Source organism: Equus quagga, chromosome 18, assembly GCF_021613505.1.
Source record: "Equus quagga isolate Etosha38 chromosome 18, UCLA_HA_Equagga_1.0, whole genome shotgun sequence".
NCBI lineage: Eukaryota > Metazoa > Chordata > Mammalia > Perissodactyla > Equidae > Equus > Equus quagga.
In genome coordinates, this window is record NC_060284.1 from 41,532,566 (window position 1) to 41,675,177 (window position 142,612).

The window sequence follows — 142,612 nt, forward strand, 5'->3', positions numbered from 1 at the left end:
CCGGGAAGCTCTCCGCACCCTGTCCTTTTGGATTTTCATGGAGGCTTCCTTACGCAGACGTGATTGATTAAATCATTGGCCATCGGTGATTGAACCCCATCTCCAGCCCCTCTCCCTTCTCTGGAGGTGGGGGTGGGGGATGGGGGTGGGACTGAAAGTTCCAACCCTCTAATCATAAAGTTGACTCTACTGGCAACCAGCCCCCATCCTTAGGTGCGTCCAAAAGTCACCTCCTTAACGTAACCAAAGATACCTTTACTGTTCTCATCTCAGGAAATTCCAAGGGTTTTAGGGGCTCTGTGCCAGGAAGAGGATGAAAACCAAATATGTACTTCTTATTATAAATCACAGTATCGCAATCCTCCTTTCTGTGACTGTTATCAGTCAGGAGCCTGAAGCGATGCTTTCGCAAACAGGAATAGTCCTGGGAACATGCTTACTTCATTTATTCAAAGAGCATTTATCAGGCACCTATTATGTGACAAGCATGGTTCTCACCCTGATAGAAGCAGTGTTCTTAAGCTGAGATAACTACTTTACCATTGGAGGTGGGGACAGCACATTGATAAATAATACTGGAAACTTACTGAGTGCCAGACAGAGTACTGATTGCAAGCATAATCTTACTTAATCCATACGACAGTGCAATGACCTCGATACTTTACTCCCATTTTGCAGATTAGCACACTGAAGTTTAGAGAAATAAATCCAATTCCTTAAGGTCATACAGCTTGTCCGCAGTGTAACTGGAACTCAGGTCTGAGTGGCTGCAAAGCTCATGTTCTCAAGCACAGCTCCAGAAAGGTATAGATTACAAATGCAAAGTCAAGGTTGGCACAGATTGGCCCCCTTGCACTGGGTGTGGGTGACTCTCTTGCGTGGTACTGAATTTGATGTGTTGTATTCAGACATGATTGTGGATTGAGACTGCAACATTGGGGTGGGTGGGTGGAGAGGAGATCTTCCCCAGTAGAATGAACAGTCATGAAAGAACCCGTAACGGGGACAAAGAGGATTCTCAGACCAGCACTCAGGAAGCAGGCCCTCGGCCAATGCAGAGAGGGACTTCCCCATCTAGGGGTGGCCTCCTGGAAGGCAGGTGCAAAGATAGTGTCCACCGTTTTGAAGCAGCCAGGAAGGGGCAGGGGCCATGAACTGGGGAAACTTGCCATCTCCCTTAATAAAATCCCAGACCTTCAAAACTAGTGTGTAAGGGGGCGGGGCCTCACTGTGGCTGACTCAGAGATTCATGCTCCCCTTGGGGATGTTCTGACAGTGACTGCTGCCTCTCCCATGGGGCTTCGCTTTGAAAGGCCCAGCCCCAGAGAAGGCACAAGACCTTGTCTTTGAAGCCCATCACTAGGTGAGCAGCGTGTCTTGAAGTTATGTTCCCCAGTCCTGTTTTACTGTCTGCATTTATTCTTCTTTAGTTATTCCTTTAGTCAAGCATTATCTAACTGGCCCAGCCTAATTTCTGCCAGGCAAAGGGAAAGCTTGAGCTCAGGCTGAACTGGAGCATTAAAGAGATTGCAAGTGCAAAGAGATTGCAAGGGCCCTGAAGCTTTGCCAGGCAGAGTGTCCTCTGCATTCTCTTCAGAAAATATGCTGGCACGACCTTGTCACCATAGGACAAGGAAGTGATAGTTCACAGAATTGTTCTGAGGCCCTGACACCACCCTCCCACCCTCAGGCCCAGAGCAACTGATGCTCCTGTTTTCAGGTTCCTGATAATGGTCCTGAGCAGTAACCATCACCAAGCACCTGTTGGGGGCCAGGGCAGGCCACCCCAAAATATCCCACAATGGCATATTGATTATTTTGAATTAAAATTACTTAAGAAACAGCCGGTGCAACAGGACACTCTAATCATTCTTTGTCTCCCTGAAAACAGGAAATAAATCTCCCATATGAATGCTGCCCTCCCTGTACCTGAAGACAGAGAGAGACATCCTTATCAGAGCTATGAAATTCAGAGCTATGAAATTCAGGCCATGAAGCCTATATAAACAAACCTTGCTAATTTACTACCTCAAGTCTAAACTCTGCTTAAATTCCTCTCTTATCACATATGTATCTCAAACCTAAGTTCCTTTGTCATGTCATTCCTCACAAATTTATTGTAAAAGATATATATACTGCCTGCTTTGTTCACTCTCTGAGCATCATTTCTCTATGATCTCCAATACATACATATTAAATTGGGTTTTTCTCCTGTTAATCTGGTCTTGTGTCAATTTTATTAGTAGTCCTGCCATAAGAACACAAGAAGGGTGGAAGGGGGAATTTCCCCTCCCCAACAACCTCATTATCCAGAGTGCTTCCCTGTCCTGGGGACAAGCAGCCTAGCATCACAGGAGATTGTAAAGAATGCAGAGCCTCAGGCCCGCACCAAATCTGCTGAATCAGAATCTGCATTTTAATAAGATCCTCAAGTGGTTCGTTCATATGCACAGGAAAGTTTGAAAAGCACAGATCTAAGGCAGAAACTCTTAACCTGGGTCCATGAACTTAAATGGGGACTAAAACATACCATTATTTTCACTAATCACTAACCAAAATTTAGCATTTACTTAAACTATGGATGTAGGTAGCAAGTCATAGAAGTATTATCAATACCTGGTGACTTTGTCACCAATGGAAATTATGGGTATTTTCATAACACGTTACAGTTGTTTTAGATATCTTGAATTATGTTTTACCACTACTTGAAAATTGTAATCGTTATTAGTTCTGAAACTACATCATGCTATTTAACAGTAATGAAACATATATATTATTATATCACAAAATTTTTCAACATTTTTGATAACTATTTCAAGGGAATTGATATTCTTTATAATCCTATTATTTTATTTTAAACATTAGAAATGTTATTCTAAGAAAGGTCCATAGGCCTCACCAGGTTGTTGTGTTTCAAGGGAGTCACTGTGGATCCCCGGCGGTGTTTGGAGAAGTTCAGAGACACAGGTGAGGTGAGTGTGACCCAGTCTGGAAAGCCCCAGAACTCACATGTCCCCACAGACAGGTGGCCTTTGGAGCAGCCATGGCTGGCAGCTAGTGGTCTGCCTTGATGGCGTCTTCATAAAAGATCTTCACTCTTTATAAAAAAGTGAGTTTGATGGGGCTATGCTAAGGAATAAAACCAAGATTCCTAGTTGGGGGATTGCTGCTGTCAGCCCAGCAAGAAAATCTGGGGCCCAACTGAAGGTCAGGAAAGTCTTTAAAGCTTTGAAACATCTTCGTGGTTGTTACTTTTGTCACCCTCCCCTCTCTTTCCCTGCAGCCATCCACAGTAAAAGCCTTAAAAGGAAAATGGCCTGCATGCCTGTCTTTAGGGGAGAAAGGAAGGAGCCTCTGGGGAGGCTGCTCCCTTTGCAGCCAGTGGGGTGGGTGGTAGAGGCGCAGGGGATGAGAGTGGGTGGTGGCAGCCTTAAAAAGGAGATCTCACTGGGGGAGGGTCGCTGGGCCTGAGGGAATGGCGGGGGTCTCTGGCTGAGATAGGATCCCAAGGCAAAAGAGTAGTCCTGGGCTGGTCTCCAGAGCTCCTTGAGGAAAGAGAAATGGCCACCCTCAGTGGAAGCTCTTCTGCCAAGGGTGTGAGGAGGGAAGAGCGAGAGGAGCCCAGGGCTAGTGCCTTTCCCTGAGTCCTCAGCTTGGGGCAGGGCAGGCAGGCGAGTGGTTCCAGGAGCTCGGATGGCCCAACAGTGCCCTGGAAAGCAGGGTCCTAGAGGACCTACATAGTTGCTTTGCGTGAATCTTGGGCTAAAGCCACAGAGGTGGGGTTCCCTTGGTGAAGGCGTACCTTTGTGTTATTCGTGAAAAATTATAATAGCTTCACAAACCTTATAATATTTTAGACTTTTCAAAACTGCCTTAAGGCAGCCCGATGTGGTAGTGGAAAGAGACCAAAACTGAAGCCTGCTTCTGCACATGAAAAAAACAGGGAAACCCGTAGCCAAATTACTTCGCCCTCTTGAGCTTCAGTATTTTCATCCGTAGGGTGGGGATAGTAATAACTAAGGACCCTCCCTCACTGGTTTCTGTGGGGATCAAATGGCACATGGGTGTGAAAGATGAGGGGCTTTCTATGGAAATGAAAGCTGTTCTTTTCTCTGAGCACTTTTATCTCCTGGGTTAGTTTCCTAGGGCTGTCATAATAAAATGCCATAAACTGAGTGACTTAAACAACAAAAATTTTATTGTCTCACAGCTCCGGGGGCCAGGAGTCTGAGATCAGGGCATCAGCAGGCTTGGTTCCTTCTGAGGGCTGTGAGGAAGAATCTGTTCCAGCCTCTCCCCGGCTTCTGGCGGCTCACTGGCAATCCTTGGTGTTCCGTGGGGTGTAGCAGCATCACCCTGATCTCCTCCTTCGTCTTCACAAGGCGTTCCCCATGTGTGCGAGTCTATGTCCAAATTCCCCCTTTTTGTAAAGACACCAGTCATATTGGAGTAGGGACCACTCTACTCCAGTATGACCTCATCCTAACTAGTTACATCTGCCAAGACCTTATTTCAAAATAAGGTCACATTCTGAGGTATTAGGGGGTTAGGACTTAAACATATGAATGGGGGGGTGGTGCGCAATTCAACCCTTAACACCTCTATTGCCCCATTTTATACTCCTTGGCAGTGAGGAGCGCAGGAGCACGCGCAGTGAGGCCGGGTGCAGGGGATGGAGTCAGTGGGGAGGGCCCAACTCTTCCAGGCAGGTTCAGCTCTCAGCTAAATTGAGTCTTCCTCCACCTCTTTTATTAAACACTTAAACATTTATTAAGCATCTACATATCCCACATATGGAGGATATAAAAAATGAATAAAATATTGTCCTTGACTTAAGAGGAAAAGAGAGACAGACGTGTAAACGAATCATTGCAAGGCAGTATGATTCATGCAGTGAGAGATTTATGTGGCAAGAAAGAGGTGGTCCAGGACAGGATTGTCAAGGAAGGCTCTCGAGAGGTGGTGACCTTAGCACTGAATCTTTGAAGACGACTAAGAGTTTTCCAGGCAGACACATTTCAACCAGAGGGAAAGCACCATGCTTGGACGTGTAAGAGCTGCCTGGCCTGGCTAGAAGATCAAAGGTAGGTTGGGTCGGGTATTAAGGGGATTATCCACAACCTAAAGGATGTGAACTTTATCCTATAGCACAGCCGTGGATAACTCTCTCTCCACTGTAAGCTCTGAAAAGGCAATGACTTCATTGGTTGTGAGAAATGAGGCCGGAGTGGTAAGCAGGAGCTAGCATAACACCTGGCACATGGTAGGCACACAGTAAATAAGTGAATGAACGAACGAATGGCTTTTAAGCAGCAGAGTGGTATGAGAGGAGAGACGTAAGAGTGGGATGAATGTAGAAGCAGAAAAATACAGTCAGGATAATTTACTGTAGGCCAGGCAAGTGTTGTGAGGATCTGAATGAGCCTGCAAGAAGAGGAAGGACATCTATGGCCTTAAACGGGATGGAAGGAAGGTGGGAAAGGTGAAAAGATGGATACATTTGTAGGGCTCTAGGGTTGGAAGTCGAGGGCGTTCCTGCCCACTGATCTCCATTATCTCTGTGAAGCCTGGTTCCAGAGGGAGATAGAAGAGGCTGTGGATGGACCTCTTTTGGCTGAGGAGCCCCAGGAGTGCAGAGAAGAGTAGGAGGAGCTAAGAGCTGGGCTCAGCAGCCCCGAAGTCAAAAGGGAAATGCTGACTGTGGTCTTGAGCCAAGCCTGGGGATTTGGAAGGCAGGTGCAGTAGAAGGAAGAAGGGGGTCTGCAGTGGAGTGAAGAGTCTCCTCCCAAAGTTCATGTCTACCCAGAACCTCAGAACGTTACTTCTTATGGAAATAGGGTCTTTGCAGATGTCATAAAGGTAAGAATTGAGATGAGATCATACTGGACTAGGGTGGACCCTAAATTCAATGACTGGTGTCATGATAAGAAGCAGAAATAGGGGCCAGCCCCCTGGCATAGTTGTTAAATTCGGCATGCTCTGCTTGGGCAGCCTGGGTTTGCGGGTTAGGATCTCAGGCACGGGCCTACACCACTAGTCAGCCATGCTGTGGTGGCAACAGTCATATAAAGTGAAGGAAGATTGGCACAGATGTTAGCTCAGGATTAATCTTCCTCAAGCAAAAAAATAGAGGAGGATTGGCAACAGATGTTAGCTCAGGATTAATCTTCCTCAGGGGAAAAATGAAAAAGAAAGAAACAGATACACAGATATACAAGAAAGAAGGTCGTGTGAAGACGCAGGCAGAGACTGGAGCTATGCTGCCACAAGCCACAGGAATCCGGGAGCCACTAGAAGCTGGAAAAGGCAAGGACGAGTTCTCCCCTGGATCCTTTGGAGGGAGCGCAGCATTGCCAACACAATACATATCCCACTATTCTAAGCCCCCAGCTTATGGTACTTTGTTAGGGCAGCCCTGGGAAACTAACACAGGGCCAGACCACACGAGGCTGGTGAAGGCTGGGTCAAATGGTCGACCAAGGAGGGGAGACCTAGTCAGGAGAGGAGTGAGGTCAAGAGGGGCCGATAGACTGAGAGGGGTTTAGGGCTGAAGGTCCTGAGGAAGAACGGCAGGTTTAGGGAAAAGCTGGAAGGACAGGAGATTTGTAGCCAGACAGTGGCCTGTGTGAAATTGAGTTTTCAGAGGTGGAGCGGTTCCAGGTGATTACAGGGACTGTCAGATCAGTCTCTCTCTTCAAGGATAAAAGCTACCTAACAAACAAATTCACCCTAAACTGGCAAGCAGTTTACCCTCCCTCGAGTCTGCACTTTAAATCCAAGGCCTAAAGAGGAGCCTACACATTCTTCCAAGGAATTACCAGTAGCTCTCTCCATTTCGGTGGCATTCCAGACCCTGCCTGAGAGTCTGTGTTCTAGGAAGGAGGGCATGTGGGGAGGGGTGGGGGTGAGGTGCCCAATCACAGCCCAGGCGTGGATCTTCCCCAGCCCAGACGTTCAGAGGGAGGCCTGCCCTAGGGCTTCCAGAAGGGTGTGCACTTCTGGGGACCTCTGAGATGTTAGGTGGCAGAGAAAACAAAACACACTAAAATGGCATTCAGGGTGAAGCTGGGCCATTTGAGGAAACTCAGAAGGAAAAACCCTAAGCAGGATCTTAAGACAATTAAGTGACATCTCTAGTGCAAGCCAGAGAAATTCTCTGAGTTGCCCAGGGCCAGGAATTACTCAGTTAAAAAGCAAAAGCACAAAGGGAAATGGAGGAACAGTGCTTCCTCCTCTGATACCTGAAGCTCAGCTGCCCCTATTCGTCTTACTCCGTTTGCCCTCTGCCAGCAGCTTCTCTCCCAAGGCCCCACGTTCAGACCAGTCTGCCTGCACCTCCCAGCTGTCTACAGCACATCCCTCCCCACTTCCCCGAGGAACACTGACTGATCTTCTCTCCCCCTGCTTCCTAGCTGAGCTGCTGGGGGTTCTCCTCTCCACCTCCTCAAGACACGGCCTTCTAACGCATAAATAGGGAAGAGTGTTAGTTTCAAGAGAGAAGTGGAGAGGCACTGTGGAAGCTATAATTCCTTCCACTCACGGTGCCTGGGCCCAGAGGGCTGGGACCTTGAGCCCATCTCTTCAGCCCCTGCACAGTCCCCCATGGGTCCTTCTATTTGTCCCCACCCCGAGAGTGTCAGAGGTATAAGCCCCTGACCACGTCTTCTTGAGCTCTGTCTCCAGCCCACTCCCCTTTCCCAGCCACGTCCTGAGCCCCACTTCCTCCTCGACCTCTCCCCAGCTCTTCCTCCGAATCTGCCAGGTAGGAGGGATGAGTTGGGGTCACAGGCAGGTTATCTTTCACAGCCAGTGCGAGGATCCACTAAGAGCTATTCCAGGGACTGTGTTTTCCAGAATGGACTATGTATTTAATCAACGAAGGTATTTCTCTCCCAGAAGACAGCTGATCTCCTGGAGTGTCACATTCACCTTCTCTTGGTATTTATACAGGTGGGGAGAGGCAGCTCGGCTTGCCCTTCTCAACCTGAAGATAATCTGCATCCCTTCTCCTCGAGCCTCTCTCTGTTCATAACTGGGAATGGTGGCTTTCAACCAGCTCTCTCATGTGAGAAAAGCCAAAGGCTGGTGAGAGTCTGGGGACTGGGGTAGGAAAAGCGGCAGAATGTGTCAAAGAGCAGTGACAGTTTCTAGCTTATAAGCTGTCTGGGACGGCATAGGGGGAGGCGATTATTTTGAGTCACCACTGATGAAATATTTATCAAGCTGTGAAGGAAAACACTGCAGGGTAAAGCAGAGAACCAGCAACTGATTTAAGATCGAGGAGTTCAAGTCCTCACATCATTGCCAGGCTGTGCAGGGTTGGCAAGTCCCTTACCCTCTCTGGGTGTCAGGGCTGGGAGGGAGTAGAGAGAACCTCTAGCTGTATCCCACATATTAAAGATGAGGAAGTGGAGAGGCTGAGCTGCCCCAAGCTGCAGCTCCAAATGGATGGAGACGGGGACAGCATCAGGAGCCCACCTTCAGGCCCTGGGCACTGTCCTATCTATTACAATTAGCTTGGGAAAGCCCTGGACCTGTCTGACTGGCAAAGAAGCCAGTGGCCTTCCTTCCAAGTATCTCCAAGAGGAGCAGGCTCAGATGGACGTTAGGAGGCTTGGTCAGGCCCCAGCAGGAAACAGAAAGACACTCAGCTGGGATTATGAAGGTAAGTGAATGAATGGGCCATTTGCAGAGGTGTGACAAGGTTAAGGGAATCAATAAGGACTGTTGAGGAGGCTGGAGATGCGCCACAGCAGGAAGCTATTCCCAGCCCCAGGCCTGAAGAGGGGCTTGGCAAAAAGGTAAGAGTTGGAGTAAGAATTGGAGCCATGCATGGGGCTGCCCAGAAGGAACTACGGTCGTAGAATCAAAGCCAGACAGGGAAGGAGTGAGCAGAATGAATACTCCAACCAGTCTCTCACTGCTTCTGATCTCCTCCCAAAGCTTCCTGTTAATCTAACCCAAACTGGAAGGCAGAGAGCGAGGCAGCCCTGTGACACCATCCACAGGGATCCATCTCCTAAAGCACAGAGCAGGCAGAAAATGGGTCTTGGGTTGGGAGCAAAGCAAAATCATAAAGCCAGCAGAGGGGGTGTGGTAGATGTTACACTCCATCTACAATATGAATCCTGATTTCACTGCTTGTGCCTGTGTGATCTTGGGCAAGTCACTAGCTCTCTGAGCCTGGTTCTCTTCTTGGGGGCTAATCATAGCCTCTTAATGGAGTGGTTGTGAGGCTTAAATGAGGTGCCTTGTGGGAAAGTGCCAAACACATACTAGGTGCTTATCAAGGTCAGTTTCCCCTCCTTCAGAGCCCCTCTCCCAAGCTCTGCTGAATTGGAGGCACCAGGGCAGAGTGGAACGGAGAAAATATACAGGCTCAGATCTGGACCCTGGCTCCACAGCTACCACCTGCATGACCTTGAACAAGTCACTTGTCCTCTCTAACTTTGTTTTCTTAACAGTAAAAAGGGAAGATCCTACTCATAAGGTTGTTGTGAGGATTAGAAATTGTCACCTAGTAAGGTATTGGGCTCATGGTAGGTGGACCTTGGAGTCACACTAATTCAAACCCCAAGCCCCTTCTTGTTAATCACGTGACCCTGGTCAAGTTTTTGGATCTATCTGAGCCTCAGTTTCTTCATCTATAACATGTGGATGATAAAAACACCTTTCTCTTAGGGTTGTGATAATGAAATGTAGTGGGCACTAAACATACCAGGCGGAGTCAACCCTCAAAGTTTGCTGTTGGTATTCATCGTTACTGTCATCAGTGCTGCAATGTCCCTGTGTTTCTTTCTCCAGTCAAACATCCAACCCCTCTCCTGAGACCCCAAAGTCTTTACTAGAGAAAGGCCAATAGAGAATGGGAGGAGGAGAGATAGACAGCAAATCCCAAGGGGAGGGGTTCAGGGCAGGCGGATGGCTCAGCCTGGTTGACAAACACCCTTGCCCAGCACACACATGCAGATATGAGGTTCAGTTCAATACTTGGCCTGTAACTCGTCCTGGCCCTCCTCCACCCGGTCACCCAGACCACAGGAAGGACTGTCCTGCTTTCCTATCACCCCTAGGGCTGCCTAGTGCCTTGTTGTGACTCTGGCTGGCTTTCAGTTGGATGAAAACAGAGGGAAGAGGGGATTGTATGGTAAGACTAGACCTGAAACTGTCTCCCTCCAATAATAACTTATTAAACACTCCCTATGAGCTAGGTACCGTTGGAGACTTAGTGTAATTAACTCTCATCAATTTCAACAATATCATGAAATTAGTAATGTTGGAATAGTAACATTACTGATATTGGAAGTTGAAGCCCAGAGAGGTTAGGGAACATGGCCAGCATCACACAGACAGTAGTGGGTGGAGTCCTCATTTGAAATCAGGTCTGATTGTTCCTAAAGGCCAAGCTTGGGCAGCCATGCCAGGTGGGCTCCCAGATGAATGGCCCATGTGTTGAACATCAGTGGAGGTAGTTGGAAATAGAATGGGAAGACAAGAGTGACGAATGAATCTGGAACAGATGTGTGAACTGCATGGTCTGCCATCTCTGGTCATTTCCCAAGAGGGTTGGATACTGAGGATCTCTGGGGCTCCTTCCCCTCTGATACCCTGTGAGCCAGACCCTGACAACCAGGACCTTGGAGAACGGAGGGAACAATCCTGCTTCCCAGGCTCCAGGAATTTGCTCCTTTCCTCTACCCCATCCTGCTCCCTTGGGGCCTTGATCACTTTTCCTACCCTGACCTGCAGATAGCCTTGTGGCTAATGACTTTGTGTGCTAATCCTCCCTCAGGTGTGTCCCAGAGGGCACCTGGAGAGCGGTAGTGGGGTCTCAGTGGTAGGGGGAGCACTTTCCTACATCACGATGCCCAGGTGCTTTTGAGCACTTAATCTGCCAGCTTGTCAGGCAGGTCTGTGGTCTCAGGTGCTGACTGACTGCCCAAAGAGTTATGGGGAGGGGCAGCTAAACCCCTGTGGCCACAGTCAACCCCTTCAGAGCACAGGGGCTCTTCTTGGGACCTCTGAAGCCTGGACAAGAGGAGAGAAGCAGAGAAACCTGGGGGCACCATTATGATGCGCCCCGCCGTGGAGTTGCGTGGGTGGGAGAAGCACACGGCTCTGGGTCTTCAGAACTGGACCCCAAGGTGCTGTTCTAATTCATTGTTTTTTTCACTGATTCCACAAACAGTTATTCGGAGCTTACTTTGGGGTAAGCCTCGTGCAGGCTGAATCCGACAGCATCCTGCCCTCAAATTGCTCAGATCCAGTAGGAGTGATAAAACATGTGCACACTAAAAAAATATCAAAGCATGAAAGTTATACAAACCTGTCTTTGGCATTTATGAGAGTTACAAGGGTTCAGAGGAGAGAGAGAGACAGCTGGTGGGGGGAGGGGGATGCTTACATAGCACTTACGCCGTGCCAGTCAAAGTTCTAAGTGCTTTGCATACATTCACTCTGTTAATCCTCACAATCACCCTGTCATTTTGCAGATGATGAAACAGGCGTGGAGAGGATGAGTAACTTTCCCAAGGGCTGGTAAGTGGATTTGACCAGGCTGTGTGGTGCTCTCAACACCTAGGTTATTCTCCTGCTCCTGCCTTGCCCTCATGTCTTACCACCTGATTGTTAAAATGCAATTATAAAAATGAGCACTGGGCCCGGCCCCGTGGCCCAGTGGTTAAAGTTCTGTACATTCCACTTAGACGGCCTGGGTTTGCGGGTTGGGATCCCAGGCGTGGACCTGCTCCACTGACCAGCCATGCTGCGGAGGTGTCCCACATACAAAAAAATAGAGGAAGATTAGCACAGATGTTAGCTCAGGGCTAATCTTCCTCAAGCAAAAAAAAAAAAAAAAAAAAAAAAGAGCACTGATGTCTGTACCAGTATTCTGTTCAGCATTAAAAACCAGTATATCTACAGCATGTTCGTGTGTGTCATCACTAGATTATAAACTACAAAGAATCTCATTCAGCTACACTTATTGAGTGTCTGCCAAGAGCCAGACACTGTTGTAGCTGCTTTCGCATATTCTAGGTCAATTTACTCCTTGCTACAGCCTTGGGAAATAGTGGCAATTTCCCCTGTTTTCCAGAGGAGGAAAATGGGAGACTGAGAGGAAAGAGACTTGCTCACCAGTAACTCCTGGAACTAAGCTTTGAACACACTTCTTTTAATACCAATTTACTTCTTTTAATTTTAAAGATTAACATTAATACTATTAATTGTTATTATATAGAACCACATACAGCATCGCCTAGAACTACTATCTTTTTCATTTGTTTTTGTTTGTTTTTGCATGTGAGGTAGGCTTTATTTTTTTATTTTTTTAGAACTAGCATCTTAATGCCTAACATTTAAAAGCATGGAACGTGAGCTTTGGATCTGGCTCCCAGTTCAAGTGTTCTGACCATCACTCTAGGTATGTAAACTTGGGCAAATCTCCTCGAATCTCTGAACCCCAACTTCCTCATCTATAAAATAGTGATTGTAATAACCGAACCTACAAGATTATTGTGAGAATTATATTAAATAGCATATAGAAAGTGCCAAGAACTGTGTAGGACACCCAGTAGGGTCCCAGTGAAAGGACACTATTCTGGATGGAGAGCCACACAGCATAGGTCGAATAAATACACATTGGAGTGATGGGTTTTACACAGTACTCTGACATACATTTTCATTTCATCACGTCAGTAACCTTGTAAGATAGATATTCCCATTTAGAGACAGATATTCCACATATAGGAACTGGCAGAGCAGAATCTCAAATGCATGTCTCAGGACTCTCCATCCCAGTGCTCTCTCTGCCTTCTGTCACCTGTACAACGGAGACAGTGTCCATGTTAGTCTTACCATCCAGGGAAAGGTTGGGAGATTCACAAGATGGCATAGATGCCCAGAAATGCCTTAGAAACGAAAGGACCAAAAAATCCATGCGGGTCTTAGGCTCCCACATCTTTCTTCTTGGAAAATCACAATGTACATTAACATATTAAGGGTCCTAAGAAATGTGTTTTAATTGGTCATGGGTCTCTTTATCCTATAACAGCTATTAATATCCTGCAATCCATAGAATTCATGTTGGGGAACATTGTCCTAGCAGAAGAGATCCCTAGTTCCATTGACCTAATGGAAGAGAACCCGAGTTCCACAAACCCCTTAATGGGCATCCACTTCTGAGCAATCAATAAAGAAGCATTAAAGTTTACCATGTGTAAGGTCCTGTGGGGGAATGTGGAGAATGTGGGAGGCTACAAAGCTGTGCTGAGGCCCTGAGCCTGTTCTCAAGGAATCCATGGCAGGACGGAGAGAGGTGAAGCACAGCCACGCCACTGAGGCTCAAGGAGGCCAAGTGTGATTTGGTGCTAAAGATGGTGTAAGGAGATGCACCCAGGAAGGAGGCCAAGGGAGAGAAAGGAGTTGGGTGATCAATTGGTGCTAGCCCAGGCAGCAGGGATGTTCCTTCAAAGAAGAAGGAAAAGGCAGCCCAACTTGGAACCAAAGACAGCAATCCCAGTGAGGCTGAGAACCCGGCCAGGTACACCATCAGGTGTGGAGGAGGAAACTTGGCAGGGTCCTGGCTGAGCGAATGGCAGAGTGGTGGAAGAGCAGCCACCGCCGAAGCCCTGCACAGAAGGAGCATCCGTGAATAAGACGTCTTGGCTGTTCCCAGGGACGGGGGAGGCTGTGGGAAGCCGGGCCCAAGAGAGCAGTCCAGAGATGGGGGAGAGCTTGTTGGCCCCACTTTGAAATCTCTGACTCTAGATTCATATGGGGGCAGTGGGTGGGGAGAAGTGGCTTACATCAGTTGTCCCTAAGACTATCCTTTGCATTTCCCCGTAGTCCAGAAAACAACAAAGTATAAAACAACTTAATCTGAGCTCAGCTTCGTCCTGAGAGCTGAGCACTGGGAGTTAATCATCCAATAAATATTTATGGAGTATCTGCGCTGTGAAAGAGACTCTACCAGCCCTACCTGGGTCTCCATCCCTCAGCGAGGAGAGGGTTGGGGGTAGAGGTCATGCGTGGAAAATGACAGCTTTCAGCACCAGGCAATGCGTGAGGAGCACTTGATAAATGGTGTCAGCTGAAGGTCTCCTCATTCATTCTCTCATCTGTCAGTTCTGAACCAGGACTCACAATCTGGCTTCAGGCAGGGAGAAGGCCTCCCAGGCTGCGAGTCAGGGTGGGCTTCATTCCATTCAACCAGCAGATATGAATGAGCCCAGCTGGGCGCTCGGTGCTAGGGGTAGGTGTGGGGATAGATAAGGAAATAAAACTACAAAACCTCACCTAGGTGCTTTGACAGAACCAAGTAGGACCAGTGCCAGCTGTCTGGCACTAGGGAGACAAGGAATATCTTACAGGGGTTGCGTGCCCGAGCAGATCTGAAAGGTGATGCAGAGTGAGGGCGTTCCTTGAGCAGAAGAGAAATGAGTGGATTTAGAGCTAGCTCACAGAGAACTGTGAATAATCTTGGCTATGCCCAGAGGAATACGCCTTCTGTAGGACCATCATGCCTTGCGTGTGTGAACAAGAGGGGGAAAAAAAGGTTAGTTTCCTGGCCTGATTGGAGTGTGGGTCTGGAGAAGAGGAATGGGTCTTGACACACCTTGTAAGTCATGCTAAGAAGTCTGGACTTTATTGGAGAGCCACTGAGGGTCCACTGGAAGATGTTACACAGTGCAAGACACCTTAGCTCTGCCCTTTAGAAAGAGCCTTCTGGCCCCCATTGTAAGGAGGAGGCCTAGTGAGACCAGAGGCAGGGGAGTCAGGAAGAGCTTGAGCCGGGACTTGAGGATGCTTCAGTTCAGGCCTGTGGAGAGTGGGGCAGCCTTCAAGGCAGAAAGAAAAGCTTGGGCTTGTGGAAAAGTTGACCCCAGGTACGGGGGCAGGAAGCAGACCAGACGCCACCTGGACTCCAGCCCACGGGCCCTGCAGCCACACTGTGCCCCATCTCTCTCCTGTAAACATCCCCCTACCACCTTCAAATAGTATTTTTGGGACCAGCCAACGTTGTAACCTGTAGAGAGGATGAAAACCAGCTCTCCCCAGAGGGGAGGAGAATAGAGAAGGAGAAGAGGGAGGAGAAAGAACTGTGCCGAGAGAGGGGAAGGAATTGATGCAGGTCCTGCCCCTCCAGCTTTGTGCTTGGGTCAAGGGGTGGTCAGGGGGCACTCTTGAGGGTAGAGCAGACTGCAGGACTCAGGCGTTGCTCTGAACACTGACAAAGCAGCCCTGGCCTGGGGGTCCCTCAGGACCCAGATGAACAGCCATGTCTATCGATAATGTTCCCCTTCAGCATTTTGAAGTGATGAGAGTGTGGCAGACAGTGACAATAGGCATCGAAGCAGAGCTGGTTTAGCTGGTCTTGGAACCAGGAAAGGGGATGTGCTAGAAAGGAACAAAGTGCTGATGATTCAAAGTGAAGCGGGGAGGGCATAGTTGGGGGAGGGGAATAGCAGGCATCAAAGCGTTCATCGTTTAGACAGTCTGGGCACGCAGCAGGTGAGTGGCAGATGCAATTACGTCTCCCATCCTTGAGCTGCGACATTGCCCTGAGCATCTTGTGGAGTGCATCTGCCAAGCCTCAGTGGCTCAGACCCTTCAGCCCAAAGCCTTGAAACCAAGGCCAGAGAACACTAGCTCCAAGCCCCTTCCGGAGCTCTAAAACTAGGACTATGAAGATTTGGTAATGCTTCCTGGCTGCCTGGCACCCTGACTAATCTCTTCCCCATGTCTTGCTGGTCAGTCTCAGAGACCTACAAGGATGAAAGCAAATGATCTCAGAGGACCAAATCTGTCTAACCCGAGGGTAGAATTCAACCTGCTGTCCACCCAGGACTCATCATAGGCCAAAGCTGGGCTGGAGCCGAGGGCCCAGGTGTAGTGATAGGCAGAGAGAGAGGTCTCTCAGCTAAGGTTACCGACAACCCACTCCCTGCTTCCCCTGGGCTGAAACCATGCTGTCCAATTCCGTAGTGGCTAGCCACATATGGCTATTTGTGTCTAAATTCCTTAAAATTGTACAATTTAAAATTTAGTTCCTCAGTCACACTAGCCACACTTCACGTGCTCAATAGGCACACATGGCTAGTGGTTACCATATTGGACAGCACAGGGAGAGAACATTTCCGTCATTGCAGAAAATTCTATTGGGTAGCTCAGTAACACCCTAAAGTAACAACATCAGCATTAAAACCGAGAGCTACACCTCTTATACCATGCACCAAAGAGGGTCCTTTGGCTCCACGTCTCTGTTCTCCTGTAGTGCCCTTTCTCCTTGCTCTGTGTCCCTCCTCCTCAGATGCCTGGGCTCCCTGCTCACCCAGACCTTCCTGAGGAGTGACACCCCTCCTGCCTGCTGACCTCCAGGTTGTCTCCTCCTCCTAGGTCCTGGCTCCCTGGCTCTCCTTGCACACAGGTGGGGCACAGGAGAATTGCACATGGGATTGCAGTGTGGGGTGTGTCCTGGGCTGGTGCCCTGGCCAGACCTAGGGCTCCCTATACCTGCCTCATCTGAGCCCAGAGCTCACCCTGAGTGACCAGGCCCTTGCCTTCTCTTCAGAGCATTCTCAGGCCTCCAGAGCATCCTTTCCCCCAGGCTCAGAGCTGCCCAGTTCTTCTAGCTGTCCTAGTGGACTCTAACCTGACTCTCCTACATGTCTCCCTACAGGGCCCCTCTCCTAAGGCTAAGGAAAGAGGTATCTGTTAAGGCTACCCCAAGGTGGGATGTTGTTCCAAGCCCTCCATGTCTCTGCAATCTGTTGATTTCTCAGGTGGCTCTTCCCAACCCTCTGTCATCAAATGTCCTGCGTGATTTGGGGCATGCGGCAGAGATTGCTGACAGATCACCAAACCCATTGCATCTCCTTTCTGGGCACACAGCGAGGCTTCATTTTCTAGCATCGCTTGCAGTTTAGTTGTGTCCTTGGGAATGAATTCTGGCCAATGGCACGTGAGGTGGTATGCGCCACTTCCAGGCCTGACCATAAAGATGTCCCAGGTACAGTCTTCATGGTTTTTTCCCTATCAGCTGGGTGTTGGAAGGCAGGGCAGCCTTGTATTAGAGATGGCAAAACCAGGACCACCTGGGCCCCTGAATAACTGCAGAACCCCACCCCACCAACCTGGGCCTGGAGTAGTGAGGGGGCACTCACACAGGCACACATCTGTCCACAGGGCCTCTTCCCATGAAGCTAGAGGTGCTCCTCTGGCTCCCGGTCCTATTTCTGGTAAACAGCCAGGGCATGTCTGCCTTGAGGCTGTGTGGATGAAGGAACTTTTACTTCCCCAGCCACCTCCCCGCCCATGTCACCTTTCAAGTTAGTCTGCAAATTGCTTTGGACAATCTCACTTGGGTCCTGAGGCCAGAAAGACCATTTCTGCCCCTGCAGGCTGGTTAATGACTTGGCTCCCGCCACTTGGCAAGCTTCTGCCTCTCTTGCTGTGGAGAAATGAGCTGAGTGATGGTCAGAGGAGGGAGCAAGGCCTCTAGTTGAGAGCAGCCCCCGTTTCTAAATTATGGAAAGAGGCCTCTAACCTCCTCCCTCCCTGACCTCTTGCAGGTAGAAGCCTCCGTGTCAGCAAATTTTGATTCACGTTGCAGAGATTAGATTTGAAGCTCAGAAAGACCTTGCTTGATTGGACAAAGAGGCGCAGTGCACTGCCGGCAGAGGCCTTCCTCTGTGCTGTCTCTAGCAACTTTCTGTTGCCCCGCCCTGGGCTGAGAACAGGCGGAAGTCTCCATGGACTGTGTCTGTGGGTCTGGGGTCCTTCTGCTTCTACTGCTCTCTGCTCCCTCCTGGGAGGTGTCTTCAGCGAGGCGCGTGCTCCAGCTGAAGCCATCTCAGTCTAAACCGAGTTAGAAGGAGTGTCATACTAGCTGAAGAGGCTGAGTCAAGTGTTCATCAAGCCGTAAATGAACAGCTGCCTCCCTCTTTGAGCCCGATGCCTGGATTATTCATTCCTTTTGGCTTTCAGATCCTTCTTTTGGATCCAGACAGAAACTGCTCCTTCCACTGCCACCTTAGTTTGTGATGTCATCCTCTCTGCCACCCCCACCCCCACTCCCAGCCTTCGTCTTATTTTGGTTGGGTGGGTGCGTCTCTCTCTTCTCCAGGCCTCTTCTTTCTTCCTGGACAGTCTCTGGGACACTGCTCCAGGCTTCTCTCGCCTCTAGCCAATTTCTTTCCCCCTCTTGTCCCAGCAGTCTTACACTTATTTTGTTGGCTCCTCTCCATTTTACTGAACTTTCCTTAAAATAACTTCTTTCTTTTTATCAGTCTCTACTCTACCATCCCCTAAGAAGGAAGCAAGTTTGGTCATTAGCAGAATCTTTGTTTCTGCATGTCTCATGGGGCTGCCTCTTTCTTTCCACCTCACCACCATCCACATTGGCCAGTCTCCACCCCTCAGGTGTTATAATACATGTAATTTCCTGAGCGTGTAACATGTGCCAGGTACTGTGTAAATGCTTTGCCTGCATTTTTTCTTTTCATCCTCACAACACCCCATGATGGTAGATACTATTGTCTCACTTTAGAGTTGAGGAAACTGAAGGAGGCCCAGAGAGGTTGAGTGACTTGCCCAAGGTCACAGAGTCAGTGGAAGTACGGATTCTGACCCAGGTCTGTCATGCTTTCTACTCACTCTGCCTGACACATCTCAAGTCAACAAACATTTATCAAAAGCCCACAGCATGCAAAGCAATAGGAGTGACAGTTACTTAGAGAGGAAATAAAGAGAAATTACACCACATTCTGTCCATGCCCTCAGAGAGCATCTGCCTGGAGCCAGAGACAGATGTGCAAATGCAAATAATACGTGGAAAGTGTAAGGGATAAACATAGCCACAGTGTTCTGAACACTTAGGAGAAGGAATAACTATTAGTGTGAGGGACAAGAAGGCCCCTTCAGGAGGGCCTTGCTTATCTAAACAAAAACCTAAAGACAGAATGAAAGCATATTTCCAGGAAGGATCCTCCAGGCACCGCGGGAAAGTGGGAATTGTTGCAGAGCCTCTTAGATGTTTAGCTCTTGGGCTCTGGGTCAGATTCTCGATCATTTTGGCCTTAGGCAAGTAACCTAACATCTTGAAGCCTCAGTTTCTTTATCTGAAAAATGGGGAGATACATACTACCTGCCTCATAGGAGTGTCAGAAGGCTTAATTGAGATAATATAGTACAAATAAAGAATTGAGCATAGTAACTCATATGTTTTAAGTATTCAATGATTATCATTCCCACAATTTTTCTTCTTGCCACAAAGTCCCCCCACTGCTACCCCATGAAGAACAGAATTTATCGAGTGTCTTCGTAGACTTAGGTGGCTTCACGTGAATTAACTCATTCAATTCTCAGAACCAAGCTACAAGTTTTATTTGGCATGGTTGCTTGTCATCATCTTAACAGATGAGAGATCCCAAGCTTAGAGGGTTCTGAAATTCGCTCAAGGTCATCTGGCTACTGAGAGGCCTCCACCAGGACTCCAGTGGGCTCTGCCTGCTCTGCAAGGCCATGATTTTCCCTCTGCACAAGTCACCAGGAAGTCCTGGAGTGGAGTTGCTGAGTGGAAGTGGAGGCATCAAGATCCAGGGGGAACTCAAAGGACATCAGGTCCCAAGCCCAAGTATCTGTGGAAGAAGAAGGCCACTGGGCATGCTCCTGGTGACCCTGCAAACACTGAGCTGTTTTCCTGCTTACAGTGGGTACAGGCAACCAGAGCAGCTGATTTTCCTCAGAAATATTTACATTTCCAGCAAAATCTGCCCAGTCTTCATGGGATGGGGGTTGGGGGGTGGGTGTTGTCCATTCTTGCTTCAAGGCAATAGGAGGGCAGTGGGAGTTGGTATCTTATTGGAAATGGACACAAGATTTGGAAATAGTTGCATACACAGTATTTCAAATCCCAGCTCCAAGCCTCAGAAGCTAGGCGACCTGGGTGGGGCACTTCTGACTAGTCCTCAGGTTGCTTGTCTGCAGACAAGAATAATCATAATCACACCAGCCTCCAGTGACTCCAGAGAGTGGTCACTAGAGCCAGTGAGTCAATGCTTGGGGCATTTTACAGAGTCAGGGACACCTGGCATTTGTCGTGTTGAATGAATGAAGTGGGTATTCGGGATGGCTCACTGCCCAGGGGAGAAAGACCAACCTACCTCCTGCCTGACCAAAGAGAGCAGACAGCTCTGGGAGCCTTTGGAGCCCCTAGGATTGACTTCTCTGCCACCCCCACAGCCCTGCCCCACCACATGTTCATGGTCCACACCATCTACCTTTCTCATGCATCATAAAGCCCTCAAAGCCAGCCCTGTCTGACCCCTCTGATGACACCCCCAGAGCTGCTCCCCGGTCCCACCAGCAGAGGACAGCAGAATCACTGCTTATGGACTGACTGAGTCAGGGATCAGAGGCCTCTTTGGCCCCTGCCTGTTTGCCTTTGCAGAGCCTCCTCCTCCCAGTACTTCCCTCCTCACAAGGAGTCCATCCCTCACACGCCTTTTCAAATAGGAGACTTCCCCTAGGCCCCTGGCCACTGTTTCCTTCCAGGTCTTCATCATTTCCCAGGTGGCTGAGTTTGTGGATTTCAAAGCAAGGCCACAGAACGTGAGCTCCAGGCTGTTTTTTCATAGCTTCTGCCAGCCCTACTGCTCCTTCTCATCCTTCCCTGAAAAGCTTTAAGCTTTGGCTGGAACTGGATGCCAAGAGGCCAAAGTCCCTGTTGCTTGGCCCTTCACAGCATCCAAACCAGCAAACCAGGGGCTTCCCTGGGGCGGAGTGGCCTCCTCTGGGCAGTGGGCCAGAGCCCAGCAAAGTGCTGTCTGTTTAGCTGCTCTGGCTGTGTGAGGCCTGGGCTGCATCCCAGAGAAGGAGGGCCTGGCTCTGTGGCTGAGATTCTCAGGGGGCACAGGGCTGCAGGGACCTTAGAGATGGCCAGGCTGAACCTCTGCATTGTCCAGAGGAGGAGATGAAGGGCTGAGGAGGCGTAGCAACTGGGATACAGTCACAATGCAACTTGGGAGCAGAGATGCACTGGGCCACCACCCTGTTCCTCAGCCTGGGCTATTTCCACCACCCAAAAGCTCCTAGTGCCTGGACTGGAAGATTCCAAAGTCGAGCTTCCACTCCTTCCTTTTGGGTCCTGCTGTTTGGCTTTCTCAGAGAAAAAGAAGGCTGTTTCATTTACTCTTGTTTCCAATTTCAGATTAAGAGGGACTGGAAAGAATAGTATTTGTAAGGAAAATACTATCATTGTTACCATTTTATAGATGAGGAAACAGGCTCAGGATGTGAAGTACCTTGCCCAAGGTCTCACAGCTAGTACACAGCAGTGCTGGGATTCCAACTCAGGCAACTGGCTTGACCATGTTATGCTGCCCAGTCGTCCCCAACCTCAGAAGCACTGGCTGATCTTTGGAGCCCTAGAGGCCAGCCTGGGGCTGGGAGAACTCGGTCTGTCTCATACCTGAGGTTGGGGAATATAAGCAGTGGCCAGAGGTCAAGCAGGGAGGATGTGGGTGCAGAGAATTCCCCAAGGAGAGGGGGAGACTCCTGGGTTTGGGCAGCTCACTGTCGGGATCCAGCCACTTTCTCCAGACAGTCACAGATGAAGATTCTAGAAGTAACTGAAAAGGGCAGGAACTTTCCTTTCTCTGGCCCCACTGTTCTCTGAGCTTCCATTTTTTTTAGGCTTTTTTTAAAAATCAGTAAAACAGGGGGTTCAAATGAGTTCTCCAAGATTCCCTCCTCATTAACAACCAACAAGCATTGAGCACTGTGCTGAGCCCTCATGTGGAAGCATCAGCGCCTGCCACCCTGTACTGGAGAGGAAGGGGCAGCGCAGTCCTTGCTTGGATGAGTGGAGAAAACAGTCTGGAAGAACGCATAAACAGGTCCTTGACCTCAGGTTCCAGTGGCCCTTCCACCTACACAGGTCCATGGGAGGAGCAGAGTTTCAGGGTGGCCCCTCCCCATTCCGTCCCCCAGGCCCCTTCTCATTCCAGGTCTGTTCCCCCTCCCTGATTTCTCAACCTTCAAAGACCTCAAGAGATCACGGTTTGGTGGGGGGAGAGAGACGTGCTTTCCCCAGCCCTCGAATCTCTCTGTAGCAGGTGCTGTGGGATGGAGAGGAGTGTGGGGAGAGGCGGCCCTGTGGGCTTTTCCAGAACAGCGTCCCTGCAGGATGAGTTCACCCTACCTGGTTAGACTGTACCCAACCGCACAGTGGGCATCCCCTCCTCACGGCTTTGCTCAAAAGGCCTCTGCTTTCACTGTTATCCCTGGGGAAGGGTGCCTGCCAGGGTGGGAGGAGGAGAGGAGGAGAAAGAACAATACTCTGGTGAGCTCAAGTCGTTCTTCCACTTAATCTTCGGAGTAGCACCCCCAGTTTATAGAAGAGGAAACTAAGTCTGGAAAATGACTTGCCCAAAGTCCTATAACCTATAGGTGGCAAAACGAGGACACAAAAGCAAATTTGACTCCAAACCTGACTCCTAACCATGAGCTGTCAAGTCTCTCATCCACTGATTCACATTCCAGCTAGTTAGCTCTTTCCTCTGCGTCCAAAATGGAGGTTTCAACCCAGCCGGAGTGAGCCTCAGACTCCTTCGTTGTGTCACAGGCTCCCTCTGAAGCAAATCGCCTGACCACCTCTGCCTTGGAAGGCCTGCCCCTCCCTCCCTGTCTTCACTAGTATATGGCTTGGGATGTGTCTAGCTCCATGAAACCCCTGGCTGGGACAAGATCCCCCCAGCCTTCTCCCCCAGCCCTGAGCCATCCCATGTTATCAATCTCATCCTTCCTTCTGCAAGCAGGGGTTACTTCTGCCAGGCCAGAGCCAACGGCCCTGTCAGGTGGCATCTGGGACCTCACAGCCCTTGCTGGGAAGCCCAATGTGCCCACCCTCCTTGGACTGTTTCCCGCTTGGCAGGACTGAGTGACCCAGTTTCCCCAGTGAGGAAGCTCAGCTAGCCGGCTGCGCAGTTTGGCATCTGTGTGTCTCTCCTGCCCTCTGCCGGTCACCGGGCAACAGGCTCTGGAGCGCAGGCCATCCCATACAGGGGCCACTGGGGGAATTGACTCTCAGGCCTGTAAATGTTTGCCGAATTAACTGAATGAGTGAGTTGACTGTTTACAGTTCCAGGCTCTGGGGCCTAAAGTGGCTGTGGAGACAGGGAGTGATCTTGGCCAAACAGTGAATTCAGCCGAGCTGAGCCTGCGCTCCCATCAGCCTCCCCCTTGGCAGTCTGTTTCTCCCTTCCTGCGTGTCCTTCTGGCTCCTCCCTCACTGGCATGCTGCATTCCTAAGAGGAACTAGAATTTCCCAGGCCCTGGTCAACTAGTTTCTCCTCTCCTACCTCATTATAGTCTCCTCTATCACATCCCCCTTGAGTGGTCTGCAGTCTCCGCTTGAAGGCCTCTAGTGACAGGGCACTCGCTATCAGAGTAGCCTTTTCCACTTTCTGAGAACTATAATCAAAGAATGGTCTTCCTTTCTTCTTGAGACTAAATCTGCCCTTTGTCACTTCCCCTCAGAGACCTAGTTCTTGCCTCTTGGGTGAGTCACTCAGAAGTGTCTGACCTGTCCACACTGTGACAGACTCTCAGCTCCTTAAAGATGGCAGTCACATCCCCAAGATTTCTCTTCTCTCCCCTCAAACATGCTTGGCTCTCTACTTCCTGAGACTTCCTTAATAGAGGAGTCTTGAAAACCAGAAATCCTGGGAGACACGGATAATGAATCTCCAGTGGGAATTCTAGTCTTTTAGTCTGACGATTTTCTGAAAGGCAGCTATCTGCTTACTCCTAGGAGAAGCCCTAAATAACAAAATGGGATAATGCCTTAATCACTATTTGCACAGTTTTAGAGTTAGAACTTACAAAGCTCTTTCACAGGCACTATCCCAGCTGAGTGAAATTATTTTCATACCCATTTTACAGGTGAGAAAAGCGAAGACTCAGAGAGGAAAAATGTCATACCCATGATCACAGAGTAAGCAAAAGATAGCTGGCACTCACCCTGACTTCTGAGCGCAAATCTACCATTCTTTCCACAAAAGTGTTCATTCCTGCTTCTGCCCCCTAAGAATGTAAAAAGACCAAAAAAAAAAAAAGGCAGGAAAAAAGTACTAAGTTCTTACTATATGCCAGACACTATTCTAAGTACTGAATATGTATGTGTTAATGTTCCAAACAAGCGTATAAGATATGTACCATTATTGTTATTTTTAAATTTTTAAAAATTTTTTGTTTGAGGAAGATTAGCCCTGAGCGAACGTCTGCCAATCCTCCTCTTTTTGCTGAGGAAGACTGGCCCTGAGCTAACATCCGTGCCCGTCTTCCTCTACTTTATATGTGCGGTGCCTACCACAGCATGGCTTGCCAAGCAGTGCCATGTCCGCACCCGGGATCTGAACTGGCAAACCACTGGCTGCCGAAGCGGAACATGCGAACTTAACCACTGCACCACCAGGCTGGCCCCGTACCGTTATTGTTATTATTCCCATTTTCCTTACTAGGGTTAGTAAGTCAAAACTCCAGCGTACTGACCCACGCAGTCCAGCTCTACAGCCAGCACTTCTAACCACAACGCGCACCTCTCTGTGCTTGCCTGAGTTTGTGCACACAGCTTTGTTTCTCTCCTGTCCTCTCACGTATCTGCCCGATAGTATTGAGAAGAAGGTTCAAGGAGAGCTCCCTAGGGACAGGGGTGGGGAGACCTTCCTTCTGCGGCAGTGCTGTGCGATAGTCAATCGGGAGCCTAGAGGGTGGTTCAGATCCTGGCTCTGCACTTTTCAGAGCAACTTCGGGCAAGTCGGTCAGCCTCTCCCCACCTCAGTTTCATCATTTGTAAATGGAGGTAACACTGACACCTGCCCCATTGTGTGCCTGTGAGTTATGAGTTAACATTTTTGAAAAGTGCTTAGAGCAGTGAATTTTTACTATTAAATCAGAAACTTTGGCTGTTTGGAGTGACTGGGGAGAAGCCTGGAGGGTGGGTTAAAGCAGAGGCATCCTGTGCCAGCATATAGGGAAAGGGTCCCGGAGCCGGAGAGCACATGGCGGGAGGGGAATGATGGAGGACATGAATGATATTCAGTGGGACATTTTTCATGGGGTCACGGGTTCTCTGAATTAAAAGGATCTTTCCGAGGCTTCTAATCCAGCCAGGCAGTGGAGCAGGCAGGAGTCTCCAGACTCAGACAGAGGCCTTAGAAGATCAGGAATTCCCTGCTTCCTGAGACCATGGGACAACTGCAATAAAATAAATGACACTCGGGAGGCTGGGTGGGGAGAGGGTCTCTTTGGCCTCTTAAGGAAACTTGACAGCAGGGATATAGGGTCCAGAGCATTTACACCTGGCCTCAATCGGGTTTCATATCCTGTCAATTCTTAGGAATGATGCAAATCTGCAGCATACAAATCTGTATGCGTTCTAAGCTGATAACTACACTGATAATAACAGCTGACATTTATGGATTCCCCTGCACCAGGCACAATTCTCAACACTCGCTTATGTTAACACATTTAATTTTTATATCATTGCTTTGACATCAGTATGAGCCTCACTTTACCCAGGAGGAAATGGACACACTGAGAGATTAAAATACTTGCCCATTATTATGCAGTGAGTAGTGATTCAAGTCAGAGGATGAGAACCAGACCCTCTGACTCCAGAACAAGTACTCTTAATCACAATGGAAAGCCAGTCATTACTGTCATTTCAAAAATGATTGAAATTGTGCATTGAAAAATTCTTTATTTTGTCTGAAAATTTAACTGGATCTTTAAAGGTTTCAGAGAAGCAGGTTTCTCTTACAGCTTGTGGCAGCATTTTTTCAGAACCAGCTGGTCTATGGATAGCATCCTTTATTCCTCCAGCAGTACCTGGGTACCTGTTTTGTGCCAGGTGATGTACTAGGCCCTGGGGATGCTGTACAGAGTGACATGGCCTGAGTCGCTGCCCCATGGAGTTTACCATCCGGTAAGGTAGAGAAATCCTGGACAAACAGTTACACCAGTATATAATTCCACATAATGAGCACTCTGAAGGACAAGTCCAGGATGCTCTGAGAGTATATGATGGGGCCAGGCCCTGCCCAGGCCTGGTGGGGAAGAGGGCACGTGGCAGGAAAAATTTTGCCTCTGAGTGTGTCAATGAAGCTTTTTCATATGAAAGAACATCTTTTTTTTAAGATTATTTCTGAGCAAGTGTAAACAATGGACATGGACTCAAATTTCACCCAGAGAAAAGAGGCTTAGTACTTACTTTCTACCTCTTGGCAGAGGCTCAGAGGTCCAGACACAGGGGGGCACTGCCAAGACGGCTTCCGAGGCTGTGCAGTCCCCAGGTGGGTGAAGAGAGTGAGACACACTTCTCCGGAGTCCAGTTGAAAGTATTTTTGTGATCCCAGATCCCAGGACCTTACAGCGCCCCAGCTCTCCTTTATAAAAATGACAGTTCATACACATTTAGGGTATGCCCACCTTTAGTAGCAGAGTGACACTGTGAGGAGCACTGGCTCTGGAGTCACACTGATTGGGGGAAGTTACTTAATTCCCATAGGCCTCAGTTCCTACCCTGTAAAATAGGTGAATGATTGATACCTCCAGGATTAATGTGAGAAGTAAATGAGACAATGCCTTTGAAGCACCCTAGAATCATGCTGGACACATGGCAGGTTGATGAGTGTTAGCCTAAGACTTCAACTATGCAAGGTTAGGATATTAGGATGAATCTGTATTTACCTCAAGAAATATGATGGAATTGAGTTTATTTCTAAATAAACACATTGCTTAAGTTGTCTCAACACTTTGGCTTCTTCTTTCCTTCCTTTTCTATGTACATGACATAAAACTACTTGGTGTTTCTTATGTGAAAGAGAAAGAGAATCAATATGGGAATTGAATTCCATTTGGCGTTCCCAAAGGTTAGTTATAAAATCTACCTGGAGGGAGAAACAGCACTCTAAACATAAAAACCACGTGGAAACTTCCATTTAGGGAGCCCCAACGTGCTTTATTTTTCATTTACTGTTATGACTGTGGAAGCTATTGTTAAATTTTAGGCACTATGTGGTGGCGGGAAAACCCCAAGTGAATTTTGCCCACAACTTTTCTGAGGTCCAAGGGAGGAGGAGTCGCTGTGAGTGGCCCTCAGAATCCAAGCACACGCGGCAGCTGCCTTGGTGGAGGCTTCCAGCAGTGCACTTGGGGAAGGCTTCTCCCTGTCCCCAAAGCAGTAAGGAATGTACAAAGAGAAAGATGACCCTATGGGGGGGTTCCTGCCCAGGTGTGCCCTGGGTGTAAGAAAGCCATATCCAGCTTCCTAATCCTCCCAGGGCAGGAAAACAGGCTCCCAGAGAACATACTATCATCTATCTCCCTATCTTGACAATGGCTGGAATGCTGCCTCTCCGGGCAAAAATAATTACTCACCATAATTACACTTGGCATTTGGGCAGCACTTTACAGCCACTAATTAGTTAAATATACACAGCACTCTGTGAGTCCAAGAAGGATCCCTGGCTCTGCTTTGCGGGCAGGAACAAAGGGAGAGGAGCAGAACCTTGAGCTATGGCTCATGTCAGGGTGGCACTGGTTCCCAGGCTCTGCTCCTGCTCTGGACTGTGGCAAGGGTTTTAGCTTTCTTCTCCTCCAGAAAGACAATGAGGTGGTGATTTCCTAAACCATTCATTCTACTATGGAAATGGAATTGAAAACAGTACACTGAGTGATCTCTTCATTAACCAGAGGGTCTGGTTAATGGATCGCCAAGCATCTCTTGAGCTCCAACTGTAAATGTATGTATGTACTTATCTCTATGCTGAACATCCTGGGGGAAAAGGTAAGCCTCATTCCTTCCCTCAGAGTGCATAACCTAGCAGGGGTGGAAGGAGGCCAAATAACATAAATGAAATAATCAGAGGGTAAGCCAAAACGGAGAGAGGAATGGAGTTTGCTGAAGGTCGAATGGAAGAAGGACTTGAAGTTGAGCCTGGGAGCACTAAGGATAAGGTGTGCCACGGGTGGTGTGACTGAAGAGGCAAAGGCGCTGGTGAATGGGGGATACTCTGGGACAGGCTGCCCCTTTGGGGAAGGACCTGTCGCTCCAGCTCCTGGGAGTGCTGTGAGTGGACGCCTGCAGCTGTCAGCCACTTCAGGGGATTCCTCAACTGCAGAGAGGGGCTTTGCCGGAAGTCACGCTACTTTCCATGGTAGCCTATATAATGACTGAACAATGCAGAAATATAAAGGTCCAGCCATCTCAGCCCATCTCGGGACAACTCTGAAGGCCACTAACTAGTGGGACATTCTAACTCCACTGCAGAGCTCCTCATGGGGTCAGCTGAGGCTGTTGTTGGGTCTGTATTGCAGCTTCACATTTTCTTCTTCTGAATCCTAGTTCCTTCCCCTTCCTTCCACAGGTGTCGATCTCAGTAACTCTTTAAGAAACACCCTGCAAGCTAAACTTTGTCTCAGAGTTCACTTTCCGGGAACCCATTATCAGGAAGTTAGATAAATGGATGTTCATTAGTGGCCCACTCCAGAATGTTGAGTAGAAAAGTGGGATGTGGGATTTGGGAAAGACTAACCAGGCTGGGGTATGTAAAATGGATAGAAGCAAGGGAGAGGATGGAAGTGAGAAGACAAGCTGGGGGACCAAGAGGTGAGGAGGAGCTGGACCAGGGTGATGGCAGGGGATGAAGAGAATCTAAGAGCCGATATGAAGAAGGAAGCAAGGTCAGGATTTGGTAGCAGGTTATTTTCAAAGAAAGAAAAATCAAAGATAAAAGCTTTAGTCTACGTTGCCTTTTTTACCAAAATGGTAAGATTCTTGGGATGGAGGATTGTTGTCATAAATTCTATTTTAGACTTGAGTTTGAGTTGACAACAAGACTTCCTGGTAGAGATATCTTGTGGGCAGTTGTGTATATAAAACAAGAGAGTAGATAAGAAGTCAGGATGGAAGAGGTCGATTTGGGACCTATGTCAGACTGTTTCTTCCAAAGATGGCCACAATATCTTCCATCCCACATGCTCTTCTACATTGTTAGGTTGCAATGGTGACGGGAACAGGGCTCATCAGCACAGCGAGAATAGGACCTCATCATTGTGTCCTGCATAACGAGCTCCCATCCTCCCACCTTGTTCCACTGCACTGTATCCTGCCTCACCTACCCTACTCCACACTACCACTTACCTTCCACATAGCTGTCAGGGAGCCTTCTTAAATGGTGCCCAGATAATCTGATCAAATCACTGCCCTTCTTGAAAAACTTCCATGGCTCCAAATGGCCTGCAAATGTCCTAGAATTTCAGTATGTATTATAAGGTGCTGTGGGGGTTCATTGTATGACCATGGAGTGCTCAGACATTTGGTCAAACACAATTTTGGATGTGTCTGTGAGGATGTTTCTGGATGAGGTTAGCATTTGAATTGTAGACGGAGTAAAGCAGATTGCACCCCCCTTGCCATGTAGGTGGGCCTCATCTAATCAATTAAAGATCTGAATAGAACAAAAAGGTTGAGTAAAAGTCCCCCTGCCTGACTAGTTGAAACTGAGAAGTTAGTCTTTTACTGCCTTTGGACTTGAATTGAAAAATTGGTTCCTTTGGGGTCTTGAGGCTGTCGGCTTTCAGACTGGAACTTACAGCATTGGCTCTCCTATTTCTCAGGCCTTTGGACTCTGATTAGAACCTCTTGGGACTTCTCTCTCTCTCTCACACATCTATGTTCTGTTTCTTTGGAGAACCCTGACTAATACAGGTGGAATCCAGGAATTTGCTTTTCCTAATGAAATCCCCAGGTGATTTTGATTCTGAACACTGGTTGACCAACCCTAACCTACAGGATATAGTCCTTCACAACCCAATATTCCACTCCCACTTTTGTTAAACATAAAAATCTCACCACTACCCTCAACAGGACAACGGCTTTACTGCAGAACCTGTGTATCCTCTATATTTATCTACCAGCTTTCTTAGTTTTTGAGCTTTAATTTCTGTAATTTGTATTATGAAAACAATTTTATTCTCATTTTTGATATATAAATGTATAAAACTGAATCTGTAAATTAATAATTTACGTAACGTCATTTTCAATATGTGTGTACATAACATTTATAAATTAAATAGAAACAGTAGGAAAAAATATCTCTTTTGGATAAACATTATCCTCAACACCAATCCTTCCGTGCCCCCAAAGAATCTCATATTCTGCGCCACTGAGTTGAAAACCACTACTTTAGCCAATAGGGCTCCCTGAAGTTCCCCTATTCATGCTATTCTGTCTGCCTGGAGGGCTTTTGTCCTTTGATAAATATTTATTGAAGATTTAGCATGTGCCAGGCACTGTGCTATGCAATATAGCCCCCCTCCTAGAAAGAAACAATTGATTCTTTCTCTGAGGGCCACAGCCCCGGCGTTGGTACTTGTCTTGCAGCCTCATCATTCGTGATATGTTAGCTGTCTCCTTCACTAGACTGTGCAGCTTCTTAGGTCAGGGACTGTATCTTGTTCATCTTTGCATCTCAGTTACTGGCACAGTGACCAACATGCAGTAGGAACTCAATTAATGTTGATGAATGAGTTCATAAACGAATGATGATAGTCCAGTGTCTGGTACATCACAGATTATCAATAAATATTGGTTGAAATGCAATTGAATTTGAAAGTACAGTTCACAGAACCAAGAGCAGAGAGAATTTCAAGAAGGAGGGGTTGTTGAATACTGTCAAAAAGGATACCAAAAGATCAAAGAGGATGAATGGTGGGAAGAAAAAGACCCAGAAACATTGGATTTGACAAAAAGAAAGTCAATGTTAAATCCTAGCATAAATAGCAATTGACAAAAGGTTTATCACAAAATCAAGTGAAGACCGGTATTTATTTACCCTCAAAGTATTAGTGGTACCTCTTTAGATCCAGTAATTGGGTAATATCCTTTGAACTCTGTAGTTTATTATGCACAGTCTTCACTGACCAGCTAGTTAAAACGCCCACACATTAACTCTCAGAGCTTAAAATCTTCCACTCACACTTGAATTTTAAGACTAACCATACAATTTTCCTTTCTATGAAGAGATGGGACAACTGGCTGAGGTGTTATCACCCCAGGTATTTCTCCCTCCATTCTTTCTTTGAACTAGTATTTATTGTGCTACAAATTGTGCTGAGTAGAGTCCATTCTTCAGCTAATGGGGCAGCTTCTATTTGTAGAGCTTGCTTGTGCTCCTCGCTCCATTTTTTGAATTTTAAATCCTAGACTTGCCTGGATTCCCAGGGCAGCTTAACCTCTGGGGAAATCCCTCTTAGGAAACATTTAGAACTCTTTCTGCCATTTGCTGCTCCAGAAACATCACCAGCATGGGTAAGATGCTAGCATATCTTCCCTGAGTAGAAACATTGCCAAGAATATGTTCTAGGGAATCCTGTTTTATACTTTGTGGTCAAAGCAAGTTGAGGGCTTCTTTACTGCAGGATTTGCCAGAGTTTTTATATGCAAAGATGTATGGGGTTTGGGGCAGAGGCTTGGATAATATGATATAAAGTGTTTTCTAAACTCATTTGACTTTTTTTCCTTAGGATCATTTTATAGGATATTGGGAAATGCCACAGATTATGTTCATTCATTCACTCAACAAAAATTTTTGCGTCAGTTATGTGCCTTGCAGTGTGCTGAGAACTGTGGGTAAAATGATAAGTAACCAGACACACAGGGCTGTCCTTATGAAGACTTGGGCAGAAATAGACATGAATCAAATGCACTAAGTTGTAAATCAAATAATCACAATAAATGTAAAATTGTAATTGTAACAGGTGCAATGAAGGAGAGGCACATCACATGGCCAAATGAGAGCCTATAATAGGGGACTTCAGTCTGGTCAGAGAAGGCTGCCCTGAGGAGGTGACCTGGAGCTGACCTCTGAAGTATGAGTAGGAGTTGATGTGGTGATGAGGGTGGAGAAGAGCATATGTCCTGGGATGGGGAATGTGTGGGACAGAAAGAAGGCCAGTGGGGGATGGGGAGCAAGATGAGGCTGGAATGGGAGAAAAGGTCAAACCACACAGGGCCTTATAGACCACGTAGGAATTTTTGTCTTTATCTGAGGAGCAATGGAAGCCACCAGATTTGTGTTTTGGAAAGATCACTCAAGCTGCTGAATGGAGAACTGATTGGAGATGGGCCAGAGTGGGTCTACATGGACTCTTTAGAAGGCTATTGAAGTGGCTCAGGATAATGGTAATTTGGCCCATGATGATGGTGGTGGAAGAGAAGCTGAAAAGAATTCATTCTCATGGGTTTAGATCAAGTCCCTCTTCTACAAAGCAGCTGAATCTACACAGAACTGGCTTTGTAATAACATGTAGACATGCATCCACTTCACCAGAAATATTTCCTCTGTACCTGAGGGACTGGGGAGTTGGTAAGGGTACGGTCTGCTCTCACCTCAGTTCATTCAAGTAAAGCATTGTATAGAAACATTTGTCCTAGGATTAGATATGTCTAGAGCATCCACCATTGGGATCCAAGAGCCCCAGGGCTCTCTCTCCAGTCTAGCCCCTACCTGTAACCATGTTCTTTGGTCCCTTTCCTTTACTCTATGTGACGACAGGTTGGTTTCTCAGCATCTGGGAATTTCAAAGCTGGGAGGAATCTTAGAGCTTATCTTCACCCTCAACTGTATGCAAGGATTCCTTCTACGTATCTGAAAACACTGCAAAAAAGAGTCAGTTCATTCTATCCCCAATTATACTAACCTATTAGGATCCCAGATATAGCCGTCTCATCCTGTCCCCAAGCCTCTGGGGTCTTTAGAGCTTAAACACTATCTCACAACTCACCCATTATAATTCCTTACATTCTCATAGTTTACATACTATTTCATTTCCTTAAAATAGCTTCAATTTACAGAGAGGTTAAGTGATGTGTCCAAGGTCACACAGTAAGGAAATTTAGGGTCAGCACCGCTTAGAAAACATGGCTTGGAACTTAATCAGAATTCTACACTGTGCATTCTGTTATGTCTGGAATTTTACAAGCAACACATATAACTCTCCTGATTATCCCCACCCCCCCCACAGCCCGTACTGAGCTCACCTATCACTAAACTTTTATACTTGACTTAACTTTTAAAATTTTACATTTTAGTAATTTATTGACTAATTTTGAGTGTCACTCATTTTTGTTCCCATCCAAGAAAATTCTGGGTAGGAATCGTGTCATACAATGTCTTCCTGTATTTTCACTGTGCTAGACATACAGAACATGCTTACTTAATACTGATTAACTGATTGATTAGTTAAAAGAGCTCATAATTTTTAAATGTCATGAAAATACTGTTTATATTCATGCTACATATACACAAACATTTGCATGAGTCCATTTTTCCACTAGATAATTCACAGCTGTGTTGAGGGGTTGCATTTCCTCAAAGCTGGTCTCTTTTCACTAACAGTGGGCTCACAGAGACGGCTTGTGAAATCTCAGAAGTTAATTGCATTTATATGAGAAACTTTATGTACTAAACACACCGGGAAATATCTGAATCTGCAACTTTTTGTCCAATTGAAACACAGTTGGTGACAGAAGCACTCACAGTCTATTAACTTTTATAACCTCACCAGTTTTTATAGGTGGGTAGAATTTGACATGTGAAAGATAGGAAGACTATATAGAAAAGACTAGCAAGGGCTCTTTAAATTGGAATCTCCACTCAACACAGGGAAGAACAAGAGGATTTTACCTAATACCCAACAAGGAGTAGCAAATTAAGCTTTCACTGCCTCTGACTTTAGAAGCTTTGTCCAGTAATTGAGAGTCCATGAATCCCCATATCCTTTGCAAAACACCTAATTTTTGCTTCTCAGCTGCCTACAGTCAGGGGCCAGCCTGGTGGTGCAGTGGTTAAGTTCGCACGTTCTGCTTCTCAGTGGCCTGGGGTTCGCCGATTCGGATGCCAGGTTCAGACATGGCACTGCTTGGCATGCCATGCAAAAAAGAGGACTGGCAGTAGTTAGCTCAGGGCTAATCTTCCTCAAAAAAGAAACATTCTCTTTGAAATCAGGAATAATACAGGAGTGCTCACTATCACTCTATTTTTAACGTTGTGTCAAAGATTCTAGTTAGCACAGTAAGACCAGAAAACTTAAAATTATAAGGGTTAGAAAGGAAGAAATATTCTTACTATTTTTAGATGATATGATTGCACAGAAAACTCAAAGTGATCCATACACTAAATTAACATAAGTAACAGGACAGGTTAGCAAGTTGCTGTATTTCAAATCACTAACAACACATAGAAAGCATAACTTTTTTAAAAGAAAGATACCATTAATAATGGCAACAAACCATAATAAAACACATGCAAGAGTACTCATCAAAGTATAGCAATTTTGCTGAAGGAAATTAAATAAGATCTAATTAAATGAAAAGATATCTCTGTTCACTGAAGGGAAGGCTTAATTTCATAGAGATGTCACTTTTCCCTAAATGAATTAATAGGTTTAATGAAACCCAAGTCATAGACAGCTGTTCATGGAAATGAATGAAGTGATTCTAAAATGTATAAGAAAGAACAAAACTTTAATATAAGTGAAAATACTGGTGGCAGGGTTGGGGGAAGTGAAGAGGATTTCTTAGACAATATACAAAAAGTGCTAACTAATAAAGGTTGTTAAATTCAAACTTTTTAAAATTAAGAACTTCTGTTTATTAAAAAACAATTTAAATTAAATGAAAAGAGAAGCTGCAAATGAGAAAAAGATATTTTCCATATATATACACCACAAAAGATTAGAATCAAGACTATATGGAAAACTCCTATACATATAAGAAAGATATAACTCAATAGATGAGCAAAAGACATGAATAGATATATCAAAGATAAAGAAACATATATGGCTTATATGCTTCTTATATGTAAACTGATAAAGAGATATGCAACCTCGCTAGTAATCAGGAAAATAAAAGATCAAAGCTGCAGAGAGGTACTATTTGATACTCATTTGTTTGGCAAAAAATAAGTTATAAAATGCAAATGACTGGATCAATGAGATCTCATACATTGCTGGTGAGACTGTAAATTGATAAAAACCACTTTAGAAAACAATTTGGCATTATCTTGTAAAATTGACCATTTGATGTACCCTTTAACCCAGTAATTCCACTCCTAGGTATCCCCTACTCACCACCTCCCTATCCTATCCCAGAGAAATTTTTGCTTGTGTGCCTGAGGACACACGAATAAGAATCTTCACAGTAGCACTGTTCATCAAAGCACAAAAACAGGAAATGATCCATATGTCCATCAAAAGAAGAATGGATATATAAATGGTGGTTATTCAATACAATGGAATATTGTACAGTGATGGAAATAGATAAATTACAGCTACATATGAATACATGGAGGAATCATAGTAACACTACGGATGAAAAATGAAAGTCTCATAAGATTACAAATACTGTATTGTTCAAATATAAATTTGTATAAAATTTAAAAACAAGCAAAAATAAAATAATGTACTTTTAAGGTGATGTATATGCATGTACATGCACGCACAGGCACACACACATGCATATATACAAATTCTCTAAAACTTCTTTAAAAACTTCTTTCAAGTTCTTAAGACAAAACAAAATAAAACAAGGGATTACTAAATACCAGATTCAGCACAGTAGCTACCTATGAGGATAGGCAGTGGATAAGGAAGGAGCATTTAGTAGATGTAAATTATCAGTAACTTTCTATTTCTTGGATTGAGCGATAGGTTCATGGGTATTCACTATGTTCTTGACAAATAGTGAAAAGTTTAAAGGCCCATGGATGGACCACTGATGATTGTGTATCATGAACTAAGGATTATGATTAATCCAATTCTATGTACTTAAATTTAAAGAGAAAATATATTGGTAATAGCAAACATTTATATAGTCCTTACCGTGTACCAGGCACCGTTCTCAGCTCTTTATATGTTTTAACCCATTTAATCTCCCAGTGAAGAGATTCTATGATTGTTCCCATTTTATAGATGAGAATATCAAGGCCCAGAGAGATTAACAGTAACTCTTCTGAGGCCTACAGCAGAGCTGGGATTTAATCCAGGCTGGCTGTTGCAGAGTCCTTGCTCTTACCCACTGCCCTCTAAAATGTCTAAATAAATGAAAGAGAATTATAGTAGGGCTTAGTCACGTAGGGCAAGCTATAGCAGAGAGCTTCTGTAACAGTGTTAAGGGATGAACCACCTGCACAGCTCTGCTAAGTATACTGAAACCACTGCATTCTACCCTTTAAATGGATGAACTTTACGGTATGTAAATTACATCTTAACAAAGCTGTTAAGAAAACCCCCACCAACCACAAATAAGTAAGTGACTTTATAATGCAAACTGGGTCCTAAATGATTGTTTGCTATTTTAGGGATTTCATATAAGCCTGTGGGTAAAATACACACTTTTTCTGCAGGTCACTGTCAGGAGACCGCTCCCTTTATGAAAGAAGATGAAATAGAAAATTTTAATCCACTATTGGGGCTGGAAAAAAATTTCAATTCCCAGCTTCAGGCCTTTTTGCATCTGCCAGGAAATCAAATAGCTCCCAGCTCCCAAGATAAATGTCATGTTGCAATCATAATTGTCTGCGTGTATATTGAGGATACACAAACAATAAAACCTAGGAAGGAAGAGGGTAGAAAGAAGACATTTGATTGAAAACATACTGATATCTTTTTTTTTTTTTTTGAGGAAGATTAGCCCTGAGCTAACTATTGTCAGTCCTCATCTTTTTTTGCTGAGGAAGCCTGGCCCTGAGCTAACATCCGTGCCCATCTTCCTCTACTTTCTATGTGGGATGCCTGCCACAGCATGGCGTGCCAAGCAGTGCCATGTCCGCACCGGGGATCCGAACCAGCGAACCCCGGGCGACTGAAAAGCGGAACGTGTGAGCTTGACCGCTGCGGCACCAGGCCGGCCCCTGATATCTTTTAATTGCTCAATTTTCTTCCCTGTGCACAAATTTTATTTTGCTTTTCCATTTTAAATGTAAAACTGATTTTAAAGGAGATGGAGCAAGCACTTCATATAGAAACCTAGTTGTGGCTGCTCTCCTGCTGGGCTGAGTCCTCTGGGGCTTCAAGTTGCACAGCTCCAAGGGGCCAACACTGACACCAGAATGGGCTATTGCAGCTTTTCCTCAATGCTATTTCTTGGTTTTTGACAAGGCACTAAAAGAAGAGATCAGCACGCTGCTAGGATGCTCAGGGAATCTGTTGGTAGCTTAAACATGTTTCCACAACTACTGAAAGATCCTCCTCACCCAGGTCAGCTGGCTTCACAAACTTGACCATAGATCACAAGGATATCAGATGAAAGCTTGGACTGGACCTCAACAAGTCCATCAGCAGCACCAGAGAATGGGTTCCAAGTCCTGGCCCTCTAAACGATGGGTCACTTTTATCCTCTCCCAGCCTCTCTAAGGCACATGTGTGAAAATAGGCTGATATAACCTCACTAAGCAGCTTCACACTTTAAAGAACACAAAGAAATGAAAAAATAAATCACTTATTTTGACTATAGCATGGATCAACATATTATGTCATTATTCAGTTCCGTCATGGACACACACACACGTGCGCGCACACACACATCACAGGCTATATTTTGGCTCCACGACTGATAATGGAATCCAGGCCTTTTCTGTCTACACTTTATATTACCAGTCCTCTTGACACAAGACACGCTATCAGTGCCCTTAGGCAAGGCTTCCTGCTGTAGTCAGCTATGGGCAGTAGCTCCCATCAAGCTCTCTGGTATTTCAAATGGTAAGCCACTAAGCCTAGCAGAGCTTCAGGCACTGCCACACATACTGGTACCAGCTCTCTGAATTCTTTCCCTCAGCTCTTGTGTTCCCTTAATCCTTATCATGAGGTTGGGAAACTATACTGGTTTGGTCATTATCTTTTTATTTGATCAGTGAGTCACCTCAGCAGGCCAATTTAGGCCAAAATTTGTCACCCTGGAGCCTGATTTATTTGCGTTGGCCATTACAATAAAAGAATAGATTAACTTTAATTGTGTTGTATTAATACAACCTGAAATAGATTAAATCCTCCTGACTACGTAAAGGTTTTTCTTTGAGTGTTTTTTGCTTTTACAAATAATGTGTTGGTAGTTGTTGGTTTTTTTTTATCCTATAGCATCCAGATTTTTATCTTTAAACATCATTTCCCACTAAAAAGAACCAGAGCTCCTTGGAGAAATGACTGAATCCATGTCTGGAGCAAGAAATGTACCAGATAAGCCGGGAACAAAATAATGAAGAGGGGCGAGAGTGGGAAGAGAGTGCAGATGAAAATAGATTGACATGAGTTGATAATGGTTGAAATTGGGTGTTGGGCACATGGGAGTTCTTTACAGTATTCTACTTTTGCATATTTTTTACTTTTTCCATAAAAAAGTCTTTAAGGAAAGCTAAAAGTAATTTGTTTTAAAAAAATGAAACTAATAGCATGCACATAGTAAAACAAGTTTTCTTTTAATAATGCATAAATATGGTATTCAATGAAAAGTTGTCTCTCTCACCCAGACCCTCAAACTCCTAGCCTGATCTTAGTAACAACTTGCCAAATATTCTCCATGAAGTTTCTACGAATAAATAAAAAGAACACATGTACATACACATATATATCATTTGTAAATACCACAAATGATAGCATATTACACACCGATCTATGCCTGACGAAGCTTGATGTTAATAGCTAGTCTTAATACAATGAGAATGTCTACACACTACAATACCGTGGATTTTTATGCTTTTACATACCGGGCTTCTTTCAAGCTTCTTTGATTTAATTAAGAGATAAAAAGCCCACATCTTTACCTTCCTCAAGATTATTTAGAAAGAGAGGGATGGCTAAGGGAGGGCTAAATAGGTTGCAGTCCCTAATCTTAAAACGTTTTTCAAGCTTCGGTTTGAGCCTTTGGGACACTATTGTTATCTTGAAAAACGTCACGTTTAAAAACATCTCACATTCTCAGACCGTGAGAGGTTGAGGAGAGGATCGATACGAGAACCCTCATGACCTCCGCCCGGAGACACCTGGGAGGCCCGCAGAAAGCCTGACTGGAACCGCTGTGATGAACTCCTTCTAATCTCGGTATCACCAGCACCTCGCACAGGTGCTTTTGTGTCTGACACGAGAAAGGTCTCCGGAAAGAACGAAAGTTGGGTTCTGAAGCGAATGACTGAAGGAGCCAAAAGAAGAGGATTTAGAGACAGCAGGGTGGCTGTGCCACTGGGTTCTAATACAGAATATAACCGGAGGTGCCGGGCGGGACAAGAAGCCACAGAAAAAAATGCATGGAGCGTAAATTTCACTCGATTGTATAACCAGGAGAGGCATTACACATAAAAAACGAACATAAATATATTATGGGACTACACAATCCAAAGTCCACTTGAATTCGCAACGTAAATCAGGAAGCCCACATACACTTTCGTGGTGGCCCTACAGTCCCAGCCACCCGCGGGCGGCGAAGCTGGGAGCGTCGGCCCCTCCCCTCGGTTCCTCTGGGTCTGCGCGGGAACTGGGAGCGCCCAGAAGCCGAGGGCTGCGTTTGGCCTGCGCGGCTTTAGCCGCGGGACCCGAGAGCCCGCGCCCGGCGTGTGCACCGCCCCGGGGCGCTGGTGTGCACCGTGACCTCCCGGCCGGGCCTGCCCTGCAGGCCCACGGAGCGCGGGCGGCGCCCTGGCGCGCAGGGGCTTTTTCAGGCTGTTCACCCTTGGGGCCGGGGGACCAAGGTGGTGTGTGGTGGGTGCCCGGGACGGCTGCCTGAGAGACTCGCGGACCTGACGGCCGGAGACCCTGGCCAGCCAGTCCCTTCTCCCGCACAGGTAGGAAGCGAGGAGCCCAGAAATTTCGAGCTCCGAGGGTCGAAGCACAGCCAAGTACACCACGGGACCGAACCAATGTTTGAAGAGAGAACGCCGAAAGCGCGGAGAGGCGGAGCTGACTCGCGAACCCCACCTCGCGACGTCTAAGTGACGTCGCACAGCAGGCGCGTGTTCTGCTTTTTCACCTTCAGTCAGTCCCTTCAGTATATGGGCCTACCCCTTTAAGCGAGTGATGGACACTTATTTCAGCCTATCAACTTCCTCATAAACATCCAATCAGATTTAAACTTCTTTCGGCCGCCGGAGGAGTTGGAAGAAGGGAGTCGAAAGAGAGAGCGCTCTCTCTCTCGCGAGATCTTTGTGAGCCGGCCTCTCAGGAAAAAACGCCAGAGCAGATGGCCCGACTTCCCAAATAGTGGGTTAAAAGACAGGGTCACAAGCCAATGAAAGGGATGAGGAGGTGGGATCACTGCTTTCACCTCTCAAGAAGTACCGTTACGGGGCAGACTTTTTGTCCAATCAACGCCTCCAGACTTTGGGTCAGGTGACCATAGAGTGCAAGGGGCGGAGCTACAGCCTGGCGCGAGGAACCGTTAAGATGGACAACGAGTAGGACCAATGAGGTACTCTGACTAGGACGTTGGGAACCCAATAACAGTGGCCGGGCGGGCGCCTTCCCCGAGCGCGGGGAGATCTGAAGACAGACAAACAGTTTTCCCAATGAGACTGTAGAGGAGAAGTGCTAATTGACCAATGAGGACTGCGGGGCGGGAGCCTTTGCCGCGGCGGAGTCCAAGATGGCGGCGTGCGGTTCCGCTGTGTGAAGCGAGCGCGGGGCGGCGGGTTCACCAGCTCCGCGAAGACGACCTCCGGCGACCCGCAACAATGAAGGGGAAAGAGCGCTCCCCAGTCAAGCCCAAACGCTCGCGTGGTGGCGAGGACTCGACTTCCCGCGGGGAGCGGAGCAAGAAGTTAGGGGGCTCTGGTGGCAGCAATGGGAGCAGCAGCGGAAAGACCGACAGCGGCGGCGGGTCGCGGCGCAGCCTTCACCTGGACAAGTCCAGCAGCCGAGGGGGCAGCCGCGAGTATGACACCGGTGGGGGCAGCTCCAGTAGCCGCTTGCACAGTTACAGCTCCCCGAGCACCAAAAATTCCTCGGGCGGGGGCGAGTCGCGCAGCAGCTCCCGGGGTGGAGGCGGGGAGTCACGTTCCTCTGGGGCCGCCTCCTCAGCTCCTGGCGGCGGGGACGGCGGGGAATACAAGACGCTGAAGATAAGCGAGTTGGGGTCCCAGCTGAGTGACGAAGCTGTGGAGGACGGACTGTTTCACGAGTTCAAACGCTTCGGTGATGTAAGTGTCAAAATCAGTCATCTCTCGGGTTCTGGCAGCGGGGATGAGCGAGTAGCCTTTGTGAACTTCCGGCGGCCAGAGGACGCGCGGGCGGCCAAGCATGCCAGAGGCCGCCTGGTGCTCTATGACCGGCCCCTGAAGATAGAAGCGGTGTATGTGAGCCGGCGCCGCAGCCGTTCCCCTTTAGACAAAGATGCTTATCCCCCGTCAGCCGGCGTGGTCGGGGCCTCTGTAGGTGGTCACCGGCACCCGCCTGGAGGAGGTGGTGGCGGCCAGAGATCACTTTCCCCTGGTGGCGCAGCCTTGGGATACAGAGACTACCGGTTGCAGCAATTGGCTCTTGGCCGCCTGCCTCCTCCACCTCCGCCACCGTTGCCCCGAGAGCTAGAGAGGGAGCGAGACTACCCGTTCTATGAGAGAGTGCGCCCAGCATACAGTCTTGAGCCAAGGGTGGGAGCTGGAGCAGGTGCTGCTCCTTTCAGAGAAGTGGATGAGATCTCACCCGAGGATGATCAGCGAGCTAACCGGACGCTTTTCTTGGGCAACCTAGACATCACTGTGACAGAGAGTGATCTGAGAAGGGCTTTTGACCGCTTTGGAGTCATCACAGAAGTAGACATCAAAAGGCCTTCTCGGGGCCAGACCAGTACCTATGGCTTTCTCAAATTTGAGAACCTAGACATGTCTCACCGGGCCAAACTAGCAATGTCTGGCAAAATTATAATTCGGAATCCTATCAAAATTGGTTATGGTAAAGCAACACCCACCACCCGCCTCTGGGTAGGTGGCCTGGGACCTTGGGTGCCTCTTGCTGCCCTGGCTCGAGAGTTTGACAGATTTGGCACAATACGTACCATAGACTACCGCAAAGGTGATAGTTGGGCGTATATCCAGTATGAAAGCCTGGATGCAGCTCATGCTGCCTGGACCCATATGCGGGGCTTCCCCCTCGGTGGCCCAGATCGTCGCCTTAGAGTAGACTTTGCAGACACAGAACATCGTTACCAGCAGCAATATCTGCAGCCCCTGCCGTTAACTCATTATGAATTGGTAACAGATGCTTTTGGACATCGGGCACCTGACCCTTTGAGGGGGGCTCGGGATAGGACGCCACCCTTACTATACAGAGATCGTGATAGAGACCTTTATGCTGACTCTGATTGGGTGCCACCCCCACCCCCAGTCCGTGAACGCAGCACTCGGACTGCAGCTACTGCTGTACCTGCTTATGAGCCACTGGATAGCCTGGATCGCAGGCGGGATGGCTGGTCCTTGGACCGGGACAGAGGTGAGCGAGATCTGCCCAGCAGCAGAGACCAGCCTAGGAAGCGAAGGCTGCCAGAGGAGAGTGGTGGGCGGCATCTGGATAGGTCCCCTGAGAGCGACCGTCCACGAAAACGTCACTGCGCTCCTTCTCCTGACCGCAGTCCAGAATTGAGCAGTAGCCGGGATCGCTACAACAGTGACAATGATCGATCCTCGCGTCTTGTCTTGGAAAGGCCCTCTCCAATCAGAGACAGACGAGGTAGTTTGGAGAAGAGCCAGGGTGACAAGCGAGACCGTAAAAACTCCGCATCAGCTGAACGGGATAGGAAGCACCGGACAGCTGCTCCCACTGAGGGAAAAAGTCCTTTGAAAAAAGAAGACCGGTCTGATGGGAGTGCAGCCAGCACCAGCACTGCTTCGTCGAAGCTGAAGTCCCCTTCCCAGAAACAGGATGGTGGGACAGCCCCTGCAGCAGCAGCCTCTCCCAAACTCTGTTTGGCCTGGCAGGGCATGCTTCTATTGAAGAACAGCAACTTTCCTTCCAACATGCATCTGTTGCAAGGAGACCTCCAAGTGGCTAGTAGTCTTCTTGTGGAGGGCTCGACTGGAGGCAAAGTGGCTCAGCTCAAGATCACTCAGCGTCTTCGTTTGGACCAGCCCAAGTTGGATGAAGTAACTCGACGCATCAAAGTGGCAGGGCCCAATGGTTATGCCATTCTTCTGGCTGTGCCTGGAAGTTCTGACAGCAGATCCTCCTCTTCCTCCGCCACGTCAGACACTGCCACCTCTACTCAGAGGCCACTTAGGAACCTTGTGTCCTATTTAAAGCAAAAGCAGGCCGCTGGGGTGATCAGCCTCCCTGTGGGGGGCAACAAAGACAAAGAAAACACCGGGGTCCTTCATGCCTTCCCACCCTGTGAGTTCTCCCAGCAGTTCCTGGATTCCCCTGCCAAGGCACTGGCCAAATCTGAAGAAGATTACCTGGTCATGATCATTGTCCGTGGTGCGTCCTAAAGTCCATGTGTAACGTGTATTTAATACTTTGACATGGTTCCTGTTTTGTGATGTGTAATGGGATACAGCATCAGATGAAATTTTCTTTTTAATTAGTTGTTTAGTTGTAGTTTTTTTCTTTTTTATATTTTTATAAACCTTTAAAATAGAAGTCAAGACACTTTAGCTATTATTTTAAGTGAAAGGGATGCCCTTGTAGGTAGCAGGCAGGTGGATTTACTTTAATTAGGAGTTCCTACTCTTATGAGTAACTTGTTTTCCTCTTTTTCTTCATTTTTTTTTCTTTTTTAACCTTGAGCTTAAAAAAATCCTCAAAGTAACAAAACCAAAATTTTGACAAGTCAGAATTTGGAGAAGAGCCCACTGACTATATAAAGATGGTAATAGACACCTAAAGATGGCTTCATTGGTATGTAGATGAGTAATTCCTGTACCAGAAATGTTATTTGTGTGGCTGAAATTCGATCAGGGATCTCAAAAGTATAAGCTGGTGAATTGTGTAGCAATGTAATTTTTAAAATCAGGTATTTGAGTATTTCTCTTAAAGTACACGGTTTATTCCCAGAGAGTTTGCTTTAATATACGCATTTTTATCATTAGTTCTTGAGTTCTGTATCCCGTATATGCACTTTTGGTTTGTAGCTGTAACTGTTCAGTAAAAATTGAGGAGTATGTTACAAACCATATATGTCTTATGCTTACACTAGTATGCAAGAAGTGAGTAGGTGCTTTGAAAATCAGAATTCTTTGGTCAGTTATTGGTGTGTGGTGGATGTTTTTACTGACTTTCAGAGAGGTGTAGCAGGTACAGTTCTAATTTGTGCATATTTCAAAACTTGTGTTTTTCATCAAAGATGAGTTTTTGGTTTTTTATCCATTCAAATTTCTGATTTCAATAATAGAAAGAAGAGTTGTCTGCAGGCTAGTGTGTCACCTTTTGTTTCAATGGGCATTAATCAGCCATATCTGGATTGCAGAATTTTTTAAAGTCATCATAAAATGCCTTTGACGTGGTCTTTTTAAATTTTGCTTGTATTTTTATTTTCATATTTAAGCAGCGATGACAGTACATTATTGAAAATGTTTTGAATATCTTCACAATTTTGTGTTTAATATTTTCACTGGTCTCTAACCAGAGAATTGAAATGTCACTGTAGGAAAACCCTTTTTTATTGTTTTATTTTCCCAGACATCTGGAATTAATTCAGAATAATTTAATCCACTCACAGTTTTTTTCAAAACTGAAGATTATATCAACTTCTGGTTGTTAACAAGGGCTTTTGCTGCTTAACAGTGATGAATCATTTTCTTTTTTGTCTTACTTTTTTATCTACCCCTCTGCCCCACCCCTAGTTTCTCAGGTCATTAATAAGTATATTTCCCTCCTTGATTTAAATGCTGAGGACATTAGCTAAGGCCCTTGATCTTTAATTATGATTAGAAACTTTAGGACCTTGTGGATCATGGTCATGTTTCTATTCCGTGAAAATGACTTATTGAAAGCCTGGCAGAACCCAACTGTTCTCTTTCTGTTATCAAAGCTGGTAGTTTTGAAATAGCACCAATAATAACCCAGGGAAACGTCATATAGTTTTTTATTTTCTGTTATGACAGGTGTCTAATGCATGTCAGCATGAAAGCCTCATCACTGCTGTGTCATCCTTTTTGGTTTTCACTGTGCATTTATCAATTTTCTTTTTAAGTTTGGAAGTTTTCGTGTTTTTTGTTTTTAAACCGGAAAAACTAGCCATTTGAGAGAAGGATGGGACTAGGCTGTGAGCGCAAAGGTCCTTGGTTAGCCTGTAGGAAAATGCCTGAAATTCTACAATTAAGACTTTTGGTGCTTTTTGCTTTTAAAAAGCCATACTTGGCATGCTAGTATGAAATAGTTCAGAAACTAATGCAAGTGTAGTCTCTCTATACATGGGGTCAAAGTACAATTTGTGGCTAGATACATTTTTCCAGTTTAAATAATCTTACTAACCATTAACTTTTGAATATCTTGATGAGATGGCTGGATAAGATTTACTCCTTTAGGGAGTGAAGTCCATCACATCTAATTTTACTATAATCCAAAGTGTGTGTGGTTTCCCCTTTTTCTTTTTTCTTTTCTTTTTTTTATGTTGATGGCAACAGCTTACTGAATAGTACTGTGGTTTTTGCTCCGTGTTTATTTGAATCTTTATCTGACATCGTGACTTTTGTTAGATCTGGGCAATTTGTGCTTCACTGTTTTTGAAACAATGGCTTGATACCATTTCTAAATGTATGTATTATAAATAACTAATTATGTTTAGTTCAGTGCTTACCTATGGAGTGCTATCACTTAGATGACTCTCTTATTTGTGTTGCCCATTCTATTGTGCAGGTTCATAATATTGGTAAACTATCTACTTAAACCTTCAGAATGGAATGAAAGCAAAAGTCTAAAACTATCTGGTTCTCATTCTGATTAGCCAGAACTTCATAATCTCAACATTGGGTGTTCCCTATAACAACCAATTTTTTCTTCTTTTTTTAAATATTGTTTAATTGATTTTTCCGGAACTCAATTCAAATGAATGGAAAGAAAATTTCTTCATTATATCATTTAATGACTTATAAAGTATTACTGGTGAAAAACATCACGCTAATTAAGACTTGTAAATCATAACTGCAAACTTTGTGGAAAGTTAAGCAATCATTCAGCTCCTAGCTAATTTTTTAATATTATTTTGTTGGTTGTAACTGGGATTACTATAAAGAGTTTTCCACACAAAAATTTAAATTCCTGCTTTAAGGTACATACTTTGACTCTCAACTGAGAGTAGGTAGAGTTTTCTCTTTAATGATTATATCTTAAAATGTCCATCCTCTGGCTGGTATAAGCTTTTGTCATATTTTGAAGATAATAGAACTTTGGCCCTTCTTAATTAGATTATTTCAGGTACAGTGGTAAAAATTAGGCGTGTATTTGTTGCTTTCAGAGTCAAACACTGTTTAGGTTTATTTTAAAACTATTTTATGAGCAAGTTTTCACTGACAGTGCTTTTTTTCCCTTAATTTTAAGTCCACCTTCTTTAGATGGTGAAATTGCTCATTATGCAGGTACAGCTTGAACTGCAGTTTGGATCCACAGAGGAACCATTCACCCAAAACTCTGTGGTAACAGAATTAGGAAATCCTGTTGAGAAGACGGCCTTAATGACCTTTCATGTTAAATTTTTGGAGAGAATTTTTGGACATTTTTTTTTCTGTCTGTGCCACAGTGTTTGATTTTGAGTAGGAGTTAGGTATGAAAACAAGAGAAGTGGAGCTCACCCTGTTAACATTCTGGTTATAGTGATGTCTCTAAAGGGAGAAAATAATTTCAGGTAACTACAGTGAACTGTCTTGCTTAATGAAGAATTTTATATGTATGATTTAAACTGAGTTGAAAAGTAAAAGTCCTAAAGTGTTCTTTGGCTGTTTAGCAATTGTTTGTATGAGTATTTTCTTAAAAGAAAATAACAGCTGCTGTCTTTGGTAACACAGATGAAGGTGGGTTTTTAAATGGCTTTGTATCCTGACCCCTTTCTACAATAACAGAGTAGTTCTGTATTGCTCCATATAAATTACAGAATGAAAATCGAGGGGGTAAAAGTTTGACTAAACTCCACCTTTTTATAGTTTCATTTTTTTAAGTTATATTTAGAATATATTGATTATAAACTTGCTTTTTTATGAATTTTTTTGATGTGTTTTACTCAGTTACATGAGTGTAAAGGATATGTTCAGGCCTATAATCCTCACTTAATTGCAGTCTTTAAGAAAATCCACCCTATTGTTCTACTTGTTATTTGTCTATTCATACAGTAGATTCATTTCAAAGTTTGTGCCAGTGGGTATTATTGGTGCTTTTTGAAGTCAAGATGGACTATCCAGGAAGGTCTTGTTAACATTATGTTCATCTATAATGGCATAGGGGAAATATATATATTTTTAATATTGTAAACATTTGTACTGAATAACCTTTTTTTCCCCCCCGCAAGCAAAACTGGTGAACAGCGGATGAAGATATGGAATTCAAAGCTCTAATGGACCTTTTTGAAGAGAAGTTGTGGCTTATGTGGAGTTTACATGGGCCTCTTGATGGAAGAAAGCTAATCTGTTTAGTATTTGTGCATTTTACTAAAATGGCAGCTTAAAGTTGTGTATCTGCTATTGTGATGCCAATGCCGGTGTTTTAAGTGGAAAAAAAATGACCTCTTGCTTTGTGCTGTGTACACAAGATTTCTGGAAAAGTAAAGAAAAACCCTTTTTATGGCTCACACAGCTTAAAAGTAGCTGTCACTCAAACGTGCGCTCACAGTTGAGCTGCTTTTGTTTTATTCTAAATAAATTGTTTCTTTTGAGGAAAATGTTTTTCTGCCTGGAAGTGAATTGACGGCAAACCTTTGACCCCTTTGTTTGCAGCTGAGGGGGTACTTGCTGCTGCTCAGATCTTGTATGTCTTGAGCAAGAAGCAGGGAGACCATCATTTTGACTATCACGGTGTGTCAATTCTGAAGGATCACTAGTGTTACCGTGACCCCCTTTGTTTGCAGTGAAGGGGATCATTTGCTTCTCAGTCCTCAACTTGATGAGGAAATGGTGCTGTTTGCTGGCACGCAAGAAGCCGGGGCAAGCACCGTAAGCCTCACCACAGTGCACGAGTCGGGGGCTTTGCTGGTTTGAAGAGCCGGAGTTGCTGAAATTTAAGTTTTGATTTATTTTGTTCACCCATCACGTTTGGCCTTAGTTTCATTTTTAATTTGAAGAAAAGTTTGAAATTGCTTTATCTTGCACTTAACCTTTGCACCAAATTGCCAAAAGAAGGAGAAATGCTCCGTTTGCTTTTTAAATGTTATTGATGATGTTAATAAAGCCTTTCCTGACACATTTGAGGAGCTCCTCCGTCTCCAGGGGCTTCTTACCAGAGTTATGCAGTGATGGGTTTAGTTCTGAATGGATGAAGAGTTCCTGAGAGCTAGCGTTTGTAATTAGAACCGTTACTTGGTATCTGTGCCTTATTTGACCTGTGGTTCCACATGCCTTGGATGTGCATGCACCGTGACGGTTTCATAGGTACGAACGCACACTCAGGCCCAGTCACTTCGGTTGGTAGTACAGATTGTGAGGAAAAAAATGGAGGCATCCTTAAGGAGGAAAAAGTGTTTGCCTTTAGTTCCTGCATTATCCTGTACAGGGGCTCCTGAGTTTTGGAAGCTGTTCCCAGTACAGGAGAACAACTCCCCTGTTTGCAGCAGGAGACTTCGGTGCACAGTGACAACGCTGGAGTTCAAGAGGAAGCCAGCAGTGCTGCACCATTGGCTTCAGACACCATTGTTGTTTGCCAGTTTTAAACGTAACTAGTTGCAGACGAAGACCACCTTGAAATGCAGGCTTGTTGGGCTTGTTTTGAATTTTAACCTCGGATGGAAGAGCCCTAGTGCTGTCTGTCTCCATGCGGGATGATGATTACTTAGGCAACAGGTGATTATCAACAAAGGATGCCACGGTTATACTCTGCAAGGTGGTGTTCCAGTGGCAAACAGCTGTATAAACTCTTGTAAACAGGTAAGAGGGTTTTTAGAGATCAAAAATGCATTATAATTAATAGGGTGAGGGCTTTTAATGTTTTGTATATGTTTCTCTGATTGGAAGTGTGTAGGGACTCTGCTGCTGTTACTAGCTTCTTCACCTCACTAAAGTGTTGTATTTATGAAATTCCAGGCCAGAACTTTTGTTCTACTTGGTATTTTTATTTTTAAATTTATTTTAACATGAAAAAAATATTTTAATGTGGGAGCCAAAGTAGTAAAGTCCTGGTTATGGATTCGGGACCTACAGCCTTAAATCCTTTAACATTTTGACGTTTTCCATTAACTGTGGCCCTCACCCTTAGTGGTGATTTAATGGTGCTGGAAGAACTTGCTCCTGTAAAAATGTTGCTCATTACAAACACTGACTTCTAAACCTCCAAGTTAAGAACATTATGGTATATAGCAAAAAAAAAAAAGTGTACCATCAGACTGAGAATGATAGATAATCTACCTGAAAGTTTGTTTTGTTCTTATCCCACAGAGAGATTAATTAATTATAAAATTAGGTAACTACAACTTTAGGGAAGTGAATAGGCAATGTTGAGAAAAATCTAGCTTTTGTCTGCTCTTACCATTTTCATTGTCCATGTAGTCCTACTAGCCTTCTGAGGCCTTCCAGCCCCTTTCCTTGACAAGCAAGTGTGAAGCTTTGGCAGCTTAACGCAAGCACAACTTTTTAAGTATATAGTACATTTTAGGTTCCCTTGCTTTGTTTTAAATGGGATCAAAAAATTTTAATAAGAATTACTCTTTCATGAAAATTTTGTTTTTCATCTCTTTCCAAAGGAGAAAAGTGAAGTACAGTGATTTTTTTTCAGGTTCTTAGTGTGTCATTTACAAGAGTTTTTAAAACCTCTGCTTATGAGTTAGCTGCCATCTAAAGCTTTGCTAAATGATTGCTCACCTGTATTTCTTTCAGCATTTTATGCCTTTTAGAAATGTCAGTTTCTGGTATATTTTCTTTCTCTGGCTAGTCCACACTGAAAGCCCGTTAAGTATTTTTTCTGATTAGTGAGCAAGTATTTTAGGTAGCTATGATGATTTGTGGAAGATTATGTTACACTTTATCTCTACATCTTTAGTGTCTTTCTGAGGTCCCAGGCTTCATCTCTCAAGAACAAGAAAAAGGTGTTGCAAACAGGGCATTTGTTTATTTGTATATGAAACCATATCATGCAAAATGGAAAGGTACACAGCATGACAGTTTTTTGAAACTATTCATGAAATCTTTTTATTTCTAGCTGCACCATGAAGGAAAAATTATTCATTGGGTTGAGTGTTAGATCTAGAGTTCTGGTTTTATAAATTGGAAACTGCCCTTTTGGATTATTTGTGTAGTTTGTCGGTGTGTTTCTTATCTAAATTTGGGGTTCTGCTATAAAGGAAATGGTTCCAAGAACATCTCTGAATTGACTTGTGGTCATTTTGAAAAGCCTGGCTATGAGTATTAAAATTGAAAATAGCAATTAGCCTGACTATAGTGAAACAAGCTACATTTTATATATTGTCACTTCTGTAACTTAAGTCACGTTACTGTTTACAAACTGTTTATCTGAGGCAATAAATCTAGTGCTTATGGCTTGTACAGCATCTATTTTTCTTTTTGCACTAGGATATCTGATTATGGCTTAACTAACCATCACCTTCATCTTCCATTCCAATTTACTCTCTTTAAATTTCCATAGGAAAAAGACCCTTTTCTTGAAAAGTTGAATTACAAGCTAGTTTTAAATTCTTAGCAGAGGAATTTTGTGAGTAACAAAATTCCTTCAACCCTCAGACAAGATTGTTCTTAACAACCAAGAAGAGATTTTGACTTTAAGGTAAAATTACTTAACATGATTCTGTCTGAATGCTATAATATTAAGCTTTTAGGTAGGGTTTCTGTAGAATCATTTGAATGCTGACTGTCTGTTATGAACTAAGGTACTGAGCATATAGAGGAAAGTATCAAATAGTCTCTACCTGTCAGCAATTTATACTCTAATGGAGGAAACTAGATATATAAACAGGTAAATAATTAAATTTAGGGAAAAAGTTCACAGTTTAAGACAACTATAGGAAAGATGTTATGAGCCAATATTTGATGAATTGCTAATGAATTTTTACAGGTGATATGAGTATATGAATGAGTATATGAACAGGTTCCTCTAAGCCGCGATGGTCAAGAAAGGCTTTACAAAATAATTTGTTAGTTGGAGTAGGATGTGGAATGATGGAGGGAGATTGGGATTGAGCTGTCAGGCAGACAAGCATGAATAATAGTGTAGCAGTTTGTTGATTGATGGAAAAGATGCAGGCTGAAGCCTGGAAAACTAGTAAAATGGTTGGGTCAACAAAAATAGGGAATCCTGAAGAGCAAGCCAGTTTGAGGAGGGTGGGGAGTGAGGATGGATAATCTGTTGAGGCATGTTGATACAAAGCGACAGTACTAATAATAGCAATCATTTATTAAATACCCACTTCAGACCAAGCATTCTGCCAAGTCCTGTACACATATTGTCTTATGTAAGTGTCACCACAGACCATAATCTGACAGCTAGTTAGTGATAGAGCCAGGGTTCGAATCAGGCTTTTGTTCCGGCTAGGGCTTGTGGTCACTGTACTGTTGTACCTCACTACTTTTTTCTAGAGGCTGGAATGGGATTAAAGCTGCCATCTTGAGAAAATATCTGGGCAGTGGATTTCAAACAATAGAGTGTATCAGCATTTGCAGTTCTTAGTAAAGGTAAAGGCCCTTGGCTCCAACACCAGGCATTCTGGGATTTGTTAGGGCCAGCATCTCCCAGGAGTCTGTTCTTTTGCAGGCTCCCCAGGTAATTGTGAGGTAGTCTGTGGTCAGTGGCCACATGTTGAGCAATACTGGCCCACAGACAGTAGAGTGCCGAAGTATAAACTTGTAATGTATTTAAAGCATGGGAAGGGAGGATGGTGTTGGAAGAGAAGCCCAGGTAGGAGAGCCAGAATAGTGTCTCTGTCTCTGAAGCTGAAAGGAGGAGCTTCCAGAAGATAAATTCAAAGCTGTTGCAGAGACAAGAAGAATGAAACTGCAAATGCCAAGGAATTTATCACTTGAAATTGTCACTTAAGTAACAGTTTTATAGTCATGTAATTATTTCTCCAAAGAATTCAATCCAGCCTAGTTAATTTTGCCTTGTAACAGTCTGTGAAGAAGGGCCACTGTTTAGTTTATGAAATGCTGTAGGGATACCAGAAAAGTTCTGTGACTTGGCTAAGGGACACTGCCAGAACTGATGGAGATATCCGTGAGTTTTCAGATGTTACTCTAAACATAATGTGACTGTAGTCTATCTTACATTAAAATTGAAAATGATTCTAGGATCGAGTGTGTATGTATGTACACATGTAATTTGTTTTCCATGAATGAACCATCACCTAGCTCTAATACTCGCTAAGTTACTAATAGAATTGAGACAGAATGGAATTATAAAGTTGAGTATATCTTTGACTTGTAAGTGGTTGAAATATATCCTATTTTGAATGATCCATACTGTATTTGTCTTCAATTAGCGTAGCTAATTAATTATTTCTTCAAATATTTAGGTACCTGTTATATACCAGGCATTATTCTAGATCTTGGGAGTATATTGGTGAAGAGAATGGAGAAGTTCCTCTTTCCTTGTGGAGCTTACATTCTGATGGAAGAAGGACGATAGTAAACTGCAAGTTAGGGCCTTGTCGCCGAAGACAAAGGGTATGGAGTTATTCTAAAGGCCGAATGCAATGGAAAGCCATTGGAGCTTTTAAGCAGGGGGAGTGATGTGATTTGATCAAGATTTGACTACCTGTTTCAGGAAAGTAACATATAAACTTCCTTCACTTATTCCCAAGATCTAGAATAATGCCTGGTATATAATAGGTACCCAAATATTTGAAGAATTAATTAGCTACACTAATTGAAGACAAACGAAGTATAAGTAATTCAAAATAGGAAACGTTTCAACCCTTTGCAAGTCAAAGATAATATTTCCTTCGAAGATAAATTAGCATTTCAGATTCTCTGTAAGACTGCGAATATGTTCTTGTTCAGAGATCAGCAGTGTTCTTGTATTTAAGTACAGTAATAGAGACTTTATTTCTTCTTCATACTCATAATTGTTGGCCATCCTAGGTTTCAAAGCAGTCTTCCTCCCAGTACCCCCTCATTTTCTCAACATGTCATTTCTTATTTTTTCTGCTTTCAGCAAACTGTCATAACAGTTTCTACTGTAGTCATATATAGTTTCTGCTATAACTCACTGACCATGCTTTCTATATTTCATAACTTGCAGTTTTTCTCGCAGTGGCAAACCAAACTTCCATACTAAAAGTTCAATGTAGAGGGTCTTTTTGTGAAATGGCTGTCATTCTGTGCAAATCAGATACATGTGTCTATAACTATACAATTTTTAAGTGCTAAATTGGTATCTGACCTTTCTCAGGTGACCAACAGATTTCTTTACCCAGGAAAAGGACTTACTAAAAAACTTTTATGCATAAGTATGTTATTACATCTATGTCCAGAGTGGAACTATCCTTACAGGCAAAATTAACACTTCGAGGTGCTATATACATGTATATTTTTTATTACGTATTTTAAGGCATATTGGGAAAATTGATGTTCCACAAAATTTGTATTTTAGTGTATAGAAATTCACTGTCAGTAATTTTAACTTGATCCCAAGATAAGCATCTAGTTATGTATACTCTTTATATACAGAAACACTTGAGTAACTAGACTCCTTAATTAGAAGTTTTCTGCAGTCGATAGCAGAGGTCTCAAAGCTGGCTACACATTAGAATCACCTGGGCGCTTAAAACAAAAACAATACTGGGGCCTTGGCAGAGTCCCATTCACCTAGATCAATTTAAGTGAATTTCTGAGAGAGAGTCCCAGCTATTAGAAGTAAAAAGTTCCTGAGGTGTTTCTGATGTGTAGCCAGGGTTGAGAACCACCGCTTTAGAGACAAATCTTAAACATACCCAACACATATACATTCAACCTCTTAAAGACTGTTTGAAAATCAAAACCAAAAACTTTCAGAGTATAGTTTGGGTTCAGTGCGGTATGTATATTGCCCGGTCTTCTAGAATCCGTGCTGTTGAAAGTGTGATCCTCAGATCAGCACCATTAGCATCACCTGGAAGCTTGTTAGCAATGCAGAATTGCAGGGCCTCACCTCAGACCATTGAATGGAAGGAGATCTCCAGATGATTTATTTATATGTACTTTAAAGTTTGGGAAGCACTGCTTAAGATGTAGATGCTTAAATATTCTGTATAATACAATGGATGATTAGAATCTTATCCCTTGTGCATAAGATTCTTAGATTTGTGCATTAGTCAATGACATTTGCTTTAAAGCATTTAAAGAATATTTTCAACAAGAAAAGTAGAAACAAAAAAGTTCTTAGATAGTAAGGTTCCGGTAATCAGAGAATTTACTAGAGGTCTCCCATCAAGATGGGGTGAGGGGGGTTACTATTGCCTATCCTAGTTGGTTGGTTCTTGCTTATTTTGTTATGCTTATAATTTTTCTCCCCTTCCTATTCTGTCTACAAGCAAGAGCGTTTCTCCACAGTGTTCTTTCATTGAATGGATGTTCTAGAGATTCTGTCTCAGCTGTAATGAAAAGTTTAAAAACTCTTAAAGGAAGATGTTCCTAAACAGCTACTTGAAAGCTGTGTTCAGCAAGTGCGTTCTTTCGCAGTCTAGAGTGAGTCTTGTCTCTCTAATCCTCTCTTTTCATTGCGAGATAGAACACATTTTTTTTTTTTTTTTTTTTTTTTAAAGATTTTATTTTTCCTTTTTCTCCCCAAAGCCCCCCAGTACATCGTTGTATATTCTTCGCTGTGGGTCCTTCTAGTTGTGGCATGTGGGACGCTGCCTCAGCGTGGTTTGATGAGCAGTGCCATGTCCGCGCCCAGGATTCGAACCAACGAAACACTGGGCCGCCTGCAGCGGAGCGCGCGAACTTAACCACTCAGCCACGGGGCCAGCCCCAGAACACATTTTTTATACGTAGAGATGAGAACATTTGAGCAGCTGTGTTTGCTGATAGGTGCCCCACAATTTAGAAAGTTTGGTAGAGCTGGGTTTAGAGCTTTCAATAGTAGGATGGTTGTGGACAGGATTGAGGAGTGATTCCCAATTGCCCTTGTTTTTTTTTGTAATATGATACTAACTTCATAAATAAACTGATTTTCCTCGCATAGCACCAAGAAGCAAGAATGTAATTCATACTAAAGTTCACAGTGACAAATAATAAAAGAAATATGAAGATTCATATATAGTAAAGGGAATGGTCCAGTACGGATGTTCAGAGAATACTCTAAATTGCAGTATATCAATTTTGATACAGGAATGTTTTTTTTTTTTAATTTTATTTTTCCTTTTTCTCCCCAAAGCCCCCTGGTACATAGTTGTGTATTTTTAGTTGTGGGTCCTTCTAGTTGTGGCATGTGGGATGCCGCCTCAGCATGGCCTGATGAGCAGTGCCATGTCCATACCCAGGATCCCAACCGGTGAAACCCTGGGCCGCCGAAGCGGAGCGTGCGAATTTAACTACTCGGCAACGGGGCCGGCCCCTGGAATGATATTTTTAATGTGAAATTTTTTATGATCAAACATTCTAAAATACATTCACCAAGCAACCATGTCAATATGAAATGAAAAATTGCAGCCAGATTATTCTCACATTTCACAGTTTTTTAATTTGTAAATTGGCATATGTGTTTTGGGGGATTTTTCATCAAGCACAGCAATGTCAGCATCTCTAGAAAACTTTTCTAGATTCATTTGTGATTTATAGATTTCTCTTGAGACATGAGAGGTTTGTTTTTAGTGGAGACTTACCTATGTCATCATTTATTTCATTTGTGAAGTTTACCCTTTGCAGTGTTATAATCTTACTGAAAATTCGTTCCACATGAAGAGTGAATTCATCTGAACTTTAAGGTTCGGTGGTTGAAAATACTTTATTTCTGTGATACATCAGTGGGTTTTTTCTTTAATGTATTGGTTTAAAGGTATTTTGAACCTTCAAAGACACCTTTTCTTCTGTTTGCTGTTCCTTAGGATTAGAGATGTCTGAAGCCCTAATTAAAAACAATTTTTAACACATATGGTATTTGATCTACTCCTCTATTTTTTTTTAATAGCCAAGTTTAATGGAGGGAGCATTTCTAAGTATAGTAATTGGTTAAACGTCTTTTTTTCCTCCTGGGTTTCTTTTTAGGAACTACTGACAAAAACCTATAGCCGACTTTGGGATATGGCTTTATTATTCAGCAACTAAAAGATGAGTTCTAATTGGCAGACTTCTGGCACTGGCACTTGTCCTCCTGTTTCTATAGAAACTGGGTTGGAAGTCAGAGCTGCACAAAGGGAAAGGGTAAGTTTCTTTTAAACTCCATATTTATAAACCCATATCTTATTAACTGTGGCATGGTGTCAGTTTTCACATAAGGATATACATCAGTGAACTAGAACTCAAATGTGAACTACTAATTTTCACTTGAGTGGAAACTGACATCAAGTCATTAAATATAATAGGAGGGTTTAAATATGGATTTATTTTTCTCATGACTCTGACTTCACGTTTCTTGAAGTAGTGAACTCAGTATGATGATTCTTACTTTCAGTTATTTCTAATTTGAGGGTCATAAAATGGATTTTTATCCTCTTAGATCTTATTCTGTTGTACTTTTCTGGTAAGTGAAAATTGGAATATAAAATATGTACAAAGGACATTTTAAAAATCTGCATGAATTATATAAGTCTCTTCTTTAGAGCAAAGTCTGATTCTTTCCATTATAAAATAAGTACTATACTACTGACCAGTTTTTTAGCCTGTCTCCTCTCTTAGCCAAGCAGGATGAGGTCGTCTGTTGGGCACATGCATTTGTTCTCATCCAGGCAGACATCCGTTATTCGTAGAACCTAAGATACCTGCCAATTGGTGAGTCATCTTATTGGTATGGCTTCAGAGGGCTATGTTGCACAGCTGGGACATTTAGGCTTGAAATTGTTTAATCAAGTCTGATAAACTCTTCTGACCTACAGGTTGGTGTATATAAATAATTTATACTGATCTCTGACTAGCTTTGAGATGCTGGTAGGAAGACAATATTAGCTCTTACTCTTTAAAACTTTCCTATGTCATTTCCTTGGTCCTGACATACTACTCTTAAGGGATAGACTTCTCTTTTCCTGCAAAAAGGAATTAATGTTTGTTGACATCAACCAAAGAATGGGGCATCTTGGCTTTGTTTCAGCTCAAATCATCAGTGTTATAAAAATAGTATAAGCAGCAAAAATTGGAAGTTTTTCCAGTAGGGAAAAGTGAATTCATTTTTTAAAATTTCACTTCACAAGTCCCTGGTCAGTTTAATGCCTGAAGGTGGATTCTCATTAAAAAGGTATGCCTTCCTTCCTTAACTACTAATGTGTATCTTATTAGTTTCTGTTTGTTCACTGGGGCTCGAATGAGGTAAAAATAGAATTGAGTTTGTGATTTGGGGGGAGGGTAACTAGAAAAAAACTAGTTTTAACTGCATGTTATCAAGTATCCAGACATCCAGACATGTTCTCTACTCCTTAGTAAGGGTGGACAACTCATCCTGGTTTTAAAACTGAAAGTCCCACATTCCCAGGAACTCCCTCATTTCCAGCCAAACCCAGGCAATTGGTCACCTTCTTTTAGTTTATTCTCTGCGTCCCAAAAAAGCCTCACTAGGTTGTTATTGATTATCATTTTGGATAGAAGGAGATTTCACAATATACTAGCTTCTGTCAGAATGTACCAGGGATTAGGTTCTTCTTTTTCAGAAATGATTGTTTTACTTGTCTCAGTTATCCTAAGTAATGCCAATTTACTTCTCATAGAAATAAAACATGAATTTTAAACTGGTTTATGTAAAAGTTGATTCCAAGGACTTTCATTATTTTTCGTTTCTGTTTATATGTTAAGACCATAGGTGAGACAATTGGGTAGATAGTTGTGGCAAATGAGTAGCCACATGAGGCAAATATGTAGGCGTAAAGCCTCATACAAGTTGATTTTGGCTTAAGAGAAACACTCAAGGTTTTTAAAAAGTATTGGGCTTTGGTTTTATATTGAGGTCTTCAGAGGAACCAGTGTCCAAGTTTTGTATTACATCTCTCGTAAAAACAATTAAAATCAAATATTAATACATGGTGTGTTTTTTCTCATATGGATAAAGCTGATTTTACAGTTAGGCGAGTTTATTTACTAAGGAGCTAAGTTTTTGCAAACAAACGTAGCATCACATATGTTAATATTCCTAGATTATTTGAAAAATATCAGAAAATTATCATTATAAACATTCCAACTAATATTTTAGTATTAAGGAATTATAAGTGGCCTATACTTGGGCAGTACATTCTTTGGTCAGGTTCAGTAAATATTGGAAGACCTAAAAATTAATTATTTTAAAAGCTACACTGTTTTGCATTGTGGCTTTGTTTGTTTTGGTTCCTGGGTACTTTGCATTCTTCGTTTCATTTCAATCTAGATATTAAAATTTTATGCCAATTTGAGTTAGAACACATTTATTCTAAGATAACTGCTTTCAATTAAATTAACTTCATAATCTCATGGTACTGCCAGGAAGTCAGGGTGATCTAGAGGGGAAAGCATAGGGTTTTGTGTGTCTGTGTTTGAATTGTGACTCCACTACTTGCTGGGTGTTTAATTTCTTTGCCCTTAAGTTTATTCATTTGTAAAATGGGCATCATAGTATCTGCTTCTAGAGGCTGTGAAGATTACATAAGATAATATGCAAAATGTGCCGACCTCAGTGACTGCTATATACATGTTACATGTTGAAGTAGTTTTAATCCACCACCCTACCACTCCAAACACACATGCTTGTATATCCTAAGTCTGATATTTGTGTCCTCTCTGTCCTGTAGGGATCTCTTGATGGGAAGGAGAAAGAAAGTCAGTGTACTAGTTTGCTTTTCTTGAAATCCTATATAAATCTGGGATAGTAGTTCTAGATTACAGATTCTTAGAAATGTGTTGACATCTTCTAATATTGTCCCCCAAAAGTAGTAAATGAATAGAAACATTGTAAGTTAATATTAATACAATGACTACATTAGTTATAGAAGTCTTTAGCTAGGGATTCAGACTTTCTTAATCCACACCACCCAGGTTTAGAGGGGCTATTACCACTAAGTAGGATGAAGAACTACTCTCTTGTATAAGATTCATAAAGCCTGTCTAAATCAGAATTCAACTTGGAGTTCTTTAGTTGGTCCTACTTGAAATGTACAGTTTGCTTTCATAGGAGGAAAAATTCTAGTTGCTGTAGGTAGTTAAAGTGTCTTTTGAAAACAGTTATTGCTCAGAAGGGAAGGGGGGATGGATAAGAGTAGTTCCTAGTAAATCATTGATTTCCTTTATCTTCTTTTTTGATGTAGAAAGCATAAGAAAGGAAATTAGCAGCTACTATGTATGAAGGGTATTTTGCTTAGTACAAGTATATTTTCATTTAATCCTCACGATATACCTGTGAGGTAGGTTGGTGGTATTATCCTCATTTTACAGAGGAGGAAATTGGGACTTAGAGAGGTTGAGTAACTTTCATGAGGTCACGTGGGAACAAGTGGCAGAGCTTGGATTTATTATTAACTATTTTTGCTGTTTGTGTGTGTAAGGGGGGTAGTGTTTCTGTTTTTTTTTTCATATTATCTTACATATAAAATGTAAAAAGAATGTTGGACACGTACTTCTAAATGTAAAACCTATACATTTTAAATAGAACCATTACTTTTTTAAAGATAACTGAGATTTGAACACAGATTAATTTGGTTCCAAAGTTTATGATGGGCCTCGGGGAATACAAAGATGAATAAAACATTACTCATCTTGTTGATCTTGCAGACTGATGGGAAAGATTGACATGTAAGCTCATATAGTACTCTGTTAAAAGTTAGATGGGATTCCACATGAGAGAATGACAGTGCTGGGGAAGATTTTCCAGAAAAGGTGACCTTTGAGTCAGTCAGGTTGTGAAGGATCAGTGAGACTGTGCCAGGTGGGAAAAGGCGAGCCTTTGGGATTGTAGCTGGTGGCAGAGCTCGCACAAAGGCATACCTAGGGAATGGAGGGTATGGCGTTTTGGAGCTAAAACCAAGTTTTCGGTTTAGGATTTTTCTCTATAGGGAATCAATAGATATTTTAAAGCAGAGAGGAACGGAAGGGTGGAATGATAATAATAGTTTTAAGGAGCATTCTGAAGGAGATCATCAGGGAGGTTGGTGTTGCAGAGAACTCTAGCTGGTTATTTTTCCTCTTAAAATCACCCAGGTGATGAAGCACTCTATTCACATGTAATTGCTTAATCTAAGTGACATTATTAATTAGTTAACATGATTATTCCATATTTAAGAAACTTCTTTTAATTTAAGTTTATCTCCCATTAAAAGCACCTATTCACCATTCATATAAAATTTGTAGTTCTAAAGACACATCTAGATATTTAGCTTGATATTTTAGATAATTAGGTGTACTGAAAAAATAATACTGTTTGGATGGGCAGGAATACTGTTCAAATGATCTTGAAATAAAGGTTTATGGTTTGTTTGGGTTTTTTTTTAGCAAGTCCTATTTATTTTTTGTTACATAGCAATACATGTTTATCATAGAAAGTTTAAGAAACAAAATAATGAAAAGAAAAAAAAGATTACTTCTAATCAATACACAAGGATAAACTTTTTGGGGGGGGTGTATACTGTTCCAGTCACTAAGCAAGGTGTTAATATGCATTCAGATTCCAGAGTTGTAGTCAACCAATGGCTGTGTTTAGTAACTCTTTAAACTAGGAAAAACTATTTTCCATCTTCACATATTTTAGTATTGAATTACTATGGTACAATTGAGAGTTTGATTAATTTATTGTTAAAGCACATTCTGATTTTCATTTAATACCTAAGGTAGCTGCTTCTGCTAATGAAAAATGTTGGCCTATTTGATTAACTACTAACAGTTTAATTTAAGTTGCTATTACTCTTTTCTTACTGCCAGTTAGATTCCTCAGAATGCTAAAGCAAAAAGAACTTAAAAACTGTCTGCTTCACCTTCTCATTTTACAAATGAGGAAACTGTTTTCTTCCTAGCTTTTGTTTCCAATGACTGATTAGTTTAGATTTTCTTTTGTTACGCTCTCGCTTGATTGCAGTCCTCTTTCTTTCTGGTCAGACTCCGTTTTTCCTTCTCTCAGCCAATGGTACAAAGAAAAGGGAAACTGAAGAGAGGAGATAGCATATGCCAGAGAAGAAGAAGGAGCCAGTGTATGTCTGGGTATAATCATATAACCAGCCTGGAAGGAAGAAATGATTTCTGTTAGTGACACAAACCTTTCCATTAGTGGTTCACAGCCATGACCTCCTCCTCGAAGGAAGGAGCCCCCTGTACTTACCGGTCTGTATTATGTATTCTGACCCATCAGAAAGTTGGTCAAGCTACTTATCTGTCTTATTTTCCATTGATGAAGTTAAATCAGTTCCACCTGAGTTAGGGACTGAAAAAAGCTGTGAGAGAAAAGTCACTGTGGTCCCAGAACTCATCTTCAATCTTATAAAGGAAGTTGGAGAAAATGAGGGACAAATACCATTTCATTTTACGATGAATCTTATTAGAAGGCCACTATTCTTACAAAGAAAATAATCATGAATTACTATTGTTCTCCAAAGAAAAAAGTGAGAGAGCTGATTATCTTTTTTCCTTTTCACTGAACGAACAATTGAGTACTTATTATGTTCCTAGCAATGTGCTAGGTGTTAAGACTATAATAATGAGCCAAAACAGATATGGTCCCTGCCCTCATAGACTGTACAGTTTAATGGTGACATAAATTACACATGTGATATGGACGATGAAGGGAAGATTCAGGAAGTTATGAGAACATATAAAAAGGAATTGACCACTTGGTCAAGTGGGTTGACTGATGACTAATTCCTCCTGAAATCAAAATGCTCTTTTAAAGCAAAAACGGGAGGGTCCTCAAAATCATTTGGCTAATGGCACATGTTAGAACTTCTTAAATGAAACACCTTTTTTTGAATTGTGAGAGTGTGGTATAGAAGAATATTTGTGCAAGGCACCAGCATTTAAATATGGTGGCAAAAGTCAACCCTGTGAAGAAGAGAAATAATGTCTCATTATGAAAAAAGTTTTGACCTCATAGACTCCCTAAAAAGATCTCGGGACCTCTGGGGATCCACTGACTGCACTTTGAGAACCTCTTTTCTAGAGTATCATATACATATTATGTTTGTAATGCAAAGTTACATTATGGCTTTTATAAGTTTTTATGTTTAAAATCCTAAGGGCTGGCCCTGTGGCCACCTGGTTAAGTTCCTGCACTTGGCTTTGGTGGCCCAGGGTTTTGCTGGTTCAGATCCTGGGTGCGGACATGGCATTGCTCCTCAAGCCATGCTGAGGTGGCGTCCCACATAGCACAACCAGAAGGACCCACAACTAGAATATACAACTAGGTACTAGGAGGCTTTGGGGAGAAGAAGAAGAAGATTGGCAACAGATATTAGCTCAGGTACCAATCCTTAAAAAAAAAAATTAGAAAAAAAATCCTAAAAAACCTTAAAAAAATTAGAGCTATTATTCTGATCACTTATTCAAAATGGGGTGCCAAAAAACTGCCAGCACAGTTCTGGGTACTGGGGATATACCTACCCATGAACAAAATAGATGAAAATATCTGCCTTCATGGAGCTTACATTGTGTCTTTTGATTTTTATTTATATCTTGGAACATGATTTCTCACTGGATGTGTATACACTTTTATTTTTTGGTCTGATTGTGTCTTTGTCTCCTGTCTTCTGTTTTCTTATTTGGCTCTGATAAAGACTTTTAATTTTTTTATTTGTTTCATTAGCTTTATGTTTCCTGTTCTTAATGTAATAAATGAATGGAATTTTTTATAGCCTCTTAAATTCAGCTAACTTTAAGTTGCTTTTTACTTATTGACTCCTTGTTTGATCAGTGACCTCAAATGTTTCTTGTAGTTAAGCAAAGGGGTCAACTAGGACAAGTCTTTTTATTATGTTGATTGTTACTGACTTTTAGATAGCTAAGAAATAGGTGACCAGTCTTTCAACTCATCTAAAAATTTCTAGAAAGGAGGGAGTGTGGAAAGAAGCAGCACCCCCTGTTACTTTCATTCTTGCCTTAGTCCCACCAGTACAGCAAATTTACTAGTACATACGTAACCTGTGAATTTTAAGACAGGGGTCTTAGAAGTGACACTCTGGGAAAAGACTAGAAATTCTTGGACAAGGAGATAGTGCTACTGAAAGATCAGGAGGGTACAGTTGAAAAATGTGAAAATGGATTGTTGTTTTCTTTATAAATCTCAGAGGGACTAAAACAGTTTAAGAGAAAACTGCTTACAAGCCTTTCATTTCACACACATACATACATTTAAAGTCAAAATGTTGTTTCTGAAACATTAAAGATTAAAATATATTTTATTTTCTTACCAGGGCAGGCAATCATTTAGCGTATTTTAGAACTGTTTCCATGTTATTTCCATGCAAAATTTAATGAAATAATTTGTTTTAAATCTGTTTCTCCCATTCATACTTGATAATTGAGATATTAGTATTTTTTCACTCCTCTCTCTAATTACGATCCAATTACCATTCAGTAGGATAATAATGTACAGTTTAATATTTGCTTTTAGGATGCTATTTATAGTAGCAAATATAAGGTAAAATGTAGGATGCAGACTATATCTTATTTATTGTCTTATGAAAGTATTAGTTGTCATAATAAAGCTTAGATTTAAGTGGCTACTAGGTAAAAGTTAAATTCAGAGCTTCATTGGTATTGAAACATCTACTCTATTGGGTTGAAATTATTAGCCTTTCCCCACCACTGAAAGTAAAAGAAGACTGTGTATTTGGTCTGATATTATTAGATCTCTGTACTTTTTTTGGTAACAGTATAAAAAAGCTATATACAAATGCATTTTCAACCCTAAACACTTTAATGCTTCTATTTCTTTTTAAAAGAAATTATTGTTGGTAGTTCAGAAGCCACTGTATTCTAACCATTTTAAATAGATACACACATATAAGTTGACATTCAAAAGACTGGGTTCCTTTGTGGTCATAGCCAAAGCATTGTGAATGACAGAGAAAGACGAGATTAGATACCAGCCACAATCCAGGAGAGTGTGCATGCATGTGAGTGTCCACTTCATGCTGAGCATTACTGTATGTAGGCAACACTGAGGAGTACCCTGGCAACTGGTGCAGACTTCCCAAGCTGGAGTCCCCTGTCAGCATTTCTTCAGTGTGTCCAGACTACCTGCATCAGATTCACCTGGGATGCATGTTAATCATGCAGATTCATTGGCTTCCCTCAAGCATACCTCATCCTAGGTAGCACTCAGTTGATTCTTACACACAATAAAATTGTTGTCCACATTATTTCCTTATGTCTATGGGTGTGACCCTTGTTTTGGGCAGGAATGTCTAATGTTTCCCATGATAATTGAAAACAACTAAGAAAATAGGGTTCAGCTTCCTTAAATAGTTTTGCACACCAGTTTTCTTACAGTCAATAAAAAAGGGATTAGAATAATCTTTCAAGTTTGATATGTAATATAAGATTCTGAATTCTTTTTTTTTTTTGAAGATTGGCAACTGAGCTAACAACTGTTGCCAGTCTTCTTTTTTTTTTCCCCTGCTTTTTCTCCCCAAATCCCCCAAGTACATAGTTGTATATTTTAGTTGTGGGTCCTAGTTGTAGCATGTGGGACGCTGCCTCAACGTGGCCTGATGAGCAGTGCCACGTCCACGCCCAGGATCCGAACTGGTGAAACCCTGGGCCACCGAACGGAGTGTGTGAACTTAACCACTCGGCCACGGGGCCGGCCCCTGAATTCATGTATTTAAATGTCAACATTTTTAAACTATTCTACATCATTTTATGGGTTAAGCCATACACGTTTAAAAATGAGTTTAACATCCTGTCTAAAAAATATTCTTACCTCTGATATCTCAGAACTTGACTGTCGAGCTGAGTTATGAATCTTTTTTTATTGGGAATATTACTGTAAGTTTATTGTTGGTCATCTTGTTAAAACTTGAAATACCCTGAAGGCTCTTAATTCCAAAGTTCCTTGATGCTGGTTCAAGTTAGTGGTTGAGAATTCTGTAAGTGATTGGTCATTGTTGAACCAGAACTTCCAGCTGTTGGGCTGCAGCGTAGTGGCAGACTCCTGGGGTATACAGAGACAGTGATCTTCTCTCATCCCTGGGGTCACCAGAGCTGCCAGCTGGCTGTTAGCAGCTTTGTCATTTTACTTTGGATATGCTGTACAAATATTTTCTATATGTGCCATGATGGGAAAAATCTTGGGAAACATGGCTTAGCAAATTTCAACCTCAAGTTCTTTTAAGACAGGAACTCTCTAAAGGCCCTATGATAGAAGTTTGCAGTAATATTTACTGGGAGTGCTTTAAGAATTGCCTCTGTGCTGTGAGTTTTCTTAGAAGGATTGTGGTCTATGTTAGGATTTTGAAGCTTGATTCCTTGGCCATGCAAAGGAACGTATTTTCAAAGGAAGAACTACTCTTCTCCTTTTTAAAAGCACAATAGAGAGCTATTTGGAATTTATTTTTGATGTCTTTGTAGGTATTCATCAATCTTAGGAATACTGAATCAAAGTAAAGTTCTGTGGGGCTTTGTTGTTTATGGGGAAAATAATCACTGGATAGGGGCTGGCCCCGTGGCCGAGTGGTTAAGTTCACGCGCTCCGCTGCAGGCGGCCCCGTGTTTCGTTGGTTCGAATCCTGGGCTCGGACATGGCACTGCTCATCAAAACCACACTGAGGCAGCGTCCCACATGCCACAACTAGAAGGACTCACAACGAAGAATATGCAACTGTGTACTGGGGGGCTTTGGGGAGAAAAAGGAAAAAAATAAAATCTTAAAAAAAAATAATCACTGGATAAATAAATGGTTTACATTATTTGCTTTTGCCTCTTCAGGGTATAATATATTCCTCAGGATTTAGAGGACAGAGAACTTTGCTCTGCCTTCTCACTTGTCCTCTACTTATCCCCAACCTCCAAAATGGATTTACATCAGACCAGAAGGTTGAGTAGTTTTGTTTTGCAAATAGAATTTCAGGCCCTGGAGAAACTCTCAATTGATAGGTCAAAACTGTAGATGGCATGGTTGGTAAAAGGTGGAGTAAGGACCAGGTGGAATATTTGTTTAATAATGTATCTGAAATGAAGATGGACTAGAGATAGGAAATGGCCTGTCATTTCGTGAGGAGATGAATAATTTATCTGTGTTAACGGGTAGAGACAAGTTAAGATGAATGAATTTCCGTTTTAGCCGTTGTCTTTTTTTATGAAACACAGATGAAGAAGCGCAAATTGACCAGTTTCACTCCATGGTATTTCTGATGTGGTGTGAGGTTGGCAAATAATAGCAAGAGAAAGATGTACTTCTCCAAGAGCTAGTTAATTTTAACTTATTCTGGAGTACAATTGACTTATAGTTATTCAGGATTAGAAATGGCTTTCCTTGAGTATGTTGAAAAAAATAACTTGTAAAACGACCTGCTTGATTGAGTGAAGCTTCAATAATATTTTAAGGTCATTTTTATTATACCATAGCTCAGAATATCTTTATTTAAAGGTAAGAAAATGGAGACATGGGTGACAGTGGCTTACCCAAATTTTCAATTAATGAAATGGAAGAAGAATGTAGATTCTAATAATTCTCAGATTTAGAGGTTTTAGACTATATTCGTTAGTATTAATATTAACTAGTTAATATTAACTTAGTATTAAGTACTTAGTATGAAGTCCTGGTAGTGTACGTGGCAGAGTGGGTGCTATGACATGACTGAATAAACTCTGAAAGAACGTTAAGAAATAACTTTTGTTTTCTCTGTGTCCCATATAGTAGCTAGCAGAGTGCTGTTAATAAGTTGCTTGATAGTTATTGCATGGATATATTGACTTACAATCAAATAATTATTTATCATGTTTTAAGGGAGTTTTCGGGAGATATTTGTGATTGATTAAAATATATAAAATATATTAGCATAATATATGCATTTATCAGTTGAGATTATATGGAGGAGAGGGGAACTGCATTTAGTTTCATTTTATAGGCAACTAATATGGGCCCTTGGTGGTTTATTTTTAAATGAAATTGAGCCTTTAGCATTTTGAGCTAACATGTCAAATGCCTTGGAGACAGGAATGGGAATTTCATATAAGTAGCTTACATCTGACCTGTATGTTGGAGAATATGATTGTATACTTGCTTTTTTTGACCAAGGCACTATTTTTGTACTTCTGTTTGCTTTCTGCAGGTTTACTTTTGTTAACAGTGATCTACTAGAAATGTAATAAGGTTTTAAAATATCAATAGTTTTTATTTTTCATGACCTTCCAAAGCTTCCATATTGGTGGCAGCCTGTAGTTCTGGGTGCCATCTACCAGCAAAAAACAGCCCTTGGGTTTGGATGAGTGATGACATTCGGCCCTCACTTAGGTCTTCTGACACCCGAGGTCAGGAAACCTAGAACAACCCTAAAACTGACCTAGTCTGAAGCAGGCCATATTACTAACTAAAAGTGAATTTGTCACTGAGTATTGGAAGGGAATAGAACGGGTTGTGGGGTGGAGTGGGCAGGGCAATGGCTTGTGGAGGAGGTGTGCATGTGGGAGGGTCATTTTTAACTTTTATCAATTTCAATCCCTGTCAGTTTCAGCAAAGATGTGATAAAAACAACTTTGTTACTACTATATATTTCTTACCATATTCACAGTTTAAAAAGGTGTATAATTTTCTTGCCATATTCTCTATTTACATCTTTTAAAAGAAAAGTCTATATTTTAAAAACTGTTATATGATTCCTATGGATTTCCTATGTTTTTTTTTTCTTTCCTTGAATTATTAAAATATGCTAGATAAGACTAACTTGTTTTTCTTTTTCATTTCCATACAGGAAGGAGAAAAATATTGTTCATGTAATCAGTGTTACCATTTTTAATTAGTGTTTTGATTGAGGATTATTGTGAAAAGTTTTACTGTTTGCTAGATTCCTAATTTAAAATGCCTGTAATCTTTTATAGGAATTTCAGCTTTTGCAATTTGGTAATAACAGATCTAGGTAAGTAAAAAATGAGAATCTCATACAGTTTTGAAGATCTAAGATTGGCTGAGAATTTAATATTTTAGAACCAGTAAGCCTTTCAATTTAGTTAAAGTTAAAGACAATAATGTAACTGCCATACTTGTTGAGACCTGAGTGAACCTGTAAATCAAAACTTCTGATTTTTTTTGGTAGTTGCTGCTGGAGTCAGAAGTTAGGAATAAATCTAATGGCTTTTGTAAAATCCTGTCTGTCATTTCACAGAGGAATGACCTTCAGGAGCAAGGGCTATCCTGAAGTTTCTCTCCAACAAGGTGTTTAGCACAATGTTGCAGTCTGTGGGAGATAGAAAAGGAAATTTAACTGAATTATGTATTAATTATTATAATCTTAAGATACTGTGAGCAACTCCCAGATTGATAATCTATATATAAGCTTTCAGCAACAGCCTTATCACTTCCTTTAACTTTTTTGTGGAATTTATGATTGCCTAAATAATATTCTCAGAATTAGTGGGTAAAAATTCTATCGTGAGCTCTCTTTATCCTTACATACAGTGCTAGGGTATTGTAGACGTTGGGTAATAAAAGGCTTGTCATTTCTTTTTTTGACCCATTGAGAGGAAGAAATGTATTTTACATCACATAAATTTTATATTAACATAGGTGTGTGTATGAAATAAAAGTTTCACAATAAAGTGATGCACACTGTTTTCTAATCTGCTCTGTTGTAGTCCTTTTTCATAAATAAAAAAGACCATGAACCAACAAATTGATGTCAAGACAAATACACACATCTATAGCTTTTTCCTTTCGAGTAATAGTCCTCACAGACCCCACCTTGTCTTCTCATATATTGAACTCAAACATTTCAAGATGTATACAAAAACATAGAGAACGTAAAATCTCTAAACATGCTGCAGTTTTGTTACTTGCCTTTATCATTTGAATAAGATAGTCTATGCCCTGGTATTTGTTACCTCCCTATACTTTTGGCCTAATAGGTTTGAAAAGTTCCAAGGTATCACTGGGACAGCCAGTGAAGAAGGATCAAGATTGAAAAAATGCATCAGCAAACTGTATTTCAGCTCTGTTTTCTGTATCTCACTGACCTGGGCACTGGCCACAGAGGAGCTCTGACAGGTACATCTGGTGTTTGATCTCCTTTTACCAGTCCCTATATAACAATTCTGGGCTTGACTTTAAAATTCTAGCCTGCTTTCCAAGTATGAAGTACAGGCTTAGTTAGACCACATGGGAAGAACTGTGTTCACAAATGTAGATAAGGAGTTAGTTGTATGTTTGTATACATTTTTCCTTTAGAATAGGTGCACGTAAAATGAACCTCAGATGGCGGTGCAGTTTTTCCCTTCCAGTAATAATTTTTCTTTTTAAGTTTCTCTACTTTTCTTTTGATATTTGCCTTTTCTAAGTCTTAAGTTTATAAAGGTGTAAACCTAATGTCATTATAAAATTTCATTTTTAAAAAATGATAGTGGGGCAAATCAGATCCTTTTTCTGCCTCACTTCAGGACTGAAGGAAACAAAAGTAAGTTTTAGGCTGCGTTCCTTTTTGTGGCTGATTGGAAATGGTGTTGAAATTTGTACATTAAGATATATTGAGAACCTATAGTGTATAAAATACTAAAGTTTAAGTCTGTTTCCTAGAAATATTTCTGTGAGTCATCAATCTTTTGATAGCCTTAGATTAAATGCTCAGCAAGCACAAAATGTCCAGTTAGGTAAAAAGTGAATGTAAAATAGCACTTCAGTCTTAAAGCTAACTTACATCATCAGAACTCCCCAAATTTACTGTACTTGTATTTAATGTTCACCAGTGGCCCCACATATTCAACCCACAGAGATTCTGGCCTTTAAGCCAAGTATCCTCCCACCTTTGATAGAGACAGAATATGAAGGGCCTCCATCCCTCTTTGGAAATAAGAGATGTTCGGAAACTCTGGGCAGCTTTATGGTACATCTGAAGAGCTTGTAGCTTTCAAACTCTATAATGACTCCTGTTTAGATAAAAGATACTAGTGGTTTTTTGTTTTTGTTTTTAAAGCATCTCTGAGAATCTGGTAAACTCTGAATTGTCTCCCCAGACAAGTAGACATACAATCCCTACTCTGAAACTCCCAAGACAATATAAGAATCTGCTTAGTACACATCTGTTGAATTAACCCTTACATTCTCCTGGATTGGTGATGGAGTATGAGACTTGGTACAGGAACAGTAAAGATATCGTCAGTTTCTTTTAACCTGATATTGTTATTACATGCTACCTTTAATCATGGATCAGCGTTTTCTTTCATTGCTATTGCAGTTTGCTCAGAATGTGGCTAAGCTGTTACCTGCTATAGGTGGTCCAGCAAGGATAGCCATCCCAGCAAAGAAACTGGCAAGTCCCAAAAACCTGTGTACAGTGGAATTCCCAGACAGATCAACCTGTAGGAATTAGAATCCAATGTGAGCCATATTAAGGGTGAAATTCTGTAGAGTCCTCTGCCTACAAAGGGACAAATACTATTCATATCATCTCAAACTGTGAACAGCTGACTTCTGAGGTGATTTGGATGGCCTTTTGCGCTCAAATTATGAAAGAGCTGAGGCAAATAGGAAACGGTAGTTTCACTGGGTGGGGAATATTTTCATTTTATTAGTAAGGAACATTGGTTTTTGTTTTGTTTTGATCTTTTAGATGATTCAGGGGTACTATTTTTTCCCTGAACCTCACTGCTCTTCTCTATTAGGCAATGGTATTTACAGTCTGACCTGACAGTGGTATTCTTGAATCCACCTATGGCTGAGGACGCAGCCTAACCTAGGAAACTGAGAAGCAGAGTGGAATCCTGCTGATCCCTTTCTTGCTTTCATTTCTTTCCTGTCCCATGTAGACAGTCCTCTCATCATCCCTCCCCCCAAGGTAAGACATCACAAAGAGCTGATTTCAACTTTAGAAAATTTGGTTTTTCCCTAAGCCTCATATAATAACCTGTAGCACTTATGCTAATATTGATATCAGACCAGAAGTTTCCCAGGGATTCTGTTCTAGTACATTGGGGACCTAGTTCTAAGGAGAACCCATGGGGTTACAAGAAGAATCCAGAAGTATCTAAAGTATTTCAGTTCCATTTGAGTCCAGGACTTTAAGCCAATTTGGGGTAAAAATGGAGAGTTAAAAAAACAATGTCCTTATTAAAGTACGCGGAACTTCTTAAGAGAGAAGCCACACTGGTCAGGAAGCCCCTTTTTCTTTCAGGGAACTCTTCAAGATTGTGTTGTAGAAGGAGCCAAAGAAATTTCTGGAGCTGAAGGAAAGAAGTGAACACAGCCTAACCTAGGAAACTGATAAGCAGAGTGGAATCCTGCTGATCCCTTTCTTGCTTTCATTTCTTTCCTGTCCCATGTGGATAGTCCTCTCATCATCCCTCCCCCCAAGGTAAGATGAATAACTGGACAGGATATAGCTACAGGGTTTCTGAGGCCTTGGGTATGATTTTTTTAAATTATAAAATTAATACAAAATATGTCTTCTTTTGGGGGAGATGATTATTAATACTTGCTTTTACTCAGTTGTTTCACAATGTTAATGAGTGTGTCTACTCACCAGTACAGGAAGTATCAATGCCAGGTAACCACCAGAGAAAATGGCAAAGAAGATGGTATAGGTCATAAGTAGTGGAAATGTGGTGGCTAAAGGAGCAAGCAGGTTAGTGATGCCGCAGAGGATGAGGTAAGACTTGTGGTAATGATACTTCTTCATCCAGTTTTGATCAGCAACCCATCCAGAGATAATCTGACTGACTGTCTCACTGATACCTGGAACAGATTGAAAAGGTCTTATGAAATCCTAATTCCATTTTCCTAGCCCTTTTGAAAAATGTAAATGCATAAGGCATCTTTTCCTAAGTAATATGACTTCATCCAGAGGCTAGGACATAGGAGAAAAAAGTGATTTCATTTGTCTGTCAATAGATTCTATCATTTACTTATATATTCCAAACACACCTAATAAAATACCAAAAATATGTAAGTATATGATATATACTTAAGTATATGAATATATACTTATGTATTTCAAACACACCTAATAAAATACCAAAAAAAGCTCCTCCATAGTTGGGTAAGAAGACCCATTAGGTGTTTTTCTGACTGTGTTTGGAAAGCTCATGGCACCAAACTGGGAATGCCTGGTTACAGAGGACCCGGGGCTCAGGAGGCTTCCTCGAAGAGGTCCTGCAGGTGAGAAAGTAAGATTTCTAAAAGACTGTAGACCTCAGGTCAGTGTCCTGGGGAGGTCATACAGTGGAAGATTGGAGTGTAAATAATAAAGTTTTATGTTGAAAAAAAATAGCTATTGGGACTCTTTCTTGTAATTGCATATGAGATTTTGGTAATTAAGTCCTTGAAAGGTTATTATGCTTAACTTGAAAATGTGTAGGAAGTCTGGTAATGAGCAGTCATATTTTGAACATTGGAGCTATGGTGTAACCTAAATAAGATTTAAGAACCACATTTTTCACTCAGTTTTATGACAACAGAACATTTGTATCCTTTATCCTATTATAAGCTAATGTAGCAGTTAAATACTGAAAGAAAGATTTTTACCAAGAGAAGCATGAGCTGCAGTTGCTTTGTACTTCAAATCCTTCCTATAGTTCAAACATAAATTGCTCCACAAACAAAAAGGAGAATGAAAAAGGCATACCACCATTTCTATATCTATTTTTACAGTTACTTCCCAGGCTACATCTTGAGGCTTTATGCTACGTTCTTTGGTCCACTCGTATAGCCCTAATCTCATCTAAATTGATATTACCGGACATTTTAGTGAAAACAGTTAGTTTAGCTCTGTAGCTTTTTCTTGTATACACAAGCTTTATTTGACTGAAGCAGAATATCTTTGCAATTGGAAATAGGGTACAGTCAGTTTTATAAGCACTTGGTAAATAGTCTTTTCAAGAAATTAGCAAGAGAAAAGATTTCTAGATAATTAGAGCAAACCAGTTCCATTTCATCCCTTTTCAGTTTTTTAAGGCTCCCTATTTGGTCAGCTGAGAGAACCCATAGCTTCTGGATGAAGCATTCTGTTTCCATACATTTTTATAAATAACTAAAATGGTTCTTTTTATTTTTAACTTACATACTAATTTAAATATTTAATTTCTAGTTAAATATCAGCCAATCCATTAGTGCCTAGCCTTAACATGCATACTTACCTGTCTTACTATGCATTTAAGGGGGGAAATACTTAGCTACAAATATTAATAGAATATTATTGAATGCTTATGATAGTCCAGGCACTAATCTAAATTGTACATGCGTTACTTGTTTAATCCCGATAGCCTTATAAGGGTAGGTACTGTTATCTCTATTACAGATGAGGAAACTGAGGCACAGAGAAGGCAAGTAACTTGCCCAAGGTCACACAGCTAGGAAATACAGAGCAAAAACTTGAACCTAGGAAGTCTAGCTGCAGAACCAATCCTTTCAGCCACTGCACTATGCTGTCTACCTAGGATTTTTTTGTCTCCTGGAGTGGCTATTGCCACTGAGCATCAGCTTTTTAAGATTTAGTATTTTCCAACAAATACTTAATGTCTGCTGTGTCAGACAGACACTGACTTTTGAAAATGAATAAGACTTGGTTTGGAAGTTCACTGTCTGGTAGGGAGATCCGGTGTGCAAGGTGCAGTGACAGATCTGTTGGGGGAAATGGCTGGTGCTCTCACCAGCCTTGAAAATCTTACTTTTCCTGGTCCTTCACAACTCCTTTTTTAAAGAATTGTCTTTCTTCAGCTTTTAAATAAAATTTGATACATTTTTGTAAAACTAAGTTCATTTTTCCTTTGAGTGTGAGGTTGAAGTAGGCTTTCTTACCAGCTACAGAAATGAGGTAGGAGGCATCCATGATGTCAATCCCCAGTGTTTTGGCTCTGGCTACCAGGTGAAAGGTAGGGATGAAATATGCCAACTGACTGAGGAGAAAAGTCCAAGTAAATATGGAAAAGAAAGGATTCTTAAAAAGAGAAATATCAAAGAATTTTTGTTTACAGCTCCATGACATAGCCTTTTTCTTGTGACTTTCTTCCTTAGTTATTAGGAACAGTCTGTTTCTCTCGGGCCCATTGTTGACCTCTTTGTTTTGACTTTGTGAAACCGTTAATGTTGTGCTGGGTTGTCCAGCCTTCTGCACAGTGCTGTCCCTCGTGGTAGACTCTTGTATCTCACGGCAGGATGCTGTTTCTGGCCCACACCCTGCGTCTGGACCACTTGCAGGCAAACTGTTCCCTTTATCTTTAATATCAGAATTGCTCTCACTTTTGATCTGGATGGGTGTTAAGAGCATACTAGAAGGCACCAAATTCAATGTGATAGCTCCAAATAATATAAGGGCACCTAAATAGGAGAGAAAAATTGAGAAGTTAAAAATTTACCACTCTCATTTCACAATACTCTGTTCTTAGGCTCAGAAGAGGCCCCACTACTAAATATTAAGTCATAGTGCAATAATTCCTGAAAACACTACTTACTGAAAGTATTTTAAATCTGCTAACTTAATTGTTAGCCATACACATCGCTGTATCCTTGTGAAATCAGGGTGTTCTTTGGAGGTAGAAGACCAGAAAGCTGCACCAATAGATGATATGGAAGGAGAGAGCGTGTTGTTTGTGGTAATGGAAGAAAGAATAAGGTTTGGGTGGCGGGGTCGGGGGGAGGCATGGAGTATATTTTAAATCTTAGAAAATTACAGTGTGTTTTTAAATAGGGATTTTAAATATCCTGAAGTGAGAGTGTAGATTTAGCTACAGAAAATACAGAATTAGATGATGGGATCATGTGGGAACTGACTTAGAAGAGGGGACAGCCTTTCATCTCTTTACATTTTTAATTTCCTTGAAAGAAGACATGCCAGTCTTGCCTTTGCAGGTGAGTAGTTGCTTGATTCAGCATGGCCTTACCAAAGCTGTGATGTGTGTATGTTGCTTCTAGAGAGAGAACTGGCTGGAGGTTCTTCTATCCTGTCTTAAGGATTTGTCAACTGGTCCTGTTCTCCATGAGACTACTGGTAGTTTTTTACTTAGGAAAGTAGAGATTCAACAAAATTGCTCTGTAGGTAGAAATAGGCTTATATATATTTGTATATATGTACATATACATATATTTTCCCAGTAATTTAAGATTATTTTAATCCAAATATTTTATCTCAGGTACAAAGAAAATTGTGGAGTGAATGGTTTTTATTCATTTGTGAAAATTTATAGTTGACAGTATATAAAAGGTTAAGTATTGAGGAGCATAATGCATAATCCTCTTTTTACCCATGCTTTTGTTTATTTTAGTGAGTTGGATTGAGGCATTTTTATTTTATTTATTTTTGCTTGAGGAAGATTAGCTCTGAGCTGACATCTTGCCAGTCTTCCTCTCTTTTCTATGTGGGATGCCTCCACAGCATGGCTGATGAATGGAGTAGGTCTGTGCTCTGGATCTGAACCTGCAGGGCCTCGGAGGTAGAAGAGCACTCTGAACCTTAACCACTTGGTGCCACAGCCTGGTCCGAGGAGGCTTTTTTTTTTTTTTTTAATGCAGATTTTTTTCTTAAAGGGACAGTGTGAAAAGAGAATGCTTTGGTTGTGGAAGGGGAGGAGGGGAGAATCCTCATTCCCTCAAGAGTGACACCTTGCTTTCCCTGCAAGGTGTCACCCCAGCCGCAGCATGCCCTCCATCCCCTCAGACAGGAACCCTGTGGTGAGCTCTGAGTTGTCTGTGTGGGCTGGCAAAACCTGCCAGTAGTTCACCATCTCTTCTGCTATGTATTCTCCAAGGAAGAAGAGCATGTTTCCTGTAGAAATCATGCTCATTTCCTCTAGCTCAAAAAGTCTTCACTTCTAGTCATCAGACAGAGAAAGATGAAAATTCAATCTTGCAGAGTTGACGGTTCATAAACTTAGAATGACTCACCTGTCCAGTCATACAGATCCATCAGGACTTTCGTAAAAGGTGCTAACAGAAACGTCAGTCCCATCCCAGAACGGGCAATAGCTGTAGAAAGAGCTAATCGTCTTTTGAAGTATTTGGTAGTTACCACTGCAGCTACTTGGTATAGGAAAGCGGAACCCAAACCTAAAAAGAAAAACAAATACCTAGGAATCACTCACCTGAAGTGGCTTGGTACCAGGTAGATATTCTCCTGGACCTGAGATGATATAACAGGCCTTTTGGAACCATGACCAGTAAAAAGGAAGGTTGCTAGTTCCATCTTTTATAGTCTTATTTTTACAATGGACTCACCAGGTAAAAGTCCCATAGTCACACAAAGAAAGGGAATGCTTGTAGCCTGGCTGCTGAGCAGATATCCACCAAAAACAAGGAAAGCCCCAAGACTGGAGGCAGTTTTCTCTCCAATTATGTCACACATAATGGCAACCAGGGGACCTTGGGAAAGGAAAGAAAAGCAAATACTAGGTAAATGTGCTCTGGCACCTCATCTTCTGAAGTGCAATTTATACGAGCAGCTGAAGGAAAACAAGATGACTCTACTTTGGAGTATTGTGTATCCTTCAAAAAGATCTCTGTTGGGTTTCTTAATATTCTCAGTCCCACACTATCAGTTTTTGGAAAAAGAGTTGGTTTTTGCTTTTTTTTCTTTTTTAAGAAAAGAGTATTGTAAATAAGTAGGCTTGGAGGGGAAGCTTATTGAAAATGCATTCTAAAACCTCCACAAAATGAGATTGCATCTAGTGACCTATGACTAGAACAAGGTTTGACCATTAGTCTACTCCTCCATGTGATAGCTCCAAAGGGAACTAAAGGAAGTTTTGAGTGTACTTTTAGATAATCAGATCAAAACGTCATGGCATGACTTTCCAGTTGAGAGGCACTGTGGAAAGAAACAAGGCATGAAAAATTGAATCATGGAATTAAATATTTGGATTCCTCAACTCTGAACCCTAATTTTTCCAGTTTTGCCAAGTGGAGGCTAAACACTACAAGTCCTTACTTTTCTCAGCTTTACATATTAATAAATGAACCTGAGTTATAGCAACGCTTCAGTCTTGAATGACTGAAAGATGAGTCTTCTTGCAATTGCCCTTTGTGGTCTTTGGACAGCGAACTTATTGCTGGGTTTATACCTCCAAAAAAACGAAGTGATGACATGATGGATCCAATCCAGCCAATTTGCTCTGAGGTGCCTTCAAATTCTTCTTGAAAAACCACAAAGAAAATTGCAAAAGTCTTGGTCATCCCCGTCACAAACACATTTACCTAAATCAAAGCAGACCAGAGTCCAAGTCAGGTGGCGAGTGAGCCATACAGAGGAGGGTACAGCTGCTCAAGGTTATGATTCCCCTGGCTCACCAGTATTTACCAGTTCATTTGGTGGCTCTTTGTTATATATTATGGGGCGATCATCCCCTTAGAGCATCTAAGCAGCTCATTTAATCCTCATTACAAGGTTATGGATCACTATTGTATTAGAGATCAGGAAATTGAGGTTTAGATTAAAAGTTGCTCAAGATGGGGGTGCTGCAGCTGAGATTTGAATCCAGACAGATTCCAGACCAACCAGTACTCTACTGTCCTGTTAGAATAGCTTCTGTTAAAGACAGCTAATTCCAGTTACCTTTGTGAGAGGCTCATTGGTCTAAAAGATGAAGAAGTCTTCATATCACTTCCTAGGTTAGCTTTGCTTTAACTGCTCTTGAGCTGAGTATCCTCCCTCACTTGGTATACAAATAGGGTGACCATGTAGTTTATCATCTAAACTGAAACATTTGAGAGTGAAAGGGAATGCTAGTAATTTATAGCAGGACAGCAAGGGTAAGCCAGGATGCGTGGTCACCTTGCAGTTGGGTCAGTGTGCCCCATCCGTTTCTTTTGTCCCCCCTAACTCCTTGTCCACACTATCCTCCTCCCTTCCACTAGGAGAACTACTTTTGAGGTCAGGTTTCCCTTCTATAGAGTGTTAACATTTGTTTCTTGGAATCCTGATTGGCTTGGGGGCAGTGAAGAGCCATTCCTCCTCCTCTCCCTTTTTGCTTACCAGCCAAACTATCGTGTGCAGGGGTCAGGAGCGGGAGCTCGAAGGGGAACCAGCCAGAGTCTGCAGTCCCTCTCAAAGCCCAAGAGCTGTGTGTGCTGTCTTCAGGGCCTTCCTAGCTTTTCCTTTCCTTTTTTCAGCGCCCTTGGTTTTTCACGGCCGCTTTCTCTGCTTTCAATCTGGCCACCATGCATTGCTTCTCATGAACCACAGAACCCTGGGTTCCCTTTCACTGACTCCACTTTCTCTCTCTACCTGGTAAATAGTTTCCCCCTCTGGTTCTGCACTCATTTCACTTTATACCTGCTCCATAGACAACATTCACTCTCTAGGTTTTAATTACCACTCTTGTACTCATGGTGTAGTAGTTTGCAGACTGTTCTGCAGTCACCCTGCCTTGGCCTGAATCCTGGCTTCGCTTCTTACTACGGGTGTGACCTTGGGCAAACTACTTTGCAGAAGTTAAGTTTCCTCTTTTGTAAAGTGGAGATGAAGTAAATGTTACCTATCTCATAGGACTGTGAAGATTGAGAAAACTGGTAAAGTACTTAATACTTAGCACTTAATACTCAAACTATTAACTATAATTTTGTTAACTTGTGTAACCATTCTGCTTTCCTAAGAAATTCAGACTCATTTATATAACTGTACCATATCTTTCTAACTCAGCTCAACTATCCAAAACTAAACTCATCTTTCCCTTATCCCACATCTACTCTTCATTTCTCTTTTGATTGGTACCATCCACCCACTCACCCAAGTCAGAGACCTGCCTCCTCTTAGGTGCCTCCTTTCTTCAGCCCCTACCTACTAAAGAATCAAGACCTTCCCCCCCCATCCCCATAGACAGGCACTTATTTTGAGACTAGTATTTTTCGTCTGGAGTAAGGGATTAAGAATCAGTAGTGATGCTCTGAGGTTGCAAAAGTTGGAGGTGGTGAGGAGGAACACTATAATGAGGCATCAGTCTAAAAAAATCCTTCCATTTTTTCTGTGGACATGAGTTCCTTGCTTGCTGACCTCTACGTTCTTAGCTACCTGAATTTGGCTAGCTACTGGTCCCCCCAATTCAGAAACTTTTTTCTTGGGTCTGTCCTTGATGTCTGGGCATAGCAGCAGTGAATGGATGTGACTTGTCTCTAGTCACTGGGTCTGTGTCTTCCGCTGTGTATATCAAGAAGGCCAGGGACACAGCCTTTGCATCTATGCTGCCTCCCTCCCTTAACTTCCAACTTTGTTTCTGCTTTGACTCATATTAAAATTCTTTTTCGCAAGGTCTGGATTTTCTTTTAGTTAACTCAGCAGAACAGATAAATCTATATTATACTACTACATCTCATGCTTTGGACCAAGGTTGGTGGGTTTCAGTCCTGTCCCAGAGTCCACATAGACATTATAAATGGGCTCACCCCAAAATAAAAGCCCCTAGAAATTCTCCAGCCCCCTCATTTCCTTTTTATGTTTAAGAGTATGCCTCTCCTCCCTCCTCCCTCATCCCACAAGAGCTCCCTCACCAGATCATTTTAATTAGAATATTGTCTAAGGAAAGGGGGCTGGATCAGCCTCAGTGGCTCCTTTTGAATACCGAACATCAGGCTTTGTCAGAAATTATTGTTTAATAATAAACAACTTTCTTCTACCCTAGGGCTCTGTCTAGTATCACCCTAGTTCTTCCTGACATTGACAGACAGACTTCTTTAAAGAATAGTCTATTAGGTTATCTCCACTCTCTCATCCCACCACTCCACCGTACCAGCTCTTATCAAGGTTATCAGAGACTTCCTTGTTGCTAAACTAATAGCCCATTGTCATTTCTCTCATATCTGACCTCAGCAGTACCTGCTCATCACTTTCTCCTGGGCATTTCTGCCTTAGCTTCTGTGACACTACATTTCTGGATTGTCACTTTTCTGACTGCTTCTCAGTTTCCTCTATGGGCCTGCTCTCCCCTAGTCCCCTAGACATAGATTTTCCCCAGGGTCTGTCCTAGGCGCTCTTCTTTCCCTGGTGATTTTACCCACCTTGCCCTAGAGTTCAGACCACTGTGTATGCTGATGACTCACACGTTTCAATATGCAGATCCTGTGCTCCAGATGCACACAGACTGTGCTGGATGCATGATTGGTTATGTCACAAGCCCCTCAGACTCAGTGTCCAAAATTAAACCATCCAAGTCATCTTAAGATTTTCTCCCCTTCTTCCTATGTCTTCCAGCTCAGTGACTGGCATTCATCATCCTCCAAGTGATCCAAACCAACAACCCAGGACTCCTTGACTCCCCCTCTCCCTGACATCCAGTCACTCTCCAAGTCTTACAGGTCTGTCTCCTCGCTATCACTCAGATCTGTATTTTCTCTCCATCTCTATCATTACTGCCTTAATTTAGGGCCTTACTGTTTTCTCACTGGGATAATTGCAACATCCCTCCAATGGATCACTCTGCTTCCAGGCCTATCCCCTACCAATCCATTATTCACCCTGCAACCAAAGCTGTTTTCCTGAAATAGAAATCTGATCCCTTTGCTCCCTGCTTGCTTTTTTTCATTAGCTCCTCCTAGCCTCAATATAAAAACCAGTGTTCTTGACATGTCATACAAGATCCCTCCCTGCTCCTCTCTCCAATTTCATCATTTACTACCTTCCTTATTTATTTATACATAAGTATATCCGGTCAGTTCATCCATCCATCCTTCCATCCATCAACAGGAATTTATTGAGTGCCTACAGTGCGTCAGGCTGTGTGCTGGGGCCTGGGCTCAGCACTGAGCACACAGTGGTGAGAAACAGACATGGTCCCTGCCCTCAGGGAGCAGTCAGTCCAGTGAGACACTGAATACAGAAAACAGTCATACAAATATATAGTTATAAAGTATGGTAAGTTCATTATAATGAGGCCTGTTTTTGAAAGTAAGGAGCTCCTGAAGAACATTTAGTTATTGGATTTTTCAGTCCCCTTTTCAGAAGTTCATTTATTGTAGAAAAGCGTACTTGTAACTATGCAGACACAAAAGCATACGTAGTCTTCTATGTATCCATATAACCACTGTGAGAGATTAGCCCCTGAATTAATAGTTAACACTTTGAGGACCATGATATTTTTTATGCTCTTACAAGCAGCATCACACCCAAAAAAGTGGGACATTGTTTATTAATCTGGTTATTAGGCAGTTTGTCTTACCAGCAAATAAATTGGTCAAGTAACTTCCTATCCTCAGAGGATAATATAGGAAAATTAGGGTGGTTATTAGGGAAAAGGTGGGAGAACTCAAGATCCTCACCAGCAATGCCAGTTCTGCAAAGCCTACGATTTGAGGTGGCAGCCCAGCCACAGGAAGTGTTCTCAGACTTAGAGCATTCTTAGTTTCCTTATTAGTAACATTTCTGGGAGAAAATAAAAAAAGGTTCCACATTCTTTGGTAATGAAGCTAATGTTTAACAAACAGTCCTCTGGTTAGGAGTTCTGCCTTACATAAATCCTAGCTGAGGATCTCTGCCCCTACTTTCCCCTTCTCTGTGTCACTGGGGAGGAGGCATGATGTTTTCCCATCGTCTGTTTATAGAGTTCTTAGTTATCCACGTGGTGGACTACAGGATTACTAGTAGTCCCCAGGACCTGCACTCCCCTCCCCTTGAGCTTCCTACTGTAGGACTGGGCAGGGGAGGAGGATCAGGCAGAAAGGGTGTCTGTGAGTACACCTCAATGTTAACAGAACTTACATGGGAACTCTTAAGAGGAATTGTGGAGCTGGTGCCACTCTGTGCAGGGTTGTTGCAGCATAGCTGTGATGGGATTCACTAGTATCCTAGAATGGCCATGCTGGTGACTCAGATCACCACTATCTTACATACGAACCTCAAGAGCTTCTGGGAGGATGAGGGAAAGAAATTAAAAACCAGAGTGCCTAGTCCAGTTGCTTAGGGATGAAAGAGAAAAATCAGGCTCCAGTTTCAGAATCCACATCCTTCTCTCCTTTTCCAGACATATCAGAAATATGCATTGGGCCTAATTCTTGCATAAGTTATGGTTGGTAGGGATGGGTTGGGAAGTGGACAGCAGGCAGAATAAAGGAAATGGCCCCGTCTTCTATGAGAGAATGAGGTTGCTGGCAGCAGTGCTCTGTATATGCTGGGCTGAGCTGGGGAACCCACCCCTAAAGCACTTTTTAGCACTTCCCAGTGCCACTTCTGGGATGGTTAAAGGTATGATTGCCTCCAAATCCTAATTGTCATGCAGCCAGGGCAGAGCTGCCAATAGTGACTGGATCACTCGGCAGGCTTAAGGGATGGTAGGGAGGAGAAGGAGGAAAATGGATGGGAATGCTCCTGCTGTCACTCAAGGGGGACGTTTTCAATTTTCTCCTGGGTTCAGTGCAGGCTGCTGGCTTTAGCAGCTATGGGCAGTTCCTGGCCTTGCTCAGATGCTAAGGATTTCATAAGTGATCTTGTTAGGCTGCTCTGAGCCTTTCTCCAGAGAGCCCTTTTTCAGGCAGTAGGAAAGAGAAAAGTAAATTCTTACCAGGAAGAAATGAAATACAACCATCCATCCCCAACCTCCATCTGGGGTTTTAGTGTAAAGTCGGACCTTCTCTTCCCTCTTCAGCATGATACGTCGCCTGCTTTAAATGCGGAAGATCCCTATGACAAATCCAAGATAGAGTTGGTTCAGTTGACAAGAAACTGATCTAAACTTTTAAACTTTTTTCTCTGTAGTGTAAAGCCACTTATACTGTATTTTTTGGGGTTGTTTTTAGCCCACTCTATTAAAAATAGATGATTTCTTCTTGTTTGTAAGTTGTTTATAGACTCTCTGATCTCAACCTCAAAAAGGCAAGCAGAGCTTTGTACCATCTTTGGGATTTTTTTGGAGGCCTGCTGCCTGGCCTCACCTGGCAAGTCACATGGCTTTGCCAGTTTTCTTGGAGCGTGCCCTTCGTTACAAGGGCTGCCTCACCATAATGTCCCCCTTAGCTCTGTGTACTCCATAATCATGGTCTAAGTAGAACCATGGGATAGATGAGGAAAAGCTAATGAAAGGCTGTGATTTGAGGAACATCAAAGCTACCGAAGAAATCTCTCTTCCACCAGTTTGAATGGCATCTAAAAGGTGACCACTCAGTTTATTTAAGGCAGGAATTACAAAGGACTTAGCTGCAAAGCCTGACCTCACTGATTGTGGGGTGGCTGCTCCGAGCGCCATCCTCTGTGTCCTCCTCCCAGGCCTGTAAGCCAAATGGTAGGGGAAGCTGTGCCTCCCTCTGGTCCTCTGGGTGAGCTCTTGACTTCAGAAAAATAAAAAAGGGAGCAGGAGCCAGGGAGCCATGGGTTTAGGAATTCCCTTTACAAAGCACTTGCTAAAATGAAAATATTCTAAGGGACTAGACAGACATGAAAACAAAATGCAATGACTGTTCCAGGACCAGAAATAAAGTTGTAAAGGACATTTTGGGAGGTCAGTTGCAGAAATTTGAATATAGACTGTATAGTAGACAAGGTTAAATCTCTTGGATGTGATGGTAGTCTTGTGGTTCTGTAGGAGAACGTTCTTGTTCTTAGGACATATATACTAAAAAGTATCCAGGAGTTACAGTCTGCTGCCTTCTCACAAATGGCTCAGTAAAAAAAAAATATATATATATATATATATATATGAAGAGAAATAGCAAAAAGCAAATGTGAATGTTCTGAGAAAGGGGTACAGCATTCTTTATTTCCCACTGTCAGGTTGGGAGGCAGGCTGTATTTTACTGGAAAGGAGAAATTGCTGGCAGGGCCTGTGGAATGGCCGTCTGGTGAGCATGCCATGGGGGGAGAGATGCCGGTCATTCAAAACGTTATAGAAAATCAACCCCAACACACAATCCCGTTTTCATCTTACCTTTGATGTGGTGTTCAGCAAAGGAATCCTACACAGATGAGGGAATCTGGAAAGAAAAATAAATCGTACAATTTTCTAGAATGTTACTCTTTTTCCAAGGTGTTTCCTTCTGCTGTACTGTGAAAACAAGCAAGCATTGTAAGAGCTGGGAAGGTTAGAGCCAATTTAGGCATTCCTGCCAGTGGACTTTACTTCCTGAGGGGAGGAGGCAAGACTGTGATTTGACATCATCCTAGGCCCTCTCCACCCACACTAACTCAGAAGGTAGAATTTTTCACCACAGGCTCAAAAGCAAGTGGAGTAAACCAAGTAGAAAATCCTCTTGGTAACTATTGTTAAATTAATTAACAAGGAGGCCATTAGACTGAGGTGGCTCTAATGCCATGGTGGCCTATGTAAGCAAACCAAAATCTAAGCCTATAAAGTTCACAAGGTTATGAAATCCAAAACCCAAAGACAACCAATCACAAAAAAAACTTAGGCTCTAAGATACAGCCAATTAATAATTTCCTAGCTTTGCCTCTGCCTTTTCTCTATATGAGTCTCTCCCTGAGTGCCTGTTGATGGAGGGCACCTAACCACTTCCGGTTTGCCACTGCCCAATTTGAATCGATGTTTGCTCAGAGAAACTCTTAAAATTTTTAATATGCCTCAGTTTACGTGTTAATAGTTCTGGTGTCAGAAGAGGGAACAAAGGAGGGAGACCCCTGACGACTCCCAGGAAGAATGAGCAACCAGGTGTAGGTACCCGCTGAGTTCATTGAGCTTGCTGCTTTCTCGCTGCCTCTGAAGGTCTTGGGTAATCCTTCTTGGATCCTAGCTCCATAGGTTTTGCGTTATGAACTTTCAGACTTTATTCGAGCATTTCTTTTTCCAGACTGGATCCAGAAACCAGTTGGAATCAGACTGGGTCCAACTTAAACTGGACTGGGGCCAGTGTGAGGGCTCAGGTGAATAAAATTTTGTTTTAAGGCTGAACAAGTAAGTTAACCTTACCAAAGTTAATCTTAAATTACAGTGGCCACAGTGGAGAACTTTTAACCTAGGTAAGTTTATCCATTTATGAGGTGTCCTAGAGAAAAAGGAGTCTCAGCCAAGCGCTTACTGTAAAGGATAGAGGGAAAATTATTTTTCCTCCTCTCCAGTTTCTGGTGACCAGGATGAGACCTGCTGGGACACTCCACTCACTCCAGAACCTACAGATGGGATCCTGAGAAAACTGGCAGAAGCTCACAAAGGGTGAAAATTTTTACCAAAGTCAGCTCTCCTGGGTCTCTATCTATGGTGCCTGGTTGAGAGAGGAAGGTAAAATTTCACGTTGTCTCTTCCTTTCCAAATTTGGATTGGCAGGAGAAAACCATTTGTAAGAATTAGATCTTTGAATTGGGGCTCATGAATTTGCATTTGGGTATCCACTGGTTATCCATCCTTTCTCTCCCAGTGACAGCTGTTTCTTTCTCATTTGTCTTGCTTTGTGTCCTGAGAACTTGGCTTGGCTTTCTGTCTGTTGGGGCACTCAGGTTGTCAGTTCTTTAGGTACAGGCAGATCAGCTGTCAGGTTGGGGGCTCCAAAAATGTGTCTGGACAGAAATGTGGGTTGCACCTCATTTGTGGCTAGTGTCCTACCAACTGTTGCCAGCTATCAGGGGAATTGTCCAAGTCTTTCTTTCTTTTGTTATCTTTGGAAATGGCTGTGGCTCTTTTGCACCCTCTTGGGGATGCCTCTTGCATCCATGGTTAAGCCATAAAAGGCTACTGGTTTTGAGTCATTTGTTAGGGATATCTTTGGTTGAAAAGAAAAAGAAAAGAAAAGGTTGTTCAATACTGCCAGGAATATTTACTGTTTGTCCCACCTAAAACCTGTTAATAAGATATTTGAAAGGATTTATTTAGTGAGCTCTATGGTCAGAAGTTGGCCAAATTGGCAGCTGATATTCAGAGCCTCAGAGGAACTCTTTCTAAGGCCTTCTCTAAGCTGAAATGAAACTATGTACCCAGAGGGAAAGAGAAACATTCTGAAGCCACTGTGAAAGATTTACTAAATCACAAAGACACACAGTTCTAAATATAGAACATAGGAAATCTCCTTTATATAAAGAAGGGAACTGAAGATCGTGTAGTTGAGTGAGAGAGTCAGCCTCTTGATATCATTCAGGTTGAGGAATTAAAAACTGTATTTATGTTACAAATAGAATCTTGACAGAATGTAAATGCAGCTCTAGAAACAATTCAAAGCCCATCTCTTTTATTTACCAACTCCCAAACTCCCCTATTCATCTGAAAAGGCTTGCAGATATTGTAAAACATCTGGATTTAGGGAATAAGAGTCCTCCTGGGTGGATCTTACATCCTTTCTCTGTGCCTTTGAGATGTGAATGTTCTACCCAGTGTTTTCTGGAACTGGGAGCTTTTTCTTTGAAATGCAAACTTCAGGGAGGTAGTTCTTATCAGAAGAACAAAAAAAAAAGGGGGGGGGGAGGCTACTTGGAAATTAGGCAAAAATTATACTAAGTTAAGTGCTGGATATTTATTGAATATCTAGGTCACTTCCAAATAAGATAAAATAATGAAACATTAATTATTTGATACGTTTATCTACTTTTGGCTTCTTATTACAGAAAAACTAAAGACATTTGGGTCTATTGGTAAATGTGTTTTATGTCACATTGAAAAATTTACTGAAGAAAAATATACTTCTAGAAATTATAAAAGGTATTTCTAAATGTGCCAATCCACAGAACACCAGTGTAACAGTCCATAATTGCTTACTTCTTAGTTTTCACTAGAAATTAAGGATTCTAAAGGTTAAGAATTCTAATCATTATATAGAATTAATACTACTTAGAAATATAAGGGTGAAAGAAACAACTGTGTATGAAAAGTAGGTAAGGAAAGTAGAATGTGTTTTTTTGATAAGGAAAGGTGTGAAGGATATTTTTATTAAAGTCTTTTTGTCATTTACAGACAGTAGTTGTTTTATTCTGATGCTTTTGTAAAAGTGCTTCATCTTCAGAGAGTAATGGAAAGGACTCTGACAAATACCCTAGAATACAGGTTTCCGATAACTTTAAGATCATAAAACTGAACTGGGTAAGAATTTCCAGATTTAATAGAAAAACTGGATTCAAGCAGAACAAGAATTAATAACATGAGATTAAATGAACTAATGAGGATGATTATAATTTTTTTACAACTTTTCTTTGAAACATTACTTTGAAACATTGCTGGTTCCTCAATGTTTCATTTTCTAGATTTAAGGAAATCTTTTTCTGAAGCAATTTATGATTTAAAGCAATTTGGTATAGTATATCTTTGTAAACAGAATTGGAACATTTACTTTTTCTCCCTACCTGGTACCTTTGAAATTCAGAAATTTGTTGAGTATTCTTATTTTCATGACAATATAGTTATTTGCATAAACTCAATAAGAATCTACTCTTAAACAGGACACAATTGGAAATGTTGGTTATATTACCAAGGCTTTGACTAGAACGTCATATTTGAGAATATGCAAATATGCATAAAATCACATATGGCGAGACAGTTTTAAGGAAATAAGGTTGACTTTATGGAGCCAATAAAGGCCCTTGGAAAAACTGGTCTAGTACCTTGTTTATAGAGTTCCCAGCATCCTTACTAGGTGAGTAATGAAGGTTACTTCTCAGCAGGCCCAGGAACCTCAGGATATCTTGGGGACCTTGAGAAGAGAGGAATGAACCCAAATCTACAAGTATTCCTGGCAGAGTCTGATGGTGAGTCCATGACTTGCCTTCTTAGTCTGAAGAGGCTTTAAAAGTCCCATTTAAGATTCCTTAAGAAAAGTTCCACCAAGCAGATTTAACAAGAAACTGTACAGTCAATCACTATTCTTACAGCACCTATGTAAATAATTGGGCCAAGTTTAATGAGATTAGACTTATTTTGCAAACAAATTAGTCTTACTGTGATTATCTTTGAGAGAAATGAGTGTGATTGTAGAGAAAAAAAATTCAGTAGAAAACTATAACACAACTTTGTGGATATCAGATTCTAGTCTTGTTCATTGTCTCTGAGGTTTTGTTATATACCTGTAAAACAGACTGGATCCTGAATTCTTCTAGTTTTCTCAAATATCTCGCTACCCTCCAAACTAAGATTTCCAGTTTTCTCCCAGCCTTCTGATATGAAATCACTAAGAACAAAGACTGCCCTTGAACCTTTTTGGAACAGACCATACCAAGTCATCAGCCAAACTTCAGGGGCTTGAGCCTTGGGTCCACATCTCCCAATTAAAAAGGGCTCCTCCGGACTCTTGGAACTGCACACCATCTGGAGATCTAAAATTAAAATTGGCTAGGGAGGTTCCTCCCTAAAGCAGACAACATCTTGAGGGTGGACAGCTCTCCCGAGATCATGGATCAACATCTTCATTTCTAATGTGAAACCTTTATGCCTTTTGTCTTTTCAGTACTTGCCTTCTCTCTCTGTTAATGCACAGGAAGACAGTGCTCCTGAACTCTGGCAACTATCACTGAGTCTACTGCTGAGGCTATAGCCACATAACAAAAGTCTCTAGGCTTTCCGGCTAAGGCACTTTTAGATAATAGAATTGCTTTAGATCACTTGTTGGCTGAACAAGGAGTCGTCTGTGCAATAGCAAGTACCTCCTGCTGTACCTGGATCAGCACCTCTGGTATTGTAGCAAATATAAGAAATTAAACAAGCCACATGGCTAAAGCAACAAGAGACCATTAGACTGAGTTGGCTTTATGCTGTAGTGGCCTACATAAGCAAACCAAAATCTAAGCCTGTAAATGCCTCAAGGTTACGAAATTGAAACCTAAGGATAACCAATCACAAACAGCTAACTAAGCTTTAAGTTACAGCTGACCAATAATTTCCTTACTTTGCTTCCACTTTTCTCTATAAAGCTTCTCCCCAAGCTCCTGTATGTGGAGCACTCCTAACCACTTCTGGTTTGGTGCCGCCCAATTCAAGCTGATTTTTGCCCAAATAAATTCTTACCATTTTTAATATGCTTCAGTTTCTCTTTTAACAGTATGCTTAAGGCAGGGGGTGGAGCACCAGAATCCTGATACCTTTGCCTCTGCTGTTCCTCCAGGAGGTCCTCGGGACATGCTTATTTTACAGAAGAAAATATACAACTCTCCCAGAGTTGGGAGGTACATTTCCTGGGCTACAAATGGCAATCTTCAGTAAGTTCAGCCTATTTGTATGACCTTTTGTGTATTGACTAAAGATTCAGGTTGGTAATTTGGAGTTACAGGCCCCATTTTAATTGCATTTTTTTACACTTGATTGCTGTAACTCCAAACACCTTCCATGAAAGGTATATACTTGTGATTTTAATGAAACTTTTTTTCTTATTGCATTTTGGAAATGATTAAGGCTGAGTCTCCTAGAAAATTACTGGGATAATTCAGCTCTCTTATCCCATTTCCTTCCTCTTCTCCACCCTCCACATTAAAGAAGAAAGTCAATGGGAAATTGCCTTTGATCTCCCCAGCACCAACATTCCAAGTTTTAAACTAGTGTGTATTTTAGGCCAAAGTGTGTTTTTCTTGTTTTATCTGGAAAATATGCACATATTTATGCATGTTCCTTTTTAAAGAGTAAAGGGCTTCTCAGGCTTTTAAAACCAAACTCTATAATACCTTTTGATTAAAGTGCTAGCAGAACCACAACTTAGTGGTTTGGGAAGATGCTCTATAAGTGTAATGGTGGAAAAGATTATGCAATTATGTGATGCTGGTGGTAAGGATCAAAGAAACCTTCAGCAGAAGGCAAACATCCAAAAGAGAGAAGGTGAATGCTTTTCAGAGGGTTGTTTGTAGTTAGTAACATATTCTAGAAAGCATTTTTTAGTAAACATCTGTAGAACTGATTTTTTTGTGTGTGGGTGCTTGTTGCTCTTTCAAAGCATGGCTGTCTCTATGATTCTGATCACAGGATGAGATGAGGCTGGGCTTTATATTGGTAGAGAACTCTGATGCTGAGGACCGGGGTCAGGTTTGAAATGTGGCAGAAAGAGGAGTTATTCATAGAGGCTAGGAGGGCTGCAAAGTCCTCAGAGATGAGCACCTTGAAGCGTATCTTTCATACAATAGGCTTTGAGGCATAGTGGAAAATACAGACTTGGTTAGAATCTTAACTTTGCCATTTTTAAGCCTGCAGACTCTGGGCAAGTTACCCTCTCTGTTTCCAAACTTATAAAATGTGGCTAATATCATTTTGCAAGTTTGTTGGAGGACTAACTATATATATAAGGTGACTGCACATTAACAGACCCACTATTGGTACTTAGTTCATTAAAAATGGTTCTTATTGAGCCAGCCCTGATGGCCTAGGGGTTAAAGTTCAGCATGCTCTGCTTCAGTGACCTGGGTTCAGTTCCCAGGTGCAGAACCACACCACTCATCTGTCAGCAGCCATGCTATGACAGTGGCTCACACAGAAGAACTAGAAGGAATTAAAACTAGAATATACAACTATGTACTGGGGCTTTGGGGAGGGGAAAAAAAAGAGGAAGATTGGCAACAGATGTTAGCTCAGGGCAAATCTTTCCCAGCAAAACAAAACAAAACAAAAAATGGTTCTTATTAATCAGGTGGGGCCTAATATCAAGAGCAAAGAGTTCTTAAGCCACTTTTGGGATGTTAGTTAACATTTTGGCATCTGTACCAAATCAACTTAATAAAGTTTATAAGTCTTTAACAAAACATAAATAATTCCCTCAACCTCTACTTCTCTAACTCTTGTCCCTAAAGCTATTCAGCAAGAATGCAGAACAATTTCCTAAGTCACTACTATCACCCTCATTCCACTGTCAAATAAAGCTTGTAATTTTTAGCACACAGGGACTTAAGAGTATAATGCAGCACTAACATCTAGAATTAAGAGATTTTATTTTTAATTGAATCTTCCCCTGTCCTCATTCAATCTTTGAGCAGAAAAGTTAAGATTTCGGGGGGGTTCCAATGATTCCCTAAATTATGAGTAGATCACTGTGCCTAAAGTATTTGTACAAACAATATGGTTTATGCTGAACACTTGCTTTCCTTGTGGGAGTTTAGAATTTTGAGCAAACTCCAGGGAGAGGGTACCTATATGGTGATACTATATGGTACTATAAGGAATTGGCTCATGTGATCATGGAGGCTGAGAAATCTAAGATTTGCAGTCAGAAAGCCAATGGTATAGTTCTAGTCTGAGTCCAAAGGCAGAAGACTGGTGTCCCAGCTGGAAGACAGGCAAAGAGAAAGAATTATTTCTTACTCAGCCTTTTATTCTATTCAAGACTTCAGCAGATTGGATGAAGCCCATCCACATTGGGGAAGGCAATCGACTTTACTCAATCTACTGATTCAAATGTTAATCTCATCCAGAAACGTGGCACACACACCCAGAAATAATGTTCAACCAAGTATCTGGGCACTCCATGGCCCAGTCAAGTTGATATATAAAATTAACCATCTCAGGGGTGGTCTTGGGTGACCCCCATCCAATCCTACTTTAGCTCTATAGTTCAGCTCTGTACAGACTAGAAAATACTTTCTCCAGCCCTGAGCTCTTTCCAGCACAAGTCTTAACGTTTCATCAATAAAATTGGGTGCACTACACCCTACCTCAAAGGTTATTACGAAGAATAAATGAGGAAGTACGTTCATTTATTCATTTCATTCGATCCAAGTGCCTCCTGTGCCAGGCACTGTGCTAGACAGAGGGGATATGTGCAGGCAGAGGGTGGCATGATGGGGCACAAGGGTGGGCAGGGGCTGGATCATGCAGGGCTTGGGAGACCATGCTAAGAACTTCAGATTTTGTCCTAAATGCAACGGGAGGTCCCTGAAGGGAAGTTCAGCACTGTGCCTGGTACACAGTGAGCACCCAGGACATGTTTGTTACTAAGCATTACCACCAGGATGTCGTATCAGAAATTCGACATATCTAAAGTCAAACCCAATCCTGTCTTCTCTGTAATTCTTCCGAGTTGACTGCTTCTTTCTAAGACACTCAGTTCTTCCTATCACTTAGACAATTCAATTGATCTTTAATTCTTCATTCTCTTTTGTTCCTCTTCTACCAATTTGTTCTTTCAGTTGTCCCTCATATTTGATCCTGAGCTAATTATCTTGCTGAGCCTACTTCTTCCTCTCTAAAATGGGGATCATACCTCAGAAGACTAAGCGGATTAAATCAGCTAAATGCATGTGAATTGCTTACCCTGTGTCTAGCATGTAGCAAGAACTCACTAAAGGTTGACTTACTACTTGTGCTACAAATTGCAGATACCTACAGAAGAGGAAGCAGTTCTTGAAAAAATGAGCCCTGTGTACCTCAGATTAATCTTAAAGCTCAACCTCGACTCTCAATTGTTCCAAACTCCATTTGTTAACAGGATAGGGCCTAGGATTCTTAAAAAGCAATATTCCAGTTCCTTGAGGTATTTGCCCTAATGTCCAGCTTTTTCACCTCCTACCTCCCTGACCAAACTAAAGCATTTAGTATTACATAAATATTCCTTTTGGTTTCTGACCTGTCTTTGCCATTGCTCCTCCTCCTGCCTGGAAAGGCCCAGTTCATACCACAAAACTCTCCTGCATATATTTAGCTATTTGGCAAGTACTTAGGCAGTGTCTACTAAATGCTGGGACTGCTCTAGGTGCTTGGGATACATCTGTGAATACGACAAAGCTCCTGCCCTCAAAGCGTCTATGCTAGTGGGGAAGACAGATAATGAAACAAACATATATATATGTTGGGTTATTGGTAAGTACAGTGAAAACATACATGCATATACCTTCTATCAAAGTACAAACTCAAAGGCTGGAGCCAGGTCTTATTCAGAATCTTTGTTTCCTCACATAGCACCTTATATTTGTAGATGCTTGATATTTTTGAATAAATAATATTCTGGAGACTTTTTAATACTGTCAAATATTAAATTGCTACAGAGCAACAGGAGTTGCATTCAAATTCAACAAAATGAAGTCTTCTGTGACTGCTTTTGCATCAGTCTGTTGTTGAAAACTACAAACAATGAAGAGAAGATAACGTCCTATACTTTCAAATGGTAGAAGACTTTTTTGTGGCTTACACATACCTATTTCTGTAGTGGTCTGAGTGTTGCATCATTTAACGACGAGGATATGTTCTGAGAAGTGCATTGCCAGACGATTTCATCATTGTGGGAACATCAGAGTGCTAGATGGCACAGTCTACTGCACACCTAAGCTATATGCCTCTAATCTTATGGGACCACTGTTGTAGATGTGGTCAATCAATGTCGTTATGCAGCACATGACTGTACATGCTCTGAGCTGGAATCTTAAGTCCAAATGGTGACTCTAGTAATCCCTTAGCCTTGGTTACACAAATGCAAAATGGGGCAAATAACAGTACCTACTATTTAGGGTTGTTAATGAGAATTAAATGAGTTGCTGACATATGTTAAGTACTTAATGATATTACCTATTATGTTATTATTATGGGGTACAAGTATGCTTGATTTCTTTTAAATATCCACGGACACTTCTGTGAGAATATATGTACTTCAGGAAGTGTCTAAAAGAGAAGAGAAGAGTTTGGTGCAAGGACCTTTTTAAAAGAAATTATAATTTGTTAACTGAAAAAACGAACATTTGATAAGAGTTTAACAAGCTTTCCTCCAACCAAATTTATTGAACATAACAAAATTCTATATACAAAATGACCTGGACCTGCTGCTTCAAAACATGATCCTTTCTTAACTAGTAGTCATACAGTGTCAAAAAGCAGCTTACTCTAAAATTAACAGAAAAGTGCTCAATGTACATTAAATGAATGGCTTAACTACTGGAACTTTAATGTTCTATAAGATAATTAACACAGATAGGATCAAGTGCCTATGACACGCTGCTGCAGAACTGACAGGAGACGTCAAGAAGCCATTTTGTGCACTGCCACTGTGATGCCATCATGTTTCTGGATCATAATGTTCCTGAAAGGCAAAGTGGAAGATATTCAGTAAAATGTTCTATGTGAGAGTCAGTGCAAGATTAAAGATGCTGTTTGGTTTAGAACACAACTAAAAAAATAATATTTATCATTTTCCTATGTATAAAAGCAATACATGAACATTACAAAACACTTGGGAAATATAGAAAAGTGTAAAATATAAAAATTAAATGAATCCTATAATCCTATCAGAGACAACCACTACTAATACTTTCCTGTTTTTTAATCTGCATGTAATATACATTTTTTCTCTTTTTACAAAACTTATCATACTGTGCCTAGTTTTGTATTCTGCTTTTTTTCCACTTACTATTATTCTGAGGACCCTCACCTAGAATATCTTTGGTATTTCTATTACTACAGAAGTAGTTTCTGTTGTTTGTTTAGTCTTCCTCTGTGCTATTTATTACTTTCTTTTTCTTGATAGACTGATGTCATGACAATCCTTACTCTTCATTAAATGTCATTGTGATGTGAAAGCACAGTAGCTTCAGAGATCAATCTATTTGTTCCTGTGGTCCAAAGGGTGAAGACCCTCCCTCAAAGTACTTTGAATGAGGAATCCCTGATGAACACAGGGCAGGCCCCAGTCAAATTTCCCAGGGATTTTCCTGAATAAAAAGGAAAGGAAGGGATCTGCTGACATCTACTCACCCGTTATCTGATTCTAGACACACAACAGGAATATCAGTGGGGTCCGAGGTTAGCTTAGCTGCTTGCTGGGCTAGAACAGATATCACCCCAGCATGCTCATCTGATAGGGTCCCACGGCCTGGAAGACAGAGATGAGATGAGGCCACCTGATTGTCCAAAAATGATTATAGAGCTATAGTAGTATCTTTCATTGAAGTATTCACAAAAAGAAGGTTCAGTTCATGGTCTCTTAGGTTAGGTACTGACGTGAAATGATTTTGCCCTGATACAGCTGGTTACATCAGTAAGAAAGCCAAACAACAGTTCTTAAATCAATAAAGTCATAACAGACACTCAATCTTCAAAGTCATTCTCATCACCATCTCTAAACACCTTCTCACGCATATAAGGAAGGTGTAATTCACATCAATTTGAAAGTCATAAATTCATTTTACAGGAACCTTACTGAAACCAACAAGAAGTTCAGGGGTGACTGACAAAAAGCAGTCAAAAAAGGCAAGACGCTTGTTGAAACAAATTAATTCCTCATGGGAAATCTGACTTCCTTTTACTGACTCAACCTCAAAGGATATAAAAGTCTTTCCTCAGGAGTTCAGCTGTAAGATCACCTTGACAGCACATGGGAATATTCTGTGAGCAATTACTTCCACTAGAATAAGCTGGCTGCTTTCAAATGTCAACAAAACTGGCTTTTTATTAATGTTTGTTTTAGCCTGTAGCTAATAACTAAATCTTGAGTCCAGTTACAAAAAGTGGTCACTAAGTTTACTCCACAATATATTTCTATATATACAGGCAAGACAAGCCTAAGTGCCTGAGGGTGAGTCAGGTGACAGACACGCCACTATGGCAGAGTCAATCAATAACTAGTGTTATAGGTAATATTCAATCGATAGCAAGTGTTATAGATAACATTAACTAGCCAGATCCAGTGCAGTCTTTCAGGCCTTGAAGGTTTCTGGAAGGAACTCATTTAGTTTTAGACCTCCACACTTGAATTTCAGCCTTTCCGTTAGTGAACCGGGCAACCGCCTCAAAAGAAAATCTGCCTTTTTTCTCCCAACTAACTGATTTGTGTGTAAAACCTAACTGGCTACACGGATTACCTCCTTCAGTTACCCTCCCAGCTGAAATTCAGAGCTTTAAAAATCCCTGCAGTAGGAGTAAGGAGTCCTGGTTTTACTAGTCCTGACATTAACTGGCCGAATGCTTTAGTTATTTACCTTTCTGGGTTTATTTCCTTATCTGTAATTGTTCCCAATGATTGAATACTATGTCTGGGTGTTTTACACATATTATATAATCTTATAGCATTGTGATTAAGAGGCTTTGGAGCCAGACTCAAATCCCAGCTCAACTAGCTGTCTGACTGCGGATAAGGTACTCCACCTCTGTACCTCAATTTCTTTATTGACCTCACAGCGTTGTTAGGAAGATTAAATTACTTAGTATATGCAAAGCATTAGTATGGTGTCTGGCACATAGTAAGAGCTCAATAAATATAATTCTATAATTATTATCATTATTAAACAACAACCAATAAGAAACTGAGGCTCAGAAAGGTTCTTTTTGGTCCAAGTTCACACTATTGAGAAATGCCAGAGCAGGGAGTTGAACCCAGGGCTGTCCAACTCTGAAGTCCCTGTTTTTACTGCCTACTCACTTACTGTTAAGTGTAGTTGGACTGAAAAATAGCACCATCCATCTTGCAGAGTGACTGTGAAAATCAGAGATAACGTATATAACGCCTAACAGTCGCAGCATATACCATACATTCAGTAAATGGTAACTGTTGTCATTATCTGAAGTCCTTTCTAGATCCAACTTAAAGTGACTCCAACACTATTTTAGTAGAAACAACTGTGTGGCACTAGAACTGCACAGAACATTCCTACCTTCACACATACCAACGGAGAAATTTTAAGTTTCTGATCTTGTTATCTGGAGATAATCTCTACTCTCACCAAAGTACCCAGAAAGTGGCAGGGTAACAAGAAATAAAAATGAGAGAATAACAGCACACTAGGCTCCCAGTCAACATCAAATGCTGTGCAATCCACCAAAGGGCTGACGTGAGATACTCACAGCCCAGATTAAGCCCTTGTGAATCTGTGCACAGGACTCCAACGATGGATGGATTCTTCATTCTAATTCCAGGAACACAGGAGGGATGAAGCAGATGACGTGAGAAAATGAATTTAAATGATTATAACAACACATACAGGATTTCTACGGACCAGGCAGTGCTGAAAGTGCTTTCAAGGGGCCCAGCCTGATGGCATTGTGGTTAAGTTCGCAGGCTCCGCTTCAGGGGCCCGGGGTTTGCAGGTTCAGATCCTGGGCGGACCTACACCAGCTCATTGCGCCATGCTGTAGCAGCACCCCATATACAAAGTAGAGGAAGACTGGCCCGGATGTTAGCTCAGGGACCATCTTACACACACACACACAAAAGTGCTCTCAATCAGTGTTTCTCCATCTTTTTTCACCATCGCCCCCATCCCGACAAAAATTAAATTCTAATTAGCCAACTTAAACAGTTAAACTAATTTTTCTCTAATGAAAGAAAAGACGATCAGGTACTGTTGAGCTTTGGAGGGCCACAAACACTGCAATATCGAGGATTTTGCTGCCCTCGTTAAAAAGGCATGCTTTAGCATACAAAGTCATTTAAAACTGTTGAAAGACTTAAGTACACGCGTTGCCTCCTGGAGAGGAAGTGGGAAGCGAGGGGCACTGGTGCGAGGTAGGCGTTTCCCTGTAGCCTTCTTCCACTTTTCCAGTTTTGGATTTTACGTAGATATTACTCATTCGAAAAATTTAAGGGATGTCTTTCATCTTCTTAAGCACCCAGTACTGGTTACGCACGGAAGGGAATACGTGAGCGTGTTTATGTTTACATCGCAAGGCTCGACTTTGCGCGAGTGGTTTCCCCTAAATTAACCCATTTCCTGAAACTCCTGAAGAACGACCCTGGCCATACAGTCAATCTCGACAACAGGACAGGCGATTTGGCCGCGGAGGGTCGCTCGCTCGGGACGGGGCGGAGGCCCGGCGGGATTTTAATTTTAATTCTAAACGGCGGGGCAGGGATCACCATCTCACCCCGCGGCCAGGGGGACGCCGCGCGACCTCAGGACAGGCCCAGGAGGCCGCCCTACTCACGTGTCCTCTAAGTGCTGCTCCAAAGTCGCCTCCATGCCGCCCCGCCGTCCGCCCTCGCCCAGGACCCGCAGCTCCTCGCGTCCACCGCCTCAGGCCCCCGAGCGCTCCTCGGTCACATGATACGAGCGGGGCGCAGACGGGGACGGCGCCTCCAAAGGGACAAACTTCGCCTGGCAGCGTCCGCTTTGAATACGGGAAGACGTCGTTCCGCTTCCGCCGCGCGAGCAGGGCCGAGTTCCGCTGCTGGCGCGCCGATCCGCTCCGGAGCCAGGAGGCGCGGGTTGTTCCCCAGGAGAGGGGGCTGCAGCCGAATCTCGGGGCTTGGCCTGTCACTTTGTGTCGGTGACTTAAGCCTTTGGATTCCGATTCAACCCGCTCCGAAACGTCGGGCCAGATCTTAAGTTTTATAATAATCCGGCCGGTCAGGCAGGGTCTGATCCGCGCGGTGGGGCCGGGACAGAGAAGATACAGGACCCCGGCGAAGGGGTCCACAGGCTTGTAGAGGAAAAGACATGCACACAGGGCCTGGAGGACGGGATGGAACAAGGTTAAAACCCAAGCTGGGTATCGGGAAAGTGTCGGGATTTTAACGAAGACTTTTGTTCTTCCTTTGGCGGGGGCGCGGGAAATTTTGGGAAGTTAGGTGAACTTGGAAAGAAGACAGTAGGACTACTTAAAAATCTTTTTTTAAAAAAGTTAATTATAAAAGCAGTTGTAAAAATAAGGGAAGAACGCCACCCATCGTCTCTGTCCAGGATGACTATTAATCTCTCGAAGAGTATCCTTTCAGCCCATTGTCTTTGCAAATGTATACTTTTAATGTTTTTTCTTTTTTAAGCTAAATTGACACAGATACTGGACATACAATTCTGTAGCTGGCGTTTTTCACAGAATTGAGCAGAAATGTCTTTCCACGTCACTAAGTATTCATTTACATCCTTCGTAATAGGTACAAAATATTCTATATTATAGCTGTACCTTAATTGATTTAACCAACCCCTTATTAACGTGCAACTGGGTTGCTTATAGCTTTTTTTGAAGGGGAGGCTATTACAAATGCTAGGTGAATATCCTTGTAGCTAAATATCTATGCAGTTTAAGATTTTCATTATGATAAGTTACTAGAATGGAATTACTGGGTCAAAAGATGTGGACATTTTCAAGACTTTTGATATACACTTACAAATTGCCCCCCAGAAAGGTGGTACCAATTTACGCTCAGATTGGTAGCATTTTAATGCAAATGGGAGTATGTTCATAGGCTCTCCCAGCCGCCAGAAGCCTCTACCCGCTCCCTGTGCTTAAGTCCTCCTGACATCGCTCCTAGATCTACGTTTTCTCCGACCCTCTCACCTCCAGCTTTTACTCACAGTCTACCTTCTGGTCTGGGGCCGAGCTTCAAGGCTTCTCTGGACTTGAATTCAGTCTCTCTTCATTCCCTGGCTGTGATGGCAAAACTTGCAGCTTCCTTAAAATTCTAGGCTTGAATATTGTAATTCAGGAGTTTTAGACTCCTGCCCTAGAAAAATTATTTATCTTAACTTAGGGATAACAATATGGGCCATTTAAATTTTGGAAAAAGCAGTTTAAAACTACCCTTAAAAGACAGCTTTAGAAAACGTAGAGAGCCAACCTCCTTCCCGCCGAAGTCCTGCTGGGGAAAGGGCGGCACTGCAGTACCGCCCCCTTGTGGTCCCACGCGGTGTAAAGTTTTGCAGGGCTAGGACTCAGCTCTGGCTTTTTAACCACGAGGGCAGTCACGTCCAATAGTGTCATGCGAGCCACATCTGTAATTTTAAATGATTTGGTAGCCACACCAAAAAAGTAAAACAGGTAAAATTAATTTAATAAATTTTATTTATTCAAATAATATGTCCAGAATATTATTTCAACATGTAATCAATTGAAATAATACTGAGATATTTTACATTTTTTCGTCTGTACTAAGTCTTCAAAATACGGTGTATATTTTACACTGATAGCACATTTCAACTCAGACTGGCACATTTCAAGTGCTCAATAGCCACGTGTGGCTGGTGGCTCCTATGTTGGCTACTGCAGCTCCAGGGTACCTCTGATTATCTCAAAGCCAGATCAGTGACCAAAAGATTCTGAGCAAAGCAGACCATTGCTTTTCAAACTGTAAGGAAAGCCTCTGAAGGGAAAACGTGCAAGCAGGAAGAGGATGACCGCTGGCCCACACATCCTTGCTGTCCCGGAGGTGGGAGCACAGATTACTTCACACTATCGCTGTTTCTCTGCCCGGCGGCTATTTTGCCCCTGCCCAGGTAGGCAGAGGGAGCAGGGTAACTTATATAAGCAGGGAAAGTGCTGGGGGTCTGGGGTGATGGTTGGAGGTGGCTGACCGCTAGTTTTCTACTGTCTTCAGCTTGTAGGGTATTTGATGATTCTTTGGTCTCAGTTTTGAGTACTGATAAGCATTTTTTGGGTGACCGGAAAAGTCTCATGACACCCATATTAGAGTACTTGTGTCCTTGTCTTGTAATTTTTTATATGTTTACTTTTCAAGGACAAGAAGAGCATCTTCTCCATTTCTGCATCTTGACTGCTGCAGGGCACAATAAGGATCCAGTAAATATTTATTGAAGAATCTCAATGGGTCTTTTGGGAAAAGGACTCTGTGATGTAAAGAACCTTTAAGTCCTGAACTTTAATCACCTTTATCCTCTTTATTCTCCTCTCCTCCGTAAACAAGCTCTTGAAAATGAAAATCCCAGGCGAGTCTGGCAGAGAATGCCCATGCCCACATGTCCCAACTGAGAAGTGGGAGATGAGAAGCTGTGTAGGGGGAACCAGACCTTGTAGGTCATCTCACTGCTGTTGGCCTGAGACCCTAACCCTTCTTCCTTGACCTCTCAGGAGCAGAATCCTCTTGGAGGATTGATTTAAGAAATGCCACTCCCGTAGAGAATCTAGCTCTCTTTTGGGTACAGAGAGCTCTGCTACCCTAGGACCGGCCCCATTGGTCACTCTTTCAAGTGCTTAGGGTCACAGACCTGAAGCTGGGCTGGGAAATGGGCCTTCTTGTGCCACCAGGGGGCACCACGGCCATGGAAAACTCTGCTCAGGCTGGAGGATCCTAGATGAGGGAAAGGGACCAAGAGTCTACTGAGTACAGCTTGGTGAGGATAGCACTATGCGAGATTGGTGGCCTTGGAGTCAGAGGCAGAATTGAATCCTGGCTTGGCCACTGCCTAACCTTGTGACCTCAGGCTCAGGGGCTCATTGGTAACATGGGAGTACCATTACCTGCCTCCTCAGGTTGTGGGGAGGACTGTATGAGATGTTCTGTGTAAGAGGGGCTGGTGCATTGTGGGAGTCCATAACTAAACTTTGCTAAATCTGAGTAAGAAGACCTGTCTGTTTCCTCAGATTGCTTACAGTCTTGGGGAGGACACACATTGGAAAATAACTAACAGTTCGATGAAGGTGAGAGCTGAATGCCTGCCACAGACCTCAGGCGATCCAGGCTTCTTGCCGGCGTGAGCTCACAGGGCTGGAGTTACACAGCTGCTCTATAAAGCTGTCTTAAATGACATAATTAAATATGTTTTCTTGCACTTTTCTATGGTATAAAAATTATAAACTACAGTGAGAAAGAAAATCACCTGAAGTCCTCGCTCTAACCCTAATGACGTGAATGTGAATGAGCTGCATAGAATGGGATAGGGTTTGGATGAGGTGGAGGTGGGGAAAGGCATGTCTCAAGGTTGACGAGAATCTTGCCAGCTAAAGCATCTCACTGCAGGCGAGCTACCAGATAGGCCCCCGGCGGGGGACATACCCCTGCCTTCTGATAGTGGACACCACCTGAGAGCTGAGTCCTCCATGCAAAGCCTGATTCCTCATCATCGTAACAGCAGTAATATCGTTTACACAGAGCGACAGCTGCGCGCCAGGTAATTCCCAGGCCTCGTTAGTCCTCATGACCTTTTTGGAGTAACTACTGTCACTATTCTCCTTTTACAGTTAAAAAAAACCCCTCAGGCTCAGAAGATCAACTCCTCTCACTTCGTCAGCAACACAGTTCTAGAAATGTGAGAGGGATCTGGAGGCCCAGCCCAGACCTCTCACTCTGTAGAGAAAAAAATCTGAGGCTCAGAGAGGGGAAGTGGCTAGTTTGGAGCTTAATTTCAGATCCTTAATCTCCTATCCAGTTCTAACTGTATTGTGCTGCCAGAGGCTATCTTAGAGCTTTAGTTAAACCAATTTCAGAGACGTTCTTTGTTATGGGTTCAATATGTCTCCCCAAAATTCATATGTTGAAGTCCTGACCCCCAGTACTTCAGAATGTCACCTTATTTGGAAATAGGGTCTTTATAGAGATAAGTTAAAATGCGGTCATTAGGGTGGGCCCTGATCCAATATGACTGATGTCCTGATATAAAGGGGAAATTTGGACACAGAGACACAGAGGGAAGACAATGTGAAGAGATGGAGAGAAGATGGCCATGTACAAACCAAAGAGAGAGGCCTGGAACAGCTCCCTCCCTTGGCCCACAGAAGGAAGCAACCTTCCTGACACCTTGATTTTGGACATTTAGCCTCCAGAACAACAAATTTCTGTTGTTTAAGCCACAAAGTCTAGGGGTGAAAGTCAGTGTCTGTGATAATCACAGACATTTGGCAGCCCTTGATAATAGAAAAACTGGTTGAGAGGGTCGCCCTCCCAGAGACAAAAGGGTAGAGTGGATAATCTTTGCAGCTTGCTCCCGACGTTGATATTTGGCTAAGATATTTTCCTTCCGTTGGCCAACAGTGGTGGCATGACCCATTTAACTGTGATCTTTTCGAGTCTGTTTTGTATCCCTGAGCCTGGCCTACAGAAGGTGCTCAGTAACTGTGTATAGAGGGAATGAGTGGGCAGATGGGCTGCTGGCCGCTCGAATCCAAGCCTCTCCAAGCAGTGAGCTGGGCAGGGGAGTAGGGTACAGGCTGTCAGTGGATAGAAATTGACGTCAGGCACTGCCTCCTAAAGTTTACAGCTGAGCCCCAATTCTGGAAGACACAAGCAAAATATATTCTAGATGACTAAGGGTTGGCTAAAGAAGTTCCAGCTCAGGAAGCGATTTTCCTGCTGCTTTAATAATTTTGCTATTGAGGATAAACGAGCTGCAGACTTCTGTATCCAAGTCTTCATTAGATGTCCCGTTAATGCAGCCGTGACAAATGGGAGGGAAGCCCTTACGAATAAAAAAAAGATCAACCCGGTGTAAAAGATCGTAGACTAGGGAAAAGAAAATTTAGAGGAGCTGATAAAATACCCTATCCTTAATTGGACTGTCTGCATCACACATCAAATCAGCCTTAATGCCGAGATTTATTGGCTTTGGAATTGAGTAAATGAAATAAGTGCTTGAAAATGAATGGAAAAGAAATTACCTGTATTAAAATGTATTTGCAATGAGGTCTGTGCATTGATGCTTTTAGTCAAATGCAGATTTCAGCTTCCTTTGCTATGTCTCACTGTCTACCTGGCATGCATCCCCTTAGCCCTTGGTGGGTTTCAGAGAACATGCTTGTGGGGTCACAAGATGTACCATTGTCAATAATCTCTGCCATTGTCCTGGAAAAATCCTTCTTGGACAGTGAAATACCTTCGTGTCTTTATTTCACCATCTGTGAACTTAGTAAAGTGTCACTGGCCCTTGCTTCACAGTAGAGAATGTTGTGAAGACAAGATGACCTGCCTAGTTCTGCCCATCCTGCCATGGAGAGCAGAGCGAAAGCTTTCTTATTGACTGCCACCATCTATCTTGGAATCCATGTTTAGCTTCAAAAGCTTATCTTCTATCACAACATTTAATTAACTTCTGGTAAGACCTTGGACAAGTCCTCTAATGCCTTCATAGCTCAAGTTTTTTTCACTGTCAGTGAAGATAAGAATAGTACCTCCCTCCTGGTGGCGTGTGAGAATTCCATGAGACATGCATGTAAAAGCCCCTAGCACAGCCCTGGGCACCGCTGCAAGCACTGAACGAATGAGACCTGTTGTTACTAGGACCTCGAGAAATGAGAGCTGGGGCAAATTTGAATTAGACTATCATTAAGTGTTCTTAGTTGTAAGCAACAGAAGCTGACTCTGGCTTATGGGGTAGGAAAGGAAGTTTTAAAATGACGTTGGGTAGCTTATGGTTGCTCCTTTGTTGGGAGGGCTGGAGAGCTCAGTCTAAGCCTCCAGCGACAAAGCTCCAAACTCCCGTGAAGAAAACACCCTGCTGCCGGCCTGACTGCCGTACACCCAGTGCCGTAACCACTGCACCCCTGGAGCCACACCCCTTTGCCGCTGTCTGGCCAGCAAAGTGGGATTTTCTCGGAGCCTCTGAATTGAGGTCTTGTGAAGGTAAATTTAAGCGATGGAGCCTGGATCACGTGCCCGGCTTTAGTTGCAAAGGAGGAGGAGGCTGAGGAGGAAACATTCTGCTTTCTCTGTTTTGAAAGGGCCCTGAACCCAGCAAAGGCATTCACGAGGGGCAGCAGGAGAGCATCTCAAGCATCTCTACAGAAGGCTTCTTGCTTTTGTGAGGGAGAACTCTTGGGCAGGACAGCCACAGCCTTTCCACAGCTCAGACAGCAACTTGCAAAGGGGAGGGCAGTGCTTTCTGTTTTCTCTTCTGCGGGAGCCCAGTGTATATGGAATTCGAGAACGCTGGTCATTTTGCTTTGTGCTCCTAGAGATAAGGGCTGTAAAAGTGCATTTCAGAGTCTGCCTGTCCACCAACGTCATGCTGTGGCCTCACTGTAGATCTCCAGTTCCATTTCTTTATCGATTTCTCACTCCTAATTTGCCAAATTCTATGCTGGGAGCAATAGTGGATCAGGCAGAGTTTCCTCAGTCATGGGGCTTGTGTTCTGAATAAGCTAGAGAGAATGAAAACAAACCCAAGTCCTATTTTGGATAAGAGAAACTCTTCAGGCCAGTGGTCATTACCAATAACAACCTGCACGTTTGTCCCTGCCTGGAGCCTGGGGCCAGGCACTGTGTTTTCAGGTACCAGACTCCAAGGAGAGGACTCAGTGGGGCAGGCATCGGTCCCTCCCCACACCTTTCAGGGACAGAGCTGCTTCTGGGAAGGAGAAGATGAGAGACAGACAGACAGACAGACAGGAGGATGAAAAGAGAAACCAAAACCTCAGGGTCAAGGTCTTTTCAGAACTTGACAGTTGTGTCTTTACCCTCCATGGTGCCTAGAAGAGCATCTGGCACACTGAAGATGTTCATAAATATCCGTTCTAGTAGTGAAGAAATCCCCTGTGGAAATCTCTTAGGAAACTGAGCCCCTCCAACCCTTCATCTGTACAATATCCTAGCTCCCAAGAACCAGTTGAAATGGGGGAAACCAGTGTTAACAGCAGTGGACAGTCTTGCTAACTTACTTGATGCTACAGATTTCACCTCTCTAGGCCTCAGTTTTAATATCTGTAAACTTGATTAACTTCTCAAGAACTTTTTCAAAAGGTAAGTTTTTGAATTTACTTTTTTACTTAAAGGTGAAAAATTAACATTTACCCAGCACATCCATTCATACACGTTCTCATTTTAATCTCGCAGTCATTCTGTGAAGGATCTCTATCCCAATTTTTTAGATAAAGTAGCTGAGGTCTGGAGAGGTCAACTAACTTGTCACGGTCATAGAATTTGAAAGTGTCATGGCCTTGGGACTTTAAGGCCAGGGCCCGCCACTCTCCAGGATATAGATCCCAGGTGAGTCAGTCCCTCTGCAGCTCTTGTCTTCTCAACCAGGTTAGACAACACAGGCCTGTGAGCCAGTCCCGTAAAGTGGCCGAGGGCTGCTTTCTCCCCATCTGCCCTGCCAGCAGTGGGAGGACTTGTCCACGTGCCTTTGGCCACCACACAGTAAATCAACTCCACATTAATTCTGGACCATCAGCATTTTCCCTTAGGAGAAAGTAGAGGCAAGAGACTAATGTCTCATTGATCTTTCCAGTTGCCAGAAGGGAAGTCAGATGAATCTAATCCCATCTGTCAAGGTAGAGAAGGGCTCCTCTGAAAGCAGCACGGATTACTTTAAGGAGATAACAGTTCATCACTCTCTGGACAAGCCAATATGAAATTGGGACTTACCTTGTTGATGAGTTGGTAGAAGCATCGATCAGCAAAGAGAGTGTCTAGGAAAGTGAGAAGCAAGTTCCCTGGCCCTTTTTCCACTTGTCCTTTCCCTAAGACTTCCTGTTTTTTATATATACACACCCATACAAACAGGACAGAATCCACCCTGAGCCCCAAGAAAGAGTCAACATGTGTTGAGGATTGATTCTTGCCAGGTACTGTACTAGCTGTTTTATATTTACTGTCCAGCAGCTTTATGAGGAGTTCTTGTTAGCACCGTTTTACAGATGTGGACCCTGAGGCTTAGAGGGGTTGAGTACTTGCCCAAGGTTACTCAGCTAGTGAGGGGGCGAGTCAGGTGCAGGCTGGCCGCCCTTGAGCCTGTCCTCAACCACAGCCAGCACGTGCAGGTTACTCAGCCTGACAAGAGGCCCAGACAGCCCTGCTTCGAGACCATCGTGCCTTCTCTGCACTCCACTCCCTCCTTCCTTGGTCAGCCTCTTTGGGAGACCTGCTGACCCAAAGGGGAATGTGCCCTTTACAAGTTATAGAGGCTGAACCAAGGCTGAGGGGTGGGAACACCTGGAGACCTTGGTCAGGGTGTCTGGACAGCAGAGGCTCAAGGAGGGGTGGAGGGGTGGGCAAGCCAAAGGCTGGGGGTCTCAGCAGCAGGCGGGGCTCAGGCTCTGCTGAGACTCCTCTTGGTGACTGCTGTGCATGAATTGCCACGGAGGAGAAGTGAGGACAGTGACAGTCTCAGCCAGGCAGGAACCAGGACATCCAGAGTGTCCAGCTGCAGTGAAGGCTGCTGTGACCACTGGGAGCTTGAGAAAAGTCTGTGGCCCTGGGATGGGAAGTTCAAGTTAGGAAGGCCTGGGGACCACAACAATGTGATCTCAAAAACCCAAGGAAGAATGTGTACACCCGAGATCCTCAGAAAACATGAGTCTCAACGTTAAATTCTGACCTTTTGCTTCATCCAGAAGCATGCATCAGAGAGTCCCACGAGAGGGGCTTCACTGCCAGCCTTGGCTGGGGACACACGCTGCCAAAGCAAAAGTCACTCGAGGACTGCAGTTTTCATCCTCTGTGGCCAGAAGTAAGTTTCTAGTTAATACCGCTTGGGATCCAACAAAGATGGCTGCTCTGTCTCGGGCTCATTTGCTGTTTATCCCTGTGATTGATGCTGGTAACATTTAGAGTCTGTCAGGGAGATATTTCATGGATGCCCCATGTGGTGGGATGGAGACAGCCAGGAAATGCAATTCTCTAGTTAAGGCAGAATCGGAGATGAATTGAAAGTGTTGATGGAAAGGCCCAGACCCTTTCTAACTTTTTGTGGGGTAGGGGAAGGGGCTGAGGGGGAAGTGGAGGCCTTGGGAGGTGCTGCACTAAGCTGGGGTTGTAGCAGGGACCTGTCGTGAAGGGCTGTGATGAGAAACAACATATGAGAGAGGTAAGAAGCTTTTTTCTTAGGCTTACTCGTGTAAAAGTATCCTATCTGTGCTGGCCATTGGACTTTGCTGGCTAAGATGTCCAAGAAAGGAAGCAAATTGGAAGGAAGCGCTCTTTGCCTTTCCTGGAGTCTTCAACGTTTGCCTCCAACCTCCATTTCTACCTTCCAAACGTCCACCCATTAATCATAAGGCCAATCTCAAAAGTGAAAGGGCTTCTGAATCCCCCAACCAGAAGTGATCTTCACCCTGACCCCCACACACTTGGCACGTTACTATCAAAACGTAGTGTTCAAAGGTTTGAAAACATGGTTCTCATAAAATATAGACTGGACAGCTGTCAAAGATTCAGTAACTCGTGAATGAGGGAACCAGTAAGATGACAAAGCTGGGTCAAAGAGCGTTTTGAGGAACAGGGTGTTTATAAGCACTTAAAAAAATGTTTGAGTAAAATTTTTAGGTTAAAAACAAAACTGGTTGCCCTCACATATGTGGTCAAATGATTTTTGACAAAAGGGCAAAGGCCATTCAGTGGGGAAAAGACAGTCTTTTCAAAAAATGGTGTTGGGAAAACTGAATATATACATGCAAAAGAATGAAGTTGGGTTCTTACCTTACACCATATACGAAAGTTAACTCAAAGTGGATCAAAGGCCTAAATGTGAAAGCTAAAACTATAAAACTCTTAGAAGAAAACATAAGGGAAAAGCTTCATGACATTGGATTTGGCAATGATTTCTTGCATATGACCTCAAAAGAAAAAATAGATTGGACTACATCAAAATATAAAAGTTTTGTACATCAAAGGACACTATCAACAAAGTGAAAACATAGCCCACAGAATGGAAGAAAACATTTGCAATTATGCATTATGTATCTTGATAAGGAGTTAATATCCAGAATATATAAAAGAACTCCTACAACTCAACAACAACCAAAACAATCTGATTTAAAAAATGAGCAAAGAACTTGAATAGACATTTCTCCAAAGAAGATATACACATGGTCAATAAGCTCAAGAAAAGATGCTCAACAGCACTAATCCCTAGGGAAATGCAAAGTAAAACCACAATGAGATACTAGCTTTTTAGATCAAAAAGACAATAACAAGTGTTGGCAAGGATCTGGAGAAATTGGAACACTTGTGCACTGTTGGTGGTAATGTAAAATTGTAGAGCCTCTTTGGAAAACAGTATCGAGGTTCCTCAGAAAATTAAACATAGAATTATTATATGATCCAGCAATTCCAGTTCTGGATACATATCCACAAGAACTGAAAGCAAGGTCTTGAGAGACATTTGTACATCCGTGATTATAGCAGCGTTATTCACAATAGGCCAAAAGGTGGAAGCAACTCAAGTGTCCATCAGTGGATGAATAGATAAACAAAATGTGATATATACACATAATGGAATATTATTCGCCCTTAAGAAGGAGAGAAATTCCGACCCAAGCTACAAAATGAATTCACCTTAAGGATATTATGCTAAGTGAAATAAATCAGTCACATGGACAAATACTGTATGATTCCACTTATATGAGGTACCTAGAGTAGTCAAGTTCATAGAGACAAAAAATAGAATGTGGTTGCTAGGGGCTGGGGAGAGGGAGGGATGGGATTTGTTTTTTAATGGGTGTTGAGTGTCAGTTTTGCAAGATGAGAAGAGTTCTGGAGACGGATAGTGGTGATGGTTGCACAACAATGTGAATGTACTTACTGACCCTGAACTGTACACTTAAAAATGGTTAAGATGGTAAAATTTTATGTTACATGTATTTTACCATGATTAAAAAGCAAAACAGAACTAGTCACTGTCCTATGGGGCAATTAAAAATCTACCTTTGGTCTTGTCTTTTCTGTTGGATAGGAATTGTTTATACCTTTAGTGGACACAATCTACAAGTTAACATGTAACTTCACAGAGTCTGAGTCCTTAATTGATGGTAAGTAGCCAAGCCAAACAGAGATGCATTCCCCTAGGTTGTTAAGCAATCCTTGGATGGGCTTGTGGAACAATGACCAAATGACCTTGGAAGGACATGCTGTCTTCTCGTGGCCTTATTTGTAGGTTTTGGATTATTAGTAGTATTTTTACTATCACAGTCATTTACGTCCTTGTTTTTCCCACCAGTCCCTTGAAGGCAGGGGCTCTGTCTTATTCATGTTTGCCTCCTCACTATGTGCTCTGGTTTGTTGAATAAACTGGAGAAAGAGCAATGTGGTAGAGCGAGTTGGGAGCAGCAGACTTGCGTTTCCATTGTGTCTGTGACAGCGACCAGTCCTGTCGTTTCTCCGGGTCTCCATATGCTCACCCATCAAACGATGACATTGTGCTTAAGTCCTGGGCACCATGCTGGGCGCTGGGGATGCTGCCTAATCTCTGGGCTTCCTTCCAGCTCGAAAATGCTTGGATTCTAGTTTGGTCTCATCATCTGCACAAAAAAGGATTTACTCGATGCAAACACATAAATGAAACTTACTGTGAATAAACGAAAGAGCCTCTTTCAGGAGCAGGCAATACACAGAGGCATTTTTTTCTTGCAAGAGCCACCCTTGATGCCACGTGACGTCTGTGGCCCTGGCTTCTGGGCTGGGAGGTGGATGAGGACGTGTTATTTTGTAGCTTTGCTAGAGAGGGAACAGCTGCTGTTAGCTGGTGGCAGGAGAGTCTCCTCCCAGAAGAAGAGGGCTCTGGGTTAGCAGGTCCCAGAGGGAAGGTCCCCAACCTCCGGGTCTGCCTTTGAGAAAGCAGCCAATTAATGTCTTATTATGTATTCACAAGATGCTCATTGCTGTTTTCAATTAATTTCTTGACAAATTCTGGCTGTTCCTCTTCTTGTTTTTCTTAGGACAGAAGGACTCCGGGTGATTCATTAAGAAGGTGGAATTATGTGCCCAGTTGGCAACTCTAGGGAGCTCTCACTGAAATTAACTTGAGTGTTTGGGGTGAGATTTACTCGACAGAATGGAGCCGGGCCTGCTCCTTTTGGCAGGCACTGCTGTGCCACTGTGGATGTCGCCACTATTTTTCCCATGGTGTTCAATGTCCCCAAAGTCCTTTGGAGCCATGCTCAGCCCCATTCTGGTGTCCCCATGTCTCTTGTGCCACTACCATGGAGGTCCAGCCACTTTACTTGGCTGTGGGTCTCACCAACTTGCAGGCGAATTCATCTATCCGCCCCGTCCCAGCCCAGCTTGGCTCTTCACTTGCAGGCGCTTACACAGTGTTTCCTAAAGAACATGTCTGCTGGCTGTGTTGGGAGTTGGCGTCCCAGACTCTTGAAGGTCAGCTCACGTTAGTTGTGGCCGTAGACAGGGCTGGAATCTTGCTAACTGGAGTCCCAGAGGATTCTGGTTTCTGTGTTCCCCGTGCCTGGGTTGTGGGCATGTGGATGGCATGTGAATGGCAAGTGTGGATGCTTCCCAGCTGTACGTTTCCTGGGTTCCCGCAGGCTGCCTCACGTCCTAGAGGGCCCTCAGTCTCAGCAGAGGAAACCTAAAATCTGCTCCTGGCACCACAACCATCTTTTGCTGGCTGCTAAGCATCCTTGCTCTGAAAACAACCAACCCCCGTAAAACAATAGGTCTGCCTTCTCTGAGCATGCAGTGTCTAGGTGATCTAGGGAGAGGAAACAGAGGCCCGAGGAAGATCGATAATTTGCCCAAGTATACCAACTAAGAAGAGACAGAATGAGGACCTGAGCATAGTTCTAAATAATCTCAATACTCATGTTCTTTTTTGTTTTTCCCTTTCCCACCCGTTTATAATTATTTTAAAATAGCATTTACTTCATTTTCTATTATAAAGAAAACACATGCTCAAACAGAAAACTTAGAAAACAGAAATGTATGAAGACAAAAGAACCAGCAAGACAAACACATAAATGAAGTCAAACCCAAGGTCATGAGCTATTCCTCCTCACAGGGACAAAACGTTTACATTTCAGTTCCTTTCTTTTTAATCTTTGTGTGTGTGTGTGTGTGTGTGTGTGTGTGTGGGCACACATACACATAGCCACACATGTGCAAAATGGAATCACGTTGTACATTCTTTTTTGCCTCCAGCTTTTTCCACTCCCCAATATAATGTTAACATTTCCCCACATCAATAAATGATCTTCAGTCCCATGCTCATTAACTCTCTCATCCAAGGCTGGTTCTACCCAATTTTCTTTTCTTCTCTGTCCAGTCACATGTGGCTTTTCTGGGCTGCACCCTAGGGGGGCATGGAAGAACTTTCCAGCAGATTGAGTTGGTTTGTACCTGAGGGGCTTGCTTTGCAAGTGCCACATACTGCCTTTGTGAATCTTCCAAACTCTACTCAGATTGCGCCTGTTATCTTGTTCAAAGTGAGAGAGAGAAAGAAAGAGAGAGAGAAAGCAGCACCACCCATCTGTGGTAGAGTTCCCTTCCCAGAAGGACACTCCCAAACGCAGCGTGGCCCCCTCCACCTCCACAGTCGATTTAGAACCAGAGGGATGTATGTGGAGGATAAGGCACGTCCCTGCTAGGATGGCTGACCCCTCGCAGCCACTCCAGCTCCTCTTTCCTGAAGGGAATTAGTTATTGGCATCTGGGAAACAGTTCTCAAAGTGGTGTTGCATGGGCATGGTGGGAACCACTGACCTTGAGACCTGAACCACTGACCTTGAGACCTGAATGTGCTAGGTCTTATTTTCAGCTCAGAGCTGAAAAGAACCACTTTGAGAGGGTAAACATTAACTGAGGAAAAATGAAGACTATTTCATTGTTTGGGGGGGACCCGCTGAGCCTGTAGGAATCATCTTGGCCCATGTGTATGTGTCACATAGCTTCTGTCCAGGATGGCCAAAGTGGGTGACCTCCCTAGAAAGGACGGGCATCCCAGGAGGCAGCCTTTCTAGGGTTCATCCCTGGCCTCTTGGCCAAAAGGTTAAAAAAAAAATTTATTCCATGAACAACTAGGGCTGGGGGAAGCATTGACGAGTCCTAACCCCACTGGCAACACCAACAAACCGTAGCTCTCGATGGAAGGAACTGTGATTCCAACTGGGTGACCTGAACCAGGAGGCTAAAGGCATTCTTAGAATTCAATTCTGTGATCAGAGGCAAACACACAGCCAGGGCCTCCCACTAGGAGTTGAAACTCCTTTGATCTTGAACCTGTGGTTGTTATCTCAAAGATGTTTTCTAATGTAATTGGATTATTTCTGAGTAGAGTCCCTTGGTTAGAAAATACATGGCACCAGTGCCAACATTTCCCATCCTGAACTCACGGCAGACATCACCAGTCAATGCTGGCACCCCTTCCCACTGAGCACAGAGATGGCTTCAGACTCAGTCTCAACACGTTTCTCTACGCAGCCATTCTGATCAGTCAGCACTGGCCTGTGGCATGAAACCCTTTCCCTTCCCTGAATTAGTTTATAGTCATAGGCAGAAATTATATGCCCAGTTCCCATTAGATGGAATACTTAGAAGACCCTCAGATTGGTTATTTTCCCCCCATAAGAATGAGGGCAGGAGGTGGCTTGGAGGGGCCGAGGTAGATGGAGAAAGTTGGGTTAAAGAGAGCCAAGGAGTCTTTTTCTGGTCCTCCCATTTTCTGATTTAAGCCTAGGTGTGTCTCTGTTCACATTGCCACAAGCAGCCTCCACTCCTGCCTGTTCCTAATACAACCCTGGGACCCTTCCCACCTCTAGACGGGCAGCTTGAAGCGAGGGCTGGGGTGGGCTTCTTCCTGAGGGCAGACAAGGGGCAGAGCTCCCTCCCTGGTGCCAGGCAGCTGGTCCATGCCCTCGGGTCATGTGCCCCCTGCCTACTGTGCTTCCTGAGACCACAGACCTTAAAGAATCCAGCTGTGCCCATCCATACCCTGTTCTTCTTGTCTTCAAGAAAAGGCACATTCTGTCATTAAACGTTATGTGGGGGAAAGAAGGGAGAAGCAGCAAATGTCCCTATGCTGAAGCAGGTCCCCAATCTGCCACCAAGAGAATTATTTGTTTTTAATTTAATTGCTTTTATTTATTTTAATGAAATATTTCAAATGCATAAAAAAGCTTGGACTAAAGAATAATATTAAAGCTGTCACCCACAGACTCTCTGCAGCTTCAGAAATTGAAGGATTATCCTTTAATGAGAAGGAGAGAGCAATGTAGCCCCTGAACTGGGCCAGGGATCCCCGGGGGCTCTCGAGGAGGATGCGGCCGACATATTTTAATGGGGAATTGGCTATCGCAGATTTATTGTCCAATATGAAGCTTCGGCTGTCAGAATTCCCATAGCACCTTCTGCTTATTGCCTTGTTCCATCAACACCAGGTGGAGATAATACCCGCTGTGGTATTCCTGTGGGCACCCCCCTCCCTGTGGGTACCTCCCTTCCTGACTGGCCATGTGGGCAGGTGGCTTCTGCGGCTGTCTGCTCCGATGCTCCATTAACGCTGTATTCAGACCATCCTGAATCTTTTTCCCCCAAGGGTTTCCGTGGTTTGTCCATGGTCTCTTCTGGAGCTCAGCGGCTCTGCCCTTCTTTTCCAGGGACTGGCAAACAACCATTTGCTTCTTGTTGGTGACTCACAGACCACGACGCCCCAGTAAACCGGTTTGAAACGGCAGAGCACAGAGGGAGTGGCAGGGCTGTGTTGAGCCTTGTGCGTATATGAGATTTCCCAGGTGGACAGGCTCCTAGTGTGAGAGGCTGAACTGACCGCGTGTTTCTGAGAGATAAGCGGGGCTGGACTGGCTTTCAGAGGTTTAGCGCACAGAGTGACCCCACCCTCACTAGAGACCCGGGCGCAGCTTGGTGGGCTGGCACCTCTCGTTTGCAAGACAAAAATTGCACTCGAAGAAGCCTTGTCACAGTAATTATTATTATAACAACCATCTGATGCTGCGTACTAAATATCCCGTGGCAGTATCCGCTCCAAAGAATGTCTGACTATGTTCTTCTGCTCAAAACCCCTCAGGGGGCCCCGTTGCCTTGGACGTGCTTAAAAGTCCAGACTGGGCGCTCAGGTCCTCCTCGAGCTCCTGTCTGCTGACCTCTCTGATCTGGTCTCTCACTCCTTGCATTCAACTTTTGTTCTAAATACTGAACTGGGTTAATCTCTACACGACCCCCTCCCTGCCCACCCCCCCTCTCATCAGGCTTTGCTCATTCTCAGGATGATTTTCAACTTCCTGCACTTTCAATCTGCCCGCCCCCCTCCCCGAATGTTCTGTGCTCAGAGAGGCCATGTGGGCGGCTCTGTCATGGGGAACTGTCGCGCTTGTCCAGGTGGCTGTCTCTCGGGCACAGAGACTGAGCCTCTAGTCTTGAGCACAGTGTCTGCCACATGGTAATCCCTAGTCAGTGTCCATCAAGTGGACGCAGGGGCTTGCCGCCGTCCCTCAGCCTGCGGTCCTGCTCCAACCCCAGGCTGTGTTCTACCCTCTGCTGGAAACTGTGAACCAATCCCCTGTTCTCAGGAGCAGATTCTTCTATGTTGTTGATTCATTCACTCAACCAACAGGGACTGAGCCTGTGTCAGCCTAGATGGCTGGGGGACAAGGGTACTCACACTTTGATGGGGAGGCATGTGGAAACCATGACAACAAAGTCCTGTGAGAGAACTTGAAAGAAAAGTGCTGGAGGAGCCCAGAGGAGGACGCTGGCGACTCTCTCTGGTGGCTCTTTCCCAGCCTGCTTCCTTGGAGTGCTTCCTCAACCTTCCCCAGGTCCCCTAGTCCCTTTGCGCCTGCTCTGCATTCTCCAGGAAATGCCAGCCACACCTAAGGTATCTACCTTTCCACTCATGCCTCCTAAGTATTCAGCCCCAACCTCTCTCTGAAGGTCAGAGAGGTTAAGTAACTCGGCCAGGCCACACAGTAAGGAGCAACAGAGCCGGGGCTCTCGTTGGCACTGAGCTGCACTTCTCCAAATCTGCTCTTTACTCAGAGTGCCCATTGGCTCCTTAAGTCCACTTCTGTGCCCTGCGCTCTGTCCTGGAGGCTGACCTGTGGGGGTGGCATCAATGGGTTCCCGTGCTGGCTGGCTTCCAGTTGCGTTTGGCTAGTAGAAAGCCCACTGGAGGAAAGTGGAACTAGGCATTTATTCTTCTGGCATGCTCCTGGTGAGGTCACCTGGGTTGGCTGTCCCTTCGGCGAAGGGCCACAGATCCTCTTATGAGAACTTCTCTTCAAGACTCCCTTCTTCTGGTCCAGGTGACTGGTCTCTCCCTTGTCTTCTGGCCTGGAGGTGGTAGGAGCTCCTCCACTCTGCTGTTCCTGGTCCTGGGTTCCTGCATTAGCCCTTGTGTTTATCCTATACCGTGCCCATACCTTTGTGTAGAAACCCTCCATGCATTACCTTAATCCGAGCGGGGCCGCTGTTTCCCCAGGCTCACCGTTGGGACCCTGACAGATGCATGTTCCTTCTCCTACTGCCCCGAATTGGTGAATCGCATCAACATCTCCACCGTTCTCTCAAACCTCCATCATCTGCTACTCTTCCTTCTTCCTCACCCAACTCCAGGAGCCACATGCTTCTAATGTCTATCCCTTTGGCCCAGATTGCTTCTGCCGTCTTAGGCTGGGCTCTCCTCCCTCTCACCCATCTGTTGACATGGCCTCCTAGTTGGCCCAGCATCTCATCCATCTTGCATTTCCTGGAATGGACATCTGTTTGAACATCAACCTCCCCAAGAGATGTATGCAGAGCAGGAGTTGGACCCAAGAGCTGATGTCCAAGCTCATGTCCTTTCCACTACTCTGTATCCTGCTCCCCACAAGAATATTTACTTCATGGGGTTATTGGGGGTTGTGCCTGACATACAGTAGGTGCTCAATAAATACTATTATGAATGAGAGACCAGGCTGGGAGTCCCCTACCTCATCCCTGGTCTGTGTCTCTCCTGGTCCTTCTGGTCTCTTGCCTCCCCTGTCTGGAGTATGTTCCTGGAGGTTACAAATTGTTGAGGTTCCAGTGAGAGATGAAGCTCCATCAGCGAAGACTGGATCCTGGGCCAGCCGTCAGGAAGCCCGGTTTGTCAGGTTGGAAAATTAAAACGTCAGTGATCGGCAGCACTTCTGGTGAGGGCGTGCGTGAGTGGTTGCACCAGCACGCTGAGGAGGTGCTATCCATCAAGGGCAGGAAGCTGGATCTTGCCTCCCGGCAGTCTTGCCTAGCTGCTGGCCTCATTCGACTGTATCTCCAAATTCCCAGTTTCTTTGGAAATCTCACATGGTCTCTTCCCAGGACCAGAAAAAGTATTTTTATTCTTTCTTTCTGAAATAGGGTACCTTAACTCCATGACTTTACTTGCCTACCACTGAGAGATCTTGGTTACATTAAAAATTGCATTTCTTTCCCATGCAGCTGGCAACATTTCATTCTAACAAAGCCTCTCTCCCCCAAGGTTTTGTTATAATGTGATGGAATTTCATTTTTAGGGGAAACCCCTTCAGTTCAGCCTGTAGAAGCAGAGGGAAAGAGCGGATAGCCATTCCTATGGGGACGTATGGAATTAGGGGGCTCCTCTTGGCTTAGTGGGAAGTAGTTGATGAGGACAACTGTTATGCACCCTATCTCCTCTTCTCCTCCCAAACACCAAGAACAGAGGGGAGCTGAACTCAGCCTTGCTGCTCTCACACCAGAGTCCACCCACTTGGAGACCCACGTTGTCTCAGCCTGGCGTCTGCCTGGATGGCCTGGGTGGGGTGCAGTGAGGGGAAACAGTGCCTTCTTTCCTTCTTTCTTACATTCCTCATGAGCATCAGCTTCTGAGAAAAACCAGAGAGCCCCTGGCCTGGATGGCTGGGGACCCAGGCATCTTTCTCCTCATTCTCCTCCTCCTGGCCCTACTAGGGGTCTGCAAAGTGGACTTGGAGCCAACAAGTTCCAGGCCCTTGGTGAGCCTGTCTTTTTTTTTTTTTTGGTGGAAGATTAGCCCTGAGCTAACATCGTGCCTATCTTCCTCCACTCTACGTGTGGGATGCCTGCCACAGCATGGCTTGATGAGCAGTACTAGGTCCGTGCCCTGGATCTGAACCGGCAAACCCCTGGCCACCAAAGTGGAGCACGTGAACTTAACCTCTACACCACTGGGCCACCCCCAGTCTGTCATTTTTCTTATCCTCTCCATCCTCGCTGCCCTCCCTGTCACAGCACCTGCTGACAGTAATTGTCCAATAGAATGCTTCTCCTGGCCTCCCATGGCAGGGTGGGGCGGGGGGTGGAGGAGGCTGGGCAGTGGGAGAAAGATGCCTGCTGGAAGGTTCTGGCTTTGGTTACTCTCCTGACTCAGCCCCAGGTCTTTCCCCATTTTCCCAGCCCATCAGCCTAATGCCCCCGGAGCCAGTCCCCACCCAGGCCTTCCTGGCAGCGAAGTCACAGGTCAGCAGACAGCAGGATAGCATGCCACACCTGTCTCTTTACGGCAGTTATGTAGGATTTCGACATGCTGTCTCCCTTGCCGCCCTCAAAGCCCCTCACTCGTTTCTCTTTCCTTCTTCTTCATTTTTTTAAATTGTGGTAAAATATACATAACATAGAGTTTACTATTTTAACCATTTTGAGTGGCATTAAGCACTCTGCTTCCTTCTTGCTCCTGGCAGCCTGAATGAGATTGGTCCTGTTCCCCTCGACCCCAGGCCACAGGGGAGGGTCAATTTGGATGTCTGATATCTCCCATTTGGATTAAGAGTCTCTATTCCATGTTAAAAAGAAACTGAGGTACATTAAAGTTTTTATTTGCGCATATATCAATTCCAGTCGGGCAGTGCCAAACCAAAGGTGGTGAGGACTGCTCCACGGACAGAAGCTAGGGGCAGGGGCCCAGCCCAGTGGCACAGTGGTTAAGTTCACGCGTTTTGCTTTGGGGAACCAGGGTTCGCCGGTTCCAATCCTGGGTGTGGGCCTATGTACCGCTTGGCAAGTCATGCTGTGGTAGGCATCCCAAATACAAGCAGAGGAAGATGGGCATGGATGTTAGCTCAGGGCCAGTCTTCCTCAGCAAAAAGAGGAGGATTGGCAGCAGATGTTAGCTCAGGGCTAATCTTCCTCAAGAAAAAAAAAAGTAGTTAGGGGTAAAGTTTTTACAGAGAAGACCTGAAGTAAAGTAAAGAAATTATTTGATTGGCTGTAGATTAAGCAGTTACCTTATAGGGAAAGCCTAGTTGGCTGCTTGTGGATGGTTGTCCTTACGTTTCCTTTTCTCAGATTTGAGTGCATTGGCTCTGGGTTTGGATTTAGTTGGCTCACATAGATACCAGGGCATCAGAGCCCCCTCAGTGTAACGGCCTCCTTGTTTAAACACTTTAATACCCAAACCACCCATGTGATAAGTGTAAAGTTCCTACTGAGTCTGCCTTTCCTCAGCCAAAGTCTAAGGGGAGGCTTTTTAAATAAAAAAATTAAAGTGAGTTCGTCTTGATTTTGGAATGTGTAGCCTACTCTTCTCAGCAGTGTGGGTGAGGGAAGAGCGTTGGAGCCTCAGACGCCTGGAGGGCTGCCGGCTTCTCTGGGGCTGACGCACCGTGGGGAGAGAAGACAGTGGGCAGCAGGTGAGGCAGCTTGGGGCCCAGCTGCTTGCAATGAGGACTGTTGGTCTTTCCCCAGAAGCTTGTCGTTGTTTGGAATAGAGCCAAAGTTCTCGCCGCGTGCAGGGGCTGAAGCTGCCGTGATGTGTGTGTACCAGTGTGCTTTGGCTACAAGATATAGAAAGCCCCAACTTAAATGTGGCTTAACATGTGGTCCAATCAAGGATCCAGATTCTTCTCATCTTTCTGCTCTGTCATGCTCAGCATCAGCTTCTCCCTAAGACTGATGGTCCCAAGCCTTCAACCTCCCATAGTGCCAGGGGAAATTGGGACTCTGTGCTTCCTTGTTTCATCCAATGGGAGAAAGAAAGCTGATCTTCCAAGCATGGACTTTGTCTGTCTCTGAAGAGAAGGCTGATAGGTCTACCTTAAGTCATGTGTCTATCCCCAGAACAATAGCAATTGTCAGGTGAAAGACGTGGTAGATGGCCTTTGACTGATGAAAATCCAGCGGGTACAGAGAACACAGTCACTTTCCCCTGAATCACAGTTTATAAGCTTCCTGGGGACTGTGCTTCATGGGGAAGAGGTGCACACTGAAGGAAATTTGGTTTCTTTTAGGGGGAAAGATACGGGGAACAGTGTCTAGAGCAATGTTTTTCAAACCATGGGTTGACCCGTTAGTGCGTCATGAAATCAGCGTAGATTACAGCCCATGGGCCACAGTCAGCCCACCACCTGTTTTTGTAGATAAAGTTTTATTGGAACACAGCAATGCCCGTTTGTTTCCTGTTGTCTATGGCAGCTTTCCCCCTGCAATGAAAGAACTGAGTGGTTGCAACAGAGATCATATGGTCCTTGAAGCCTAAAATATTTACTGTCTGGCTCTTTACAGAAAAAGTTTGCTGATCCCTGACTTAGAGAGTTGCAACCAGCATTAAAAGATGAAATGGGGCTAGACTAGGATAGAAAATATCAGAATGCATTGCATGTGGTAAGAATGAATATTATTGTATGAGCCCTTTCTTTCAGTTTTATACAAACATACAATCACGTTTGTGGGTTCTGGGTTGTAATTTATTTCTAATGATGGGTCTTGGTCAAAACAGTTTTGAGAACTGCACCAGAACACTATTCATTTTCTTTCTGTCTTTTTTTTATCAAGGTATAATTGACATATAACATTATATTAGTTTCAGGTGTGCAACATAATGATTTGATATTTGTATAGATTGTGAAATAAGAGCACTGTTCATTTTGATGTGGAAATAGCTTCTTCAGGAGGTCTGTTTGTAATAGTGCTGTCCCTTGGGGTGGATGTCGCCTACCTACCTGAGAGCCCGGGTTCTAGGGGAGATGCCTTGAGTTACCAAGAGAGGCCATGTAACAGTTTTTTGGTAGTGACATGGGAGTGCTGGGTGAACACGCAGAGGACAAGAGGGAGTCTTGGGGGAGAAAGCCGGACTGCTGGGGTCAGACTCAGAAGGATCCACGCTGGGAGGTGGAGGCATGCCAGCGGAGATCAAGAGTCCCAGCCCTCGCCCCAGGCTCCACCACAGCCCAGTCGAGTCAGTCTCCAGCCTCTCATTAAGACGAAGAGACTGTGCTGGAAAACCTTTATGCCTCTGCCATTCTAACATTCTGTGATTTTCAGAGGAGCATCTACCCTGTTCTATGGATGGAATACCAAGGAGCAGAGGAGACCACCCACTGAGAACGCAGGGGCAGGATTAGGCTCTGGCCCCTCAGGGGCTTTCTACCCACCCTCCTCCTGATCCTGAGTTTTCTTTGGCTTGTGCTCCAACTATGCCTAGAAAGAAGCTTGTGTAGACTGGACCAGATGGGACCCCTCAGTTTTCCTCTCCTGAGGATTCTGCTCTGGCTGCACAAAGCGGAAGAAATCTCTCCCAACTGCTCAGGGGAGGGAGTCTGGTCCACCACAAGATGTTTGTTTCTGGGCCTCTGGCTTTTAGCAATTGCCCTCCTTGCTCTGCAGCTCTGGGGCATCGTCCCACTACTGGGAGTAATTAGAGTGCAGGGAGGCTGAGTCATGGACTGTCTCTGAGACCTCCCTGCCCTGTCATTAGCAAGGCAGCACGAGGGCTGTTTATGGCCGCTGCCACTTCAAAGACATTGCTGGACTCCCACAGAGGGGACGGCTTTGACATTTATAGGGGAACCAACAAGTTAATGAAGCAGAGAGGTTTCTGGTGCCTGGGAGATCCTCTTACGAGAAGAAGAAATCCAACCCAGATAGGACTGTCCAGAAATTTTTTTGAAATATCTAGCCAAGGGCATGTACTAACACCATGAATCTTTTTGATGTGACCTCACGACTAGACAGGCAGAGGGCTCTGAGTGTGTCCTTGGAGAGGCCTAAGTCATGTCACCTCAGAAAAGGGGCTCCCCCTCACCAGGAGAGCCTGGGGGACTGAGCTCTCCTTTCTGGAACTACCCTCGGTACCTGGAGAGAACATTCAAGACCAGTTCAGCCAGTGGTCTTCCAACAAGTCAAAGCACAAGTCCCTTGAAAAAGTGGGCTCACGAGGAGCCCCAACATATAAGATGGCTGGAGGAGCTGCTCTGTTAGACAGCAGGGGGATCACTGTCTGGACCTCACTAGCCACTGGAGGTTCCCCTTCCTCTCAGGATAGTCCCTGAAGTATGGTGTCTGGAGCCCCTCCTTATTTTGTAGAGGAGGAAGATGAAGTCCTAAGATGCTGAGTGACATCTTGGCTTGGGTTCCCCAGGAAGCAGAGCCTGAGACAAAGGCTTGGTTGCTAGTGGTTTATTTGGGAGGTGATTCCAGCAAAATGGGAGATAGGGGTGGGGAGAGGGAGGCAGGGAAGGGGAGAATGCCTGTGTTGAATGTATTCTCTCAGTAGTGGGCTGGATTCTTCCGGGGACTTCCAGGTTGGAGCATTTATCCACTAGCTCCCATCCCCCTGGTTGAAGTGTCCCCTGGGGTGGGGTAGGGAGTAACTCCCTGCACCTGCAGGCTGAGCTCGTACAGGTGGAGAAGGACTTGTGGCCTCAAGTGAAAAGAAGTGGGCTTCTGCAGGAAGACCCTGTCAGCACAGGTAAATCTGAGCTCACACGGAAGTTTCCACCTCAGTTGCCCTTGAAATCAGAAATGGGTCCAAGGGATGTGACATCATGGGGCCCCAGTGGCGCCTTCTATGAAGGACTATCCAAGGTCCAGAAAGTCAATAAGCTGGACCTGGGAGCCCAGGGCTCCAAAAGCAAGAGAAACATGAGAGGTTTACACGAATGTACACAGATATACACGATCTAACACAGGCATAAAATCACAGACACATTCTCTCCCTGTGTGTGTGTGTGTGTCTCTCTCTCTCACACACACTCATTTGTTTGACTCAGCATTTGAAATGATTATGGAAATTAAGGCCAAATTAAAAAAAAAAGGCTATTTTCAGAGCTTGCTATAGCAAGAGAGTCAGCCACCATCGCTTGTGTCTTGGGGGATACTCGAAGGCAGGCAGAGAATGGGAAAGCTCTACAGTGGGAAAATGGGAGGCTTCAGGTGTGCTGTGATTGGAGGCTGTTGCCCTGGGGAAGCTGTAGGCTGGCCAACTAGAAGAAGGCATCCTGCGCGATCGGTTAGGGGTACTTAACTTTCTCTGATTGGTTCTAAGTTGTAAGTAGGACAAAAATTAGGCAAGGTGTCAGTTATTAATCAAGTCCTGGCTTTTGGGGGCTGATTGTTTACAGAGGTTATTGTTTGGCATCCCGGACTGTTGCTAGAGATAGCAATGTGACTTCCTCTAAGTCTGACTTCTAGCAGGCTTGCTGCCTGGGCTGGTTACTCTAGATAAGGGGCTGGCTGCCTGTGCTGGTTGTTGCAGACTGTGGGTCAGAGTTCTATTTTTATATCTGTTCTGGCCACTGTCCATTAGCATATTCAGTCTCTTTGGATCTTAAAAGCTACCAAGGACAAGAATCCCCTCTATGGCCTTCCTGCAGATGGAGAGCCACACGCTTCTTTTTGAGCACACCCAGCAACGAGAAGCTCACTGCGTCCATGACAGCGCCATCCCTTACCTGCTGGGATCGATTGTCTTCCCTATACTGGGCTAAAATCTTTTCCCCTGCAGCTTCCACATGTTCATCCTACTTTTGCCCTCTGAAGCAACAAGAGCCAGCTTGCTGTACCTTCCTTCGAGCAGCCTTTCTCATATGTAGGAGGCAGTGTAGCTGGTGGTTAGGAGCAGGCACTTAAAGTCAGATTTGGGGTCAGATTCTAGCCCTGTGACTTACCATCTGTTTGACCTTGGGTCATTAGGGAGCCTCCATTTCCTCAGCTGTAAAATGGGGGTAATGCTATCTCCTCAGGACTGTGGTAAGAATTAAATCAGACGATGCATGCAGACTCAACAATGGATCATTACAGCTGAATTGGCCTCACACCTGCCTTTTCAAGCAAAGCGTCTGCAGTTCCTTCACCTCTTCCTCACATGCGTGGTTGCCATTTCAAGACCTGCCTAAAATAGCCCACCCACTCTCGGCCTGAAAACGGGCCTGCAGTGGGGGAGGGGACAGTGCCGGTTCTGGGACTCTGCTAGCTAGTGCCTGAGGGTCTGGGAGCTGATGGGCGACAAGGTGGTGGGCAAGAGGACGTCTTGTGGGCTATGTGGGGAGGACGGTGGTGAGGAGATTAGCAGGCTGGACTTCTGGGTGGAGCCTGAGGGCTGGTGAGGCAGGTGGGGTAAGAAATTGTCCTGTCCATCTTCCAATCTAACCTCCAAACTCAACATGATCCCCACAGTTTGGAAACACAGGCTAAGAGGGAAGGGCCCCCAGGCTTTCTCCTGGGCTGGGCCTTATGGGAAAAGCTCCACCGGGTCCAGACCATGGAGCATGCTTCTGGGCTCGAGGCCGCATGCTGTGCTTTTCCTCCTGTGCCCCAGATTCCCTCCAATACGAACCTCTATGGAGATCCCCACCCAACGGCAGGGAAGGGGCTGGACTGGAGAGCCCTAAGCTGGGTTTGGGGGGCCTGTGGGAGAGCCCCAGAATGGGAGAGGGGAAGGGGGGATGGTATGGGAATGACACGGGAGAGGAGACAGTGGAGTGTACTGACAACTTCTTGTGCCCCTTCTTCAATCCTTCTTGGCTGGTCAGCCCACCTGCAGTTCCTGAGAGAGCCCCCATCCTGTGCCTGATGGCGGCCAGGCACGGAGGAGGTACAAACTCTGCTTGTGACGAGGTCCGGCCTGGCTGGGTCTCCTTCCCAGTGCTCTGCCAAATCAACACAGATTTTCTTTAAGGAAGAGTCCCACCCCCAAGACCTGAGAAGACGGTTGGTTACTTTCCTTTTCAACTTTAAAACTAAATGATGAGGGTTCCTGTGGGGCTGATGACCTATGTCCCACTTCAGTGGAAGACATCACAGTTCAGTATGTCAGCACACACTTTCTCCTTTGGTCCTCTCAAAAACACATGAGGGGAGGAGTAAGGGAATCCCTGTGATTTAAGTGGCTGAGCCAGGATTCAAAATCAGACTTCTTCATTCTATGCTTTGTTCTCTTCCTCCTCTGCCATAGCTGGGTCAAGAGTGTGGGCTCTTTCACTGTCTAACTGTGTGACCTTAGGCAATTCCCTTCTGGGCTCAGCTCCTTCTCTGTGGAGTGAGGGGGTAGGGAGAGACAAAGTTGCCTTGAGACTAAAACTTGAGAGTGAAAATACGAAGTGGTCTCTTGCAGTGGATGCTGGGGAGCTGTGGAAAGAACGCTCTTTCCCTCCTGTGGCTGGCCTCCCCCAGACTGCCCTCGGCCAGCCCAGGCCTGTCCTGCAGAGCCCTAGGAATCATGACGGAGGAGCTTCTTCAAAATAATCAGATGCCACAGGGCCCACATATTTCCGCAGGTAAAAAGTGTTCCAGCACTTCTTAGAAGATGTTAAGAAACAAACAAACACAGCTGTAAATTCCTGGGGTGTTTCAAGAAGCCAAGATACATGAGAGCTAATTACCTGCCCTGCCCTTGAGCGGCGAAGCTGGTAGACCAGCTGCTTGTGTCTGGTTCCCTGGGTTTACTTGCTCTGGGACATCTGGGAAGCCTGTTCTCTTCCTGGAGCAATGTCTCTGTCCACACTGCTCTTCAGCGAGGCCTTCTCCGTAGCGACTGCATGTAAAGGGAACAGGGTTTTGATGTGCTGTTGGCTGGCCAGGTCCTGGCTTCCTTTGTCCCTAGTCCGGGAGCATCCCTGACGGGGCCCCTGCTGGCAGGGTTGCGGAAGGGAGGAGGAGCACAGATAAATCCATTGAGCGTCTGTGCTAGTTTTCTACGGCTGCCTAACACGTTGCCACAAACTTGGTGGTTTAAAACAACAGAAATCTATTCTCTCACAGTTCTGGAGGCCAAAAGTCAGAAATCAAGGTGTTGGCAGGGCCCGGTTCCCTCAAAGGCCCGGGAGGAGAACCTTTCCTTGTCTCGTCCAGCTCCTGGTAGCTCCTAGCCTTCCTTGGCTTGTTGCAGAATCACTCCAGGCTCCGTCTCCACCTTCACATGGCTGTCTCCTCTTCTCTCTCTTATAAAGACACTTGCATTGGATTTAGGACCCATCGGGTAATCCAGGATGATCTCATGTCAAGATCCTTAACTTAATTACATCTGCAAAGACCCTTTTTCCATATAAGATCACAGGTTGGAATGGGATGGGGACATGTTTTGGGGGGCCACCTTTCAATCTGCTATGGTGTCGAAGCACTCCGCAGAGTTACGTCGTGTACTTTTCACAACGCACCTGGGAGGGGGTATCATTCTCATTTTTCAGAAGAGAAAACTGAGGTTCAGAGAGTCATGATAGGTTGTCTAAGTTCATACCATTAGTAAGTGGTTGGATTCCAATGGGAACCTAGGGCTTGACCATCCAGACAAGAGGGCAGGGGACCAGCATGTGAAAGGCGTGGAGGAATGGAACAGACGGGCCCGGTGAGGAGCTCTGAGTAGTTTTAAGTTGCTGGAAAGGTGAGTGTGTGAGAACAGAGATGATGGGAGATAAAGCTGAAAGGAGAGCAGGGCCAGGTCATTCAAGCCCTTGGATGGCAAGCTGAGTGGTCAGTGAGGAGTCCTTGAAGAACTTCTGGTCTCCAAGAGGTGAAGAGCAGATCTCTGGGTTGTGTGGAAGAGGGGCTGAAGACAGGTAAGCCTGCAGGGAGGGGGCCAGGCGGGAAGATGTTAATAGACAGTGGTGGTGAAGACCGAAAGGGAGGGAAGAATCTGAGTTCCAGGGCAGGTCCAAGTGACAGGATTAGATGATTAATGAAAACAGGGAAATTCAGGAATCTAGGCAACTCCCAGGTTTGGCTACTAAGTGCCTTGTGGTGCCACTAACTGAGCAGGGGACACAGGAGGAAGAACGGGGCAGCAGGCAGCCCGAGAGCTTTGAACACTTTCCCTGTATTCTGTTATGAGTCAGTGCCCTTGCGGAAGGGTGCAGGTGGGAGACCCGGGGTCCACAGTCAGACAGCCCACGTGCACCTTCTGTAGGAATGAAGCAACACGAAGAAAGAGGCTCCCCTGGAGGCCTGGATGTTAGCAGCAGATCTGCCTTTGCGAGGTGTTTTCCTCGTTAGACAATTCTGTGTGTGGTTCTGGGCGTTGTTCTTAGATGTGCAGCTCCATCCTGTTTCTCAAGACCCCAAACAATTGAGTGAGCTGCTTACTAGTCTTTATTAAATTCCCTTTCTGCTTAAGCCAGTCAGACTGGAGTCTGTTGTTTGCAACAAAGAACCCTGAGCATATAAATGGGTTTAGGGGTGAGAGTGAAAAGGGATGCTGGAGGACAGGGCCTGAGAATGTGAGGTGCCAGTGGGGTATCAATGTGGTGACACTCAAGGAGCCTGGGTGGCCTGGGTCGGGGTACAGATTTGGGATCATAAGCACTTCAGTGGCCGTGAAGTTCACTTGGGTGCATGTGGAGGGATAGGAGACTATTGAGTGTGTAACCTCAGGGAACAGCATTGTTGAAGGGCTGGAGGGGAGCAGAGAGACCTCTGGAGGAGGCCGAAAAAAGGGGGAGGACCAGGAGGAAACAGTGTCCTGGGAAGAGAGAAGAATTTAAAGAAAGAGTAGTTGCCTGTGCCAAAAGCCACAAAAGTCTAAGTGAGATGAGGATTGAAAAGGACATTTTGCACGTGGCATTTAGAAGGACAAGGGTGACCTACAGAAAGCGATTTCACTGGTGTGGTGGGAGCAGAAGCAAGACTAGAGTGGACTGAAGGAACAGGAGAAAGGAATGTAGCCTATCTTTCTAGAAGCTGACTGTGCAGGGCAAAAGAGGATAACGTGCAAGCTAAAGGAGAGAAGAGGGCCGCATTCGAGGCCGAGTGGAAGGGGCTGCAGTGGGCAGAGAGCTTGCGATACTTATGGTGGCAGGATGGCCGCGGTCCCCACGTCCAGGGTGTGGGGTGTTTATTCTTAGGCACTTGCTATTATCTGATACTGTTGCAGTGGTGTCTTCTCTTTAATTTAGTCTGTGAGTTGTAGAGTAGAGAGGTCTTTGTAATCATTGCAATCACTGGAAACCCAGTTAGACAGTTGGGATCAAAGTAGCTTGAGTGGGGACTCAAGCTTTAAGGACTGCTGGGAACCTCGTCCTTGGCTTTTTAAAACCCAAAGGGTTCTGAAGATGAGGTAGATGGGGGTATACGATGTGTGTGGGTTAGGGAGACTCAGGGGCCCCGGATTGAGTCTCCCTGGACCCAGATTAGGAACCAACTCTTTCTGTGACCTCTCGATGTGGACACTACCCTCTACTCTCTCAGTCCTGTCGTTCTGTCCGTCCCCAGAGACTGCCCTCCCCTGCCTGCCCTGTCAGCTGCCGCTTCCTCTACTTCCCCTTCCCCCCCCTTCTCCTTCTTGACAATTTTTTCTCGAATGTGTCCAGTTTAAGGTTCTCTCTTTTAACTAACCCGAACTTATGACTGTGCACCTCACTAAACCGAATCTTTTCTCTAGGTTTCCTCCTCTGCCTCAGGAGCTCATAGCTATTTTTGTATCATGGGCCCCTTTGAAGCCCACAACTCCAGCTCAGAATAATGTTTTTAAATGTATACAATAAAATGTGTAAGATTACAAAGGAAATCAATTATATTGAAATACACTTAAGATTTATGTTAAAAACAAATTTGTGATATGGTAATATATGTGCTTCCTTATTAACCCATCAAATACCGCTGTCTCGCAGGGGCCTGATGACTGCCACCACTGCCTGTAGTCAGGAACAGAAACGTTTTGAGCTATTTGCAACAACAGTAATAGGATATTGAAATATTGTGGTTTCTCTTGGTGACAAAGACAGAGGTACTATTAATACTTCTGTGTTTGTGGCTTACAGTTACAATAGAAGAAAATGTTAAAATTCGGCTAGAAGTTAGTGAGAATAGACACAATTCTTTTCTCTACCCAAGTTCATGGATCCTCTGAGTTCTGTTCATGAGCTCCTTGTGAGGATGTGACCCAGGTTGAGATCCCCTGGTTGAGATGCTAGAGTTTCCATTGGTAGGCTGTATATTTCTTTCTTCATAGCTTTCTTTCTTTCTCTTTTTTGGTGAGGAAGATTGGCCCTGAGCTAACATCTGTGTCAATCCTCCTCTATTTTGTATGTTGGATGCCTCCACAGCATGGCTGGATGAGTGGTATGTATGTTGGTGCCCAGGATCCAAACCTGCAAACCCTGGACCACTGAAGAAGAGCATGCCAACTTAACTGCTATGCCACCAGGCCGGCCCCACTTCCTATCTTAAATGAGTCAGAGTCAACTCTCGTTTAATCATTAGCAAGGAACTGACAATCAAGTGATGACATTTTGTCACACTCGGGCAGGAGCTTGAGGCCCCCAGACACACAGTCCCTTTCAATGAACTCATGGTGGAGCTGGAAGGGGCCTCAGACCCTCTCGGAGTCCAACTTACTCTACGACTGAAGGTGAACAATCTCCAGGGGACTACTCCAGGCCAGAGCTGGCCTAGGCCAGACGTCTGTCCCAGGGTTTGCTCTGTGCTTGAGAGAATGGCCTTTGCTCAACACACACACAGACACACACACAGACACACAGACACACACACAGAGCTGTACAGTCCTGGAAAATGGTGACACTGCATAAAATAAGGAGAGAAGCAGGGGCCAGGCCCCAGTCACGAGGCGCAGACCTCTCATACAATCCCTGAACGGCGGCGGCCCCTCGCCCCCGCCTCGCTCCCTCCAGACGGTCCAAGTCCAGGAAAGCCTTGGCCGCACAGCTCACTGGCTTTCTTCCCCCTCAAGGGGAGCGAGTACACTGCCAGCACTGGCACCGTTTTTTCCACTTCCTCCCCGCTCCTCTCCCCTCCGACCTCCTCCCTTGGTCTCCTCCGGTTTCCACCTGCTTGCTTCAGGGCGGTCCTTTCCTTCCCACTCTGCTTTTCTGCACCGCATTTGTCGGCCAAAAAGTAACCCTAATCTGGCTCAAATGTGTCAAGAATACTGTTGAAATCCACCTACATAGGAACAGGAGAACTCTGTGTTCTAGCGAGAAATTAGACCCAATAACCGTGAGCTACTGGTCCTGATGTGTGGAAGGCCCGCGGCAGATGTTTGCTTAATTGAGTAATTGGGTAAAGAAGCCCCAAGGCTCCCCAAGGTCTCCTCGGAGATTCCCATCAAGTCACGTCCCTCCCTCGCCTTCCTCTTATTACACTGGCCTTTCCTCCAGCGCCACTGCTCCAGATAGATAAAGTGCTCTCCATCAACTGTTGGTTCTGTTTGCAACAGTCTTTCTTGCCACTGTTCTTCACGCCATTGTGTGGGAGAACTAGCTTTGCGTGTTGAGGGGCAGAGCTGAGGGGGGACAGGGAGAGAATGGGAGGTGGGAGGAGACAGAGGTGCTAGCCTGAGAATCAGCTGTCTTGCCAGGTGACCTGTGTGGGGTGGGGCGGTCCGTGCAGGGCACCCAGAGCCCACAGGGCTGCTTCTGTGAGCTCCTCCAAGCGCCCAGCACGGTGCTGCCTTCTCCCCAGGTCCCTTCAGTTCCTGACAGGCGGGGGTGGTCTCTCGGTTTCCTGTTGTGTGCCTGGCTCAGTGTCACAGTGTACAGGTGGGCCATACAGACTTATTATTTTGATTCTCACCTCTCGAGAGAATTTTATGTTAAGGAGACAGGCTTGTCTTTTTATGATAGAAATCGCCAAGAGTTAGCAAACACTGCTATGTGCCGGGCATTGTGCTAAGCACTTCATGCATCATGTCACTGATTTCTCCACGTGCAGCCAGAGAGATCCTTTCAAAGTGTAGATACATCCTGCTCCTCTCCTGCTCCAAACCCTCCAAGGGCTCCCATCACACCTGCACTCAGGCGCCCACCATGTCCTGCCAGGCTGGCAGGGCATGACCCCTGGCTCCTGCTCTAATAGCCTACCCTTCCCTCCCTTACCTTGCTCACCACGCTTCTTGTTGCTCCTGGAACTGACCAAGAGGGCCCTGCCACACGGCCTTTGCACATGTTCTTCCCCCCAGACTCTGCCCAGTTCACTCCTTCACTTTATCAGGCCTTCTCAACTTCCACCCCGTCTAAATACCACCCGTTGTCACACTCTGTCCCCCTCCCTTGCCTTCCTTTTTAATCGCACTCACCACACCTAGCCTTTTTATTAAAATCTATTTGTTTATCTGTCTATTACCTCTCTCCCTGGCTAGAATCAAAGTTATGTGAGGGCGGGGACCTTGTTTTGCTCACTGATCTACTGCCAGCATCAAGAAGTTGCCTTTGATAGAGTGGTCATAAACAAACACAATCAATGAATTAATAAATGGACGCAGACTCACAAAGCCCCATGATGTTATTCTACAATCACTCCCCTGTTGCAGACAGGAACCTGAGGCTTAGGGACGTTAACACCGTTCTCAGGGTCATGAAGCTGATGACCCATCTCGGATTAGAAGTCAACACGTGTGTCTTTGGGATCTAGCTCTTGGGGGCTGTGCTGGTTCCTCTCTCTCTGTACTCACACACACCTGTCAACATTCCTATGTGGGAACCCTATCCCCCTGAGACACGCCAAGAAGAAAGCATTTTGTGTATCAATCTGTTTGGGAAATACTGAAAATTGCATTACCCTGCTTGGTGTTTGAAATGCTTGTTAGCATATGAAAGGCCCTGAAAAGTCCTGCAGTAAAAAAGCTGGTTGAACTTGTGTCATCAGTGTTTCCTAAAGCTTTGACTGTAGAAAACTTTTGTTTATTTATTTGGGTGTATAGCAGCTATTAGCACATTGCAGGATGGACCATGGGAAGTAAGAGCTTTTATCCCTGTGGAGGGAAGTCAGATTGTCTGACAAACTATCTGGGGAGCTCTCTCTGGGCTGTCTGGCATAGGGGGTTCTGGGGCCAGGGGCTTCCCCTCCCAGCAGAAGGGACCATGCCCAAAGTCAGCCTCCCACAAGACTGGCATCTGAGGCCACGGTGTTGGCTCACCCATGAATAAGGCCACTCATGCTCACCCATGAGACAGGAAGCAGCAGCGTGGCTCCCCGTACCTCTTAGCTGTACTCCAGCCCAAGCACACTTCTCTGCAGGGACCTGCATGCCGGCCCACCTTTTGCCCTTTGGTTCCTGTACTAAGCAACACCCGGTGTGTATCCTGAGCCTGTTACAGAGCACGGCCTTATGTGCATCTCTCAGGAACATCAACCCCACAAGCCTGACCTTGTTGTCTCAGTGTCTCATGTCTCCCTATTGGAATTTTAACCTTCCAGAGGACCAGAGACACTGCCTCACCCATTGTGTCCTCTCAGCTGCCAACTCCTAGCTGAGCCGACCGTACATGCCCAGAGAGTTCTTGTCGGCTCGAGTGTGAAGGAGTGGATGGTCCTGTATGTTGCATGGTTTGGAGCAGAGAGGGATAAATGGCAATGTTTAAATCCCTTAATCCATTACCAAAGCCCTCCCTGTGCTCCAAGCAGAACAGAAGGACGCGCCAGAGGCAGAGAGGACTACGGAGTGCAAGGCACGGAACTGACAGGATCGCTGTGTTCCTGGGATCTGTAGAGTGACGGTCAAAGCCCCCGATGTGTTCATTTTTATTGGTTTTGATGGTGATTTGATGTCATTAGGGATGCAGGTCTCATCTTCGTGTCTGAGATCATCTGAATAACACTGGTGACGGGGAAGGGAAGAGAGGAGACAGGCGTCCATAGGCAGCCTGGATCGGACCATATAAATCTGAGAGGAGGGAGGGGGCCGGAGAGCCTGGCCTTCCCAGCTGATGGCACCAAGCTGAGCAGGAGGAAGCCAGTGGCAGTGGGGCCAGCAGTGTTTTGCCTTCACCCCAAATGACCATGAGAGGTGCCACGCAAGTCTCACTCATGCTCCTCCTGGTGACTGTGTCCGACTGTGCCGTGATCACGGGGGTAAGTCCTCTCACATTCTCGCCCTGGGTTTCTGGAGGGTGTCAGGGTCTGCACGGGCGGGGAGGCAGGAACCACACAGGAGGCAGAGCAGAAGGACAGAGCCGTTAGCCATCAGGCAGCACTTCCGAGAGGGGTCCCACACGATTGTCCCATTAGGTACACCCCACTCTGCTAAACAGGATCTGCTTTTGAGAAGCCGTCTGTGAATCAAATCCTGTTTTCAGTGCATTAGGAGGGCCCTGGAAATTTTGAAATTTCGCTCTTTGGTAAAATGACGACCGCTATTGTGTAGCAAGGAATTCCTTTACAAAGTGGATTAGCATCCCCTAATTTATCTGTGGTGTAGGTTTTGGTTTTTATATACGGTCTGGTCCACATGCAAAGTCTGATTTATGCAGCATGTTGACGTAGTTAAAGGCGGGGACCTTATTACTTCTACTGGGTATGTTTAACCTGCCCTTTGCCTACTCATGGGAAAGGCCGTTGTGAATCTCTTTCTTCCCCTCGCTGTTAGTGTGTTTTCACTCTGTGCCCAGTTCTGATAGGAATATGGGTGACAGCCATATTTGGCTAAGTGTCCCCAAAAGTAGGCATCAGATAACAGGAGAAATCCAGCCTCACATCAGAGCTTCCGCCCACACGGGCACTGCGCACTTCAGTGTCTGAAACACTCAGACTGTGGCCCTCTCTCAGAAGTGTGGCTTTACCTGGAACACCCCCAGATGGGGAAGAGGTCGTGTTATGGCGGTGGGACCAGTCTCATTAAAACAGAAAGCAACTCTTCACCTGAGAGGTTTCCAGACAAAAGCCACCAGAAAAAAAGAGAGAGAGGAATTCACTTTTATTTCAACCTCCTCCGACTTTTTACAGAGAGAATGGAAATGTAGAGAAATGCCAAACAATTCCTGGAATCGGGTTGTTTTTAATGTTCATAGAAAGGAAAACTGCTTTCTTCTCCTTTTTAGAGAAAAAAGACAGTTCAAAGAACAGATAGTAAAGGCAAGCCAATGCTTTCGAGACCCAGAGCGTAAATCAAATTGTTAGGGTGGAATTACACCTAATGAGCGTACCCCCTGGAGGCTGTCCTCCTGCTGTGCAGCGGGAAGATGACGGAGGGCAAGGCGAAGGAAAGAAGCTGGGGTACCCCACTGAGACGGGAGCAGCAGGTCAGCCCCAAAGACCGGTTACCTCACCGCGTGAGCTCCGACATCTGGCCCAGAGACGGGGCAGGAAGCAGGTCTGAGAGAGACGGGAGAGCATCTTTTTGGAAAAGCCTTCAAGGGGCCCCTTTGAAAAGCACAGTGAGAGAGAAAGCCAGGGGATGAGGAATGCACGACAGACGACCAATGTGACCAGCGGTTAGAACCGGGTGCAGCCTCCCTGCCCTCTCCACACCCTGTGGGGCCCCGAGTGGGACTCTCAGGAAGAGCCGGGTTCTACCATCTCCCATCTCCACACTCCCTTGCTCCCTGGACTGCGACCGTCCTGGGTGGTCCCTCCTCCCACAGTGGGATGGTGACGGCCCACCTCTGTGGAAGGAGAGTCATGTGGGGTCTGCTTGGGCCTAACTCGGAGCTTGCAGGGGCTGGTCGGTGTGTGAGATGTGCCCTCACAGGGCTAGAGACTGGCACGGCCAGGTGACTACCACCTGCACCTGCACTCTGAGTGACGAGCAGCCCTGGCATCCCCCACTTTCCCTCCTGGAGCCGAGCAGGTTGGGCGCTTCCACTTCTGCCACGTCCCCCACAGGCAGCCGGAGGGGGCTCCACGGCCTCCTGTTGGAGAAGAAGAGCCAACCAAAACTCAGCTCCGAACTTCAGCTCCAAAAAGCCGCAAAGCTCCTCTGGAAGTGGAAAGTCTGGGTGCTTCTCCCTCATGGCCCGCCTTGAGTCTGGAGCAGTTCAGAGCTCTGTTTTCCTCAATCCAGGCTCCTGTTAAAAGCGGACTTGTGTGGCTTTCTTTACAAATGACGCCTTCCAGAAACCAGGCATGGCCACTCTGTCCCTGTTCTGGGAGCCCAACCCGCAGGATCCATCTCTATCTAGGGGTCAGGGAGGCCAGCAGAGAAGCCTGGGGGAGATACCTGTTCTCTGGGGTGCTGGCACCTCAGATGAGGCTGGGCTTCTGGTGAGGGCCAAGGGGGTGCCAGTGTGGGGAGGGGAGGCACCAACCCCAGGTGCAGTCTCAGGGCTGGAGAGTCCCTGCCCAGGGAAACCGCACTGACGCCTAGGGGCTGGGGCCGTCAGGGCCCCTCCCCCGTCTAGGAGTTCAAATTAATTCAGCTCCACCAGCATCCACTGAGCATCTACTGGCGCTAGGAAAGCTCTGTCTCCAGCCCTCTAGACTTGTCAGAGGAGGAGGACGGCCTCCTTACTGAGCGGCCTCAGAGCAGCTAGGAGGGTTCCTCAGATCCAGGTCTGATGCCCCGCTGAGCCCTGAGCCTCCTGCCGCGAGGGGAGCAGGGGCAATAATGACGCACAGTCCAAGGCGTCCTGTGAGGCGCGGAGGTGGGGGTGGGGGCTGCTCTCAGCCGTCCCCAGCCCCCAGGGGCATTTTGGAGGGGCCTTCCCTCTGGTTTCTCCCGGGGGCACTACCGGGCAGTAAGGCCCCCCTGTTTCCCCTGCAGGCCTGCGAGCGGGACGTCCAGTGCGGGCCGGGCACCTGCTGCGCCGTCAGCCTGTGGCTGCGCGGGCTGCGGATGTGCACGCCGCTGGGGCGGGAAGGAGACGACTGCCACCCCGGCAGCCACAAGGTACTGCAGGGACCTGCTCGGGGCACACAGCTAGCGAGGCAGAGCGGGGACTGGAACCGCAGTTTTCTGACTCCAGCTCTAGCCATATCGCACTGACGCCGGGCACTGCCTCCTAGCTTTCGGGGGCAGCCTGGGTTCGAGGGGGGTGCTAACCACACAGCCTGTACGATCTGGAGGCTGGGATCCCGGTTCCTCATTTGCTGAAGGGTCTTGGGCCATCAGCATAACCGCTGTGCACCACAGTCACCTCACGTATACCATGAGTCACTTTCGGATCGGATAAACTCAGGTTTTGAAAGGGTCCTGAAGGTCCTTTGCTCCGTAAGAACCTTCCCTAAAGGACGGGAAATAAGACCTGCAAAACTGCCTTCCGTCCAGGGCCGGGCTAGGGCGAGGCCAGCCGGGCGTCTGGGCACACACCATAAGGAGGCGCTCACTCCTCTCTGCTCTGGGCACCCAGCTCCCGCCCTGCGACCCCCGGACAGCCAGCTCCCAGGCGAGACGGCAAAGCTGGGCCACCGGGTTTTGCTCTTGAAGGGTCGGAAGAAGGCAGCAGCAGGGGCGGGGCCTGCGCGGGGCGGGGCCCAGGCTTGCCAGCCCGCTTTCGGGGCTTCGTGTGGTTCAAGGGTCCTTCGTGTTCCTCTGGGACGTGCGCGCACCCGGGAGCCCCGGGTTCATCTGGGATCAGGGCATCCTCCAGTAGTCTCTCTCCCAATCATGGCCTACCTGTAGGACGAGGAGGCGCGGGGAGAGACGATGGGACAGCGCAGCAGTGCTTGTCCCTTGGGTGTGTGAGATGGTTTGGCTGCAGATCTGTATTCCTAAAGGGGACAACAGTGGTAATAAAAGCTAAAGCCGAGTGTTTACTACGTGCCACTCTTCGTACTAAGTGCCTTTTGTAAATACGTAGTTTAAACCTCTTTACAACCATATGAGGTACATTTTAAAGATAATAAAGTTGAGGCACAGAGAGGTTAAATAACTTGCCCATTGTCACACAGCCGGGAAGTGGCAGACCAGGGATGTGAACCCAGGCAATCTGACACTACCTATGCTCCTAACCACTAACGGCTTCGGTTCAACCCACCTTGCGGAAACCTCAGTGGTTCAGCACTCCTCTGGGTGTGAGTCACAGACAGTGTCTGTCTGGCTAGCTGCATCTCCGGCACCCACCAGTGTTGAGCACATAATGGGTGAGCTATAAGTGATGTTCAGTCAATGAATGTGTGTGTGTGTTTGCGCACATGCACGTGTGTGCTGCGTCAGTGAGGGGATCTGGAGGCAGTGTTGGGGGTTGTGGGGTTTTAGAGTTGGGGGTGAACAGCATCATGTTGTGGCTGATCACATAGTCTCCATAGCCAGATTGCCTGGGTTCAAATCCTGGCTCCTCCATAGGCTAGCTGTGTGATCTTGGCACATTGCTTAGCCATTCTGTGCCTCGGTTTCCTCCTCTGTAGTGGCTGTTATTGTGCTGGGGTGGGCTGATGAGACATTGGCCAGGGCTGGGCTGACCAGAGGCTCCTACCAGGAAGCCCACCTCCCTTTGGTGAGGGTGTCATCCTTCCTCTCTTCTCTCCCCAGATCCCCTTCTTCAGAAAACGCCAGCACCACACCTGTCCCTGCCTGCCCAACCTGCTGTGCGCCAGGGGCCCGGATGGCAGGTACCGCTGCTCCACTGACTTGAAGGGCATCAACTTTTAGGAGGTTGTCTGGTCTCAGGATACCCGCTGACCTCTTCCTGAGCACAGCTTGGGGAAGCCTCTTATGGACTTTTATTTCTGCCACGTGGCCCAGCTTCCCCCCCCCCCCGCCCCCCGCTGCCCCGTCCCTGCTCCTCACACTGCCCACCTCAGTCCCTCCTTCCTAGCGCACATGTGCACGTGTGCAGACACATACCACCGGTGACACGGTCTGCCAGGCCGGCCTGAAGCTGAAGGTGTCCAGCTGGTGGCTGTGGTCCTGGAGGTAGCCTGACTGGCCCTCTCCGCTGCCCAGGCCACCTGAGGGGTGGAAAGAACAGGAAGGGGAGTCTTTTCCCTGGTCCCTGCGTCGCCCACCCTCCCTCTCCTCAGACTTGACCTATCTTCCTCGGAACCCCCGCTTCCCTGCATGTGCTTCTCTGCCTGAAGTGGACGTTCCAACACAGATCCTCGGGTCCAGGCTCCAAGTCACAGGTCCTGGCCGGAGCCTCGGCCCTTTTCATGAGGCCCATGAGGGTCAACCTGTGAGGTGCTCCTCTTCCTTTGACAGACTAGCTCCTTATTTGTAGGCCCCAGGCCCCAGGTCAGACCTTCCCAGAGCACAGTGGACAGTGACCTGGGGGCAGGTGTGGGGAGCCAGGGAAGTCAGTGGGCCTCCAGCGCCCGGTCCTGACCAGCCTGTGGCTGCCCACCAGGTCGGAATTGCAATGGCCCCAAGGCCCCTCCTAACACTTTACCAGTTAACCTGGGAAGCCCCCATTCCCACAGCCTCCCCATTAAAATGCAAATAGTGGCAGTCAATCTAATCAGTATTGACATTTTAGGAGGCAATTAGGGAGTTACCTTAAACAGCTCCTTTCCCAAGATCAGGCCCTGAGAGCAGATCCTTGACTTTGAGGAGGACTGGCCTCTGCCCAGCTCCAGGAGGGGGTGCGATTTCCATCACAGGAAGGCAGCTACCACCCAGAGGCCGCAGCCGGGCTGCACAGGCCCCACAGCCAGCCAGCGCCTTCCCAAGGGAGCAAGGGCTTCCTCAAGTTCACTAGTTTGTCTGGGGTTGTGTCACTGGCCTCCATCCTTGTTCAAAACACTGGCCCAGCCCATTCAGCACCTCACACCTGGACGCGGCCTGAGGCGCACCCGGGACAGCGTGGTGAGCCAGAAGCTGTGAACACCGACCTGCCAATTGCAGAATAAAAGCATGAACAAGAGGCGAGTGGCTGTCGTGTTCCTGCTACACCTGTGTGGGGACTGCGGCAGGGGGTGGGGTGGGGTGGGGTCGGGGTGGGGATGGGGAATGGGGGGATGGGCAGGACCGGACTGTGCCGGTGGAGGCGGGATGAGACTGCTGTTCCTCCCAGCTAGGGCAATTTTCAGGAAAAGTGGATTCAGGGTCTCTTTAAACGAAGGGTGAGAGGCAGCTCGGTGGGCTCCGGGCAAGGGCTGTGTGGCTCGGATGGGTCGGTAGATTGGAGGCAGGAAGGGGGCTGTGAGCTGGCATCTGGGTGGCATGATTCCACTGGGGAAATCTGGATGGGTTGCAACTCCCAGTTCTGCAATTTAGTCCCTTCTGCTTAGTGTCGAATACTTGATGCCACCAGGCCACGACGTGTGGGGTGAGAATGTCCATATGAAGGATGGCCTGGTGAGGCCCTGCTCCCTGTCTGAAGCCAGGGCTGGGAGCTTCCTCTAAGGACCGGGCTGCTGGCCCCATGGCCCCTTCTCACCTCAATTCCTCCTCTAGAAAAATGCAAATGTAAGATGAAAGTACATTGTATCCCCCTGTTTCTCAGAGGCCCGGGGCTCCTGCCCTCCCTGAGGGGCTGTTCTGCACTTGTCCTTGAACCCAGCAGCGCCCTGCCTGGGCCTCTCACAGGGGTTGTTCTTTGTTTTTGGTTCCTTGGACAGACATCGTGGCTGCTCTGCTGACTTGTGCCTCTTCTTGCCTCCCACCAGTCTCTGTCTCCCCAAATTTCAGGCTCAGGTCCTGGATATGGAATTCCTTTCCATGTCCAGGATTCCAGTTTGTCCATCCTTGTCCCTTGGATCTCCAGGTCCCATGGGTTGCTCCAGGTCATGCTTTCTTTGGGGGCCGTCCCCAGTCATGCCGGGCCCTGCCTGCAGCAGAGCCATGCTGGCTGAGGCAATGCGGTTGCCTCAGCCCAGCAGAGAGGAAGATGGCTGCAGGCACGAGGATGCCCAGGCGTGGCGCACACTGACAGGCCACCCACCACTGCGTCTCTCCATCCCCACCTGGGAGCTCGCCCTCTGCAGACCTGTCACTGGGCAGATCCACCCATTTAATCTAACTGGACCAGCCTCATTTTTTATATCAGAATTTTGAGGAATGTATAATTGGTTTCTGCCTCAGTTCCCTGCTGTTTTTGCTGAAGTCTGAAGAGCAGAGAGGGGAGGCTGGAAGGCTAAGAAAAGTATATTTGTGAGAATTCTTTAGATTCTTCATAAATATAGTTATAAAAAGAATCTACTTACAAGAATAGTATATCCATAATAAGACTGTATCCTAGAAGAATTAAATTGAATTAGGATTAGGTGAAACCCGACACTCTTTCAAGACCCAGGCTCCTTCCATGACGGCCTTTCCCTCGTTCAGGCCCAAGTCATCCCCCCAACTGGTGGAGTCTGGTGCCATCTAGTGGCTAAAGTGGGAATAGCACAGAAGAGCTGAGGTGGAAAAGATCGAGGCGTCAGAAAGACGCAACTTTCTCAAAGCAGATGGGGATCCTTTGCCAGATATCCGCAAGTGTTAGACTCGATCAGAGGTTTAGAGGGACAATGCTCCCACCTGTGGGAAGAGGTCTGTCACTCTAAGGAGTACAGGAGAAACGCTTCGTCGCCCCTTTGGGCCCTGTCCCATCCTAGGTACATCTTTCTTAGAAGCAGCTGTCATCTTCTGGTGAGGCATCTCCTCTCACAGCTTCTCCAGGATTTAGGAAAGCAGGGTGGGGGTGGGGTGTCAGGATAGGACAATTGGATGGCCTTCCCCTCTATCTGTGTGCCCCAGGGCACAGCCCTGGAAGAGCTGCCTGTGCCCCCAGAGCTCCATTTTCTCTTCTGGTCATCTCAGTGCTCCCACCATCCCCCTAGTATCCTATTCTGAAAGTCAAGGTCAGTCTAGACTTTTCCCCTCCTGCTGTCCCTTCCCCCTGAACTCCACGTCAACTGGTCACCAAGCTCAATTTCTTTTACCTCGTAAACCTCTCTCAGGCCTGCCCCTTCTCCCTCCAGCCATGGCTGTGTCATCCCGCCCAGCACAGTCTATGGCAACTGCTTCCAACCCGTTCTCTCTGCCTCCAGTTTTCCCCTTAAAACCCACCCCTGCATGTCTACCCATCATCTTTCTAGGCAGCACATTCACCCAGTTCATTCCCCATTGAAAATTCCCCACAGGCTTCTCAGCACCAGAGAAAGCCCAGCCCTTGGCAGCCCTTGTGGTCTGGCCCTGTCCACCCTTTCTCTGCTTCTCCCACCCTACCCACCAGGCTTCCTGGCCTCAGGATTGACTAAAGTTTGTGGCAGATGCCACGTGTGTCTTTGGCTGGGCTGTTCCCTCTGTGAGGAAGGTTCTGCTCCTCCTCTCTTGTCTTCAACACACCCTCCAGGACCTACTCAAATGCAGCCCCCACCCCACCTGCATCCACAACACAAAACACCTGGGACAGAGCCCAGGCACCCAGGTGGCACTTGCTCTTAGAAAGCACCCATGCCTGGGTCAGCCTCCACCCGTGAGAGAAGGCAGGCCATGTCGGAGTCCTATTTGAGTCCTCAGGGTTGAATGGTGGGGGCCAGGGCTGGAGGAGCTGCACAGCCAGAGGATGGAGGCCTCAGCTGAGGGCAGACCACCAGCTTGTCCTCTTGGCGGCCTTACTTCCCCAGGACTGGGGCTCTCCTCCCGTGTCCAGCACAGACTCCAGGCTCTGGCCTCTCCCTGCCATGGCTCCAGTTCCACCAGCTTCTCGTCTTCATCTTAGAAGCAGCTCAGAGCGCAGTTTAAAAGGTTGCCTTGAGCATGGATCCCTTTGCTATTTTCAGCCCAGTAAGCCCCTCGGCAGACTGAACCCCCAGAGGCTTGAGGCCCAGGGACCAAGAGGGACCCAGGCCTGCGGGTAGTGCAGGGGGTGAAGGAGGGAGGAGGAGGAAGAAGGCTCTGGGCTCAGCCCCACTGCCAGGTGCTGCTGGCCTCCCGCAGCCTCACAGCCCCTCAGGAGCAGATCCCTGCGTTCACTGGAGCCAAGGCCACTCTGTGACACGGTTGGCCTCTGGGTTTGAGGGCCAAGATTCTTCTCAACACAGACCAAACCCAGGGCTGTACCAGTGTGCTGAGTACTTGACGAAGAATGTTGGTGAGCTGCCTGCCACCTGTGGCAGCCTCTCTTTAGACCCCAAGGTACACAAGGCAGTGGCCTCCTGTCCTCTGTGCGTGGCCTGTCACTGATGGCAGAAGGAGCTGGGGGAGGTGGCAGGGTGTTCTGGGCTGGCCTGCCTGGCCCAGAGCCTCCCCAGTGTTCAGGGTGGAGAGGCTGGACCAGGGGTCTGGCCTTCAGGAGCCAAGCCTGGGTTCGTGCTGTGAATGGACAAGATGGCCAGGCACCTCGGCAGATCTCTAAGGAGGGCCCAGAGAAGGTTGAGAAGTTTCTGTTCATCTGAAGTGGAACAGCAGTTTGATGTAGATTATTAACTAAGGGATCCCTTTATTGCTTGGTAAATCGAGGGCTGTAAGCTACGGAGACTATGGTGTTTCTTCCTGTGTCTGGTGCCTGACATATAGACGTGCTCGATAAACATTGACTGGCTGGCTGACTGAATGAATGAAGCAGAAGCAGCAGCAGCATCACTTCCTAGGAGGAGATGGGCTGGCGTGGGTCGCGGGGCCTCTGGGACCTGGGGGTTCCATAGCTTCCGCCTGTCACAGTCTTCCTCCCATCGTCCCTGCAGCCCCAGGGCTCGCTGTGCTCGGTCCTCTTTCAGTTTCTCTCTCCCCGCTGGGGGCCTCTGAGGTCCTGGAGATTGGAAAGAGCTGGAAAGGAAGCCCCAGTAGCCCTGAGACCAGGAAGGTGCAGTGGGATGGGGCTTCAGAAGGCAGGACAGGAGCGGGAGTGCACAGGAATGCTCTCTGCTTGTGAGCGAGAAAATCTTAAATTAGATAAATCTCGTTTAGTTTTCTTAGATGGACTTTCTAGGAGGAGAAACAAACAAACAAAAGGACCTGTCTGTCTAAGAGAATGGTAGCTGAAGGTCCGGCAGAGGAAGGGGCCTCAAGCCGCCAGTGAATGCAGTGGAGATGCTGCCAGAGCCCTGGGATGGAACCGGGAGCTGAGCAGGGAGGCCTGAGGGAAGCTGGGGTGGGCTGGAAAGCCCATAGCCGTCCACCCAGGAGGTCTCCTGACGGCCTAACAGGCTGGAAGATTAGGTGAAGGCTGCTGCTCAGCCTTCTTTGCCCCGAATGTGTAACGGGGAACAAGAGAGAGTGAGATTGTGTAGTGGATAGAATTCTAGTTGGCTGACAACTGGGCAAGCACAAGGTGAGTGCACAGGGATCGCTGGCTCTTCTCTGCGCCTCCCTGTCTGAGGGACTCTGGCCACCAGGCTCTGGGGACAGTGAGCAAGGGTGAGACCCACGGGGGAAGCAGAAAGCCTCCCT

At 44.8% G+C, this 142,612-nt stretch overlaps 4 protein-coding genes across 6 annotated transcripts; 2 read left to right on the forward strand and 2 right to left on the reverse strand.

Moving 5' to 3' along the window:
* Positions 1 to 40,437: 40,437 nt before the first annotated feature.
* On the forward strand, positions 40,438 to 47,905 carry RBM15 (RNA binding motif protein 15). 2 transcript variants are annotated; one of them, XR_006886021.1, is made up of 2 exons: positions 40,438 to 43,935; positions 47,537 to 47,905. XR_006886021.1 is itself a non-coding variant. In XM_046645473.1 (2 exons), exons 1-2 carry the CDS (start codon positions 40,650 to 40,652, stop codon positions 47,557 to 47,559), a joined length of 2,889 nt encoding a protein of 962 aa, XP_046501429.1. In that variant the 5' UTR covers positions 40,438 to 40,649; the 3' UTR covers positions 47,560 to 47,905. The 2 variants fall into 2 exon arrangements, 1 of the variants encoding a protein (XP_046501429.1); XM_046645473.1 differs by having other exon boundaries at positions 40,438 to 43,515.
* Positions 47,906 to 59,827: 11,922 nt separating this feature from the next.
* On the reverse strand, positions 59,828 to 84,383 carry SLC16A4 (solute carrier family 16 member 4). 2 transcript variants are annotated; one of them, XM_046645474.1, is made up of 9 exons: positions 84,231 to 84,383; positions 82,872 to 82,990; positions 77,448 to 77,580; positions 76,606 to 76,749; positions 76,276 to 76,437; positions 74,194 to 74,712; positions 71,921 to 72,132; positions 70,665 to 70,758; positions 59,828 to 61,479 (listed from the first exon to the last, which is right to left on the reverse strand). In XM_046645474.1, exons 2-9 carry the CDS (start codon positions 82,956 to 82,958, stop codon positions 61,355 to 61,357), a joined length of 1,476 nt encoding a protein of 491 aa, XP_046501430.1. In that variant the 5' UTR covers positions 82,959 to 82,990; positions 84,231 to 84,383; the 3' UTR covers positions 59,828 to 61,354. The 2 variants fall into 2 exon arrangements, with proteins under 2 accessions (XP_046501430.1, XP_046501431.1); XM_046645475.1 differs by lacking the exon at positions 59,828 to 61,479 and adding an exon at positions 68,358 to 68,647.
* Positions 84,384 to 93,881: 9,498 nt separating this feature from the next.
* Positions 93,882 to 98,198, reverse strand: LAMTOR5 (late endosomal/lysosomal adaptor, MAPK and MTOR activator 5). Its single transcript, XM_046645879.1, has 4 exons — positions 98,046 to 98,198; positions 96,966 to 97,027; positions 94,881 to 94,998; positions 93,882 to 94,209 (listed from the first exon to the last, which is right to left on the reverse strand). Exons 1-4 carry the CDS (start codon positions 98,078 to 98,080, stop codon positions 94,149 to 94,151), a joined length of 276 nt encoding a protein of 91 aa, XP_046501835.1. The 5' UTR covers positions 98,081 to 98,198; the 3' UTR covers positions 93,882 to 94,148.
* Positions 98,199 to 132,426: 34,228 nt separating this feature from the next.
* PROK1 (prokineticin 1) lies at positions 132,427 to 136,951 on the forward strand. Its single transcript, XM_046645088.1, has 3 exons — positions 132,427 to 132,498; positions 135,125 to 135,250; positions 136,832 to 136,951. Exons 1-3 carry the CDS (start codon positions 132,427 to 132,429, stop codon positions 136,949 to 136,951), a joined length of 318 nt encoding a protein of 105 aa, XP_046501044.1.
* Positions 136,952 to 142,612: the final 5,661 nt, after the last annotated feature.

What these genes read in the sequence shown, in the direction of transcription:
- SLC16A4 (XM_046645474.1), bottom strand. Translation starts at nt 82,958, where the DNA reads ATGCTGAAGAGGGAAGAGAAGGTCCGACTTTACACTAAAACCCCAGAT. An exon ending in GGATCTGTATGACTGGACAG is followed by an intron (nt 74,713 to 76,275) that starts GTGAGTCATTCT and finishes TCTCCTATTTAG; the next exon opens with GTGCCCTTATATTATTTGGA. An exon ending in TGCTGGACCACCTATAGCAG is followed by an intron (nt 61,480 to 70,664) that starts GTAACAGCTTAG and finishes TCTTCCTTCCAG; the next exon opens with GCTGGTTATATGATTATACC.
- RBM15 (XM_046645473.1), top strand. Translation starts at nt 40,650, where the DNA reads ATGAGGACTGCGGGGCGGGAGCCTTTGCCGCGGCGGAGTCCAAGATGG. An exon ending in GGTCATGATCATTGTCCGTG is followed by an intron (nt 43,516 to 47,536) that starts GTGCGTCCTAAA and finishes CCCCCCCGCAAG; the next exon opens with CAAAACTGGTGAACAGCGGA.
- PROK1 (XM_046645088.1), top strand. Translation starts at nt 132,427, where the DNA reads ATGAGAGGTGCCACGCAAGTCTCACTCATGCTCCTCCTGGTGACTGTG. An exon ending in ACTGTGCCGTGATCACGGGG is followed by an intron (nt 132,499 to 135,124) that starts GTAAGTCCTCTC and finishes TTTCCCCTGCAG; the next exon opens with GCCTGCGAGCGGGACGTCCA. An exon ending in GCCACCCCGGCAGCCACAAG is followed by an intron (nt 135,251 to 136,831) that starts GTACTGCAGGGA and finishes TTCTCTCCCCAG; the next exon opens with ATCCCCTTCTTCAGAAAACG.
- LAMTOR5 (XM_046645879.1), bottom strand. Translation starts at nt 98,080, where the DNA reads ATGGAGGCGACTTTGGAGCAGCACTTAGAGGACAC. An exon ending in GAGCAGCACTTAGAGGACAC is followed by an intron (nt 97,028 to 98,045) that starts GTGAGTAGGGCG and finishes TCCTGGAATTAG; the next exon opens with AATGAAGAATCCATCCATCG. An exon ending in TGTCTAGAATCAGATAACGG is followed by an intron (nt 94,210 to 94,880) that starts GTGAGTAGATGT and finishes TTTGCCTTTCAG; the next exon opens with GAACATTATGATCCAGAAAC.